The sequence below is a fragment of the Anthonomus grandis genome, chromosome 2 (genome assembly GCF_022605725.1).
Source record: "Anthonomus grandis grandis chromosome 2, icAntGran1.3, whole genome shotgun sequence".
Lineage (NCBI taxonomy): Eukaryota > Metazoa > Arthropoda > Insecta > Coleoptera > Curculionidae > Anthonomus > Anthonomus grandis.
Window position 1 is genome coordinate 28,636,038 of NC_065547.1, and position 144,179 is coordinate 28,780,216.

Below are 144,179 nucleotides of genomic sequence, written 5' to 3' on the forward strand. Positions count from 1 at the left end.
TTGTAACTACTTGTGCAATTTAAAATGAATGAAAATGAATACACCAAAGTTTTATTTGCGCAAATTTGCATGTGCAAATCTAGTTTGCGCAAGTGGCATGAACGTGAAAACGGACCATTAGGGATCCAATTAATCATGTGCTAACTATCGATATATACAACCAAGGGGTTCACCATCCGTATACTAGTTGTTACGTCATTACTTACTACCAGAAAAAATTGAAATTTCATTGTTTACATTAATTTGTCAAAAAAAAAACAAGTACTTTTTATCAACAAAAGAATGAATGGTTTTCGTTGTTGCTTAATTAATATTTACTAAATAGAACTTTGTGTCACGCAACTCTTAACTTTTAAAAAATGTCCTGATTAAAATCGACAGAAATAAAACAAAATTCTTTGTCTAGGGGTCAAAAAAAAATGACTCCCGATGAAGTCCGTATACGGGAAGGGCTCTCTAGTTATCAGAGCCAAACCAATCAGACAACTCTAGATATGTGTAAGTCATTAAATAAATATATAAACTTTGCTAGCGATAGTTTGGGGAAATAATTTTTTTTTGTACCATGGCAGCTCATTCCCACAGCATAAACACCATACCTTCAGTAAGAGATTATATTATATCTGAAGACCTGTTACAAGGGCAGCGCCTGCATGGCAGAATGTCCAATGTTAGAAGGTTCTTTTGCTTGTTTGTTACATTTGACTTTTTGTTTATATCACTCATGTGGCTGATTTGTGTGATGGTAAGTTTATGTTATAGTTATCTTTTAAAATATATTTTAATTTATAATATAGATCATAATTTCCAATTACGCAATATTGTTACTAATCAAGGTACTTTTAATTCTTCTAAATAGAAATAATGCACTCAACACAGCTTGATTAGAAGAAATTAAAAGATTAAAAAACAGTAGCAGTAAAGACTTCTCTTGATATTAATACTAGGATAGCTCAAACATTTAGAGTACTTATTGATGAAACTAATAAGCCAGTGTATTTGTACCTGTATTTTTTCCAAGTGTACTTAAAATAGTCAAAGTAGTTTCTATATTTAAGGGTAACGGATGTCAGGATGAACTAACAAATTATCATCCGATTTCTCTTCATACTTGATACTTTTTATTCATGTTACTTTTTATACATACATAATGCATTAAAGACATCAAAAATAAAATACAATAAAATATAAGCTAAAAGCTGAGCTAAAATAAAATAAAAGATAAAGATACACTTAAAATTAAAGCATATTGAAATAATTCAGATTTAAAGCATTGTTTATTGTGAAAATTTATTGTGAAGATCCATTGTAAATGAAACCTAAAGGTAATTTAAAATATTCTTCAAGAACATTTTTAATTTTTTTCTTAAAAGTTCTTGATAGGGCTTTATGGCTCAGGAGCCTCAACCAGTTTGGTATTATTGCCTCCAAAAATTGCTATAAAAATGTTTACCATATACATAATGTACTTACTGGCTCTTTCATTACGAATTTGTGGATAGTTATCTAATTTATAATATTTATTCGGGAACACATTAATGAATTACGTATAGGGTAATTCCTTGATGATTTTATGCTGCTGATAATTTTTACTTGTTGCCTCTTTTATTACTAATTTGTTAAGAGTTATTTAATTTATAATATTTACTAAGGAAAATTACTGGTAAATTGCGTTTGCGGTAATTTCTTGGTGATTTTATTAAATTTTTATTGACCCTTATACATTAACTATGTTGTAAGTTTATACATTTTGGAATTTGAAAAAATTTTTATATTTTATTTAATGTTTTAACAAGCATGTGCAGCTGTTAATTTTTATTGTATAACTTATAAATATTTTGCTAAAATCTCTTATAATATAGTAACACATTTTGTGAATATTAAAGCTGAGGGTAAATAGGACTAGAATAATTTATTTTATTTATTTATTTATTTATTCATCAACGTATATAACATTTCAAGTACTTATTAATAATTAACAGTAGTCTTAAGTAAAACTATAATACTAATAAACAATACTGTACTAAACATAATCCAAAGAGTGGGAGTAGGGCACTATCCCAAGATAGTTGCCCTAGCTGACGACTTAAATTTATTTAAAGATGTACTGAAAAAATCAAGATCTTTTGCAAATCTATTCACTGTAGAAGCTATTCTATTTATAGGACTGTTTAGTAGATAGGATGTTCTGCAAAAGGGAATGTGGAGAAGCGCCTGACCTCGTGTTGTGTAAGAAGATACATGCAAAGAGAAAAGGCACAGACATTCCGGACTTCTAACAATACCATTCAGAACCTTAAATGCAAAGCAAACATCAAAGAACTGCCTTCTACTTGATAAGGAGTTTATGCTCAGGTAGGACATGGTCTCTGAACAGGTAAGATCCAGGCCTGACTTCATAAGAGTATATCTGGCAAACCTGATAAACTTGTGCTGGATATTTTCAAGCCTCTCAATGTGAATCAGAAAATGAGGTGACCAAACAATATTGGAGAATTCGAGAAGAGATCTCACCAGGCAAATATATAGTGTCTTCAATGCTGACACATTAGTAAAGTCTTTGCAAGATCTTTTGATAAAACCAAGCAGTTTATTAGCTCTATTTACAGTATTTTCGAAGTGGTGGGAGAAAGTAAGACTCGGGTCCAGAAAGACACCCAAATCCTTGACTGAGTCAAGCTCCTTCAAGGGGATACCATCAATAACATATTGACAAGGAGGGGAGACCCTTAAACGAGTAAACCTCATAAACCCACATTTCTTAACATTCAATGACATTTCATTCGACTTACACCAGGAAAACACTCTGTTTATATCTCTCTGAAGCACCAACTGATCCTGAAAGGAGGAAATCCGCCGAAAAATTTTCAAATCATCAGCGAAGAGCAAAAACTCAGACTCCAGTAGGGAGCCGAGGTGATTGATAAAGAGACTGAATAACAATGGTCCCAAATGGGAGCCCTGAGGGACCCCTGAAGTTGTCAAAAATGGGTTGGACAAAAAATCACCAATTTTAACACGCTGCTCTCTATCCATCAGATAAGACTTGATCCAAAGTAAAAGAGATCCGCTGATGCCGAGATCTGAAATATGAGAGATAAGAATATTATGGTTGACCCTATCGAAGGCCTTACTAAAGTCCGTGTATATCGCATGTGTTTCATTACCGTCGGCAAAAGATTTAAAGATATAGTTGCTAAAAACAAACAAGTTTGTATCCACAGAACGACCTCTGGTGAATCCATGCTGCTGATCTCCAATTATTTCCTGAAATGTGCCAGATAGAACCACCTCTACACAGTGCTCGAACAGTTTAGGAATTGCAGAGAGGATACTAATGGGACGATAGTTAGTTATGTCACTCTTATTCCCAGATTTATAAATAGGACATACATGAGATAGCTTCCAGTTCTCTGGAAAAGTTCCAGAAGTTAGGGACAAATTGAAAATATGAAAAAGTGGAAGGAAAAGGGAATGGCTGCATTCTTTCAAAAGCCTGTTTGGAATTCCATCGGGACCCGCTCCCTTTCTGCTGTCCAGTTTAGCTAATGCTGTTTCAATTGTAGTAGCACTAAGGAACACGTGGTTGATATGGTTAAATTTACATGAGGTATCGAGACCGTCAGAGGCATTAGAAGGGTTAGTATTCTTGTTAAATACAGATAAAAAGTGGGTGGCAAAGAGATTTGCAATAGAAATACCAGTATCGGCCCTGAGATCATGAAGGAACATCTCATCTGGAACGGTAGAATCGCTTTGATTGGACTGAAGTCTTACAAATTTCCAAAAGGTCTTGCTATCGTTCTCTATTGCATTTTCGGCTCTTTCAATGTAATGTCTGTAGCATTCACTAGATAATGAACGGCATTCTGAGCGCAGAACACTAAAACTTAAGTAATCAGTATTTGATCCTGACTGTCTGTACCTTCTATGTGCTATTTTTTTCTGAATAACTAGACTTTTTAGTTCTCTAGAAAACCATGGTGGATAATGTTTCTTGGGAGAGTGTTTTTTTATTGGCACAAACAGATTCAAACAATCATAAACAACAGAATAGAAGTTTGCAACAGTGGTATTTAAGTTATCGTTAACAATTATTGACATCCAGTTGTATGTAGAAAAGTAGTTATTTATAGACACAAAATCTGCTTGATTAAAGTTGTAAAAATAAGTTATAGGTAGTTCCAGGTAATTGGACTTACTATTGGGTAGTTGCAGCTCAAGAGCAGGATGGTAAGGATCTGACCCGACTAAACCATTACATTTAGTTGTTAAAGTGGAATGAAAAGTTGTAAAGCAAAGGTCAAGAATTGTTCCATGATCATTAACCACTGCATTGAGCTGCATTAAACCTAGAAAAGTGAATGTGTCACATAAAAGATTTTCTTTATCAGATGTAACATTATTTGGGGTTAAGCCATAATGATCATCACTAGGTAACCATGAAATATTAGAAAGGTTAAAGTCACCAACAATAAGAACATTATTAAAGCTCTCGCAAGCTTTGGTAACAGAGGCACAATGCGCTGCATACACAGATAGATCCATGGATGGAGGAACATAAATGCAGCCAATGCAATAATCCTCGCCATCACCAAGACGCACAGAGATCCAGATTTCTTCAAGTGAGTTGTCAGCAGTTGGCAAACGATGGGATTTTAGGGTGTTGCTCACTGCTAGGAGCACACCCCCGCCTCTACTTTTTGAACTGTTACTAGTGTTGCGGTCCGTTCTATACACACAGTAGTTGGAGCTAAGGAATTCACCGTCGTTGACTGTAGGATCCAGCCAAGTTTCAGTTAGGGCAAGAATGTGGTAGTCTTCTGCTTGGGCCGCACAGAGAAATCCCTTTAGTTTAGTTTTTAAGCCCCTCACGTTCTGATAAAAGAACGATACATCGTCTACTGTGGGCGCTGAGACAGTGTTGGGTCTAACTGAAAATTCGCCCCACGGCCCTGAGTGCGCCTGGGACGAAATTCCTTGACCGCTATACCGGCTGGCCAGAGGTTCGGGTCAAGTAGTCCCTTCAGTAGGGACTCTTTTACCCCTATCCTAAAGGATACAACATCCTCATTCTTATCCAATATGGCACATTTAACATCTGAGATGTTTAGTTGTTTCTCAAGGTAATTTAGAATCTGCTGCTCAGTAGTGTCCGGATTGCATCTGCCCAAATACAACCACTGACGTCTATCAGCTGCAGATAGTGAAGAAGCTTCAGAAGAAGTCCCAATGATGACTGTTTGTCTGCCAGGGTTAGTTCGATGGATTGATTGTGGTGTCGACCTATTCTGTGATTTTGCTTCAGAATTGGCGCCAGCCATTGAAGAGCTACTAGGCCTTGATCTGATTGGATCAACCCTTTTTGCGTAGGTATGGGCTACTGTTTCTGTTTCTAACGGCAAAGACACAGTATTGTCCGGAGACAAAGATGTTAGAGAAGTTATATTAGTTGGGGGGCAGGATGACTTTGATGGAATAAGATCCTTGAGCATGTTTAAATCCACTTCCAGTATTGTCAACCTGGCCTCTAGCGCTTCATTTTTTGCTTGTAGTAGTTTTAACAATTCAGAATCACTGTTTGAGGCGGAAACGCTCTTTCCTCCGATTCCTTTCTCGACCAATCTTATAAGACTCTCCTGGAATGCAATAGTAGCATCATGAAAACCACAAGAAATTTGGTAGGTGATTGTGTTTTGAAAGGATTTCATTTGAGCTTCCAGAAAAATAGCAGCATTTGTTGGGGAGCTGTTGTCCGTGCTGGTTATCCGCAAGCTGGGTTTGCACACAGAACACACAAAACACATGACTCTAGTTTTCATTTGAGTGACCTGAGCCTCTGATGTAGTAAATTTTGAACATGATAAGCAATGCACGACACTACAGAAGTCGCAAACAATCTTATATTTTACCTCTCTATCTGTTAGACTTGCACCACACCTTCCGCAAGCCATGATATAGATCAGAATAGCAATTTAACAGGCTCCCAAAAACTCCAAATCCGAAAACACGTTGACTTGGAAATTATTATTAAAAGTCAACAAATCCAATTCTTCAAACTCGTTGGCTTAAGCAGAGCGGCAAAATAAATACCAAGAATGTTCAGGTATTGATTCTCATAGACGCACAAAAAAAAAAACGTATTGTTATCTGAGAATTTCTTTTGTTTTCACTGAAAATCACAATTACTCACGAACCACCAATCACCAGCAGTACCAGAACAGAATATTGCAAAGACAATGCCAAGAAGCAGAAAATATGTAAGAATCTGAAGTCTACCTCTTTCTAATCGTGTAAAATAAAGCAAATTCGCGGAGCGTAAGAATGCGCGTGTTTACAGATGAATATTATACTTTAGTAGGTGATTGATTGGTTAATGATTGATCTTATAAAAAAAATCGATATTTTAAATTTTGTAATTTTTTTTTTTTAAAGCTGGTGGCTGCGTGATTTCTAAATCTACTAGACTTGTGAATAGAAAGTGATTTTATTAGTCAAACTAGTATAGACGGGCTATTATAAAGACGGACGCAAAACGGATTAAATTCTAAACCATGTCCCAAACATAAACTCTGTTTCACAATCCTTTTTTAACAAAAAAAACAACTAAAATAAAAAGTTAAAATGAAACTCCCAATAAAGTCATTAGTTTTTGTTGGAGGTAAGGGTTTAATAAAGGGAAGAAAGTCGAACAACCTTTAGTTTTAAAAACCGTAGTTGATATTGCAATTCCTGGATCTTCGGCTGATAAACGACGTCAAGCAGAAGTTTTGAGAACTGGTAAAACTTTGGATGATTTCACCCAGCAAATGAAGAAAAAAGGATCAGCCGCAGTAGACTATATTTGCGATTAATTTCCAGAAGAGCTGATTCGAGGGAAAGCAGCACGTCACAACAGTTTCTGTGAAGTTGGCAAAAGCACAAACGGATTGTTGTTTCCAAGTTCGCAGCTGCCAGCATAAATCATCTATGCATCTGGAATAGAGAATTTCACTTTCTAACCACGATTGGATTGCTGCTCCTAGCCACAAGTTAGTTCTGTCTGTATACGCTGGAATCAACGTTAACACAGAAGGTTTTGACAGCAATAAAGTAGTTTTATACGTTTTGGAAAACACTCCTCCTCGACAGCACTTTCACATGCGAAGTTGAAGAAGTTTTGAAAGAAAGAAAGAAAGAAAGAAAATGTGCTATATTACGTAAGACAACAAAATCTTGTGTACAAGCATCCTAACAACTAAAAAATTCCAAATTCACTTTAAATTTCAAATTTCAAACAAACATAACGTCTAAAACACTTACCATACCATAAAATTTACACACATTACCAAAATTAATCATAACAAAACAGATTGAGAAAAAAAAAAGCTTCTTAAATCTTTTTGATAAATTTCATTAAAAAATAAGTAAAGCTGTCAATAAACCAGAATTTAGAAGAAGAAAATTAAATTATTTAACAGGAAACAAAACTAAAACACTAAAATGATGTCAGAGCACAGGTTAAAAGGTATCATTAAAAAAATCGTCAAGGCTATAATATGCCCTGGATAATAAAAGTGATTTTAATTCCTTTTTGAATCTCTTAACTTCTAAAATTTGTCTGATACATAGAGGAACATGGTTGTAAATTTTTTTGCTAAGGTATATAAGTGAGTTCTTGGTGAGGGAGGATGTAGGGATTGGTAAGGGAAAATCGTTAACCTGGCGAGTCATATGACCAGTGTTAGAGGGAGGTTTAGGACATTTATGAATAAGAGTAGCTGTTTCTAAGATAAAAAGAGAAAAAAGAGTTAGGATTTTTTGAGATATAAAGAGAGGTTTACAAGAATCTCTTAACCCAGCGGAACATAGGTATCTAACTGCCTTTTTTTTAATCACAAAAATTATGTTTAATAATCCCTTGTTGCTTAAACCCCAAAAAGGCAAGCCATAACGAAGGTGGGACTCAATAAGAGAAAAGTACACTGAACGTGCAACTACCCCTCCCAGCTGATGCCCCGCCATTCTTACTGCAAAGCATCCAGAGGATAATTTTGATGCAAGATTTAGGATATGATCTTCGAAGCGAAGGCGACCATCAATGGTAATACCAAGGAACTTACAGCTTTCTTTGTTTTGCAAGGGAGAGTTTTCACTAAACATAAGGCCCTGAACATCACACTTAAATCCCATAATAAAGGTTTTGCCCACATTAAATACAAGCCTGTTTGCAGCACACCACTCCGACAAAATCTTAAGATCCTTAAAAACCTGGGCTTTAACATTATCAGAATCTCTATGATTCCATAAAATGGTGGTATCATCAGCAAACTGAACCACTTTGCCCTGCAGTTTTAATGAACCCAAATCATTTACATAGCAAAAATAATAGTGGTCCTAACGCTGAACCCTGAGGTACTCCAGTTTTAAGGGATCTGGAATCGGATAAACATCCAGATACTGTAACTCTTTGGGTACGATTAGACAGATAGGATTCCAGCCATTGCAATGCCACACCTCTAAAGCCATAATTATTGAGCTTAGACAGCAGTATTCCATGATCTACACAATCAAATGCCTTGGATAAATCGCAAAACACTGCCACCGCGGACTCTCCAGAATTTAAGGACACATAGACACTCTCCAAAAAGCCAAAAACAGCGTCATGAGTCCCTTTTCCCGTTTGAAATCCAAACTGATTTGCAGATAAAATGCAATTATGTTGCAAAAAAGATAAAATTCTGATTTTTGCAAGTTTTTCAACTATCTTGGAGAGGGTAGATAATATAGAAATTGGACGGAAATTACAAGTACTCACATCTCCACCCTTATAAAGAGGGATAACCACTGCCTCCCTCAAACATGCTGGAAAGATGCCATTATGAAAGGAATTGTTTATGGCAGAAGCTAAGGCATTCAATGCTGAGTCAGGCAAAAGGAGTAGTAATTTTGATGATATTCCATCAGCTGCAGCTGATTTATGGTTTTTTAAGCTTTTAATTGCATCTCTAACATCAGTAAGGCTAACAGGACAAAAGAAAAAAGAATTTTGAACTGACACTTGTTGAATATAATGCAAAGGATCAATATAATATTCACATCCTTGAGCAATAAATGAGGAATATTACAGTAATAATCATTTAAACTATTTGGTCTTACTTCTGCTTCTGAAACTTTCTTGTGAGAATGCCTGAAGTTATTTATAATTGACCAACATTCTCTCTGCCTATTTGAGGACATATTCAAGCGGTCACTATAATATTTAACCTTAGCTGCTTTTATCGTCTTTCTATATAGACTACGATATTTCTGAGGATAAAGAATAATGTTTGCATTAGTTGTAAACTTGCACAGCTTAGCCAAAAAACGGAGGTTTTCACCTGAAGTTCTGAGACCTGCTGTGACCCATGGTTTTCTATTTTTCATTTTAAGCCTCTTTTTAGGAAAACACTGATTGATCTTGTCACATAGCACATGAAATAACAAAGTAAACGGGTCAGGAGCCATTTCAACTGCATTCCAATTAACCAAAGCTGCAGTAGAAGAAAAAGCATTAAAATTTGCTCTGTTGAAAATTCTTCCTATATAATGAAATGAAGGAAATACAGTGTTGCATGGAATCCTAGCGAGAATGGCTTCATGGTCAGAAATACCAGATGAAAGTACTCTACATGACACATCATTTAAATTTGTACACAAATAATCAATAGTAGTTGCAGATGAGGATGTTATACGTGTGGGTGAAAGAACATGCATCTTCAAGTCATAAGATTCCAATATACTTAAAAGGGATGTATGATATGATGGCAAGCTTACATCAGTGAAGTTAACATTAAAGTCACCAGCCAATATAACTATGGAGTGTAGAGACAATTGGGATAATAGAGAATCAAGTTTGTCCAGGAACATACCAATATCTCCTGTGGGTGGTCTATAAACACAAAGAACATATAAATTAAATCGCTTACAAAAACAAAGGGAGAATTCAAAAACCTTCTCCAACAGAAAGCTATCATACTTATTAATTTTACAGAAAAAAGCTTCAATTGTTTGTTACTAAAATAGCTGTTCCTCCATGTATGGAGTGTTGCCGACAAAAAATTGATATAGGAATATAATCACATATTAAGAAACATTCGTTAGGCTTTAACCAGTGCTCAGTTAGTAATACAATATCAGGAAAATCACATGAATCAAGTAAAAGATGAAGCTCGTCCATTTTATTTCTTAGAGACTGTATATTTAAAATAAAACTACTGAAACTTTTCGCATGCTTATTTTCAATGTTATTTATAGAATGTGAGTGAGCTTCATCTTCTGTGTATTTATCTATAAAAAAGAATCCCTATCACAGTCAGTATCTAGAAGTCCAGATTGATTACTTGGTTTTATTGTGGACACATTTTTTGATGAAATGCTACTTTTGAAATGTTTTAAAATATGGGTATACAGTAATGATGCCAAATCTGATCCAAAGTTGCTGGCATGATTAGACTCTAAAATTCTATTTAGATTAATATTATTTGCGTGAAATATTCTATAGAGAGCCTTATTGCTATTATAAATTACATTATGGTTTGGATACATGTAAGGGCTTGTCATCACTAAACTATTGCTGTGTAAATGTATAAATTTTTTTAAAATATCGAATGATGAGCAAATACCATTTAACATTAAAATCAACATATCATTTTCTGTAAATTCCTTAACCATAGATGATGCAGTATAAATCAGTTCATTGTTTGTACTTCCTGGCTTCAGGAAACACTGGACTTTGTAGTTAGCTTCAAACTTCAGACGCAATTTCTTCAGGAACACTCTACTACAGTTTCCATCCACAAAAAGAAGCCTAGGTCGATTATCAACGGGTGAATTTGGCCTACATGGCAACTGTGTTGGATAATTTATATTAACGAATTTAGATATGTTTTGCTGTTCCTTTAATGCACAAATATCGGAATAGCAAGTATCTTTTTCAACTTCCAACACCTTTATCGACTGGATCATATTCTTATTCATCTTAGTTAAATCATTAACTTCCATTTGTAACATATTTATTTGCGTCTTATAGGTTGCAGATTCATTTTCTAATGTTTTTATTGTTACAATTAAATTTTTATTTAAGGTATTTAACTCATTGATTTCTATATTGAAATTTATTTTTTCCTCTTCACATACTTTTAATAGTGACAGTAACTCACATTCTTTAGTTTTTAAATTTGTTAATTCAATTTTAAGTTCATCATTAAGTTTGTGTAGATTATCTAGGGAGGAAGAAAACTTCATCTTCATCTGAAAACTTCATCTTCAAACACCAAACTGTTTCTTCTCATTCTTTCTATATGCCTATCCTTTTCTTTTAGTTCAATCAATAATTCATGAATCTTCTGCTCATAAGACTTCTCTTCATTCTCATTTTCATTAAAATTTATTTGACATTTTTCTGAGCATAAAATTTTGTAGCGTCCCATTTTTATGGCATCAGAATTTCTATCCAAACAACTTGGGTGGAATATAGACATACAAAAGATGCAGCAATAATTTGAAAACTCCTTTTTTTGACAGCATTTGAAATTACGATTCATTTTAATAAATTAAGGAATATATAAATACGGTTAGACAGGAATTGCTAGCCAAACAGGAACTTGAGCCTGAGCGTCACCAGGAACACGCGTAAAACAAACACACTAGCACGTCCTAAGGTTGAAGTTCTATGGTTTCAAGTTAAGGTCAATGCCAGCAAAACAAGTCTAGTTAGTTAAAACAGGAAATATTTATAAAACAAAAAAAATATTGACCTGTTAATTAGGAACACTTGTACGGAAATATAGCACGTCGACGTGGTTGTAAAAAAAAATCAAAACAAAACAAACAAAACTGAGTACCGGCGTAGCCTCCTACGAACTTAAACACGACCGTCACGTATGACTGCTAACTGATGAATCTGCAGCATTTTGATACAATTACTGACACGGGTGCTTTAAAGCCAGTTTGCATTATAACTGTTAATGGTGGCCTCGACGAAAACCCAAGGTACATCAAAGTAATTGAAGCTGCTGAGCATTATTTTGTAGCAAATAATTTCGACGCCTTTTTTGTAGCCTGCAATGTTCCTTGCAGGAGCGCCTTTAATGGGGTCGAAAAAAGAATAGTCCCATTAAGTAAAGAACTTGCAGGAGTTATATTACCTTTTCAGCATTATGGCAATCACCTCGACAAAAAATTGCATAACGATCGACTCAAAACTTGAAAAAAGAAATTTTGAGTTTGCTGGAAAAACCCTTGTGGAAATATGTTCAAATATGCTGACTGACAAGTTCAAGTTCAAAAAATGCTTTATTATCATTGAACATTACAATTCTGTTAACAAAGCTATATTAAAGATAAAATCAAACAAATCAAAAATATTTTAAGTAATAAGGCATTTAAATATAAGCTAAAATCCAGATGAAAAACAAAAAAAAATTTTAAAAGCTGGTTACAAAACAAAAAATAAATAATCGGACATTAAAAGGACAATTTATAGGCTGAGAGCACACAAGTTTAAAAAAATAATTAAGATCTTCGATCTAGTACTACTTAATATTTTTAGGGAAACAGGGAAGAAAAACCAAAGTGATTTCTTCAACATTTTTGGCAGATGATTATAGATCTTCCTGGTATTGTATAAAATGGAATTTTTGATAAGCGCTGAGTGAGGAATGCGAAAAGTAAACAGCCTCTCTGCCTTGTATTATTTAATTATACTTGTATTATAAAGCCATGCGGGCGGTTGCAAAATCCAGGTGTTTAGAGATGATATTCAATGATAAACACATAACAGCCTGATGATAATTTACCTAATAGATTTGTTATGTGGCTTTTGAAAGTTAAGTTTCTATTCGGATCTGTTAGGATACCAAGAAATGTAGAAACAAGTGATTTCATTATCATCTAAAATGAGATACACAATTAAAATGCATAATGTTTGTTTAAGAAACCTTAAAGGCATAATAAGTTACAATCAGACCAGAAAATTCAGAACTAAACACATCTATAGTAAAAGGGTCCCAAAGTTAGTTGTAACCAAACAAAGTTGTAGCCAATACGTTCTACAAGTAGTGAAAGTGATGATCACAACTGTTGCCTTCTTTTTTGCAGCCCTGCTGCACTCTGAAAGATTTCTACCTCCTCCCTTATCACTGGGATATAATGAAGAAGGGTTTAAGCTCTTGTAGAGTCTTTATTGAGATATGCTATAATAGTATGGAGAAGTTACATTCTTAAAATCATTTTTAAAAAGGATAAAGTGTTTCCAACATACCTACCTTTACAGTAAAAGAATACTGGCAATTCGATCTTTATATATATTTAAAGTGTTTGTTCTTCTATATACAAAACCCCTCAAATAGGTGTACATGTTAGTCATTCTTACTCTATCAGCTTTAATGTTGAAGGAAACTTACAGATTCCCAATAGTACTACCAACCTAAACCTTAGGTCATTTCACTACCTTAGTGTAAAAATATTCAACAGTTTGCCGCTAACAGCAAGGATGACAGGGAACAGAAAAGCTTTTGATAAGAAATGTATCACTTTCATAGCTCGTAATTTCGACAAGTTTTCAACATTATTCTGAATCGTTTTTCTTGATTCAAAGTAATAATACTACTTTTTTTTTAAATTCAATTATCAAGCTAATTAAGTTGTGTTATGAGTTTGAGCAAATGGTGCACAACTATGTCTTATTTTAATATTTATCCAGTTAGTTTTTATTATTAAACTCTTAGTATTATGGTTATTATGGTATAACCATAATACAGAAAATTCATACAGAAATTAGCTTTTCTAGGTACCCAATACAATTGCAGTAGTAAACATAAAAATTTTTGTATAATATAAACATGTATGTAACAATTTAATTTTCATAATATATGGTGGGCCATCTACTGGTCCCATTTTCATTAGATTATTAAATATACAAAAGTTGATTTTTCTTCAACGAATTTCGCTTTATTTGATACAATGTTTTTTCCGATTAACTATGGAAAATGATTTCATTCAAATGTTGGCCACGGCTGGCTCGGCAGTAGGTCATCCTGGAACACCAATTTTCAAGCACTTTGTCCACTGTTTCCTGGTCAATTTAGGCAATTGCGGCACGAATATTCTGTTTCAAGTGATCAATTGTTTGGGGATTGTTGGCATAAACTGCACTCTTCAATGCACCCCACAGAAAAAAGTCTACCGGCGTCAAATCGCAGCTGCGAGCAGGCCAATCAATGGACATCGCCGAAACGGCTAATCACATGGTTGTTGAATCTTGTGCGCAGAAGGTTGATGCTACGCCCGGCGGTATGACAAGTTGCGGCATCTTGTTGAAACCATAATTCTTCGAGATCGATATCTTCCAATTCTTGCCACAAGAAGTTAGTTATCATGTTGCGATAACGTTCACCATCGACTGTCACGGCGCGAGCTTCCGCATTTTCGAAACAGAAACGACCAATCACGCCACCACTCCAAAATCCACACCACACAGTGACTCGGGCTTGTCCGTTCCCCAAATTCTGCAATTTTGTTTGTTAACGTAGCCGCCGAGGTGAAAATGCGCTTCGTCAGAAAAGATGATTTTTCGTGCGAAATTTGGGTCATTGTTCAACTCAAAGCCCACTCTGTGAAGGGTAAACGTTGTGGAAGGTCATTCAGTTTCAATTCCTGAATGAGTTGGATTTTGTACGCAAACATACCGAGGTCTTTGTGCAAAATCCTCGTCAGAGTGGTTCGTGAAATGGCCACTTGTTGACTTCTGCGCCGGGTCGATGTTCTGGGGTTTTGACGAACACTTTCGGTCACTACAGCGATTGCTTCAGCTGTACGCACCGGACGTGTATGCGGCACACGTCTGGCATCGACCAGCATCCCAGTTTCACGAACTTTCCAATAGCACGCGTGGTGAGCGCTTCATTTCTTCCAAATTGTGTACGCAATTTTCGCACTGTTTCACTCATGAGAGACCGATATTCAAAATAAGTTTTCAGTATTTCAAAGCGTTGTTCTAAAGAAAACCGATTCATATTTGTTCAGCGGAAGGTTAGAACTAACCTATAATCAACAACATATGGTGTTAAGGTTGACAGCGCCACTATCGACAGGCTGTCTCTATGCCTGATAATTATTGGCCACATAGTTCTAGTAGGATTATGAGTGGAGTTTTTCAAGTTATCGCTTGCATTATTTTTGCACTTTTAACTAGTGCAAGTTTTTTTAGGTTCTGACAAGAAGTTAAGATGTCCCCTCATTTCTTAGGCATTGTTATTAAACCAATTTATTTTTTATGGTTTGTCAGTTCTCACATAATATTTTTTTCAGGAAATAATTATTTATAAGAACTCTCAGAAAGACTCAAAAATTTATTGAATTTCTCATTGAGATTTAATTTGATTTTATTAATAAATGTTATACAAAAAATTATAAAAATAATTGATACGCCTTTGTATTATTTGTTTGTATGATATTCTGCTTTTTTGTGTTTTTCATGGGATCTGAAAGTTCAAACTCATATACCCCCGACGCGAGACAACCGAGATCTGGATCCAAGAAAATGTCAGCTGTTTTCCGTTGTTGAGTCAAAGATCATCTGGTATAAGTTGTCACTTCGCATTCTCTGCTGTCACCTAAAATGCTGACATTGTAATACCCAATTACAGAAAATTGCGGAAAATTTCAGTCATTTCTCAATATTGAAATCTACTTTAATATTTACGATTACAAAACTGAGATTATATATAGTACCTCCATTTATACACTCTGTTTCGGATGAGCTGCAAGCGTGAATCCCGCCAAAGATACTAATACTATTTAATTTTCTGTTAGCCAATGTTCGGTAATAATAATATCCAAGTTATTGCCTATAATAAATGCTTCAAGCTCATTGATTTCGTGCGATTTTTAAGCGCCCGCGCATTTATGTGTAGAAGCCTTCTATTACTATGTTCGGTATTTGGGACTTTTTGGACGGATTTGCAGGTACCGGAAATAGTTGATAGAGGATCCATTTGACCACAGGTCATAACTCAGACATTTTTTCACACTCGCAATATTGGTTCAAATTACATATTATATAATTCATAGCACACTCAGCAGTGGTTTCGGGTGCTAAGCGAGTTATAAACAAAAATGCCTATTTCTCTTCATTCTCTTTGGCACTTTTTAAAGGCTTTGGTCCAATTTTAATTTTTTCAGTTTTTTTTTCCGTGTTCTCCGAGATTGAACTATTTTCCATAGTTCGTTTTGTTCTGGCTTTTGATTTTTCTTCCAATACTAAAATTTTTGAGTCAATTTTAAAGGACCAATTAATCTATTGTGAAAAAAAAACAATCTATTTAGTGAAACTCAATTTGGTTTTAGAAATAATAAATCCACAACATTGGCAATAAATAGACTCAAGATGGAAGGATGAGTTGAGTATGGATTCATATGCTTCTTTTTAAGACCTCATAAAGCATTTGATTGTGTGTGTCTCTCATGGGAGACTTATCCAGAAATTAATATTATACCATCTGGTTACTTATGTTACTAGTGTGAGCCTAATTGAGACATTTCTTCAAGGTTGCAGTCATTATAGTGGTGTTACGGACAGTGTATCAAACATAAATCATGGTGTGCTGTGCTTGGTCATCTGCAATTCCTCATATACATTTAATAACTCCATAGTGTTATATATTTTTCAAAAGGAAAAAATAAAGCGGAGATTTTCATTTAAAAATATACAGGGTGTTCCATTTAAAAAAAACATAGTTTATTTTTTATCTCGCAATCGTAAATTATTACAATAAAACAGAATATATAATCGTGTTCTACGGAAAAAACCCCCATCAAAACTATTTTTTACCTTTTTAATATCTTAAATAATAACGGAGATACAAGGGTGTCTCACAGATTTGACACAAAATTTGACAGCTGTCATATTTCGTTTTATAAAAAAGTAACAAAGTAATGCGAAAACCGCAATCTCCTATACAAACTGACATAACCTACAAAAGTGTCTATATTTAGACACCCTGTACAATACTTTTCAGATCCTTAAAGGCTATGATATTTTATCTACCTACTAGGGTTCTTATCTGCAAATATGTTCTATACAATTCTGGACATTTTGATATTATTATATATTTATTTTTCAAATTAAAAAAAAAGTGAAAAATACAAATTTGCTCAAAACTAAACCGCGATTTAAAAAATAAAATTTATTTCAGAAAAATGCAGTGGCGTCCCGTTTTTTTATTAAAAAATATTTACGATACACTCCTTACGGGCGCCCCTGCAGGGCCGAGCCTAAGGTATTTGACGCCCGGGTGCAAGAGCTAATTTTGCCGCCCCTTCTGCAGTGATTTTTATAAAAAGTGTTTTAAAAAATGCTCTTACCAAAGTACAACGTTTAAAAAAAAGGGTGTAATAAAAAAATCATATTGAATTAAATTCCAAACACACATATATTATCTATATAAAAAATATACATAAAAGCATATATTATTTACTTATATAAGTATTTCTAGAACCTGGATTATTAGAACCCTGGTTTAAATGCTAACATTTACTTTTCTTGCCTTTTTATATGCAAATTCCCTAATTAGGTCGGTAACATCTAAATTAGAAACAATGTCTTCCTCGATACTTACTATTGATAAATTTGATAGTCTTGATTGGCTCATTGCGGATCTTAAGTAGTTTTTTATTAATTTTAGTTTGGAAAATGAGCGTTCCCCATGAGCTACAGTGTCTGGCATTGTTAAAAATATTCTTAAAGCTACGAATAAATTTGGAAATATGCCTTTCAAATCGTTAGCAACCAGATATATTAATATTTCTTTGGCCGAGAAAATATTTCTATCATTAATGTAAATTGATAATATGTCGATTTCATTATAGAGGTCTATACTCTATTTCAGAAGTGTGTAGAGCAATAAAACCTCATTAGGTATGCAAAAGTGGTACCTGGTGATCCACCAATATTTTATGCCACTACCTTACTTGGGTATTAGTTTCAATGTAAAATTCTTTCTTTTCGTTGATTGCAGGTAGTGCCACCCGGTTTTGGGTCAATTTATGAGTTTTGCCCATTGTTACCCACTGAACATTAACATTGAAAACGGTTCGCCAAAGGCGTGCAACTGGGACTTGTTTTTTACCTTATAATTAATGTACTTAAATGCTATTTTATTTTAGAAAGTTACTTTTGTTTAAATGGAATAATATATTTTTGTCACAAATTTATTGAACATAATATGTAGAGTAAAACAGTTGAAAATGTCAATTTTGAATCTGGCACTTTTTGAACAGTGTATAACAATTTTAAATTATAATAGATTGTAGTCTTCTTCGTCATCTGACGAACTGTCATCACCTCTTGACATTATAATTAAAGGATCGACTGTCTGATCGATGAGGTTGTCAAGATCCCACATTTTGTCCTCTTGCTTAATTACATGCTGGACGGCTTTTCGCCAATTCTCTGGTGTCGCTTCCGTAATGGCTTGATCAAACAGTAGCTTAACATCTTTCATTTTAAAAGTCGTGTTTTGTCTTGCTACAAATCCTTTTACCTGCGCCCATATCAGTTCTATAGGATTTAGTTCGCAATGATATGGCGGTAAGCGCAGTACAGTTATATTATATTTTTCGGCTATATCTTCCACGGCGTATTTCATGAAACGAGTTTTGTGTAAGTTTGCTATTGCCAGCAGTTCTTTTTTTATCAAATTTGCTTCAAACGCAATACCTTTTGCAGTCAGCCAATCGATAATTTCTTGCTTTCTCCAACTTGAAGTTGGCGTCTTCTCTATTCGCCGTGAATGATAGCTTGCGTTATCCATAACCACCAAAATAGTCCTCGAAAACGTCTGAGTTCATGTCTTCATGGTAATCTCCTGTGCGAGTCGACTCAAAGGTTAGCAGACCTTCCTTTAAAAATCCCTCTTCGCTTCCAATATGTGTGATTATGTCTTTTTCCTTTTCCCGAAGGTACTTTCTTTAATACCCGTAGACAGGCCTTCTATGAAAGCTTGGCGAGCACTGGTTATATTTTTGTCTTGCCACATTTTTTGGACTATATAACCTTCGTTAATTCACGTCTCATCAAGATAAAAAACTTTCCTTTGCTCCCTGCGGTACTACTTGATACTTCTCTAGTATTGTCGTCTCCAACAAACAATTTCGTCGCTCTCCAGTAAAAGTGCTTTGCGGTTATGCTTTTCCCAGGCAAAATCCATATTTTTTAAAGTTTTCCATAAAAGTTTTCTACTTATCAACGGAATACTGTCATCTCGGCCAAGCTCCATTAAAATTTTGTCTAGGGTGGGTATTTCCTTTTTAAAATAAAAAGAGTGAACTTTTCTTCGAATTATACATTTAGCATTTTCATCAAGGACTTTTGTAGGTCGTCCTGGCTTTTGCTTGGGAGATTCCACTTGACCTGCTACTTTTCTTTCCCGCAACAATTTGAAAATGGTGGACTTTCCAATTCCACTCATTCGAGAACATTTTTCAACAATTTCTTGCACAGTAAAACTAGGGTAATCGTGTTTTATGCAATCATGTACATTTAAAATAATAACTTTTTCACTCAGCGATAGTGGAGAATTTTTAGTACATCTTTTCGTTGGACTGAATACCTCCATTTTTTAAATATTGGGATAATAATATTGTGATTACACTACAGCGTAGCAGTGACTACTAACGTTTAAAATATGATTTAAAAGTATTTATAGTCTGTATATATTACCTGACCCCATTTTTGCATGTTACAAAGCGTTAAAAGATAGGTACCTATACAAAAGGATTAAAAGTATTTATTTAGTATTTAATCTCTTTCAAAATAAAGGCATTTAATCCGTGAAAATTAAATTCATAAATATTATAAGTACCTGCGCCTATGAACTACCACGAAATGTAGCCAAACAGAACGGAATTCCACAGTTTATTGCTCTATACACTTCTGAAATAGAGTATAATCCATTTATGTCCATATTTTTTGTTTCAGGGTCAGTTAATTTAGCTTCTAAATTCTTACAATAGGTCATTATTTCGGGTTTGGAAAATGCTTTCAAATTGTTTAAAAAACCAAATAATTCAATATGTTTTTGTAAATCGTGAAATCTCTCATCCAATTTTATGGTTGAGATATCGAGAATATTAAAAAAAAAATTACTGTAAAATTTATTTCTGGAGATTGAATTGGCTCATCCTTGTGTTCATAATCAAAAAACGTTTTTTTCCTTGGTCTTATTGAGTGAATGGCTGGAAAGTAAATTTCGGCGTCTACTTCTTCCGCAATTTTCTTAGATTCATTTATCATGTCTAAAAACATCATGTCTATATCCGTTTTCGGATCTCATTTGTGTCAAAAATAATTTGATTTCTTTTAGCATCTGTACAGCTTCTGGTAAAATAACATTAGACTTTTGCTTACTATATTAATTTTTGCCAAAATGTTGTACCAAATAACTAACGAACAAATAAATTTAAATGATTTTATTTTATTTATCAGGGACATTGCAATATTCTTTGTTTCATTATCTCTGCTTTCATCATTAAAAAGCGTAAACAAGGCATCATACACTTTTTCTAACTCAAATCTAAGAGTTTTTATTGCCTCAATACGGCTTTCCCAGCGGGTATCCGATAAGGGCTTTAGTGTTAGCCTAGGCAGCTCTTTTAAGAGAGCATTCCATCTGTAAGTTGTGGCCGAAAAAAAGACACATATTTCCTGAATAATGCTAAAAAAATTAGTTACTTCTAGAGAGCTTTTTGCTGCATCATTAACTACTAAATTTAAACTATGGGCGGCAAAGGGTACAAAAAAGGCTCTAGGATTAATATTTAATTTTTTTTTTTGTAGGCCATTGTGCTTGCCTTTCATGTTTGCTCCGTTGTCATAGCCCTGACCTCTCATATCGGCAGTATCGATATCCAATACTTTTAAATAATTTAATAAACAATCTGTTAACCCCTGACCAGTAGTGTTTGTAACTTTACAAAATCCTAAAAAATGTTCTTGAATTTCTATACTTTTAGAACAATAATCAATAAAAACGAATCTAACAATAATGGTAATTTGTTCTTGGTGACTAACGTCAGGTATACAGTCAAGAATGATTGAGAAATATTTGCATAATTTTAAACATTCAACAATACACTTTTTTACTTTTTCTCCTATTAAAAAAATCAATTCATTTTGTATTTTATCTCCCAAACAATGCGGCATTTTGTTCCCATCTTTTTGGACTCTATCAATATGTTCGGCCATTACAGAATCAAATTTTGAAATCGTCTCAATTAATTTCAGAAAATTATCGTTATCCTTATCAAATAGTTTTTGACTATTACCCCTAAAAGCTAAATTTTGTCCAGCTAAAAACTGGATAACAGATATATTATTCTCTCTAAAATCGAAGTCCAACTTTTTTTTTCCATTTGAAATAAATTTTGATTGATAGAGTCCACAGTTAAACCTTTTTCGATTGATTTTTTTAACTTAAGCCATTTCCTAACACTTTCAAAATGCCCCTTACTGGTTTCGTGTCTTTCTAAAGTCCGAGATAAATGTCGCCAGTCACTATAGCCATTCCCCTCATTAAAACTATTATCAGAAATTTTAAATAATTTACAAGGAAAACAGTACACTGAATCTTTAGATTTTGAGTAAATAAGCCAGGTTCTAGGAACTCTCTCATTGTTAGTTAATTTTTTTTCAAAGTAAGCAGCGCGAAAACATCTATTTAAATTATTAATGGGATAATTAATATTTTTAATTTGAACAGGTCCTATTCCTAAAATCAATAATCTAATATTATCCGTTAATATTTCGGGCCAATATGCTGGATCTTTAAATCGTTCTTCATTTACCTGAATCGCTTCAATGTTCTCAGTTTGCGTATTAGCTGACGTATTCGTCGAGTGATCATCTTGTTTCAGTTCATCTCCTAATGATTGTTGATCTCCATCATTTGGTTGTTCTACATCGGCATCGGCTTCAGTTGACGTCAAATGTTGAACATCCGGCCTTGTTGAAGGTTGAGGTTGTGCCGGTTGTGGGTTCGTTGAAGACGCAAAAAACTTTTTTAACGAACCTGCTAACCGTCTGTCATCTTCCTCCTTTTCTAACTTCCTTTTTCGGTATTGGGAACCAGAAAGCCTCTTTCGACCATCAGCCATCTAAATCAACAAATATTTTTTTTAGAATTGGCACAAAAATCAGACATTACTTTTTTCAATGAAAAATTGCTTAAGGCACGAAATTCCAAATATTTGGAAGATATTAATAAAATATTTTAAATTTGCCGTTAACAACACAAACACAATTTTTATATAAAATATATTAAAAATAAATACTAATCGACAAGTCGCTTTAAAACTCGCAAATTAAAATAAATTAAAAACAAAAGGGTGGGAATTTCTAAACATTATACCCCAGGAATTACTATTGGTGGTACTTTACGCGAGTAATAGCCGGTAACCAACATACTTGCTGATATAGCAATTAAGTACTATTTAAGTAAGTGTAGTATAACAATCGGTAACATTTTAATATTGTGTCAAAGCTCTGCTGTTCATATTAGATGTTCATTAATTTTAAGTTTTTGGGTTTTTTGTAAATAAAGCTTTTTTAAAAGTAACAACGCCAGGCTGTTATCATTATTGGCGCTGCGAACAGGATAGTTGTGATTCTGCCCTTTATCGGTGTTTCCGTTGTGCAGAAGTGATTTTTAAATCTTAGCCGACTATCCGAATCAAGGACCCTGTGGACGTGCATCCAGAGTGTCCTACTGAGAGGAGTAAGAAGAAATAAGTGCAAAAAAGTTTAGTGCGTTTAGTGATCGTGTGATCCAGTGCCTAGTGAGCGTAGTGAAGAGCGATCCTGTAGTGCATCTACCGCCACCACACACGCAGGCAGAGAACGACGCCGACGTCATTGCCGCCCTTCTTCCCCCAGCAGTCTTGACGTTCCATCAGGAGGACCTACTAGTGATTCCAGCAACACCTCTATAGTCTTTATGGATTCATCCTTGCCTATACTGTAAGTTTTTCTTTTTGCTGAATTGCCTTAATGTCAAGTCCTTCTAACCGTTTGCAAAAAATCCTGTTAAAAAATAGAGCGTTTTTAGGATTAAGCTCAACGCCTAATTTAAGACAAAGCTCAAGTTCTTCAGACTCACAAGAACTAGCTGAGCTTCTAGAAAATTTAAGTTTAAGTTCCGAAGAAAATTCACCATCAGTTGTAGAAAACACTTTAAGACCTTTAAATTTAAATATGGAAACCCTAAGATTTCATTCATCACTCTTACCCACTTTTTCAGGCGAACAAAGCCATTTAGAAAGTTTCATTATCTCAATTAATGAATTTTTTTCTCTTCACGATAGTGAAAATGCTGATCAATACAAATTAGTCTTAGCAGCAATAAAATCTAAATTTACAGATAAAGCTAGAGACTTTTTACTATCTAGGCCTGATTTAACTTCCTGGCGCTTAATAAAGGACGCATTACGAATTAAATTCGGCGATCCCATTACATATCAAATTTTATTACAACAGCTTCAGTACATTAAAATTTCTAGACACACAGAGAATATTTTACAATTTGTAGATAGGCTTAAAACATTTGTGCAGAGAATAATTGCAAAAATACAATGCGAGGTCAATGATTACAGCGCAAAAATCGCATTGCTTAATCAAGTTGAAAAAACCTCAGTTTTAATTTTGACTGCCAATTCTCCACAAACACTAAAAACATTACTCATGCTACAGCAACCGAATACACTTGATGACGCTTATAATCACGTTTTAAATTACAACATGATTGAATCGCAAGTGAACTTTACAAATACAAATTCAATTTTGCATCGCAATCAATTTGGTACACTCCCTAACCGCAATAACCATAATTTTCCACAAAACCAATCATTTAGAGCCTCTAGTCAGCCACACCACCTAAATCCACTTTTAGCTCCCATGTCATTCCCGGCAGACCAAAAATTCCCTAGTCAACCTGTACCGATACAACCCCGATCCGTTCAGCACCGACATTACCCCACTAATACCCAAACTTTAGGCAGACAAAAAAACGTATTTGCCCCAACCCATAAACCTATCACAGAACCCCCCGTTCCTATGTCAGTCACATCTGCAGGACCCTCTAGGATGTCTTACCAAAATCAACAACCTCCCCAAAGACAAAATAATTTTCAATTGACGAACGTAGAGACTTACCCAGATTTTGACAACCCCGAACCATATTTTGTAGAACAACCCCCCGATTTTGACGAAGCAACTAATTGTTTAAGCCCTGATTTTATGTACCCACCACAAAATTTTGAAAATCAAAATTACGTTGCCACGCCCAATAGTCAAAATTTTTCTGACAATCCAGAAAATCTTCAGGACTTGGCCTCGAATCAAACATTAACTTAAACAATATTGCACAAAAAATAGAGCTGCCTTACTTTCATTTGCCAAAAAAACAAATTACTATTCTTATTGATTCTGGCGCCTCTGACTCTATAATAAGTCCAAAAATCGCAAATCTCTATCCAAACAACATCTTTTTTGAGCCATTTGAAGTGACTGCTTGTAAAAGAGTCTATAAAGAAAATAAAAATCTAAAAATAAATTTGTTAGAAGAACTAGGAATTCATGAATCATTTGACATGCGCATTTTAAGCTGGCATAATGATTTTGATGCCTTAATAGGTACAAGAGACTTAAAGCACCTTCAAGCACTTATTAATTATGAAAACAAGACATTGACTCTAAAAAATATACAAATACCATTCTCATTAGCTTATAACAAACCCCTAGCACACCCCGTTAAAAATTTTAACGTGAACTCTTTAACTGTTCCCGTAAATCTGGAAAATGGTATTGCTATTTTACCATCTTTAAACATAAACGACCATATTATTCCCGATTGTTTAGTCGAAGTCAAAAATGGATTTTGTCGAATCCCCAACCCCACCCCTAATATTGAAATAAACTTTCATCAAAGAATGAAAGTTGTGCCCGAGGATCAATTTGATCTAATCGACCCCTCCAGCCCAGATATTAAAAACATTAACCCAGAAGAATTGTTAAGATTCAATCATTTAACCCCTCTTGAAAAATCAAAAATCATTCCCCTTTGTCACGCATTTAAGGACATATTGTACCATGAAAATTGTGATCTCTCATTTACCAGTGAGACAAAACATCGTATCCGCACAAAAAGTGATCGACCCATATATGTCAAGTCTTTTAGGCACCCCCCTTCTATGAATTCTGAAATTCAAGCCCAAATTCAGAAATTGTTAGACAATAAAATTATCCGGCCATCAATTTCCCCCTATTCAGCCCCAGTCTGGATAGTCCCGAAAAAACCAGATGCTTCAGGAAAAAAGAGGTTTCGTCTTGTCATCGACTATCGTCGTCTGAATGATGATACATTGGACGAACTTTGGCCTCTCCCAAGAGTTGAGGAAATTATGGATAATTTAGGCAAATGTACGTATTTCACGACAATTGATTTAGCCCAGGGTTTTCATCAGATCGAAATGGACCCGAATTCGATCGAAAAAACGGCTTTCACCGTAAATAATGGTCATTATGAATATTTACGTATGCCGTTCGGGCTTAAGAATGCTCCAGCCACATTCCAACGAATGATGGATGAAGTTTTTCGTAAATATTTGTATAAATTTTGCTTTGTATATATAGACGACGTTGTCATTTTCTCAAAATCTTTGGCAGAACATATCGACCATATAAGAAAAATTTTTCAAATATTAAGGGAAGTAAATTTAAAAATTCAACCCGATAAGTCAGAATTTTTATGTAAAGAGGTAGCATTTCTCGGCCATATAATTACCCCCGAAGGAATAAAACCTAATCCATCAAAAATTGACGCAATCCAACGCTATCCCATTCCAAAAAATCAAAAAGAAATCAAAGCGTTTCTTGGTCTTGTAGGGTACTACCGCCGTTTTATTAAAAATTTTTCAAAAGTCACTTTTCCACTCACTAAGTGTTTACGCAAAGGTTCAACTATAAATCCCAATAATGACGAATACAAGTCCGCATTCCAAAAATGCAAAGAATTGATTTCAAATTCACCAATTTTGCAATTTCCCGATTTCAGTAAGCCTTTCAAGCTTACCACAGATGCATCCAATATCGCTATTGGTAGTGTACTGTCTCAAAATGACCACCCTATAGGTTTTTACTCTCGAACTCTTAATTCGGCTGAAAGAAATTACTCCACAATTGAGAAGGAGTTACTTGCAATTGTCGATTCCACAAAGAATTTCCGCCCCTATTTATATGGTCAACGCTTTCTCATTGAGACTGATCACAACCCCTTGGTATGGCTCTCAAAAATCAAGGAACCAAACTCACGTTTGATCCGATGGAGACTTAAACTTGAGGAATTTAACTTTGATATTAAGTATAAACAAGGGAAGGAAAATCATGTTGCTGACGCCGCAACGAGGTGCAAGATAATCAATCAACCGCCCCAAATGCTGATGCATCAGTCGCAAATCTGTGTGACTTTGACCTTGCCGATTTTGTCTTTAACGAACTATATAACGAACCAACTACGAGTAATATAAATCAACCAAACCCAGACCCTGCCCAACCTATAGGACATGACGTCATAAACGATAATAATTCTGACATTACAGTGCATTCGAACAACGACACGACAGGAAAAAATATTCCAATTTCAGAATTACCCCTGAATTATGCAAGTAATCGATTAGTCATTGATTATGGAAACGAGTACAAACATGCATACACCCAGCCTTTTAAGAAAAATCACCATTTCGTAAGAATTTTAAAAGAAAATACTGACACTTGTATTTTAAAAATTTTAAAGGAAATAATTAAACCAGATGTTTCCTTTACTATTTACATTCCAAATCAGGAATTAAAATCGAATTCCAAAGACTAGTAAATGCAAACCTCAATCCCTCAGCAAAACTCTTATTTTCGAATATTTATTTAAAAGCCGTTTAAATCATTGCATATGGATATTTTTCAATTTTCTAATAGCCTTTTTTTGACAATAATAGATTCTTTTTCAAAATACGCGCAAGCCTACCTTATTCCAGATAAAAATGCAGTAACTATAGTTGGAAAATTGAGACATTATTTTTCACACCATAACACCCCCTTAAAAATAGTTGTTGATCAAGGCACAGAGTTTAAAAATAATCTTTTTAAAGAATTTTGTCAACTATTTTGTATAGAAGTACACTATACAACTCCAGGCAATTCATCATCAAATAGTCCAGTCGAAAGATTACATTCAACCTTATTAGAAAAATTAAGAACCTTAAAAATGCAAAATCCTGAAGAAACACCTCAAACTTTAATGACTAGCGCAGTTTTAATTTACAATCAGAGTATACATTCCACGACTGGTCACTCCCCTTTTTCAATTTTGTACGGCCCCTATTTAAACGAACCCAGCCTTGATAACGATCTTACTATATTTGAACAGTACAATGAAAAACGAAAGCAGGAACTTGCCCCTTTTCACGAAGCTGTGTATAAAAAGGCTTATCAAAGACAGACCGAAAATACACAACGACTGAAGAAAAACGCAGAACCACCCCCACAGTTATCAAAAAATCAGACTGTTTATAAGAAAACCACACTCAGAAATAAAATCAACCCGCAATTCATACCGACTAAAGTAACCGAAATAACTGGAAATAAAATAACGGGTGTTTCAAAGAAAAAACCAACTATAACTCATATCCGTAAGTTAAAAAGAATAAGGAAAAATCCAATTTCTTTCCAGCCTCCTGATCCTGACCCTCCAGACCCAGATGAGCCCTTACCAGGCCCTTCAAACTCAAAAACTCCTTAGTAACGGATATATCATTAGAAGAACTACGCAGCACAATAAAAGACATTAAAAACAAATCTTCATCTGGGGCTGATGGTCTAACGCTCAAAATGTTTTCAAATCTCCCGGATATCACTTTAAACCATCTTACCAACTTGATTAATATGTCTCTTCAAATTGGAATCTTTCCAAGCTGCCTTAAGACGGCAATTATTATTCCTTTACATAAAGGGGGCGAGAAGGATCAATGTTCGAACTATCGCCCAATTGCACTTCTCCCAACATTATCGAAGATTATTGAAAGACTGGTAAAGAAACGACTTTTATCCTTTTTGTTTAAATATAAAATTATAACCCCGCATCAGTTCGGATTCTTAAGTAACAAGTGCACCAATGATGCTATGTTGTCCCTCTTTAATAATATATACTCCAGCCTAAACAGCCATCTTTCTACAGCAACAATTTTCTGTGATTTCTCTAAAGCTTTCGACTGTGTAAACCATAATATCCTAATTAATAAATTGCAGCACTATGGAATTAGAGGAACACCTCTCGAGTGGTTCATGTCATACCTGAACAACAGGAATCAGTCTGTTAGGGTTGATTCGATGACGTCTTCAAGCAAGCCAATAGAATGCGGGGTACCTCAGGGCTCAGTTCTAGGCCCTATTTTGTTTCTTCTATTTATAAATGATATTGCTAATCTGGACATAAATGGTAAAATTTGTCTCTTTGCGGACGATACTAGTTTTTCTTGGAGCAACTTAAATATGGTGGCTCTTCGTAGAACCATATCTCGTGACCTAGTCACCATTAAATCGTGGTGCGATTCAAATCTCTTGTGCCTTAACGTCTCAAAAACTAGAGTATTATCATTTAGCGGTGCGTTGCAACCTTTTGTAATAAATAACAACAGAATGGAGGTCGTTGATTCCGTAAAGTTCTTGGGACTGATGGTAGACAACTCTTTAAAATGGGATATCCACATCGATTACTTATCCAAAAAATTAAGTTCTGCATGTTTTGCTCTGAGATCAGTATCCAGGGAGCTAAGTTTGGCAACGGCTATAACAGTTTATTATGCCCTGTTTGAGTCGCACCTCCGATATGCCCTTCCGTTTTGGGGTACGTGTGGTGCGACTCAATTTGAACGCATATTTAAGCTACAAAAGAGAGCTATACGCTATTCATTAAGACTAAATTACAGAACTCACTGCCAGGAATATTTTAAAAAATTTAAAATACTAACTCTTCCTTCCTTATTTATATTTGAATCCGTCTGCCTAATCCGCAAGCACTTATCAGATATGTCAGAAAGGCCATCTCACAATTATCCTCTTAGAAACGCAGAGTACGATCTTTATTTACCAACCCCACGATCAGAACTAGTTAAACGATCCATTCTTTATAATGCAAAAAAAATGCACAATCATCTCCCATTTGAAATCAAATCAATAACAACTTTTTCCAAATTTCGGAAAGCTCTGAAATCATACTTGCTGGAGAGAGCCTTATACACAGTAAACGACTTTTTTTAATTTTTTAATAATTAATGTTATGTAATTTTAAGCACGCGCTTCCTAAACACTGGTAAATTTGTTTATGTTGTTATGATAATGTACATAAATAATATTCGTATATTATATAAACAAATTAGTAGTTTGCTAATAATGTTTTTGTAAACAACTGCCTTTTGCCGACTTTGTATACAAGTGAATGTATATATATTTTATAGATTTTAAGGAAATGTGACCTAAACAATTTATAAAATTGTTAAGTTTTTTGTATGTTTTGTTGTATTTTTTATTTTTATATATTTGTATTTTTTGTTTTGTCTTTGTGTATATTTTGTTTGTATGATTTATTTAAATAATAGCTTTGTCAACAAAATTTTAAATTTTATGATAATAAAGCATTGATTGATTGATTGATTATGTAGAAGATATTTCCCCCACCCTAGTTGTAAGTTATTATCATACGACATATGTCCCCTTTAACATTACTAATATTCAGTCCACCCTGTATATATTATCAAAAAATATTCGTAGTACATATTCTATGATTACGAAAAATAGCAATATATCAATATCCCAATTTTACTACGTTTCAAAGGCATTACAAGATAGTTATGATACGTTTGCAAAGTTAAATTTGTATAAAAATAACTCATTTTACAATAATCGCAATAAACGCGGTTTAATGAACTTTCTGGGAAGCGGCATCAAGTTCGTAACCGGTAACCTCGATAACAACGACTTGGAAACCATTACGCAAAATTTGCATATTTTAAAAGAAAATCAAATGAACTCTATGCAAAAAATCAATGACCTCAGTTCATTGGCAGGAAATATTATGTCTAATTTTAAGAAAAATGTTGTAATAACCAACGAAAACGCAGAGAAATTTAAAGCCGAAATTCAAAACATTTACAGTGAAATTAACCTGCTATTAATGGTACAAAGCCAATATACACAAATTGTAGGTATTAAAGAGTTTTTAGAAAAACTGCTAAGAATAATTTCTTTTGCTCATCTAGGGACTTTAGACCTTGAAATATTGAGTTTTGAAGAAGTTCAAGAAATTTGGCAATATCTTGAAACACATTATCCTAAAAGTGCTCTATGGCCATTAAAGCATTTATCTGAGCTAACCCTAGTATGTAAGACCGGCCTTTTAGTGTTAAGTGATCTGGCAATTCTAGCAATTAAGATTCCTATTTTTGAACAAAAAATGTGTCAATTGAATTTTGTTTACCCTATACCAAATAACGAATCTAAAATTCTTGTTAGTCCAAGCAAATTTTACTGTAGTAAGATATGGTATAGTGAATGTTTAGAAATAAGTTCAAACTGGATGTGCTCTAACCCTATTGCTAGTAACTGTTTACCACCAGCAAACTGTCGCTATGCTATAGCTCAAAACAACTATCAAGTACACACTGTGACTTATAAAAAATGTTTGCTCTTTTGCTCAAAAACGCCAGAAATAATTTATGAAAATTGTTTTCACTTCCAAAAAACCACCCTTCAGGATTGTGCACTTATTTTTAGTCAATGTGATGTCATAATTAGTCAGCAAAAGTATTCTTTAGACTCCAACAATATTTCTTTTATACCCCCAAAAATCGAAAAACTTCAACCCACAAATTTGTCTATAAACTTACAAATTAGACATTTAAAATACCCCAGAAAAATTCAAGAAGATCTTGTAGAGACTTTGCAACCCCTAGCTATTAATTCGCCTTATAATGTGTCGTATTTTATGTTTATGGTTATCTCTCTTGTATTTATATGTATCTTAGCCTTAGTTATTTATCTTTGGCATAAACAGAAACATTTGAAAGCCATCTCGACTAAAGTTCTGGAAAAATTAATCAACGAGGACGTTGATTGCTCTAAGGGTGGAGGAGTAATAGCCGGTAACCAACATTCTTGCTGATATAGCAATTAAGTACTATTTAAGTAAGTGTAGTATAACAATCGATAACATTTTAATATTGTGTCAAAGCTCTGCTGTTCATATTAGATGTTCATTAATTTTAAGTTTTTGGGTTTTTTGTAAATAAAGCTTTTTTAAAAGTAACAACGCCAGGCTGTTATCATTATTCGCGGCTCTTTTAATTACGCCGCCCTTATAACATCATCATCGCCCTTATAACATCATTTTATTACCTGGTCCTGGTACCTATTTATTTATCTATATAGATTATTATTATTATAGCAACGATTCGGGGAACAATGCTCGGTTTTAGTAAACATTGTATTCTGTTGGCGCCTTAATTATAAGTTTTAAATTTTATAAATTTTTGTTATTCATAATATTTTTTTCATTACTTGGCGCTTTTTAATTTTATTTTTCGGATATTTTGCCGCCCCAAATAAGCGCCGCCCGGGTGCGGCGCACCTCTTGCACCCCCGGCACGGCTCGGCCCTGCGCCTCTGCTAAAAAAGTATTTTTTTCTTGTACGTCAGAAAAGCCCCGTGATCCTTAAAACACATCGGCAAATTAAAAAAAAAACCTACATTGGCAGTAAAGCTACTTAATTTTTTTTTTAAGTTGTAACACCCTATAGATCCGATAGTAAGACATTTAGGAAATACAGTTATAAATATGTTTTTTTTAATTTTTTGTTGGAGATTGACCCTATAAATGTCGGTAGTGTTCCTGGACACCCAGTAGACCTTATGAACTTAAAACAGCCTTACTTAATCTGTTTGTAAAACTGAAAATGCTATCCAAAGACAAAAAAAACATAAACAATAAAATAGAAGATAGATATTTGGATACGAATTGCCATGTGAAAGTTTAAGTTCTTAGAAAGCACTCTTAGGACATAGCACCCATAAATACTCTACTACATACTCTAATTTTTTTTCCTGAAACTCGTTTTTGCTATTAAATTTCACCCCTAAAACTTGTTTGAATATTATGTTTAGGCTCTTTGTTAATAGTGATGGAATTCATAGAACATCTAAACTTGTCGATTTATTTCTGAAATGTTGAAGCACAGTTAATTTGCATTACACTATTCCTTAATTATGAGCAAATCAGTATCTAGACACATCCTTTGTTGGTGAACAATATTGCCATGCCAAATAATAGGGAGGCCATCTCCAAACATAGTAACCTTTCCTTCTATGGGTAGCAGAGAAATGTTATTAACATAAGAAATAAATAATAATTCCCCATGACAGATACCACAAAACTCCTGGAGTAGCTTGTAGTTCTTTAGAGAAATAACCACCAAAATTAAACCTGACTCAATAGATAGGATGATGATGTCTCCAACTTCCACAACAATATTTATTAATGTATTCCAAATTGTTTATTGTTCTAAACTTGAAGAGCCAAAACTATCAAAAAAAGTCGTTACTACGTTCACTAATCTCTCAAGAAAATTTAGCTAGGGCAAAGAGGAAACTATTGACTGAAAATTAAATGGTCTGTTTATGGCTGCTGTTTATAATTCCAAATGTTTATATTTTTAAAAGTTTCTTTTTCATTATTTTTAATATTTCGTAAAAATAATAATAAATAAAATAAATATAAGCTGTAATACAAAGTCATCAAAAAATTGTTAAATTTTTTAGCTAGCATTTCAGCATAGATCTGAAATAGCATTGCTTTCTGAGAAATACTAGAAGGAATAAATATTATCTAAGTCATAGATTAAATATGTGATGGGATAAACTCAGTTTTATGCCTGCCTGTCTGAGCTTATCAAAATCTAATAAAATTAATGAATAATAGTACCTCATAATAGATATTAATCATGGCATTATATAATTACAACCCATAATAAAACATTATTTTTTAGTTGGATGGAAAATACATAATAGACGCTTTAAAAGCCCAAATACTCCACTACAATATCCACACCTCTCTGTTTGATATAGTAGCTGTGGCCTTTAGCAGGTTTTTCGTACTGATATTATTTTATGGCATTTGTTATATAAACCACTGGATTATTATCTCTGTAAGTATAAATTTATTATTTGAAAAATGTTATCATTCTAACAAAATAAAATGTTTTAGTTATCTACTGCGTTAAGCTGTGCTTTTTTAATTGTTAAGGTATTTATGTTTGATGTAAGTATCCTTTTTTGTATATATATTTAGTTCTTTGTTAATATTTTTTTGTTTCAGTGGCCGAAATCAACTCAACCTATCTTCGAAGTGCTTCTTATCCTGGTGTCTTTTATTCTGTCATGGGGCGAGGCCTGGTTCTTGGACTTTCGGGTTATTCCGCAAGAAACTAATGCAGATAGGTACCTCATAAGTATGTAGAAAAAACTCTATACAAATTAATTCTAAAATACCTTAGTAGCAAAAAAATTATTCAAAGTTCTGTCAAGGCTGCATAACAGGTGACAAATCAATACAGAAATGCCGACAAATATTTGAGCAGAAAATGTTTAATAATTTTTCAGAAACATACCAGATATCATTTTTGTAAATATAAGACTTTGCACTACTTACAACCCTTAAATGTATATCTTGTTGGAAGTTTCTGCTTTAGAGAAGTCATCTTTATTGATCATAAGATGCCAAGTATTATGACCTATTTTAAAGAAATTAACTATTCATAAACTAACAATTTGATTTTATATCAGCTATTTTATCCTTGATGATTATATTGGACCTTTAAATGCGGTGAATATGTAGCAGCAATCCTTTCCATTCCTTTTCTTTCGTGATCAGAGAGATCAGATTGTAAAGTTTCTAAAAACATTATTGATGTACCAAATTTGAAACAAATATAAAATATAAGAAAACAACGCGAAATACATGAAAAAGTCACTTTTCTATTTTAAATGGAATAATGTATTTTTTATTTTAAATATCATTTAAATCGAATTCATGTCAGTTATGGAGTCTGTTAGCAAAAAAAAATTTTCATTGTTCTACTAATTACTTCTACTATTTTGTTCTAGTAACTAGAATAAAACAAATTTTTACCACCTAATTTTTAATTATTTATCGTCTATTATGCTTCTAACATGTTGCTCAAAATGTATATTATCGATACAACAACTTATTCAAAATTAGATCCAAAATCTAAAACAACTATTCACATGTATCGTAACAGCATTACTTTAGTTTTACAGTATTACTTTAGAGTCTGGTGTTGACTCTGTAAACGATTGAACGATTCTGAGAAAATTACAACGAAATTTCTGTTCTTACATCATACATGTAACCAGATGATATCTCGAAAATAGGATACAGCTTGTGGGGTTGTCTGGAAAGTTATTAGAATGTTGTTAATATTGGTGTTCTTCAGAGCTCTGTCTTTACCTACACTATTTAACTCTCATAATGATAATCAATTGATATTTTTGGAGTTCTCTTAAGGATTCCATCTTGGTACGGGTGAATCTATGTAAACTTCCGCTTAATGTAAAAACCAAAAATTTTCTGCCAATAGCAAAGGCGCACAGGGTTTTATCTGTTAGGGACACTCGGCTAAAAAAAATTATATGGCATGACTACTATAGAATTTTTTGGAATAAACTTGGACTATAAACTACAATGGGATGAACAATATTGATCTAGTTCTTAGTAGAAGACTATCCAAGAATCTGAAATCAAATGCTTCCCATGAAGTCTTGCGAGCTATTAGGTACATTTTGGTCTGTGGATATTCGACAGAGATGCCAAGCATCTTCTTTTTGTTAATCAAGGCTATAAGATGGCAAGGCTATGTTCTTTTAGCACTAGAAATCATATTTGTATTACATACAGGCTTAAAACTCCTTGGACTTCCAAACCCTTTCTTATTCTTGCTTGAAATGAGTTTCGTATCCTCTGTAACATTGTTGGTGTCACAAATAAACAAGCAGAACCAATTCTGTTTTTTTATAACCTCTAGAGTCGTAGGTGTAGTAGCTATTACAATGGGAGTCAAATCTGGCGAACCAGCAGGCTAGGTGGCAGGAGCACCTCGACCAATTTACCTATTTTCAATATTTCAGATAAATAATTACGGATATTTATAGCATAATGGGGTAAAATCTTATAATTTAAATTCGGGTTTACTAATCGAGTTAACTGATTTCTTAAAAAATCTATTTAAATGGAGGTGGAAAAAATCCGGGTTAATAAATCTATCCTCGAAAATACCACACCATACGTTTCAATAGACAAGAGATGTTGATTTGGTACAGTTCTCATCAAGTGAGGATTATTAGCTGCCCAGTAATGTATGTTGTGCCTGTGTGTCTTTTAGAAAAACAAACGACAAAGACTGAATATGGTCTGATTAAAACAAATTGAGTCTTACCTGCCCACAATTACTAAAAGAAGCTTCATCATAAAAAATGACGTTTCCCAAAAAATGGTAACTGTCACGCATTTTCCTTAAAACCCAAGTGAAAAAATTAATGTGATTCTCAAAGTCTTGTCCGTAAAGCTCTTGATGTATTGTAATAAGGATGAAACTTGTACCTATGCAGAATTGCAATTATAATCGACTAGCTGAATGCCCGCGGCGTTGCTCGCGTGAAAATAAAAGAAAAGTCGAAGAAGGCCTCCAATAATAGTAAATGCAACCCACAATACACAAAAATAAAATCCGAAGCCACGGCTCAATGATTGTACATGCAACCCACAATACACAAAAATAAAATTCGAAGCCTCGCCTCATTGATAGTACATGCAACCCACAATTACCATGCCGTTTTTTTTTGAGGTCAAGGGGCGCGATTAATATAATATAATTATTATAAAACCAAGACACAAATAATCTTAAAAATGATTCGTTAGATGCAGAGCGAGCAGAGTCGAGTCACCTCTCGGGTATCAGTCTCGCATGGACCCGCCTTGTTGTTATGTCTACCAAAATATAAATAATAGAGAGGCGCTTTTTCAATCGTATTTATTAATCAGTTTTATGCCGCTATGCGATATTTATCATATCGCTAACGCCCCTTATCGGTCGAATTTCAAAAAGTTCGTTCGTATCCGGGGCCTACATTATAAAAAAACATTGTGGCAGTTAATTTTTTTTTCTTAAGTTGATGCCTGCGACTCGTTGGTGCGGGCAGTCTCCGTTCAAACTCCGAAGCCACGCCCCCTTAGTTCTCGAGGTCACGGGTAACAATTTTTCCATTTTTTACCCCTTATCGGTGGAATTTCGAGAAATCCGTTCTTATCCGGTGCCTACATTATAAAAGGAACCCGCTGGCAAAATTTCACGTTTCTAGCTATTGTAGTTTGGGCTCTGCGATGATGAGTCAGTCAGTCAGGACAAACTATTTTATATATAAAGATGTTATGTTATGACTAATTCGAGCATCTAAAGCAAGCCCCCAGGTACTTGTTTGAGAATTAATAGCTACCGGTCCTAAAACAGCCACTACCTTATTTTCATTTATTTGAGTTTTGATCCGATGTAGTAGACATGATCTCATATGGTCTCAAATCTTTTAAAGACCATATGAGATTTTAGAATATTGGAAAACCTTCCTGTCCACATTTTTTTCAGAATTCCCCCAAAATTACCAACATATCAACTTCTACATTGAAATTCGCTTCCATGCTTTTTCTTTTTAAACAAAGTTAGTTGTCAATAAGCCTCAAAATTTTCATGTGACCTAAATAAAGTTCATATGGTTAAATTATTCGAATTTAATTAAAATATTCCATAATCAGCACAATAATTTGAAACATTTTTTATATTCAATCTTGAACATAAAAAACACATCTTTCCATGCAAAATAAAAAAGTGGTCTTTGAGGGAGGTAAAAGGGCATATTTTAGAAATATGATAAAATGTCCTTCCCCTATACTTATAACGTCACCAAAATTTAATAAAAAAAACAAAAGCGGCCGTTTTTGACATATCGCATTATACCATTTCAATAATAACATCTGGTGTATGCATTTTTTTCTTATTTTGTCATCATCTTTCACCTCCTGAAACGTCTGCATATCAGTAATTAACATCATGTATTATCCTAAAAACGAAATGCTAAGAGCATTCCGGAATAATATTAGACCAATTTCTGGAACTTGTTTACAAAAAATCGATTACGCCCACCCTCAGAACATCATAAAGAGGTTAATAGTAACGTCATTGAACGTCTTTACACGTTATTTTGCTTCTTCGGTAAACAGTACATTTTTGTTATATTTTTTTACCGAAGGTGCAGAATCTAGCAGAAATTATAATTAACCACTATTACTATTACACACCCACTGCAAATTGTTTTTAATTACAATATAAAATTGTCCCTCTGAAGCTAATATATTATATAACATGTTACCCGATTAAAGAAACTCATTTTAGCAAATGCCGAAGCCGAGAGGGCTCCGCTGATCCGAAGCTATGTCCAAGGATTGCCCTCGATGTACACCGAGAGTGTGGGCAATTTTTATTCGCCGATGGCAACACCCGAGGGATCTCACAGAAGTGTAATGGTTCGAGATCTGGATGAACTTGTCATAGAAGCCGCTGTATTGACACAAGAACAGGTAAGAGAAGTATTTACTTTTTAAGAATTAGGCTAGAAACGAGTTATATTAACGAGCACTATTTTACAATGACTCGGATAATTTTATACGACGAGGCGCAGCAAATATGATTATATTGCCCAAGGTTCAACAGATTTATTAGTATTGTAGCGTTTTTATCGTTCTTTAAGGTGTGGAATCATTATAAACTACATATACAATTACTTCTAAGAGTGGTGCATATTCCTATGTTTTAATTACTACAACTTAACAATTAAAACTATATACCCATATTCCAAATATATTGTAATTTCTAATATATCTGCCTCCAGATTTAATAACCACTACTTCCTATTTTTGTGATCTTATTTTTAAGATCGTATACCAGTGCATTATTTGCTTTAGTGTAAATCAAATTCTTCTACTGTGGTTCTGTATAATGTGTACACCTGAATGGTCCCCACTAATTTACTTTAAGTAAACTTAGTTTAAATTTAATGACTTTTAGAGTTACAGTACGACAACAGATTTAGTATACCAATTGATGATGCGTGTTTTGGATTTTGTAATAAATTATTAGAAAGAGCTATTTTTAGAAATGTGTGATTCTGAGAGAATTTAAAGCGTTACTACTAATTACTCCCCAATAACAAATGCCATATCTAGTAATGGACTGTACCGATATGAAAAACGGAGAAATTTTATTTGGACACGTGACATTTTATGAAATAAATGTGAAATAAATATGAAATTATATACATTTTATATTGTATATAATTTCATATTTATTTCATGTTTTGCGATGTTTGATTGTTCTAATCACTGAAACACAAATTGGTAGTTTGCTAAAGATATCTTAAATAATTAAACGTATTAATAGCAAAAACTGCGGTGTGGCATTTTTCGTATCGAGTGTTGCCCTCACGTACCCGAATGATTCTTGTATTCTTGCATACCCAGTAGCATTCTTCTTGGCATGCCTAAAATCAAGTGATGTCTTCTTGAGAAATAAGGGCCCATTCCTATAAAAGATTGTTTTGTAATTCATTTAAAATGGCGGAATAAAATTATTTGAAAAATAAAATCAACATAAGGAACAACATTTTTCAGAATTTTATTAATGCACCTGTCAACAATTAGAGGGCCTCTAGTGAAATTACAGCTCACACTAGTGAAATTACACTCGTAAATGGACCTTCTTGGAGCCTATCCTAGGAGGTTCTTGTGGTCTTCTCTCTACCCTTGCACTACCATTTGGTAACCATAGGCTAAATCTCGACTCATCAGTAAATAAAAGGCGTTCTTATTTATTTTCACCCTAGTGTTCATAATTCCTGGCAAACTGAAGTCGCGTAATATGATGACGTCTAAGAAGCTGGACCTGTCCATTGTCCATGTCTTTCCAAATAACGTGTATAAATACGATGTACAGTGTTATTTGATACGAGATGATAACGTTGAGCAACATAACGCGCACGTCTTTCAATTTTCCTTTATCATTTTTTTCCTGAATCATTTATGCCACGCAAATGAGAATATAAAGGTGATCTTAATCACATATTGGAGTGAATCCTTGGGTTTGTGACGAAGAAATTTGACCAAGAAAAAATACAAGAGAGAAGAACGGGATTGTCCATTAAACCCTTAATTAACCCTAATATAGTATAAACTTGCGCAAAAAGATGCTTCTTCTCAGACGCAATGAATGTAGATTAAAGCAACCTAATTGCTGGAAATGATCAAAACCCCTTACCGGATATATATCATCAGATCTTTAGGCTAAGTACTTAGCAAACCTGTGCTAAACAGATTCAATCAAATCAATATGGCACTGGTAAATTGTATTCCACACGATACATCCTTATTCCAATTTTGAGCTGACAAAGTAGAGAGTTTCTTATTATAAACCTGTATTTATTCATGGCTGAAATCACAACACTACCAATGTGGTATCAAGGTAATTCGGAATCAAAGGTGATGTCAAGATCTGTAATTTGACTAAGCCTGCTCAAAATGGTTTTGTTAATAAATAAATTGTGAAAAAGAAATGGAGATCTTTGATCTTGAGTTTAATCACGCTACACTTCGCCGCATTAAATTGATGCCTAGTAGTCCCATGGTTGGAACCTTTGGTGTGACACTCAAGTTACGAGACAGTGCTACCACTAATCAAAACTCTTTATTTTACTCTCGACGCGTATTTAGCTAACGATGTTAGGATCTTCAGGAGAAGATTAAAACTCACAAAAAGTTCAGCAGTCATTAATATTGTGTCAAAGAATAGCTTTAAGTCATCGGCAAAACCCAGTCTAGGTAGCTAAGTGAGGTAACCAAGCCGTTTATAAACACAATAAATAAGAACGGATGCAGTTTTGAACCTTGAGGTACACGCGAGGTAGCATTAAAGAATTTAGATCTTAAGGCCTCATATTCCACAAACTTAATATGAGGCCTTAAGATCCAAATTTCATCTACCAAGTAGGTACGAATGAAATAAAGTTATTAGCCTGAATGAAAAGCTATAGCAAGTCCTGTTAAAAGCTTTTTAAAAATAGAGATATATAAACTCAATACTGGGCATCATTTGACACACCAATAGGACTAAAAAGGCAAGACAAATTAGTAATAAAAGATCAGCCTCTGAAAAAAGCATACTGATCAATAGAAATGAGACCTTTGATATGGTCGAACAAAGACGGATCCAATCTAAAATATTAAATTCGTTAAATCCGAATATTTTTAAAAAATTGCAAAGTAAGCTTGGCCTGTAGTTGGCTACCCTGTCAGAATCTCCCTTTTTTAATATGGGTGATTTTCGATTATCTTGCATATATCTGAACTTTCAATAGAATTAATTTAAATATGGGAGTCAACGGATTGGCTAGGATACAAATACAATCGTTAATTTTGTTACAAATACATTGCACGCAAGATTAGGAGTTTACTTTTTAGTATTTTCTTTTTCCCATTGTTGATTTCCACATACCACAATTTTGGTTAATATTACATCCACTATCATGAATTTTAATGTCCCTAATATCAACAGATAATCCAGCTCTTGTTCTACAGTGTCACATAAAATGACATTTTTCAATATTAAGTGAAAGCAAACTATAATCTAGTCATTGTTTAATTTTGCTTGGTTTTCTGATATACTTCATCAAATGTATCACTCTTTACAACAAGAGCCGTATCGTCAGCCTAACAAATCACGAACTTTAAAAAATTTGCAGCAATAACATCACGTATGTTAGTATCACCAATTTTCAGAGAGCGCATTATGTTAAATTATTCATATTTTAACATAGTCTGTAGAAATAAACTATCAAGAAATTTGTTTACATTGTTAAAATCTGTATATTAATTTTTACATTTCTTAATTTTAGCCGCTAACTTCTCTCCTACGATGCTAAAAAATATTTATAAAAATGCTCTGATATTCCCCACCAGCTGTTCTATATTATTACAATTCTATAGAATTAAAAAAAAAAGTTATTTGTTTTTTAGTTGGCTTTTGCTATTGGTCATTGGTTTAATAGTATATAAATTAGGTTTTGCATTTTCGATTATTATTTAGAGTTTAAAATGGATTATACTACTTAAGAGAGAGTACATAGTAGACTTAGGGACCCAATTTCGTAAAATAGGATAAGCTGCAAACAAACCTAGAAATCTTAAAAACTGGTAGATCTTGAAGTTCTAGAAGTGGTAGATCATGTGGCAATCGATCCATCATTCGGTGCGCGGAAAGTGAGCGAACTATCAGGGGTTTCATGTAGAATTATCTAGAGGATTAAAAAAACAAAAGTTTCATCGTTACAAAGTCAAACTACTTTAGCAAATAAATTAAGATGATCGAATCATTGGCGATCTAATGATTGAATGATCCTTTTTTCCTGATGGCTTACAGCCAATTGCAAATATTGGTCGCACCACAATCATTTAGAGAAGTACAAACCCAACATCCCAAAAATTAATGCGTTTTTTTCCGGAATTTAACAGAAGAAATGTATCTAGAATTATTGGAAAGTACTGTTGAGCCTTAACTACTACCATTGAAGAAGATAACTGCAATCGGGTACAAATCTGATTTTCTAGTTTATGCGCTTCCATTTTTAATATCTTGAGGTGACACATTGACGCACTATCTTGCTCTTTCCCATGCATAATCCGAACTAGGCAGTAGCTACCAGGTCGATCTTAATCTAGAGTAACTAGTGTACATACCGGTTAGTTGGGTATGGACGCTTTCGCATGGGTAAGACTTTGTAAACTGTCCGATTATTGTTTAGATTTGTCTTATGTTTTGTAGCAGGAACCACCATCATTTTTGGAATAAGGTTGCCCAAGGTGAGCGCCACGCTTGTATGTACTTATTTTCAACACAAATGACGAGAGAGTAACTTGTTTGAATGATTCATCCTTGTTGGTGGCTTGGCCATAGGTACATATATAAATGATCCTAGTATCTGCCAGCAAAGTTCGGATACATCCCGATTATTAAAAGTAAAATAAAGAAGATAAGTTCTTTGGGCATCTTTTCTTTTGGCCCCTAGAATGTAGTGTAATTACTAAAAACAAGTAGAAACTCACGTATTATGTCCATCTATATTTTTTTTAAATGCTACCTAAAAAATAAATATAGCACAGGTTCTACATTATTTTCAAGAAGGTATTGGTGCTAAGGCCTAGTCTAGCTTGTTACATTAACTTTTCAATTTTGGAATGAAAAGAGAATGTGATTGATGTGATAAAAAGAGAATGTGATGCAAACCGAATTTTATAACTCAATAACTTTATAGCAAAAAGTTATAATAAAACTAATAACTTAAGCTTAAAACTAGAAATAATCATTTCAGTTTTTTTTATTTGTGGGCAGATACTAAGAGAATTTTAACAAAGAGAAAAGAAAGAAACAACGAGAAGATGGGGTCGCAAGAGTCAGAGGCTAATTTCGGAAAGAAAAAGCAAGAGTCTGTAGAGCCAAAATAATAAAATTCATTTATGTTTAAAATTCAGTATGTTTATAATAGCATTTTTTGGGTGTCCTTTTTTGTTTTTTTTTTAGGATTTCAGTGGCAGTTTGTGCAACCTGTTTGGTTTGATATTTATTGTATATTCTTTCTATATCAGGTTTTTAAGCTCCTTAGAATATTTTTTTTTCATATAATTGGTAAATTAATTTGGTTGAATTTGATTTGATTTGGTTGATTGATGATGAATTTGGTTTAAGGATGTAGCATAACTGCTATTCCAAGCTAGGTCTCCATACTGAATTAGTTACTCACCAGTTTTAAAATGTATTATGTTAATATACAGTTTCAATACCAAAAATTCGAACAAACTTTATAATTTTCACAACTAAATCACGAGGATACAAGATATAATTTTGTCACTCGCATATCTAGCCTTATCAATTTAATAATTATAAATCAAAATATGCATTGTATAAAATTAGGAACATTGGCTGTACCTCAGAGTATTACTGACCAGAACTTGATTTTCACAGAACTTAATATTCCCAAAGTTAAATGCTATAAAAGAACTATCAATAATAAAAACAACAGAAATATAAAAAAATAAAATGCTTTTAAATACGTTTATTAGTGATAGTCGGATGCTCCCTTGGGAATAGTTTTTTTGTAAGTGATAATATTAAGGCAAAAATACATATTTTAAATTCTAAACTTGACTCAAGTATAAAACAAACATGCCTTTGTAAAAACTAAAGTTGTTAACGAAAAACTAAAAAACTAAGTAGGTTCCGACATTCTAAGGGTTACGAGAAAGGGTTCACCAGATATTTTTGAAAACAATGTTAGATGCACATCTACAATATTATACAGGGTACTGCAACAGTTCGCCGATCTTCCACAAACCCTAGAAAAAGGGTTAACATTTTCTAACCTCTTAAAAATTTTTTGGGGCGTGATAGCGCATATCTAGAAAATATTTTTAAATATACGGGGTGTTTCAAAAAAGTGTGGCGATATAAGCAGCATTTTTTTTAATGAAGTACCATTATTTTTATTTCGTATTTGGGATCACCTTAGGCTACTTAATATATGCTTTAAATATGGCTACTTTGTCATGCGCGGTTTGACCGCAATTATTTTTTTTGCAAAAAAATTTGAAAAATCACTACATTATTTTATTTCATCTTGACATCAGAAATGTTAATTTAATATCATTATCAGGTTAAATTTGGATTTTAGAAGAATGGAGGATTACTTTGACTTAAATGGTTCTTTCTGTCATATACAGGATGTTCGTAGTTACCATTCAAATTTTAAGAATTTAAAAGATTCATTGCTCGCTTTTTGCAAATGGAACACGTTGTATATTTTTTATGCATTTAATGAAGAATGAATAAATGACATTTTTTTTATTATGTAAACATATTAGCTATCTATAGACTGACGCACTATTGCAGGATCCTGTATAGCGAGTTATGGAATTTTACCAAAGATACCATAATTCAGGAAAAGATAACATACTTTAATACTTTTTCCTAGAGTAAAGAAATACTGCATCAAAACTTTAGGTTAACTTATAATAAAATCAATCACACATTCCGGAAAATATTAGTAATGGCTTTAAAATACACAATTTTTTTCGGAAACAGATAATAAACCAAACATTGTATCACAAGAACCTATTGAGTTTTATAAAACCAATAGACTAAATAATCGCCTTACAGAATTAAACTTCAAATTAATTGATCAAGAAAACTTAAATATATTTAAAATAAATTCAGTGTGCTGTTGGTGAACATGGATTGTCAATAAGGGATGTTAAATTGTACCTGCCTTTCTGCTCAGATGCACTAATAAACATAATTAATTCTTGCATTCTAGATTCATATTTTCCAACTTTTTGGAAAAGAGTAAATATTTTACCATTAGTAAAAGTTTCTAAGCCAAAAGAATTGAAGGATTTAAGGCCGATTAGTATGCGTCCTGTGTTGTCAAAAATGTTTGAAAAGCATATTGCTTTTGCTTGCTCAAAAATCTGCATTTAACTATTACAAAAGGGTGTTCCGTTAAACAAGTATAACGTCAGAGAATCCGAAGAAAAATTAACTGCTGACATAGAAAGAATTCAAATTTTTACCTATTCAAAAAATCATAATTTGGATTTAAACACATCAAAATCGAAAATTCTTATTATGAAAAGGGTAGGCGTATTAGAGAATATATTGAAGATCTACTTCACGTTTCAATTAATAATAATAATAATATTCCGATAGTGCCAAATGCAAAAAAAGTAGGCATTATAGTTAATAGTGATATATCGTTTGAGCCTATTATTAAAAAATTATCTTTAGCTTATTTTAAATAGAGATCAATCTCCTTATCTTAGAAAGCAATTTAGAAATGTATCTAGAATTCATTTAGATTTTCAGCGTTTGGGGAATAATCAGTGCTTTAATAATTTTTAAATTTAACAAATATATTAAAAGCATGTTGCTTAAACACAGGAATGTATTTTACATAATGCCTATATGATAGATAAATAGCCTTAATTGGCAATCTGTATATTTACTTGATGTCGATTGAATGCTTGCATAATTGTTGTCTCTTTTTCCCTTTGGTTTCCGTTTTTAAAAATATATGGGTATAATAAATTGTATACTTACTTAATATAGTGCTCTCTTCTCTTCTGTATTTATCGGCTTTTGCTTTATGGCAGTTTCTTTTATTTAACTTTTGTATCTAAATTCTATATTTTGTTTATAGTCTTTATCTAAAATGTCTCACTTAGATTAAGCTCAAGTTTTTTAGTATAAGTTAGTATTATTTTGTTTTACAGGAGTCTTTTACATTGGACTTGCTTTTAAGTAGATCTACTGCTATCGGTTTCGTAATTACGAAAGGGTCCTATTTTGTCATTAATTAGTAACCATCTTTCTCTAATGCTGAATTTTTCCGTATTGTATTTTTTTTTTGTGACAAAAAAATTATTTAATTTTGATATGTTTTGAATAAGTTTATACCCACGTACTTCAACCCTCAAACTTTGCCAATTTTTACATTGATGTATAGCTACATCCTTAAAAATTGATCTCGTTCTCTCGTCAATAAAAAAGCAGATATAGTCAAAATCGCTCTTATCGTGCGGGTGTATAGGATTATCAACGACAAACTTTTGTAGTTACGTTTCATTTCAATTTGCGTAACGTTTTTTTAACTACAACGCGTCAGATAAACGAAACAGATATATGCAGCGTTAATGTATCAAAAGAAGATAAAATGATAAATGTCAGTGGTTCTAAAACAATTACTTTCATAACAAACATGCCTGTCTCGTTTCGATTGACGGATGACATTATTTGTCACAAGATAATTTAAATTTCAAATTATGGAAAAGAAAAAGCCTTTTTGTGGATTTCTAAATCCTCAAGCCAAAAAAATGGTACTTAATGTTATTAATTACTTCGAGAACGAAAAAGAAAATCAAGAGTTGCCTAAGAATGTACAAGAAGAAGTAGCTAAAGCGCTTGGAATTAGTTTAAGAATGGTGCAAAAAAAAGGGTTGTATATGAAAACAAGAACAATCTTATTCCCAAGAAGGAAAAAAAGTGTAAAAGGAAAAAGCCGAAGACTGAAGATTTAAGTGAATATGTAAAAATGGAAGTAAGGGATAGGATTTATGAACTATATAGGCTAAAAACAAATATAACGCTGCCATTTCTGAGGGATGTTTTAAAGCAAGGCGGCACTTTGGGAATTGGATTTTCTGCTTTATCAAAATTAATTAAAAGCGTAGGTTTTCGCTATATAAAAGACTGCAATAGAAGATATTTGTGTGAACTACCAAATATTGTGAGCCAACGAATAGGATTTTTAAGACAATATACACAAAATGAAAAATCAAAGTTAAGGAAAGTGGTATTCTTAGATGAAACTTGGATATTTTCAAACGGGAGTGGAATAAAATCTTGGCAAGATGAATCTGTGAAAAGCGTGAAAAGAAAAAAAGGATGTGGTCAGGGAAAACGATTTATTATTTTACATGCCGGGTCTTCAACGGGATTCGTTCCAGTGCAAGTTTAATTTTTTCTTTTAAGTCTAAAAGTATGGATTATCATGACAATATGAATTGCGAAATGTTTGAAAAATGGTTAAAGGAACAGTTAATACCGAACTTTCAAGAACCTTCCTTAATAGTATTAGACAATGCGTCGTATCATTCAAGAATTTTGAATAAACAACCAAATGGAAGTTGGAGAAAAAGCGAAATCTATGAATGGTTAGAAAAAGAAAATCAGAATCCCTTGCCATATATGCTAAAATCCGAACTTCTTTCAATTGCAAAATCGCTGAAAAGACCAAAAATATATGCTGTAACCGAAATAGTACGGGAATATGGCCATGAAGTTGTAAGATTGCCACCATACCATTGTCAGTTTAATGCCATTGAGCTTATATGGGCAGGGTCAAAATCTTATTATGAGAAGCATGTGGGGGATGCTGGGCTTAGATCTGACCAGGTTGAAGCTGTTTGGAATGAGGCATTGAATCACATCACAAAGGAGTATTGGCGGAAATCAGTGGATCACACAGAAAACATTATTAGAACCTGGTGGAAGAGAGAAAAAGTACTCGATATCCAAGTTGAACCATTGATCATTGCTCCATTTGAAAAAGATTCGGAAAATGACGAAGAGTTTTCCGACTCTGTTAGTGATAATGATAGTTATAATTAGTTTCTTTTTTTAGTCAAATTTGTTTTATTTTTACACATTCACTTAAATCTTCAGTCTTCGGCTTCTTTCTTTTACACTTTGTTTCCTGCTTGGAAATAAGATTGTTCTTGTTTTCATATACAACCTTTTGCACCATTCTTAAACTAATTCCAGGCGCTTTAGCTACTTCTTCTTGTCATTCTAGGCAATCCCTTATTTTCTTTTTCATTATTAAAATAATTAGTTTTCTTTTTGCATTTCGTTTATTATTTAGGTATGATTAAAAAGTACAAACTTTTTTTTTTAAACAAAGCTAAGTAAATAAATTGATGAATGCGCTGGGAGATAGATATGCCCGGCGCATTCTCCATTTTTTTAATAGTTAGTTTCAATCTTTTTTTACCTTGTAATGTGTAAATAAATAAATATTCATAAGAAAACGACATTTTAAAGAACTGCCGTAGCTCCCCTCGTATTTATCTTTTTAAAAAAAGCTAAGTAAATAAATTGGTGAATGCCCTGGGAGATAGAAATGCCCGCCGGATTCACCAGTTTTTTTTTAGTTATTTTTTATCTTTTTTTGACTTTTAACTGATATAAAAGAAAAGATAACACAACTTTTTTAATTTTCTGTGTATCAACGTATAGATTGCGTCGAACGACAAATAATAAATCATAAAATTAAAATGTCATTTTAAAAGTGAGATTGTAACATGAACTTGCCTTTAAACAAAGAAAGTAGTTTTCTGGTCTCTGACTGCACTGCATCACACACAATACAAATTAATTGTTTGTCATTATACCAAAATGTATAGTTTCCCAATAATTATTACAAAAAAAAACACAATCACACATAAGCAAAGAAGAAGACAAGATCAAATAATCATTAAAAATTAGACGCTGTGCCCTGAAATCGACAAATTAGTATGTTATGCACATACATAGGGTCATGCTAAATCGTATACTAATTTCTCAAATATTTAGGTAACAACCATTTTTAAATGAAATACGTACAATTTTAATGAAAGGCTAGGGAGGCATTTTTGCTCTCATAAAAAAATATAAAATGCTTAGATTTAGATATTATTGCGTAAAGAAAAATTGAGAATTCCGTCTATTTCGGACAATTTTTCAAAAAAGAAAAGTAAATATTATGTCTGTCAACTTAGCAGAGTATCGGGGATTCTAGGCATATACCGATGAGGCGTATACCCAACGGGCTATATACTTATGGGCTTTTTCACGTCATGAAAGGAAATAACCAACGTATGTTTTACATGTCGAATCTCGGATACGTAGTATTTCGCAGACATTTTTACGGCGTTAAAGGCATCACGTCAGTTAATAATTATGATCTAAGGTGTATACGCGGTTTTAATATGTCACATGACGGCGTTCAATGTATTGTCAAACTCTCAAGGAAATAACATTTTGGCAGCCACTGATTTTTCAATTTGATTCATATTACGTGGTGACCTTTGAACCCGCACGATAAGAGTGAAGGCGACTATATTTGTTTTTTTTACATTTAGGGCTAAGAACGTTTAGCTATTTTCTCACCTCTTCCTCTCTTGTCATTGGCAAACGATCCACCACACTCTACAATACGTTACTCATTGATTTCTATCTATTACATTATTTTATCTTCTACATACCACAACGTAGCATCTTGGATCCATTGTTTTATACAATATACACATGGCAAATAACAAAAAAGATTTTTGTAATTATTATATGAAGCTTTTTAAAATTAGACTAGTTTTATTTTTATTTGCTTTGAGTCTAAATGTTCTGCCAGAACCATTTTGTTTTTTGAGCATATTAATATTTTGGATTTAATGCTCCTTTTGTGTTCTGATATTCTGGTTTTTAAATAACGCCCTGTTGGACCTAGACACCTCAAGAATTAAGCAAGACATTTTATAAACAAAAACGAGGTAATTTGACGTAAACGTTTTTTTCAGTAGTACTAGTTAAATTGAAAGGAAATATTAATGTTCGGATTTATACTTCTACAACTAATTTTTATGTAAGTACAGGGTGTCCCATTTTCATGCGTTTTATGGGGTATCTCGCTTATGCGTACAGATAGAAACTTGCGGCACAGATGTAAATAGCTCCGCGGTGCTATTTACATCTGTGCTTGCGGTTTTCGCGACAGTTTGCTACTTTCTTGTGAAACTTAATATGCCGTTGTAAAAACTTTGACAGCTGTCATAGTTTTTAATCTAGAGGGTCTTTTTAAAAATTTTAGATTTTCCAACACTCCTCGTATCTTTGTTACTTTATAACATATTGAAATACTTTATAAAATGGTTTTGATAGGATTTTTTCCGTAAAATTTGATTCCGGCATCCATTTTTTTGTAAGGTTTTTTATTTTTGAGAAGAAAAAATAGTTTTCTTGAATGGAACACTCTGTATATTTATAGACCCTTAAATTGGTCGTATTTTACCCTTTTCAAATATACATAACACTATGCACTTTTTTTCAAAAATAAGCAAATAAATAACGATTTTATAAATTTAAATACAAATTTTGATATAGTAAGCCATGAATTAATAATAAAATTTATAAAAATTAGGTGCTTATAATCGTAATTATACCGATTTGTATTAAATATATCTAATTCTATATAAAAAAGAAGAAAACTTGTAACTTAGAATAAAACATTAAATAAATTAACAATAATTATTAAGGAAATGCCGCTACATACAGTGGTGGCAAAGTATGGAAACTTTAAACTTGTTCAAAAAATGCAGAAAATATTGCAATGCGAAAACTCTCAAAAATATAAATAAACAGCTTATCAGCAAATAAAGAAATTCCATTGGAGGTAAAGCAAAAGAAAGTTGTTTATTAGTTTTGATGAAAGAGGAGTTATTTCTCTGTGGCCAAATGTGTGGAAACCTTTAATAAAATCATAATAATTGCTTACTACAAGCTGTTTAACGGTACGATTTTGTTTGAGTGAAGACATGCATCATGCCTAAGTGTAAATACTTATCTAGTGATTTAAAAAGTAAAATAGTTGAACTATACCAGTAGGGTTATAAACAAATTGAAATAAGTAAAAATTTAAACATTTTAAAAGGCACTGTTTCAAAAATAATTAAAAAATTTGAAGAGAGAGGAAATGTTTTGGTAGCCCATAAGCAAGGAAGACCAAGAAAGTTGTCCAAAAGGGCTATGAAGGTAATGATAAGAATATCGACGAACGACCCAAAGAAAACTTCTATAGATATTTCTGGAGAAATGAGTGAAATGGGGATTTCTGTGTCTGCTCGCACGGTGAGAAGGCTAAATGAAGTGGGGCTTTTTGGAAGAGTTGCTGTAAAGAAACCATTAATATCAAAGAAAAATAAAAAGGATCGCTTGAAATTTGCACGAGATCCTCTTACCTGGTCTCACCAAAATTGGAATACTGTATTGTTTAGTGACGAAAGTAAGTTTCAATTATTTGGGAGTGACGGGAGACGTTATGTCCAGCGACCAAAAGGTACAAGGTACAGCCACAAATACTAAATGCCTACGGTAAAACATGGTGGTGGAAGTGTAATGGTGTGGGGTTGTTTCTCCCGATCAGGTGTTGGCCCCCTGGCTAAAATTGAAGGAATAACGGAGCGTTTTCTATACAAAGACATATTGGAGAACAACATGTTGCCTTATGCTGAGGAGGAAATGCCATTGAGATGGTTGTTTCAGCAAGACAACGACCCTAAACACAAGTCCCAATTTGTGAAAAACTGGTTAAATGAACAGAGCATTGCTTTAATGGATTGGCCTTCACAGTCCCCAGATCTGAATCCCATAGAGAATTTATGGGATCATTTGGGCAGGAAGACACTCAACCCAAGTCTGGCTGACGTTCTCTTGGAAAAATGTTATGCGGATTTTCTTGTGAATTATGTCTATTTAAAATTCCACTACTTGAGAAAAATGCCTCGTCCGAGATAACTTGTCTCTCAAAATTTCTGGTACGGCACCGGTCTACGAACCAATGACAAAATTAAAGGGGTCTTTGGGCATCGCCAGGACGTAAATTGTCAACGACAACTTTGTACTCTCGATTTTTAAATTCCTACATCACGCTCTTTTTTCTACAAGAGTTTTCCGGATTTACAGCAACACTTTCTAGCACGTTAATAGTGTCTTCTTCAATTTGTAGGTCTTGGTTTTTTAAATGAACCATGTATTAAATTGTTTTTATTTTGATTAAATAATCTTGTATTAGGCTGATGCTTTTCTGGATATCTATATTATAAAAAATAATAGAATTAGAATTACTTCACGAAATTCTAAATTAAAAAATAAAATCTTACGTCTGGAAGTAAAGTCTGTTTCTTGCATAATGCCACTTAATTATGGCTATGTTTTCGTCGATTGAATAATTCATACTTGTTTTCAAATATCGACTGTCACTGATTTATTGACACTTTTCCTCACGTCAGTGACAATATTCATTTTACTGGTACCCGTTTAATTTTACCTGAACCGAAAAATTTGCTAATTTTGCAATTACATTTAATAAAATAATTCAAGATTCGCTTATTACAATTTTTTTTACTTAATAACTTTGCACAAGGGTTTGCCAGATTGGTCTCTTCAAAAAGTTATCTTACATTTTTTCTATAAAATGTACAGGGAAGCCAATAATTGACCCCCTTAAAATTTACATGGGTTTTCCTATGTTCCGCTCGGCGACGCACCACCCGGTATATGAAAAATCGTCAATTTTGTTAAATGCCGAAATTTTCTCCCTTTTGTAAACAGAATCGTATATCATATATGTATATTCTACAGTTTAATAAATATACCTTGACAATATACGGTTGATAAATATACCAAAACCAAAAATTTACTAAATATATATTTATCGATAATATTATGATGTGTTGCTTGGGATATACAAATTAATGCAGAAAGCTGATGTTTTCAACACTATCCAGTCGACTTTTATGAGTTATTATGGGTGACAAGACCGCTACAAAAATGAAACTAAATAATGGCCTTCCACAAGGGTTGGTGCTTGCTTTCCTGGTATTTAGTCTTTACATAACAGACATGCCAGGAACTACATCAAAGAAGTTCGGTTACGCGGATGACTGGGCGCTAGCTACAAGCCATTCACATGAAATTTAAGATAATTGAGCAAATTCTAACTAACGACTTGCTCTGTTCTAAGTCAAATTTTGCAGCTTAGCTAATTGCTCTAGCTGCTTTTATGCAGCATTCTTTTTGTGAATGCGGGGAAATATAAGCCAGTGTTTTTTTTCAATATTGATAGCATCTTCATGCTGAAAGTATGGATTTATTGGGGAGGATTTTTTTTGAAATTAGGATAGCTGTAAGATGGGGAGATATAGATAGGGGTGGGGTTTTGATATAGTTTGGACTAGACTCTGTCCCCCAATGAGTGTGCGATGGTGTTCTAATCTAATATGTTGCCATAAGGACCCATTTTTCTTGATTTTGTTAAGAAAATTTTTATTTTATTTTCAATGTCTTTTAAGTTTTCTTTGAATTTTATAAGTTTTTTGTTTATGAATTCTTTAATAGTTTCTATTTTAAGATCTGCGTGTAGGTCTTCTGCTCTAATAAGGCTTTTAATAAAGGATTTTGATTTATTTTTTCATTTATAATTTTTGATATGTTGTCAAGGTTTTTGTTTATTTCATTTTCATCTATTGTTAGGGGTTGAAGTAGGTTAATGTTTTTATTTGGATTTCTTAAAGTTAGGATTTTTTGGGTATTTTGACCAGTTTGCTGGGTGATTCCCTTTGCAGTTTGAACACTCAGCTGGGGTCTCTTTATCTTTTTTACAGTCTTTATACATATTATTGCCAAGGCATTTGTGCCACCTCGGCTGAGCATATCAGTTGGTCATGAAATGGCCAAATTCTTGACAACGGTGGCATTGTCTAATGTTAATTTTCTCTTTGTTTACCTTGTATTTATTATTATCAAGATTTTCAATTTTTACTTTAATGTATGATTTCAGTAATTTCATAAATATGGCTTTGTGTTTTTGGTAACAGAAACCTACTAAGTCGGTTGGTCTTGTAAATCCTGCTTTGAACCAAAACATTTCTTCCGGAAAAAGCCCCTTTCTTCTAAATCTTGTTGTCTTCAAGTTTAAAGTTTTTATCAAAACCTCTGGTTATAAGGTTTAATTGGCGTTTTTTTTTCAGGAAGAAAGAGTGACATTCCATGTTTTTTTGTTTAAAAAGCCTCGTCAGATTTCTGTGATTATTAACTGTTTGGGGAAACAATACTAACCCTAGTTTATCTTTTTTTACCTCGGCGAGGTTTATTTTATTGTGGCAAATCATTTTGTGTTTTGAGACACAGCTTGATGTGTCTCTAAGTACTATTTTTGGGATTATTCTTTTTTTTAAAGGTTTTCATTATTTCCTGTATTGTTTATAAGAGATAAATTGTTTAATGATCTGTCAAGGATTTTTGTTTTTATTTATTAGACTAGGAAAATGTTCATTTTTGTTTATGAGAGTAAAAGGCTCTGCAGTTTGTTTTTCATTTGGGTTTTTATTTATAAGGTTGCTTATTGCGATATTTTCTTGTTCAGGATTCCTCCATGTCCGAAACCTGCATTACATCACTCTCTTTTAAGCCTAAGGAACGCTTGGTTATGTCCACCGAGAGTCTCCTTTTCTTTATACTGATTTCTTCGGTGTTATTTTTTTGTGTTTTTTTTAAGTTGATTATTTTTTACTACTACTCTACTTTATTGTTTATTATTTCAAGATTTTCTTTAATTCTTATACTGCTGTAAACTTTATCATCAAAAGAATACATAATTTTAACTTTTTCATGTATAGTTCTATTTAGCATTTCAATTTTATTATTTAGCTCAACATTTGTTTTTTTAATATCGTATTTTTTTTCGAGTTCTGAATTTATTCGTTTTTGTTTCAAATATTTTTCTTTATAGTCTCCTCATCATCCTCACGCACTGATTGGGGATTTTTGTCTACTGTGTGGTTAATTTTGGGAGTTTGGTTGGGTTCTAGTTTGGGATTTAATGGATATTTGCTTTCCCTTTTTTCTTTTTCCCTTTGATTTTCTCTTCTCTATTTGCTTTTTTCCTCCACAGTACAGTTGGTGATGTACTGTTTTTGTGAATTACGTTAAACATAGTTTTTACTTTTTACTGCTACTACTCAAAATTTAAATTCTACTGCTTGCTTTGCTGCTACTACTACTGTGCTTGCTCCTCCTGCTACTTTACTGCTACTGCTGCTACAAAAAAAACTTTAATTATGGAGAGACTCCTCTGTTTTTGAAGGTGGTAGACAATGGTACAGTGAAAACATCTTGTCGGACTTGCATTGTCTTATTTATTTAATGTAACACGACGTTTCGGTTGGTAAGTATCTCCAACCGTTATCAAGTGTAAACTGACATCAAACTACTATTCTATAGGCTTATATACTAGCCTATAGGCTTATATACTAGAGAGACTCCTATCGAAGAAAACTTAATTAATAATAATAATAAATATTTTTTATTTGCATAGAAAGACAAAAAAAAAATAGAAGTTATCAAAATCTAGTAATAAATTTACGCAAATAAAAGGCCTACAAATTCAGAATTCTGCCATTCCGGTAGATTCTAGTCTTTAACAATGTGGCCCCACACTTCATTAAAAAAAATGGTAATATCAGTTTATTAACAGTAACGCTTAACTAATAACTGATTAAATACAGCTTTTTCTTCAATTATATACCTAATAAACCTACATATAAAAGTTCTAAATTTGACAGTTTAACATCAAGCAAAACAATACACATTGCAAACATCCTAAAAACAGATTAAATTTTTTGTTAAGTAACAAAAAATAGCAAAATTATTACAGACAAATAAATAAATAAAATGAGCCCAATACCAAAAATTGTAATAAATTACACAAGAAAACAACCATTCAAAAAGTTAAAAAAGAAGAACCTAAATTATATACCCTGCTGATTCATTAGATGTACAATCATCCCATTACGAAAAGTATTACAAGAAATTGATAATGGGTCCGGATCCAAATTTAAATAATTAATTTGATAAGCAAAATTTTAAGAAAATGATCGTTTAAATAACTGTGTTTTATGTCTCGGAATGAGAATAGTATTTCTTCTTAAATTTAAATGGTGTACATCGTTTCTAAAAGTTATTTTTTGATAGAGATAGGGCGGACTACGATATATTCAAATTTTATAAAAAAATTTTAAAGAATGGGCAATTCTTCGATTATGCATATTAAGCCATCCAAGTTCGTGAAGTTTATGGGAAATGCAGTTTCTCCTGCGAACGCCAAATATTAGTCGAATGCAAGAGTTTTGGAGCTTTTGCAGTCTACCCCTATCCTCATAATCAAGACACCAGTCATACACTACATCAGTAATTACATGTTGAAAGGACCAAAGATTCACATAAAAGCTTCTTAATATCTTTACTCAAATAGTGTCTATGCAAATAAATTAATTTTAAAGCAAGATATGCCTTTTTAAGAATATTAGACACGTGATGTTTAAAACGAATATTATTATCAAAGTATATAGATCTCAACTTGTTAGACTGTGTTATTATCTACTATAAGGCCCAAACTCTTACATTTGTTAACAACTGGAATTCTTTTGTCCCCCAATTTAATGTTTATACCATTTAAAATATTATTTACATTAGTTCGATTACCTATGAATATTATAGATGACTTCGAAGGATTTAATTTTAATAAATGCTTGAAGAAACATCAGAAATAGCTTGTATAAATCCTGATTAATTTTAAACTCAGCCATTTTAAAATCTCCTGGTAAAAATGAATAATATAACTGCGTGTCGTCTGCGTAAAAATTATGGGCACAATGCTTTAATTGAAGATAAAATCTAGACGTGTAATTAATTAAAATCAAGGGTCCTAAAATACTACCCTGAGGCACACCACTTTCAACTTCCAAAGCATCAGATATTTCTTTATCTATTTTAACACGTTGAATCCGATTATTTAAATAAGAGGCAATTAAATTAATAGCAGCATCAGAAGAACCAATATAATGAAACAAAGACTTTAAAATTGAGTGGCTAACGAAAACAAAAGCTTTAGTATAATCCAACAACACCAGAGCAGAAATCTTAACATCATCCCTAGCCCGAATTACATAATCAATAACGTCCGTCATAGCCGAATTACAATTATAATTTGTTCTAAATCCAGATTGCTTAGGTAGTAAAATATCATTATTATTAAGAAAACTACGAATTTGAGAGTCTAGAATGCGTTCGAGAATTTTTGAAAACGTTGGAAATACTGATAGACCTAAATTGACTAAAATCTGTTGGATTATGCACTTTCGGCAATGGCAACACAAAGGCTTCTTGCCAGCATTTGGGAAAGTAGTTTTTATTAATACACTCGTTAACAATATGTAACATAAAGGGTATAATAAAAGGATAGCATAGTTGAATTAACGTAATATTAAGATTATCCACCCCGAATGCTTTAGACTTAATACGAAATATAATTGCAGAAATAGTATTATAATCAGTGGGATGAAAAGAAAACTTATTTAAGGTTGGTAATGCATTCTGATCATAAAAATTAATTAACTCATCACAATTATCAATATTTGTCATTCTTGTACTATCTGTAAAATATGAATTAAAATTATTGGTATTTACAAAGTATTTAGGAATTTGCTTCTGCTTTGATGGCAATATTTTTCTTAGTTCACGCCACTTGTCCTTGTATGTACAATTCTCAAATCTATCACTATAAAAAGCTCTTTTTTCCGCTCTAATCGTTGTTGTGGTATAGTTTCTAAGCTGTTTGTAATAATTCCATTTAGCTGGCAGTTTAGTTGTTTTAAAATCCTTTAATGCCTTATTTCTTAATTTTTGCAATAGTTTAATATTATCTGTCAGCCACGGAGAATCTTTTTTTTTGAACAACTATAGTTTTAATAGGAGCATGCTTGTCGAACAATTTGAGTAAGTTATTGTTTAAAAAATGTATCGTATCATCTATGGATTCGAATTCATATATTAAATGAAATGGAACAGCCTCCAAATCCTCTTGAAAGTTGTTTAGGTTTATATCTTTTAAGGATCTATAAGATACAATGTGCGGTTGTACAATAAGACTCCGTGACATTAAATTCACAAAAAACGCCAAAATGGTCAGAAAATGTAGAGTTTATTATGCCAGACTTCAAAATGCCAACATGATTTGTAAAAATAAGATCTATAATTGAACTAGTGTTGTTGGTCATACGAGTAGGCTCGGTTATAAGCTGCTTCAAATCGAAAGTTTCACACAAATAAATAAGCTGAGTTGCATGACTGTAATTTAATTTAGGTACATCAATGTTAAAATCACCTAGACACGTTATATTATTAAAATTTGAAAAAATATCAATTAGTGTTTTCTCTAAAGTTAAAAAAAAACCTCTGAATATTTGAACTTGGAGGCTATGCCGAAAATGTATGGCTTCTTACTAATAAAAATTGAGCAGTAGAAAGAAAGAAGACTGGGAGAAGAAGGCCAGTCGCGATACGCCATGCGTTATAAGCAGGCCACACACTTAATGGAATAGGTCAAATTGCAGCAAGTGCGACTTTTCAGGCGTAGAAAAGTACGTTCCCCAAATTGCTACCTTGAAAGACAAACTATTAAACACCTGGTAGAAGACTGTCCAATTAATGCCCACAGTGGCAACCCATCCGATCTGGTTACAACAAGAAAGTCAATAGATTCGTACCCTTAGTGTTTACTTGTGAAATGCTGTTTTTTTTGTTATATGCGGGTACCGATACTACCTGTGATGTAGCCATATGATAAATAAATAAAATCTAAAGCAGGATGACGGATGTCCTCGTGCATCATAGGCATCTTCGATTTGAATACTTAGCAGCACAAACTCAACAAAACTAATCGAGGTATCTAATAGAAGGGATCAATTGATGTTAGGCACCTTATTAAGCTGATTCAAGGGAAAAACATCTTAAAACCACGCACCAGTCAACATTTAGGATCGTTTTAAAAGTCATTCGACGCAACATTCAACCTCTTGAAACTTTTGTAAACTTTTGTTGGGTTGTCTCATGTGTTTACGGGTACAGAATAACGGTTTGGTTCATAATCGAGAGACACTCCTATCTGCCATTGTAAATATTATCAAAATAAAAATTCTTGTATAATTTTATATTTGGCAAATAGAATGAATCTAAATTTGAATTGAATTTTGACATTAAAATCACCTAAAACTATTAAATTATCGTCATGGTTACATTCACAAGTTTCTAAGAAATCTATAGTAATACCTTGTAATAAAGAAAATAATTTAAATTACCGTTTGAAGTTTAAATGCGAAAATCTTAAAAAGTACCAACTTGTAGCTTAAGTTTCATACATGCAAGTACGTTGTAATCGTAATACGTTATATCGACGGATCCAAGCGTCACCCTGTAGCATTCTAGCGGGTCAATATTCACTTCTCCTTCCTAACCCTAATGGATGTGATGCCGCCTAATTAAACGGTGATTTCTTTTTAATGTTCAATTACCTTCGTTTTGATGGACTACGGGTAAATAACATGTTAATTATAACATTCGCATTAATCGATTCAACGTTTAAATATCGAGGAAAGTGTGATGCCTAGATACTTATAATATATATGTTTGTTTAATTTTAAACCAGTTTGGCCAAATTTAGATAGTCTGAAGACTGGAATTTAGTAGTAAATGTATCCTTTTCGACTTGATCGGTTTTAGCTTTTGTAAGTATAATTTTCACTATAAATATCAATAGTTGTCTTATTGTAACGTAAATCAAGAGCGATTTTATTTTTCGTATAGGGTGTCTCACGAAATTTTAATTAAAAAATAAATTTCTTGATAAAAGTGCCTTTGATTTTCGATTTCTTCTTGTTCTCACCTTGACCTCTGCTTCGTAAAACCAACGAGGGGTCTTCCGGAGTTTTGGGTTGTTTGTTTTCTTATCGCAGTTTTATGTGAATGATTCTCTGGAGGTAGGTCAAAAGAGTACTAAGCGACTAAAAATAAATTCGTAGAATATTTTAAAATAAGAAATGTGACACTCTGTATATAGCAAACGTTATAAATTCAATAAGTTTTTAGGGATATTTCTGGTATCATGAAAATATAGGTTAAAATAAATAAAAATCAAGTAACACATTAACACCACTATATCTTTTGCTGCCGTATTAAACATACAATAAAAATAAAGCCCTGGCTAATAAATTAAATATTGGATGAAGGTATCTGTTTAGATTACGAATTGCCCGTTCTAAAAAAGAATATAATAACAAAAATAAATTTCTTTTCAATTCTATAATTATAAATCCTCAGTTTATAAATTTGCTTCATTTTTGCTTTTGTTGGATATAGGTAAAAAAAGTGGTTATAAAACTTAATACCATTTCTTAACGCTTCAAATTTAAAAAAAACCAAAAGGTCACAATAGATCACATTAGGAAAATTCTATCAAAAAAGAAAACCTGCATATACAACTTCCATATATTGTATTTTCCTCGTTAATAATAATAACTGTAATATCATAACTAATACAAGAAATTCGTAGGTCCTTCCGTGCTCTAAAGTTTTTTTTCTTATTTTACTATAACTATCTATGTTGGAAGATGAATTTGGGCAATACATGTGAGACAATCGTTTCAATCAGCTAATCTTCTTATCAATTCTTGATATAAGAGAAAAGCAAAACATTGATAAGGTTTGTTGTCATACATTTTTTTGGATAAATATATAGTTCACTCAAAGATATACCGTTGATATTTTGACTGCCATAAAACCCTAATTATCTGTTCGGTCATAAAAAGACCCAAAATTATCATATTTGTGGTCAGAGCCAGAATAGAAATTTAATATTTATCTCTATTGCAAAATATTAAGTAGGTACGATTAAGGGCAAAAAATGTAAATATGTGTTTACAAGTTGGTCCATTAATCTTAATACGTGATAGAGAATTTAAACGAAAATAGACTTTTATTATAAAATTTTTTTTAGAAATATTTAGTAACAAAGATACAAGGTGTTAAAGTTAAGCACAATGATTTGTTTATTTATCATAACTTTTAAACTATCAGCTCAATTTTAATTAAATTTCGCATGCAGGTTATTGTAGTGAATTGTCAAGTACTGATGAAGCCAATTTTTAACAAAATTGCCAGTAGCGTAACATACGAAGGGACTTGGTCCTTTTTTGCCTCAAATCTGCAAGGCGATAATATATTTTTTTATAAGAAGTCAACTGTTAGATTCTCCATTTAATTTGGAAAAAAAGTTACTTTTGCAAAATTATGATTTAAAGCACTGTTTTTAAGATATCTTAGTTAAATTGTACAGAAACCCCAGTTAAAAAAACTTAAATTAAACCTCCAATAATCTCATCCATTATTCTCTAAGAGACCAACATACAAAATTGACGAAAAACAAAGAAAAACACAAAGTCACGGTCTCACAACATGTAATTAATTAAACGGGCTACACGTGTTTCGCTCTAGCTAGAGCAACATCAGGCCTAAAATAAAAATAATTCTTAAATAAAACTAAAAACTTACATAAAACAATTAAAAACCTTTAGAAGCCATAAACACACTTCACAGTACATAAATAAACAATAATTTTAAGGTTATAATTATACAAAGCAAAAAATAAAAAATTAAAAAGTGGAACGCAACAACATAGACTCAACGAGAATCGAACCCGGTACAACAAGGTTATAAGTATAAAAACATCTTGTCGGACTTGCATTGTCTTATTTATTTAATGTAACACGACGTTTCGGTTGGTAAGTATCTCCAACCGTTATCAAGTGTAAACTGAAGAGACTGTCAGTTTACACTTGATAACGGTTGGAGATACTTACCAACCGAAACGTCGTGTTACATTAAATAAATAAGACAATGCAAGTCCGACAAGATGTTTTCACTGTACCATTGTCTACCACCTTCAAAAACAGGTTATAAGTATAAGTGTAAAACCTATCGGCTATACGGACCTAATGCTAAAATAACTTAACACGTTAGCCAATGTAAATTGATATAACCTTGTTGTACCGGGTTCGATTCTCGTTGAGTCTATGTTGTTGCGTTCCACTTTTTAATTTTTAATTTTTTGCTTTGTACAATTATAACCTTAAAATTATTGTTTATTTATGTACTGTGAAGTGTGTGGATGGCTTCTAAAGGTTTTTTATTGTTTTATGTAAGTTTTTAGTTTTATTTAAGTAGTATTTTTATTTTAGGCCTGATGATGCTCTAACTAGAGCGAAACACGTGTAGCCCGTTTAATTACATGTTGTGAGACCGTGACTTTGTGTTTTTCTTTGTTTTTCGTCAATTTTAAATTAAACCTGTCAAATAAAATAATCACTTAAGGTAACTTTTAATCATCTTTTATATTCAACTTTTTTACAAATCCAAGTCCAATATCCAAACTCCAAACAGTGCCTTAAATCATAATTTTATAAGAGTAACTTTTTTCCAAATTAAATGGAAAATCTAACAGTTGGCTTCTTATAAAAAAATATTTTATCGCCTTGCAGATTTAAGGCTAAAAAGAACCACGTCCCTCTGTATGTTACGCTACTGGCAATTTTGTTAAAAATTGGCTTCATCAGTAATTGACAATTCACTACAATAACCTACATGCGAAATTTAATTATAATTGAGATGGTAGTTTAAAAGTTATGATAAATAAACAAAAAATTATTCTTAACTTTAACACCCTCTATCTTTGTTATTAAACATTTCTGAGAAAAATTTTATAATGAAGGTCTATTTCTTTTTAAATTCTCTATCACGTACTAAAATTAATGACGTTTAAACTGGACGACCCTGTATATTTATACCTAAGTTTAGCCCGAGTCGTCAAGTTACCTTATTCTAATACTAAAGCAGCCATTCAATATTTTATGGTAGATAATAACACATATTTTGAAGAGACGTACAAAAAAAGAGAACTTTTGGAAGTAGTAACAGCGTTTAAGATAAATAAAGAATATGTGTGGCATCAACTCGCAATGAAAAATGGGCATACAATGTTGCGTCTATAACCCTATTATTCCTTCATATTATTGTGTTTTTAATCCCATTGAACTTATATGGCATCAAGTAAAATCGAATATTCGAAGAAATAATACATCTCCAACATTAAATGCATCTGAAGTGGAATTAATAAAAAGTGTAGTAAATAATATTACAACCGATAGTTGGAAAAACTCCATACATGTTTTAAATATTTTATTATTCATTTTATTTACTTTTATAAATAAATCTTATTTAACTATCTCTTTTTACTAGTTTTGCCTTACCTTAAAGAAAAAAATAAATAATATTTTTAAAATAATAATAATATATAAATTTATGTATTTTTTTTACTTATTGACCTTTTCTAATAAAATACATACTATTCTTTATTGAATTAGTAAGTTTCATTTTGAAGCCGACTCTGTTCCTTTTATCACCTTTTAAAAATGTTGGACCTTGCACAATAGGGCTTAATGATCTAATTAATTTATGATAGTAAGAGTGAACGGTGTATCTTTGAGTGCACTATACCTGGGGACTCATATAGTATTAGATATTAAGCTACGTACAAGGTGCTTTTAGTTTATTTTTCTTTCTTTAATTTTCTTTTTTTCACATTTATGTTGCTAATTAAAATAAAATAAGCATTACTTAGATTGTCAACGACCTGTTTTTTATTAATGCTACTTGGGGATTTTTAATTTCAATCATTTCACTTAAGAGTCTATTTTTATAATTTTGCTGTCTCGATAGAATTTCTGTCTTTTTTTAAAATCAAATGGATGTTTAAACTTTTTAAGGTGTTGAGCAAGAGCGGTTTTTGAACTACTGTTAATAAGTACCACAACACCTTCATCTTTTAAAAAACATATTGCAACTCTGCTGGTATATGGAGGTACATTATCTTGCACAATAAAAAAAAATTGCCAAAACCAGCTCCCTAGAATCTGATTAAAGGTTGCAAAACTAAACCAACATACGTCTTAAGGTTTGTCCAATGGAAATGAAAGGAGCCCTTTCACCAATCATACTTCCACCCCAAAACATAACAGTACCTCATTTGTATTTCGGAATAGGTTTGGCTTCACGGAATATGTCTTGTCTCCCTCTACCTCCTAAAATACGAGTTCGCCGGTCATCGGATCGTAGGCTGTTTCTGGTTTCATCCAAAAATAAGACATTTAAACTATTTCCAAGCCTCAAACACCAACTTAAATGTTCAGTTTTATTTTGCTTTGAAAGTTCTGGAACTTTTAACTGTCTTCTGCAAAATAATTTCTGAGCGCGAAGTCTTCTTCTAATGAGTTTCGACGAAAACACTAAAACCTATACTTAACTTGCATTTAAAGATCTGGATGAGAATTTTTCTTATTATTTATTTTTTTTCAAATATATTACTCTTTTTCGCCCTCCTTACTGGCTCATAGTTGTCTGTCTGTAACTGAAGATCTAAACACATTATACAAACTTTCTAAAGACCATGCTCTCCACTTGCACCCAACTAAATCCTTTGTGATGTTTTTTGGAAGGCCTATTGATGTAAAACATCTGACTAAAAGAGTTATCTTAAAGATTGGCGATGACATTCTTCCTATAAAAACAGAATGCAAAAATTTGGGGCTTATTTTAGATAACGATTTAAGGTTTAAAAAACATATTTCTATGTGCATTCAAAAATGTATAGGGAATCTACCTGCCTTATATAACTCCAGACATTTCCTTAATCAAAGAAATAAAAAAGTTTTATGTGATTTAATGGTTCTCTCTGTTTTTAATCATTGAGTATTGTGAGAAAATTGAACTAGTTCAAAAATATTGTTTAAGATTTATTTATGGTATTCGCCGTAGACAACCAGCAACTCATAAACTGGAGGCGACCGGGTGGGTAAATATGAAACAGAGACGTTTTATTCATAGATTAGTATTGTATTATAAAATAATAAAGTTAAACTCTCCTCAATACTTGTTTCAAAAAATCACATTCAGGACAGATGTTAATACCCTTAATTTGCGCTTCAACGGCATCATCATACCTAGACATCAATCGGCAAAATTCGAGAGATCTATTAAATATGACCTGGCTAAAATATCTAATCGGCTACCCTCTGTCCTACAAGTCTGCTCTATCTCAGCTTTCTCTAACCCTATTAAAAATATGTCTCGTCCTTGCCCCAATCTTCTTGATTTAAAAGCTAATTCCGTCAATAATCAAATCTTGTACCCATCTAGTTTTTTTTTATAATCTACCCATGATAGATTATAAAAAAAAAAATTTTCTTTAATTTGTTAGCTTTAGGATCTTTTTTTATTTTACTGAAGGAATGTATGTCTACTTCTCCTTAAGGATACAATCTACTTACTTATACTTGAATAAAGATTATTATTATTATTATTATTATTTGAGGTACAAAGTGATCCTGCCCATCTTTAGTGACTTTTTCATGACTTCTCGTCGGTCTATTCTTTATTGTTCTCAATTCCAGAAACCTTTAATAGATTTTTAAAACGACCCCTTATGACCACCTCTCTTGCGATATGATAATTCTTTCATGTACTTTTTACTTAAACGCGTGAAAATAAAGAAATCATAAACTCAATGTGATTTGCAAGAGAAACAGTAAAATCGACGTTGCCAGGACAAATATATTATCAATTATTTTGTCAATACTTTTTCGTTGCTTGTAACAAAAAAAAATTAAACGAATATTTTATGTTAATACTAGGTGATTCCATATAAGTTTGTTTGTGTGTATATTTAAAAAAATAAATAAATAAGATAATGAAAGCCCGATAACCTTCTAACACATAGACAATCTTTTGTTTTGAAAATAAATTAAAATAAACGAGAATCTAAGTACTAACAATCAATAGTCCAAACTTTTGTGTAAAATTGTGGAAAACCATAAACATTCATTGATTATTTCTTTTATAAACTACGAATTTCTTATATTTCGTACCTTTTAACAAAATAGCAATAATTTTTATATTAATTTGTGAAATACCATAGACGACATCATGACAAATTTCATGAAAAATGTTGGGAAATCCTGATCGCTCTACCTAATATACATTTTTTTCTATAAATTTATTAAATTACATGTTTTCAATATTGAAGAAGTTGATAGTAGGAAATTTTTAGAAGATGCAACGGAAAACTAATATTTTTCTAACAAATAGTAACAGCTTATTTTTTGAAAATGTATTAAATTTTGAAAAAAATAATGTAATAAATTTATTAAATTAAATCTAAGAATCAGTACCTTGATAGTCAAGCGCAACTTCTTTGAAAATAATAGAGAACCATTATCATTCTAACAAGTAGACAACTTTTTAAATGAAAAGGTATAAATATGAAACCATTAACATTATGAGCTATCTATAATGACCCTCATTATAATAAAATATGCAAATTTCAGGGATACTAAGTTTATAGTGGAGGGTACTTTGTAAAAGTATGGGCAATATAACGTGATATCTTTTTTAAAGTACTGGAAAGCTAAGACCTTGTACCAAACACTAAAGAGGACTTAAAAAATGTAAGGTTTAGTAACTTAATAGTAGGAATATTGCTATCGACGAAATAGGAAACCATTGGATAGGAGTAGATGTCGCTGATAGGCAGATAAACGCGTTAGCGATTGCGTCCTCAAAATATTCAAAAATTTAGAAAGCTCCAGTGAAGTTTTATAGTTATAGTGCCTTAAAATCAGGTTCATTCAGTGACAGTTAAGTTTCCACTTTAATAAGTAAATATGGATAAATCAAAATACGAAAGTATGCAGATGACTCTCAAATTATTACTCTTTTTCGATCTCCCTACTGGCTCATAGTTGTCTCTCTGCAATTAAAGATCTAAACACACTATAGTAAATCCTTTGTGACGTTTTTTAGCAGGACTATTGATGTTAAACATCTGACAGAAAGAGTTGTTTTAAAGATTGGCGATGAGATTCGTCCTTAGAAAATAGAATGCAAAAATTTTGGGCTTATTTTAGATAACGAATTAAGGTTTGAAAATACACATTTCTATGTGCATTCAAAAATGCATAGGGAATCTATGTACGTACCTTATACAGGGTGATTCATTAAGAATGGGCAATCTCTGAATTGGAGATACCACACACCAAAATATGGCGATTGCGCTTAACATGTCTTATACAAATGTTGCAGGTTTACAAGATACAGGGTATTTAAAGTAGGAATTTTAATTTGAAATTTCTTAATAATTTTGTGATTTTATGCAGTATCGTCCTGAAAATAGGCGAATTTATGCGTTTTGACATGAACATTACGAATTTTGTGGTGAATTTAGCATTATTTATACAGGGAGTTAGTTACACCCTGTTACTTAGGTAAATTACCACATATCTTTTTTTGCCTAATCAGTTATGGCTAAAACAACTAGAAAATCTAAAAGGCAGTTCAATTTTGAATAAAAAAGTAATGTAACTCTATCAGTTTTTAAGTTATTTGTATTTTAAACATTCAGCGTAAAGAATCCTAAGCCACCGTTATTACATTGACTTTTTTTCAAGTAGGCTTGTGTCAGCACTTATCAGTTTTTCGTGTAAAGAAATTATTTGACTTATTAACTTTACTCTCACTAAGTAAGAGCGTATGATTTGTAGTAAAAATTCTAAAATAAGAAAATGCCACGTCATAATGAATACTCCAACAGTGAAATGCGTGATATGATTTGCGTTTTTGCTGAGTCAAATTATATTGGACTTGATGCAGCCAGAAGGTATTTAGAATAATACCCAAATCGAAGACAACCCAATCACAAATTGTTCAGGCGTATTTATACCCGCATAGGCGAAACAAGGTGTTTTCGTCCTAAAACCTTAAATGGTGCTCCAAAAAGTATCAACGATAAACCAACGTCATCGATGATGAAGAAGAGGTTTTAGCTCGTATTTCGGAAAATCCAGATATAAGTACTCTCGTCGGTTAAGTACGGTAACAGGAATAAGCCAATCACTTATCTGGAGAATTTTAAAGAAAGAGAATCTCCGTCTATATCACTATATTCCTGTCCAAAATTTGATACCTTAAGATTTACCAGCTAGATAAGCAATCCGGAAAGCAGGAATTTCTTAATGATCTTCTTCACCGATGAGGCGACGTTTACTAGACGAGGTATTTTTAATTGGAAAAACAATCATTTGTGGGACTCCGAAAATCCGCATGCTCTAAAAGTCTAAAGGAACATTTTCAGCATAAATTCAAGGTAAAACCATTTGGTGTGGTGTGATATCTGGTTTTTTTATTTGTCCTTTGAAGATGTACCACTAGCCATAAGGTGGAACATGTGGCTTATGCAAGACGGGGCGCCGCCACATTTTTCTCTGCCAGTACGGCGATACCTGAATGAACATTTTTCTCACCGGTGGATGGGGCGTGGCAGTGAATTTATTTGACCACCTAGACGTCCATACTTAAACCCTCTAGACTTCTCAATATGGCCACACATGAAGGACATGATTTACAAAGATACAATTAATTCCATCGAAGAATTACGACAGAAAATTCAAAAAGCTGCTAATATTATCAAAAATAATCGACAAATGTTATTTAATATTCAAAGATCTTTAAGATATTTAGACTTACAAAGTGTATTGAAGTGGAAGGCGGGCATTTTGAGCATTTACTTTGAAATTTTCTTTTAATATTGTTACTTGTTGTCTTTACTGTTGTTACCCAGCATAGTAGTAATTTAAAAGAATAAATTCCTATTAAGCCAATGTAATAACGGTGGCTTAGGATTTTTTACGCTGAATGTTTAAAATGCAAATAATTTAAAACATGAAAGTGAGTTACATGAAATAAACAAGAGTACCTTTTTTATTTAAAATTGAACTGCCTTTTAGATTTTCTAGACGTTTTAGCCATAATTGATTAGGCAAAAAAGATAGGTGGTAATTTACCTAAGTAACAGGGTGTAACTAACGCCCTGTATAAATAATGCTGAATTCACCACAAAATTCGTAATTTTTATGTCAAAACACATAAGGTCGCCAATTTTCAAAGACATTACTGCTTAAAATCACAAAATTATTAAGAAATTTCAAATTAAAATTCCAACCTTAAATACCCTGTATCTCGTAAACCTGCAACATTTGTATTAAGACATGTTAAGCTCAATCGCCATATTTTGGAGTGTAGTATTTCCAGTTTAGAGATTGCCCATTCTTAATGAATCACCCTGTATAACTCTAGACATCTTAATCAAAAAAACTAAAAAAGTTTTATGCGATTTAATGGTTCTCTCTGTTTTTAATTATTGTGATGTTGCTTATGTACCTTGTATAATTGCAGAGTATTGTGAGAAAATAGAACGAGTTCAAAATTATTGTTAGATTTGTTCATGGGATTTACCGTAGACAACCAGCAAGTCATAAACTAGAGACCACCGGGTGGGTAAATATAAAACAGAGACGTTTTATTCATAGATGTGTTTTGTATAATAAAATAATAAAGTTGAAGCCTCATCAATATTTGTTTCAAAAGTCACATTCAGGACAGATGTTAATACCCTTAATTTGCGATCAAATTCAATGCGATTCAAGGATCATCATACCTAGACATCGATCCGCAAAATTCGAGAGATCTTTTACATATGACCTGGCTAAAGTCTTTAATAGTTGCCTTTTGCATCTCAGCTTTTTCTAACCATATTAAAAAGTATGTCTTATACTTGAATAAAAATTATTATTATTATTATTATTATTATTGTTGATGAGAGCTTTATAGAAAATGTTTATTAAAAAAAAATCAGAAATTAAATCTAAAACTATTGACGTGCTAGCAAATAAGCAATAATTTTTGATAAAGATTAATTAAACTGAATGTAAAAGTGAGTATGTTGATAGTAAAAAGAAAGTTACACGTAAAACTATTGTACAACATTAAATATAAAAACCTAAAAAACGACTATGTTGAAAAAAAATTAAACAATAACATTTTATATATACGAAGATACGACCACTGACGCCGCTGGAAATAGGTTTTTCTTGAATAAATTTTGAAGTACTTGGTATATTTTAATACCAATTTTACGTGATCAACACTACTAAGGACCTCTTAAAATAGAGTCCTTAAAATACATTTACCTTGTTTATTTTACCAGAGATGGGCTAGGTTGTACATTATAGTGCTTAAGTTTTTAACACCCTGTATGGTACAAACTCTGAAATAATAAATATGGATAGCTTGAACCTTAAACTAAAGAAAATGCACTCTTGTTCATTATCGATAAAATGCACCGTTTTGGAGAAAAAAAAATTAAGAAATCACTGTTTTATATTAATCAAAAAGAACCATGATATGTTCTTTTTTTTAACGATGCGACAGTTATTCAAACAACTGAGAAGTTCCATTTTAAGTTGTTTAATCTGAAGAAGTACATGTTTTTTAAAAACATGCGATGTTTATTCAAACAACTGAGAAGTTCCATTTTAAGTTGTTTAATCTGAAGAAGTACATGTTTTTAAAAAACATGTACTTCTTCAGTGTGGTTCTTACAAAGACACCTTGAAATTGTGTAAAAAAATGTAAACCTATGTTTGTTTTGAAACGAAAAAATAACCTGAAAAAAGAATGCAATAAATAAGGAAGCTAATAATTCGAAACAATTCATTAAAAACTTCATAAATAGGTTCAATTTGGGCTCGACGTTTGGCAACGACGAATGGTGGGCGCTGTACTCGCCACAACCCAATCCTCGATTGTTCCTTATCACATCACAATGAATACTGTTTCTCTGTAAAAGTTCCTCCCGAGTATCGACAGGAGTTGAATACATTAAGGTTTTGAGGTGACTCCATAGGTAAAAATACAATAGCGTTAGGTCGAGAGACCGAGGAGGCTAGGCGATGTATTCTACTCTATACCTATCCAACGGTTTGGAAAAACGTCAGGTTCAGGTGGTTCCTTACAGCAACGCTGAAATGAGGTGGGGCGTTTCATCAGGCATTAAAATACATGCTTCGGCGGATCGCAAGTGGCCAATGCTCTATTAAACCCAGAAGATTGTTCTGAAGGAACTCCTATAATATTGCCATAAAATTGCCAATGATTCCTGCCCAGATAATAATTGATTGGAACTGATGTTGATGATGAGGATCAATGTATTAACAGCATAAAAGATGGCAAGTTTTGAAAGATAGGTATTTGTTTATTGTGTACCAAAGAAACGTTTGCAAGAATGATGCGTTTAGAAAAACAAAAAAATTCGATAAAAAGATGCAAAAACATTTTCGTTTACATTAGGTTTCAGAACCACACTGCATTTTTTAAAAAATGTACTTTTTCAGTTTAAAGAACTTAAAATGAAACAGCTTTGTTGTTTGAATAACTGCCCCATCGCTAAAAAAAATAACATATCATGGTTCTTTTAAATTAAAATAAAACAGTGATTTCTTAATTTTTTTCTAATATTTATTATTTCAGAGTCGTACAGGGTTTTAAAAATTTTGCGTTATAATTTACAGCCTAGTCCGCCTCTGGTAAAATAAACAAGGTAAATGTGTTTTAAGGACTTTAAGAGGTCCTTAATACTGTTGATCACGTAAAATTTGTATTAAATCATACCAAGTACTTCAAAAGTTATTCAAGAAAAAACGATTTTCAGAGGCGTCTTTAAGAGGCCGTATCTTCGTAGGAAGGGCCTATAGGAATTTTTTTTATAGGAAAGTTAAAAAAAAGCCGACCTCGGTAGCACCGTGAGCAAAGCGTTCACGATGCGATCGTGTGGTCTCAGGTTCGAATCCTGGCATGGGCATGGTTGTTTGTGTTTGCCTCATAAAAACAAAGGCGCTTGTGGTTCGGAACCCACATTAAACTGTAGGTCCATAATAAAAATAACAAAATTGGGCCGCCGTCGAAATACGACGCGAGTCCATTGTAATTGAGGAAGAATAAGAAGGAAAGTTCAATATTATTTTTTTATTTTTTACCTGAATCCGAGAGATTTTCCAAATGTTGCGGGAGACCCTGTATATTCAAAATTTGATTGCGTTGGTTTCTATTAAGTGAAAAAAAAATTAAGCATATAGTTGTTTGTTCTAACAAATAGACAACCTCGTTTTTGTCTATTAATGTATCTATTTATTAGAACAAATAAGGTTTTTCATTATTTTTACAGGTAAGTTTCCTTCTATTATCGACGTACTGATTCTTACGTTTTTTAAATAATTTGACAAACTTATAACAGAACATATAACTTTTCAGGTTTTGCATTAATTACTCATAATTTTAGAAAAAATATTGTTTTTCGTAAAACGTAAATAATTGTCTGTTTAATCTTTCTATAAAGTTCTGCTAGAGACGACTTAAATTGTAGATATTTTTCTTGTAATTAATGGCATTTTTTATGTGGTTTCATTGGCATTGTAATAATTAGAAACAGCCTTTTTTTAGAAAATGCAAATGAAAATAATAAATTAAGATTGACAATCATTAACATTCTAATAAATCAACAAGAACTTTTATTAAGATTTATTATATCTCAGGGTTAAAAATTCATTATAAGAATATTCCAATAGGCGAAATGGGAAGCTATTGATGAAAGAGAAACAGAAAATGTATATTTGAAAAAAAAATTGAAAATAATCTAAGCGTGATTGTATAGAAAAATATTCTTAAATTATTTACGTGCCATTGACGTGCTAGTAAATAAACAATAATTTTTGTTAAAATTGATTAAACTAAATCTAAGAGTCAGTATATTGATTAAAAAAAAAGCTATAAAGTATGTAAAACTAATGTATAACATTAAATAAAAATATTCCAACGACTAGAAAACAACAATTTTGAAAAAAAAGTTATAAACCAGAAGAACATATTTTTTAACACATAGAGAAGATCTTATAGAAAAAAATACTTGTCCTTATTTTCTTTTTGTTGTTTTCAAATGAACAGCGTTTTTTTTAATATATCAGTTGTCAATTTATATTATACCGGGTGACCTAGACAAAAGCGAACACGTAATAACTTTTTTACTTTTCAAGATAAACAATTCAATTTTGGTATAGCGATAGAATAGTTATAAGAGCATCTTTTGACTTATTCTATTATTTTCCATCAAGTACAAAACAAAAAGTGGAAAACACAGTATTACTGTATTTAGAATATTATTTGTTTTCAAAATGCGTAAAAATATACCAAGTGTTCCATTTAAAATAAGAAAGTTAGTGTCACTTTCTGTTAAACCGGAAGTGATGGAAAACAATAGAATATGTCAAAAAATGCTCTTATATTATAGTATTCTATCTTGAAAAGTAAAAAAGTTATTATTAAAAATTTTTGATTGTATTGGTTTAAATTATTTTAATAACTTTATTTAAAAAAATTCGTTATCTATTTGCTAGAACGTCAATGATTTTTTTTTCAACCTTCCTATAATGCTCTATTATCGACTTTAGGCATCGATTTTCGGCATTTAATTAATAATCATTTTCTATTTTATAAAAAATCATACGTATTATTTTTTTCATTCAATAGAAAGAATCTAAACAAAAGTCGTTTTCTACCATTAATCTACCAATATTCTACTTTGACTTTGAAACTTTGACTATGTATCTGAGTGAGATGATACCACATATTTATATGTAAAGTTAAAGTTCTTGTAGTGGAACTTTGTGTTGATTTAATGAACCTTTTTTTGTTTCTTTTTTTAAGTTTTTTCCCTGGAATTTGAGACACCCTGTTTATAAAACGATAAATTTAATTAGATTTCTCTAATTATTCGTTAGAATCACTTATGATTATTATTATCATAAATTATACTAATGATTTTAAAAGTTGCATCTAATAATTTCCTTATCGTATATTATGTAACTTCAAAATTAAAACAAAAGTTTTTTTCATTTTAACATCGATAACTGTTACTAAACAATTTGAAATTTATATTTCAGCGTGCAGACTCAAGGTTTCGGAGAAATGATCAGGCGGATCGCCATCAGTTTATATCGAAATAACGTAGACACTAGCGTACGCGAGGAATACAAAACATACAACGTACGTTAGACATAAGCCACCCGGTATATTAGACTAGAATTTGCTTATTCAAACGGGGGTTATTTGACTCCCATATTCCGCTGATCGAATCAAAAATTAAAATCAAACTTTATGTGTGGCTGCTGCCTTATTTAGTATTCAAGGCAGATGCGCATGTAAAAGAATCTCGTAATATTTAAGTCGAATTTAGGGTTCTTATCGTTAGTGATGGTGAAGGTTGATATGGGAGTTGTGGTATGTGGTTTTATAGGGTTTTATTTTCAGCCCTCTTTTTAAGATATTTTAAAATAAATAAGTCCTTTTCTATTTCGACCCATGTTACTGTAATTTTTTCTACGATTCGTTTAAATCTAATTAAAATCAATAGAACGAGAATTTCTTATGTCAAGAAATTACATATGTGTAAATGTTTTTTTAGGAAGATCAGTACAGACTATTGGGAGCGCAAACCCTGCAGTCTGCCTGGGATTTGTACCAAAAAAACGACTGGAAATTGGAGAAAAAACGAGATGTCGACTGCGTTTATTCCAGAAAAGATCCGAAAGCTGGCACCGTATTTAAATTAGAAGTAAGTAGCAAAACAATATTGGTTAAAAGCTTTATTTTCTTTAAAATTAAAAAGAAATTTATTATAAGCTCTCTCTCCTCTGGTGGAGATTTTAGCTTGAAATATAAAAGATATAACTTGTAGTGCTGAGACATTTTGTCTCTGGGCTGATATATTTATTTGTTTTTAGGACACTTGTGCCTGTAATTGTTTTTGAGACTGCTTTTTTACTACTTCCACGCATAATTTCTCTGATACTATTAAGTGAAATTGTCTTGACTTTCTTATGTTCAAAGTTTAACGGTATTATGTAGACATGTTCTCAGTTTCCAGAAGTCATTGTCTCATTTCATCACTAAAAACTGCACACGTAATGCTCTTCTACTAAATCATCCTTTAGAGCTAAAACACACGGAGCTGTTTAGGAGCGTTTTGTGCCGAGTCGGCCGCCGATCGGCAGCCGACTCGGAGCATCGTTCATCGGCTTTGTGTGTTTCAAAACACACGAGAAACTTTCAGAGTCGGCCGCAGCGCGTACCCTCGCATCAACCATGTGCCGAACGCGTTTTTATTACTTCAGTCGGCGGATCATTTATGGGCATTCAGTGCTGCGAAACACACGCAGAGCATTTTTCGAGCTGTTTGAAAAGGCAATGTTGTCAGTGTGTAAGTTAATTATTAGTGAAAATGGAATTATCCATGCTCAATACCGAGAAACTCATTAATGAGATACAGTTAAGACCCGCGATTTGGAATATGTGTCCTTTCCCTTATTATAGGGTGTATCCAAAACCGCCGCTTTCTTTACTTTTTAATTGTTTGTGATAATACATTTGCAGTTAATAAAAAAAGAAACTCTTCATCACTACTACTACTGTCGGATGAACTCATTTCGAATGTTTTCGCTATACATCTGACAACAGCAAACTGATTTTTTTTTCCACAACACGCGCGAGACCAGCGCTAGCGGCCGACTCGGCCCACACCGCTCACAAACAGCTCCATGTGTTTCGAAGCCGTCGGCGGCCGACTCGGCACAAAACGCTCCCAAACAGCTCCGTGTGTTTTAGCTCTTAACGTTCAAAATGCACAGCCCAATGCCATATTTTTTAACGCTGTGACGTACTCCTTAAGAGTTTCGCCAACTTGTTGCAGTCTTGTGGACAATTTGTCTTTCATACTTAATATTTTTCTTGGGAATAAAATGTTCTTAGAATTTTTTGAACAAAATTTCAATTTTGTTTTGTTCACCTTCCTCCAAAGAAAATGTATTTTAATTATGGAGAGCTTCTTTACTCAAGAAATGTAATAACTGAGCATATTGAATTTCTTCCTTTTTTGTACTATTTCCATTAGTTTTGTGGTAAATAAGATATCCCTGTTTAGAAATTTGGATAATGTTGATAAAACTATGATTAATAGCAATACAGACTGTGATTTATATATGCATTATAACAATGACTTTTTATTATTTTTATATACCTATGGATATATGGATACTTATGGATATATGGCAGTCATTATCAGATTTAGCGTAATCATTGATAGAGAAATAATTAGTGGTTATAAGCTCTCACCCTCTTCTTGAGATCTTATCTTCAAATATGGAAGGTGTCACTGTTACTGTCAAAGTCGAATATGTCATTTAGTCTTCTAGTGGCAAGGCATTATTAACATTTATTTTGTAGCAATAAATGATTTTAATATTAAATAATTTTAAACAGGAGTACGTGATTGTAGCGTAAAATCCAGACTATAACTAAAATTTAACCTTCAGTTCACTTCAAGTGTCAATGTCATACTTATGTCAGAAAACCCAATTCATGTGCATACCTGGTTATCATAAATAACTGACATCTCCTTTTTTTTATACAGTGCATCCCAAAAGTTATGTCTAAATGCATTTAAAATTCAGGGGTGTGTTCGAAAAAAAAACGCTCGAAACCGTCGATTTTTATTTCAAGTTGCGCATTTTTGTACGTGAAGTTTATATATATCTACAGGGTTGCTCAAAAATAAATTACGACCATCAACTTATTTTTTTCAAATGAAAGCACCTTTTTTTATTTCATTTTTGAATTTCGCGTGGAATTCTATGTATGTTTCATGCATCAGTACCATACCTAAAGTCAACAGTTATCGAAAAAAAGACGACCAAACATTATTATTGAAGTTCACCTGACCACGTGACCCGTAACGTTATCTCTGAGAATTTTTATACAGAGCAAAATTCGATTCATTCGTGTTTTTTTATTGTTGGCTGGTGACCGTGTATTTTCATAGAAACTGTATGAAACAGACAGTTGTACGCCAAACAAATATTGTCAAATGTGAAGTGTACGAGCAAAGTTGCGGTTTTCACATTGGTCAAGTTAACGGAACGAGAAAAAATAAATATTCTGTGCATGGTTGGGTTTGGTGATAGAACACGTACTCAAAGAGAAGCTGCTCAATTATTCAATGAAATCCATCCTCATCGTCCTCCGATATGTCAAAAGGTTGTGAGTAGAATAGAGGCTAAATTTAGAGAATTCGGTCACGTTAGAGATCGGCCGAAATATGGTCGTCCTGCTCGAGATGAAAATGAACAACATGACGTTTTGCTTTCTTTGGAAGAAAATCCATGCACTCATCTGTCGCAGATTGGGGCAAATTTACACATGGCGAAATCTATAGTTCACCGAATAGTTAAAAAGCACAAATATTACCCCTACAAAGTTATTCTTGTGCAAGAGTTATTTGATGACGATTTCGATAGGCGAAATCAGTTTTGTGAACGCTTACAAAACATGTGCAATCTAAATAGTAATTTAGTAACAAATATAATTTTTTCCGATGAAGCCACGTTCTGTTTGAATGTTAGTGTGAACAGACAAAGTTGGCGATATTGGGCAACAGAAAATCCGCATTGGATGATGGAGGTAAACACCCAGTACCCTCAAAAACTAAATATGTGGTGTGGAATAGTGCGCGAAAGAGTAATAGGTCCCTTTTTCTTTGAACAGACTTTAACGGGACAAGTGTATCTCGATTTTCTCTAATTTGAATTAGTTCCAGCATTACTAGCTTTATTTCCAAATCCAATGGACTCAGACTATCCTAACGAAGAACTAATTTTCCAGCAAGATGGCGCTCCTCCCCATTATGCTGCCACTGTGCGTACATTTTTGGATGAAACCTTTCCCAATCGGTGGATAGGAAGGAGAGAACCCATCGAATGACCTGTTAGGTCGCCTGGCCTAAAACCAATGGACTTTTTTTTGTGGGGATACCTCAAGTCGAAGGTATTTGTTAATAGGCCAAATAATCTAGACGACTTGAAAGAGAGAATTTGCAGAGAAGTGCGCGCCATAACTCCGGAAATGATTGAAAATGTGCAGCGAGACTTTATTGATCGCCTTGGATATTGTCAAGCCGTGAATGGCAACCATTTTGATCATTTAACTAAATTTTTGTTCTTTTTTTGGTTGTTACATGAATCGTCTTTTTTCGATAACTGTTGACTTTACGTATAGGACATGATGCATGAAACATACGTAGAATTCCACGCGAAATTCAAAGATGAAGTAAAAAAAGGGTGCTTTCATTTGAAAAAAAGAAGTTAATGGTCGTAATTTATTTTTGAGCAACCCTGTATATACAAACTTCACGTACAAAAATGCGCAACTTGAAATAAAAATCGACGGGTCCGAGCGTTTTTTTTTAACACACCCCTGAATTTTAAATGAATTTAGACATAACTTTTGGGATGCACTGTATATAATTCAAGACAGTTTTAAATTAAATTTTTGTTCTAAACTACATAACAAAACATTTACATACATACTAATTTACCCACTTAATATTGTAGGTCATTTTAACAACTCTACCCTTGCAAGTTACCGTTGAGTTTTGATATTGTTCCTTGTCACTCTCTGCACTGTACATTTCTCTTTTTTTTATCAGAGTCTGTCTCACTATTACTTAAATCTAAAAAACACTTTTTGTTTATCTATATGTTCCTATTTCTTCTCTTAGATACATTTCTCTCCAAAAATGTATCTACTTTTTTATTAATACCTATTACAAAATAGAGGAACTCAAGCAAGTGTCTAGTTTTGTGGTAAAGGCCATGAAAATTTATAGTTTAGTAACCATTTATAGTTGAGATGACATTTCTTAAATATATTTCAAACGAACCATATACAGATCGTGTTATCGTGAGCTACGTATTACCCAAAATAATGGCAACACCGCTTGGTTGCGGCTTACAGGCGGCGGAATTTTTCATTTTATTTTTTGTTTTTTCATTTTAAATGTTTCAAGTATTCAAAAACTCAGGAAATATTTTCTGAAGACCAGTGGCGAAGAATGGAATTTTGTGAAACCATGATGGAAAAGGCAAATGAAAACGAATATTTTTAAAAAAATATTTTGTTTTCTGATGAATCTTCTTTTCCATTACATGGCAAACACAATCCTTCCATTGTTCGTTATTGGTCTCAGGAAAACGAGCACAGAAGTTTTCAGTTTCGTACCCAGTATCCTCAGAAATTGAATGTTTGGGCAGGTATTTTGGGCGACAATGTTATAGGGCCATTTTTTATTGATGGCACTTTAAACGCCCAAAAGTACCTTGAGTTGCTGCAAAACCAAGTTCTTCCTGCCATTCAAACCGTACCTGATGTAGACCAGGGATCGGTTTATTTTCAGCAAGATGGCTGTCCTGCTCATAGCGCGGCTAGGGTAAAAGAATTTTTAACAAATACTTTTCCTAACCGCCTTATTAGTGGGACTGGTGATATTAAATGGCCTCCTAGATCTCCAGATTTGTCTCCAAATGACTTTTATCTGTGGGGTTACCTTAAGCAGATCATTTACAAGCATGAATTTAGTAGGCCAACAAATTTAGAGGAGTTGCGAAATAAAATTGTCGAAGGTGCCAATTCCATTTTACCTGAAACTCTTTTGGAGGTGCGAAATAGCTTTTACGATAGGTTAAGTTTTTGTTTAGCGAAAGAAGGCGGTTTATTTAAGCCTTTTATTTAAAAAATGATATGTTGTTAAGTTTGTTTATTAGAGTTTTATTTTCGGTGCTCTGTCTCAGACACTCGTACACGCGCGACGTTGCAAAATTTCGCCTCTATGCGGTTTCTTATAAGCACAACCTTCTTTATCTGTAGTAATATTAATTTAATTATCTTAATCTGAGTAAAGATGGCTGTGCTATAAGTAACGAACAAAAACACGATCTGTATATGCCAGAAATGTTGGAGTAAAATATATACAGGGTGTCTCACGACGAATAGACGCGATCGATATCTCGGAAACTAATTTTTCAAAAATTTTGAAAATTTGGTAACATGGCACAGTCGATGGGGGCTACACAACTAAAATATTTTGACAGTTGTGACGTTTCCGGTCATACCGGAAGTAGGTGTCAACTTCGTTATTTTAAATGGAACACCCTGTATATTTTTAAATTTTTGGCTTTTACGTGAAATTCTAAGTATATTTTGTGTATAATGTTCTATACCTAAGTGTAACCGTTTTTGACATATTCTTAATTTCATGTGAAAAACTATGTTTATAAGCCCTAACATAATTACCGATTACTCCCTTTTAGTAGCCTTTATTTAATGGTTAGTCTTGGTTTTATTTTAGAGAAAGGACCACTTTAAAAGACTATTTTAATATTTAGCTAAAAAAAAGATACAGGGGGGTCAAAAACTAGCATTAAAAATTAAAATGAAAAAATCATTAAAAGTCAATTTTTTTAAATGGAAACCCCCTATTTTTATAATTTTTTCATAAAGATAATTAAAAATAAGGTTAACTTTGTATAAGGTTATTAAGAATATGTCAAAAACGGTTACACTTAGGTATAGAACATTATACACAAAATATACTTAGAATTTCACGTAAAAGCCAAAAATGTAAAAATATACAGGGTGTTCCATTTAAAATAACGAAGTTGACACCTACTTCCGGTATAACCGGAAACGCCACAACTGTCAAAATATTTTAGTTGTGTAGCCCCCATCGACTGTGCCATGTTACCAAATTTTCAAAATTTTTGAAAAATTAGTTTCCGAGATATCGAACGCGTCTATTCGTCGTGAGACACCCTGTATATATATATATATATATATATATATAACAAGCAAGTGTCTTTTTCAGTTTTTACCTTATATATTTTGTTTCTAAGCTTTTGAAGGCTTTTCTTGCCACAAAAATACGTTTAGGGTTTAATTTTATGACTACATTAGGTATTATTAAGTATAATATCTGGTAATTCTTTTATCTCTGGAGTATTATCACTTTTATATTGTGCTTGCTTGTGTTCCTCCATTTTGTAATAGGTATTAATAATAAAGTAAATACATTTTTGGAAAGAGAAGAAATAGGAAATAGATAGATAAATAAAAAGTAAAGATAAAAGTATATATATTTTACTCCAACATTTCTGGCATATCTATGGTTTGAAATATATTTAAGAAATGTCATCTCAACTATAAATGGTTACTAAACTATAAATTTTCTTGGCCTTTACCACAAAACTATCCAATGCATCGGAAAATATCGGCCACCACTATTTCTTTCCCAAAATTTGGCACTTGATGTCCACATTTTTTCTCAAAATCTAAATAATATATTTTTTAGGTTATAATCTCCGCCTCACCTAGATACCTGTTTGACGAGCTTTACTTCAGGGTGGACAACTTAGCGAAATGGAATACTTCGGTGAAAGATTCCTACAAAGTGCAAACAGTAGATGAATACACCGACATAACGTATCAAATCTCCGAGGATGCCGCCGGCGGGTTGGTCAGTAGCAGAGATTTCGTTAATTTAAGACATTGGGCGCTCATCGAGGATACTTATGTCATGTGTTGTGTGAAATGTGACCATCCAAAGCTGCCTCCGGGAAATAAATATGTCAGGTAAGATTTGGTAGTTTAATTAGATACAAGGTGTCCTAAAATATTTGTACAAAATCGTCACTGCACATCTTTTTTATGTCAAACTAAGCCGACATAAAGCAACTTTATTTAGCTCCAAATTTTTTGTTAAACTGACATTAAGCCACGAAAATTAAATGGATCGTTTAACCCGAATTTATGTCATATACAAGGTGTCCAAAAAGGGCATCAGCAATGTGAAGTATGCATAAACCAAATACACCATATTTCTATGATCATTTATCTATGGCAAATTAAGGTACAGTCAATGGAAATTTATGAACCAAAAACAATGTTGTCTAAATGGTGTCCGTTGCGCTGTATACACTCTTCAAATCGAGAACGAAGATTATTGATAACTCGTCCACACATTTCCCTTGATATTTATCTTATTTACTCCCGGATATTTTGCTTTAATTGATTTGTATCAGCTGGATTATTCTCGTAGACCTTACTTTTGAGGTAACCCCATAAGAAATAATCAAGTGGCGACAGGTCCGGGCTCCTAGGAGGCCAGTTAATATTGCCTCTTCTTGAAATTACTTTATTGGGGAATAATTGTTGAACAGCTTCAATTGCCCGATTTGACGTATGGCATGTCGCACCATCCTGCTGAAACCAGGTTTCTAAGTTAAAAAAAGGTTTCAAAAAAATCTTGTAACATTGCACAATACGGCTCGGTATTGTGCAATGTTACAAGTAAGTGTAAAGTAAGTGCCCGTCCATTTTGATCTTCAAAAAAATACGGCCCAATTATGCCATCAGCAGATATAGAAGCCCATACGACCACTTTGGGGCTATGCAGTGGATGTTCGTGTTTTCTGCGAGGATTAACGTCAGACCAGTACCTGCAATTTTGCTTATTTACGTGGCCATTTACATAAAAATGAGCCTCATCACTAAATAAAATGTTATTGAAATCGACGAATCGTTCCATCATTTCATTGACAAATTCTAACCGTGTATTGTAATCCCTCCATTTTAATTCCTGCACTAACTATATTTTATATGCATGCAGATGCAAGTCTTTGGTCAAAATGTTATGTAAAGATGATCTTTTGAGAGTAGTCGTGTGACTTCGCTTCCGTACAGATAAGGTTGGATTCTCTCTGACTGATTGACGTACTCGTTCGATGTTTTCTGCATTTCTTACTATTCGTGGGCGGCCTGGATTATGAATTTTCACTGTGGATCCAGTAGCTTCAAACATTCTGATCCATTTTCTAATAACATCAGGGCTAGGTGATAATGGAATATCATGTAATTGGTAATAAGCGCGATATAGATAGACGGCATGCTGTCACGATTGAATTATTGTTTTGGTAAAATGCACGTACACAAAAAGCGCGTTGCTCTCCGGTAAACGGCTCCATTGCAACTGAAATTCCTTGAACCCGTTTACATTTTGACTCCCACTGTAAGTGGCGGCGTTGCTACGTCTGAGATTAAATGCACAAATAAAGTGCAGATACCCTATTTGGACACCTTGTACATAGCCTGAAACTAAAGAAGCTGACATGATCATTAAAACATCTGTATTTTGCAACTACAAGTAGCAATCAGGACATTTCGTTGCCTGTAAATGTTTTAAATAGACAAAACTCGTTTTTTTTTTGGTAGTAAGGATTTTAAAACAATATCGTCTATCCAAATATCCCATTTTCAACTTTAAAACAAACAGTTTAGTGGAGGCCCGTCTATCTTCTTTTTCTTCCGCTGCTATTTATTAATGGATGTTTGCGATCAATTCATCATCTTCTGGTGTTGTGAATTAATTCTCTTTGTGGTTTATATTCTTATCCAACGTTTTATATTTTGGAGCCACGTCATCCTGTTTCTGCCTAAACCCCTTCTTTCTTCTATTTTTCTTTCTATTAATAGTTAGAGAGAGCAAATGATACCTTTCGTTGCTTTAAACATCCAGGTACAATGTTTTCTTGCGTTTTATCGTGCCCATTCGCATTCTCCTCCTATAGTCCTTAAAATGTCCTCATTTAATAAAATATGCTTGCTCAATAAAATCCTCGCCTTTCCTATTCAGCATTTGATTTCAACTTCTGAAAATCAGATATTACATAATTCAGTTTTCAGGTAGTTCAACTTTTTTACTCCTTTTGTTACTACTATCGAATAAGTCTTTCGCCTTCTAGAACTTATCTAATTTGCTGGAGATCCCTAGGAATTTTGTCTTTTTTGTGCATTCCAACTATGGCAGGAGTCTTTGGAAGGTATTCATATTATCTGTTATCAGGACTGTGTAAGCTGCGTAATATTAATGATACTGTAATAATATAATACCATTTAATTTGACGCCTAATTGTTCTCCTTGAAGAGCTTCTTGGAAGATGTTTTCATAGTAAATGTTAAACAGAAGTCTTCTTCTTCTTCCTCAAATTCAATGGATTCGCGTCATTTCGACGGCCGCCCAATCTTGTTGTTTATTATCGACCTACAGTTTAACGTGGGTTCCGAACTACGAGAGTTTTTTGTATGACAAACACAAACAGCCATGCCCATGCCAGGATTCGAACCTGAGACGACACCGAACGACACGTGAACGCTTTGCCCACGTTGCTACCGGGGTCGGCAGTTAACAGAAGTGGCCTCTTCCCACTTTCACACATCTCTGTCATACACCTCTAAGGATTTTCTGTGTCCTTGTAACTTCGTTGTCAAATCTAACTGAAGCTGATTGGTTTTAGTACAACTTTTCAATACAGCATATGTCTTTTTAATCTATATCGCCTCAGCATTTAAACGAGTTTATGATGTTGCCCTCTAGGCAGAAGATGTATATCTAATCTACAAAAATTATGTTATATCATCTTTTCCTTTACTTTTTTTAACCTTTTGGGCTGCCACTGAAAATTTAATTTGAAATTAAACTACTTAAAAAATGCAATTCTTGTGTTGCCAACAAAAACTCAAAGTTTGTCAAAATAGACTTAAACACTTGGAGTATATTAAAATCTCGATTTTTATTTAAATTTAACATTCTGCATCTCAAAAATGAATCAAGCTAAGTCTCAAGCTTATTTGAACTTTTTTTTTTAAAAATCATACATCAATTCTTTTACCTGAAGAGTGGTAATATAATAGGTGATACATATAATATATAGGTATAATATAATAATATATAATAGGTCCTACAAGTGTTAAATATATATATATAAGTGGGTTGTGATTTAATAACGAATAATTTTGACAGCAAATGTAAATATAAGGGGTGTCGCAAACAAATCTGAGAAACTTTTTTAAATGGGACAACCTGTATATTTTTGCATTTTTGGATTGTCCATAGAATTGTGGACATATTTTATATATAATGTCCTATACCTATCTTTAACTATTAATGAAATAATCCAGTTTGAATAATAATTATAAGACTTTATTACAACCTAAGTTGATAAATGACATTCCAAATTTTTAAAATTTATTTTATCAAGTGATCGCCACTGCAATACTCCGATAAATAATTGCTGTATTCTCAACTGTGTCTGGAAAAATATTCCTAATTACATTACAAATACGATCTTTGAGGATATCAATCGTGTGTAGCTTATCTTTGACCATATTTGTCATAAACCCAAAGAAAGTAGTCTAGTAGATTAAGCTCGGGTGACCTAAGTAGCCACTTTATTCATCCAGGTCTGCCTATCCCAGGGGTTAGGGAAAACATTATCTAGAATTAATTTCATCAGTATACCTTGTCGCCAGTACTAGAATCATTTACTAAAAAGTCAAAATAACGTTGTCTCGTCAAAGTTTCTTCAAAGACGCATGGTTCTATTAATAATCGTAGTAGTAATACGTATGGTCCTATTCTTATTATTATTCCCTGTGCATACATTGTCCTTTTCATAATTCTAAGAATGACTTTCCCTTAAGCTATGTGGATTTCCAGATGCCCAAAAAAAGTCAAAATATGCTTTATTTATACAAATATATATTTATACAATAATTACAAAAGTAAATTAAATAGGTACATACAGTGCGGCTCTTAATTGTCTCCCCCTTTTGAATGCGTTTATATAGAAATTTGGCACATTTAGCAACCTAAACACTACTTTTTGGGCCCTAGCCTGAATTCTGAAACTCATTGTATTTTTAGGGCTGAGAACGGCATAGGAGGTTACGTAATAGAATCCATACCGGACGGCCCTGATAAATGCCGTTTCATATGGATGGTCAACCCTAACTTGAACATAAAAGTACCGAAATTTATCCTCGACAGGGAATTGGTGAACATGATGTTCGTATTCGCGAAGGATCTAAGAGACCACCTTAAAAAAGAGGAAACCAGGTGAAAGGACTGATTTAGTATTATAACGATAATAATCGATAACCTATTTAGGTAATTTAGTTTTAAGAATTAAATTTTTATTTTATAATGTTAGCGTATCGTTTTTATGAGGGTGAATCTGTAGTAAGGCAACGAGACATTAGGAAAAGCTACTGAATTAGTTATAAGTTAAAAACAACGCTAATGATGGTCACAATTCAAACAAAACACTCAGTTTTTTGGTCAAATATAAATTGAAATGAAAATATGCTGTATTATCAAAGACTCTTTGTTATTATTATATTAGTTAAGTTTTTAATGAATTAGTATTGCACGAAAGCACTTCAAATTATGAGAAGAAAGCAATATGCTGCTTATTTAGCAAATAGGAGCACTATTGAATTCTCGTTATTTATTACCTAAAAATGCGAAACTGTTTTTTAGGTTAAAAGTGTAGGTCTCCTTTAAGGTACTTCACTTACCGTAGATAACTTGCCTTGCAAAAAAAATATTTAAAATTGAAAGATAATTTTAGTATTGTCCAACACTTTAATTTTTACACTTTAATTGTGTTGTATTTGAATCTATTATGATGATTTAGTTATAAATTATATAAATGTCATTTTTTTATCAGATATAGGGCTGAAAGGCAGGACCATGAAACCCTTGAGGTAAAACTTTTACAGAAGAGAACAAAGAAAACTTTTCATTTAATATATGTTTAACTTTAATATGAAAAAACAACATTTAGTAAGTTTCCATTATTTTTACTTACTTCCAGACAACTGTTACGTTACCATCCTGTGAATAATTTGAAGATCCAAATTTTTTCATGCTAATTTTCAATCGTAAAACGTAGCACATTTGAACAAAATTTTATTCCTATTTTCTTATCCGATTTATTCCAGAAAGTTTCTATTGGATTTAAATCCAAGGACTGCCATAGCGACTTCAAATACTCTACTTTTTCTTGCTTAACCAAGCTTTGAAGTATTTGGAGGAATGTTTGAGTTTATTATCTAGTTGGAAATAATGGTTTAAAGGCATTATTTCTTCAGAATATGGTACCATGTGTTCCTCTAAAATGTCTCAGTAAACAAAGGCAACTAATCGAGATAATGGACCTATACTAAATCCAAAAAAACAGCACCAAACCTTAACGAAGCAATCCACATGCTTTACTATTTGAAGAGTATACTTCGGATTAAGCCTTTAATTTTTCGGTTTTTAAGAAACAAAATTCCATTGCAAATAAATAGATTCAATTTTGATTCATCACTCCAAATGGCTCATTTCGATAATCTCTTTCGCACTGGGTAGTTTTTTTTTGGTCTACCTGTTTTTATTCTTAAAAAGCGCATCACCTTGCTTGTGAACTTGCTGCATAATTTTTGATATAAAATTGATTTCTAAATGCCAAATCACCTTGCTACTTCCACTTTTACTTACACCTTCACGTAACAGATCGACGACGCGACTTTTAAATTCTTTTTTTAATACTTTTCCTGTATTGCGAACGAACTCTCTACTGAGCTCTAAAATAATTATTCGATTTTATCCTGGTCGCCACCAAATTTGAGTATAATCTAAAAGTTAATTTACATTTTGTCAGGTCAAAAAATTAATTTTTATATCTATATAAATACTTACAGTTTTTCTCAGCATTGTATGCATTCCTGCGAAAGTACAGCGGTCATCTATATTTCATTATCATCAATCAAGCCTTTGCAGCTACTGCTGGATAAAGCACACCAAGACACACTGATTATCGATCTTTCCATCTTTAAAATTTTGTTTTTGATATATTAATTTTTAGCACAAACTTCCTAAAAATCTACCATTTATAACTAAGCATCCCGAAGGCGTATTTCAGAGCGGTTATAAACAGTTTTGGTTACATAGTATTACCCTGTCAGACACGACATATTTATAAAGAGTCTAAGAGCACACTAAACCCAACGGTGTCAAAAGCCTTGTGAAAATAACAGCCAATAACAAGCAGTTAAATAATTTTTTGAGCGATTAATTTTTCGATCAGAGTTTTGATACCTTTAAGATTGTTATTGGTTCCAAATCATCTGCGGAGCCTGGCCTGTTCTTTTGCTTGGTAACAATCTAATTTGTTTTCCAGTTTTGTAGTAATGATTCTCGGAGTTTACAAAGGTGATTAAGTAAGCTTATTGGGCGATAGCTTTCCAATACGGCTGCATTAAAAGCAAGTATATAAGCTAATCTCCTGACCTGAGTCAAGATCATGATGGCTGTTATAAAGACGGAGATTAAAAAGTTTTGCTATCATAACTGCATCGGCAGCTTTTCGCAGCCCTATCCAGAGGCCTTATTGTTTTTTGCTTTCCTCAGTACCAGCTTTACTTTGTCCATATTAATAACAGGCAGTAATTCTGACCCTCTATTAATGATGCCTTTTTTTAGTTGTCAATATTTTTAGTTTTGTTTCTACGTCTATATTTACTTCATTTATCATTTTCTTTCTTTCGCCCTATATGTTTATTGTAGTCTTTATTAGATACATTTCCATTTTTAGACACAAAACAAAAATCGCATTGATGCTTTCGAGGAGAAAATGGTGATCTGGACAACAAAAAGCTTTACCATTTTTAGTCTCTAGATAGATTCATATCTTTCCTACAGTAATCAGATGGGTCTTAATTTACCTTTCTTGAAAATATCTGAACGCTTATTACATACACGCCGTATTACGTGCGTTTGCTATATAGCCTAATATCTTGCAGACCATTCTTTTAAGCTAAAAGAATATTAAGATATATTAATTGACAAACTGAAAGGTGAGAAATTTGCTTAAAATCATATTTTAAATGTTTTCCTTTCAAATACCTTCACTGTGGTCGCTATAAAATATTTACATTCTTCCTATGACATGAAATGTTAAAATATATATTTTTTTAAGAGATTAAAAAGATCATTCATTTTTGACAAAAATATACAGGAGTTCTATTCAAAAGAATTTATTAACGCTGAGCATACCAACCTTGCTAGAATAGGCAATACAAAAAATTATATATAAAAAAATATCACACTTTATTAATGTATCATGCTGACTTTCAATTCCATATGTAAGCAAATAAGTCATACACAATGTTTTTTTTAAGTTAATAATTTATTTTTGACCTAATCCGATCGAGTAAAATCGAGTGTTTTGCTTGAAATAGTCCGCATTTATGTAATTTTAGCAGCACATATTATTATTATAATTATTAATATTAAAAACTATATTGGAATATTTTTATATCCAGTGACTGTGATGAAATAAAAATGTTTTATATTAAAAACTGCTACAAATATGTATCTATTATTTTATTAATTGATCTTTTTAAATCGTATCTTTCCAAACCATCTGGGAAATATTATTAAGACAAATAAAATAAAAAATTAGTTATTACCAATAATAGAAAAGTTGAGTGAGATAGATTGCGGCAATCGGTGTTACCCCACAATTGCAAAAACCGATAGCATAGATGCATAAACCTCTACGTGGAATAACTCTTACAAACAAAGCTAAAGAATCATAGCAGGAAAAGAAAGCTTTGAAGAAGGCAACAGCAAAAAATACTATTGAACATACTATTAAATACTATCGAGTCATAAACACACGATATACAGTCAATTATTAACGATAAGTGATAGGACTCTTTAAAGAAAAAAACCACCTCCTTTCGTCTTTCTTGACTTAGGGAAGGCGTCTGATAGAATCTGTCATACAAAACTTAAAAAATTAAACCATATTGCTAATGGCGTATGCAGTTTATTTCAAAGCTATTTGAAGGATAGGGTATAGTACATCAAAATTTGAGGGAATGAAAAGTGGTGTCAGAGTGGTGTAGAGTACCTCAAGGTACTGTTTTGGGACCAGACTTATTTACTATATACATGATTGATCTACTTACGTCTGATTGGAGGGCCAGTGTTGTCTATAGGAGTCCCAGCGACTATATGTATACCGGATGACAGAAAAAAGGGAACACTTAATAACTTTTTTACTTTTCAAGATAAACAAATGAAATTTGGTATATTAATAGAATAGTTATAAGAGCATCTTTTGACATATTCTTTTGTTTTTCCATCACTGCCGGTTTAATAGGAAGAGACACTTAACTTTCTTATTTTAAATGGGACACTTGGTATATTAATACGTCTTTCGATAGAAAATGATATTCGCAAACAATGATACTCTATTTGCTACTTTTTATTTTATACTCATCCACTTTTCAAATGAGGTTTCTTTTTCCCAATAATTTGATATGATTATTTTTTAAATCGGTTGATAACTAAGCCCATAAGAAGAAAAAAACTAATTAACAAAAATGAACAAACAGGAAGCATTGTAATGACACGCCTGCTTATTTTTTTCAACTGACATAACACATCATATTTTGTCAAATGTCATATTACTATTTAAGAATAAAAGAACAAATTTTTCAATGCAATATTTTTTTCAGTATCTTAATACAGTATAACCTCGATTATCCGAATCATTAATTGCAAGTGCCCGTTCGTATAAGCAAAATGTTGGGATAATTAAGTTTTACATAAAAACATGTTTTTGTTGCAAATTTCTTTATTAAAATATGTATACAACCTTTAAGTAAAACATTTCATGTCAGTTTACATTTTTTTATTAACATATAAATATGTAAAAACCTTGACACAAAAAAAACACTTATTTAAAAAAATAGGTAATTTTTTTTTGCTTTATTGCATTCATTGCCATTTGGTTAGCCCTATTTCTCATTTCCTCCAATGGAAGGATATGGTGTTGAGCCTCTCCATTATTATTTGCCTACTCTATACATTTATCAAAAGAGGATACCGCTTCATTATGCATTATAGACTTGGTAGCTATGAGCCCATGTTCTTCTTCTGAATCCTGATCTTCCTCATCCAAATTTATTATAATATCTTCTTCGGTCATTTTTTCGACAGTTTCTTCTTTTCCTACAGCCCACTGTTGTATTTCCTCATCAGCTAAACTTATTTCAATTTTTTTTGATAGATCTTTGATTTCACCCAGCTCTTGATGAAAAATACCTATTTTTAAGCGATTCGCTAAACTAGCAAGAGATAATAGATCTTCTTCATCCCACTCCTGTGCAATCAAATTTGGTGGTAAGAGTGATTTCCAAGATCTTCTTAACAAGCTTTGATTGACATTTTGCCAAGCTTCAGCCAGTTCGGTTACGACATCCTTTAAGATAATTTTTTTCAATTCCGCCGATATATCTCCTGGTGTTTCAACAATTTTTTTTAAAAGCTTTTTCCGATAGTACTGCTTGAATTACGTGTTGATCCATTGGTTGAATCAAAGGAGTGCAGTTAGGAGGTAAAAACATTACACAAATTTGTTTATCCTCGCTGGATAAATTTTCTGGTTAAATGTCCAGGTGCATTATCAAGGAGTAGCAGTGCTTTTTCAGGTAAACCCAAGTCATGCATTTTTTGACGTACGGCGGGGACAAAGCACGTGTGAAACCATTCTGTGAAAATTTCTCTTGTTACCCATGCTTTTTTTTTGACCCATGTAAACTACAGGAATGTAATGGCTTTAAAATGAACGTGGCCTCTTTGATTTACCAAGAATCAGTAATTTTAACTTGTGGCTACCTGAAGCATTTGAACAAGGCATAAATGTTATCCGTTCTTTATTTTGTTTTCTGCCTGGAGCTGAATTTTCCTGATTATAAACCATAGTTTTTTGAGGCAACATTTTCCAAAATAGCCCACTTTCATCAGCATTATAAAGTTGACGGGCATTTAAGCCTAACTCCTTAATTTTATCATGAAGTTTTAGTTTGAAAGGATCTACTGCAGAGAGGTCACTGGAAAGTTTTTCCCCGGAAATAGAAAGCTGTCGAATTCCAAACCAAAAGTTTTATGCGGTTCTTCTTTATATCACAGATCGTAGATTTACCAACACCATACTTAGTAGCTAAATTTGACACATTGTCACCAGCGTCAATACTTTTTAAAATTGTGACCTTATCACTCAACTTTAAACAAATGCGTTTTCTCTTTGACATATTTGCAGTGCATATACCTAATTGTGTTACACTCAGAAACATAGTCTTTTTATTAAACACTGTATGTACTAAAACCGTCTAGAACATGTACGTAACACGCCGCTTAACGTGTCGTATACCCATCCGCTGATCTAATCCAACTAATGAACAAAACACCAAACACTCGAAAAAGCAAACACTAGAGAAACTGACGAGTCGAGACCTGCAAATTGACGCCACTGTTCGGTTAATCAAGAGGGTTCGATAATGACCAGAAATTTGTTGGTTCGGATATTCGGATAAACACGTGTTCGGATAGTCGAGGTTATACTGTACTACATATTTTATTTAACATTTACCTAACATAACATAGGTACACACAAGCGGTAAACAAACAGAAAAAATATGAGGTTTATAAATTATTTTAATATAAACTTTTTACATGTGTTGTTCGAAACAACCACCTTCTTGTCTTGTAATGAAAGTACGTATGCGCAGGAACATAGCGTACGGGCAATACATATCGTATTAGTTGCGCTTAACAAGAAAGATATCAAGTATTATGTCAATTAAAAAAATAATTGAAGAACGCGTCAAAACGCAGCCTATTCAAGAAATCAAAGCCTTCTATGCTATTTTTATCAATTAATGCGTTTTTATGTGATTTAGTTTTTTTCTTCTTATGGACTTATTTATTGACTGATTTAAAAAATAATAATATTAAATTATTGGGAAACAGAAACCGCATATCAAAAGTGGTTGTTCCCAATAATGTGCTATTTAAAAAATAAAGTAAATGCCAAAATTAATGGTTTGGAGTGTTTGGACATTTTAAATAGGCGTGTAAACGATTTAAGTCATATGCAATGCAATTAATGCAATGAAAACTATTTTTCCGTGATTACTTGATTAAAAATTCAAACTTTCAACGCATTCATAGCACCCTATTTCAAAACTTACAAAAAATGATTTTTTTTCTATGAGTATAAAACAAAAATTAGCAAAGTATCATTGTTTTCAGAATATTATTTTCTATCGAAATATGCAATAATATACCAAGTGTCCCATTTAAAATAAGAAAGTTAGTGTCTCTTCCTGCTAAACCGGAAGTGATGGTAAATAATAGAACATCTCAAAAGATGCTCTTATAATTATTCTATCGATATACCAAATTTCATTTGTTTATGTTGAAAAATTAAAAAGTTATTAAGTGTTCCCTTTTTTCTGTGTCAGCTGATATATGCGCAACATAGAGCTGGGAACATCGTATTTTTAGGCAAATTAAAATTCATACCTTTGGCTGTATGGATGTCGAAACGATGAGATTTGGCATGTGGCCTTTCACTATATTGAACATGATGGATCTATAGACAATTTATTTTTACATCGCCGCCGAATTTGGCGGTACCGCGTTAAAGTAAAAAATTCGCGAAAAAATTTAAAAATAATTTTGACGTACTCAAATAAATTGAAATTTTTAGGCCTAAATGCCTATAGGGAAAAGTAGGGCTGTATACTGTTTGGGGTAGATCGGTGTACAGGGTGAGTAATTATTAGCGATCAAAGATGAGTAAAAAAAATTCAAACTGGTCCAGAATCCAGTTTGAATTTCTTGACAGAAAACAGATATTTTTTAGAAAAACATTCAATCCTCTACGTAGAGTAGTTTTTGCTCTACATATTTTTTTGACTTTGACGCTTAACACTGGCATACCTATACCACATACGAAAACCTTGTTTGCCCTCAGACACCCGAAATTTATCTGGCTATAATCCACTAAAAGCTTTTTTTTCAAATATTACTTTTTTCCAGCAAAATGCCATATTTTATGAAAAACTCTAAAACTCGCTCAGTTGAATATTGTTATGTCCCAGTGCCGGGCTATCATGGTGCAATAAGTAAGTGGTCCAGCACCTAATGTAAAAGCATAGGGAGTATAATTATCCGAGTCAACAACTCTATGGCTCGATGACGTTTCCCGCGTGGTTTTCGATAAATGACGGGAATTCCTGTATTGATTTTTTTATTTTGAAAATTAGATACCTTACATTGGCGGAAATGATTTGGAAATGCTATTGAATAAATTCTGAAGCTCTGAATTTTCCGAATATGTTCATATCAATTGGGAAAATTATGTATTGCGGCCAGGAAAATTCAGTAAAGTTTCAACGTCTTAGAAAAATTCCTTTTTTCTTGCCAAAACAATAGAAGGCCAAACCGAGGGGCTCAAAAACAAATTGGCACATTTTACTCTATTAAAAATAATCAGATTTATACACCGTAGATCGTATTCAGCTATTTGAATTAAAATATGGATTTTGGTATTAAGTGAGTTTTAGCATATTGCAATTATGGATTCAGGATTTAATTCATAAATTTTATGTTTAATTTTAACAGATATAATTGACATTTAAGTTTTACATCCCGTGATTACCATAACTTTTTTGCTTTTAGTCAGATTAGGTTGTCATTTGGTATTTGGAGTTTATTTACGCTGCATTAATTAATTTTTGACAGATATTTGACATTTTAGTTTTAGGTCACAGGACTACCATAACTTCTCTGCTATTATGTATTGCTTTATCTATGCTACTTGTCCGATTGGGTTGAAATTTGGTATTTATTTGGGATACAATTTACAAATGTTGACAGATATTTGACATTAGAGTTTCAGGTCACGTGACCGCAAGTTCTTTTAGTTTTATCTTCTATCAAATCAAATGGCCCTAGGTTCGGATGGCGTAAATAGTGAAATTTTGCAAAAATGTTGAAAAAGCTTTGCTGTCCACACATTTTAAAGTTCTTAGTTAATATGTATAACTGTAGCATACAGTTCTGGAAAATTACTAAGGTTTTCCCACTACCAAAAACTAAACATTAACCCATGGATTATAATGAATTACGGCCTATATCAATCTAATTACCATGATCAAAAATATTTGAAAAAATTTTAGCTGCCAGACTAATAGAACACTTAAATGCATATGATATTCTCCCATTACGTCAATCAGGATTCAGGCTACAGCTGTTGTACGGCATTATTAGATGTCTAGATGCTGGAAATTCTTGCGTTCTTATACTATTAGATTAAGCGAAAGCTTTTTATAATATAAATCATGAACTACTTTTTGCAATATTACACTATATAGGACTTTCTGAAGATGCTGTTAATCTACAAAAGTTATTTATCTGAAAGAGTTGAATATGTGCAAACAGATAAAGGCTGCTCGGACAAAGGTTCTCTCTACTGTGGCGCCCCTCAAGGTTCTGGGCTTTCACCGTTGCTCTTTTGTATTTACACTTGTTACATTACACATGCAGTTCAACACGGTACAGATTTTAGCTTTGCTCATGATAAACAGTTACTCTACACCAACATACGAAATAATGTAGCACAAGCATAGTTACACATTAACGAAGACTTAAAACGCTTAGTCAAAATCTCAGAACAACATCATTTAAGACTTCCCACAAAAACTAAGCTACTAATTTTTGGGAAGCATAAAACCGAGATAGAAAATCAACTTAATTTAAAATTAAATAATTAACAATTATACTGTGTTCAAAAAGCAAGGAACCTGGGAGTTATATTAGATACTGAATTAAGATTCACCGACCATGTTTCTTCATGTGTACAGAAGGCATATGCGAATCTAAAATAGTATCCGTATAGGCATGCATTAGATCAGAAACTAAAATTAACTTTAACAGACGCACTTGTACTGAGCCACTTTAATTATTGTTATGCGGTTTATAGTCACTGTTTGACCAAGCAGGATAAAGACAGAGTGCAGCGAGTTCAGAGGGCCTGTTTGAGGTTTGTATATGGTATAAGAAAATTCGACTCAATTATTCTCAAATTAAAACCTTCAAATTGGCTTGACATAGAAAACCGTCGTAAAGTTCACTCAGTGGTTTTGTTTGATGCTTTAATTTTCAACAAAAGCCCTCCATATCTTTACCAAAAATTTAAATTTAGATCCGACGTTCATATCTTAAATCTAAGATTTAAGGGTTTGCTATCTCCACCCTTGCATAAATCAAGTCTATTTACCATATCATTCTCGTATAATATTTACATGCTATACAATAATATACCCTCTGATTTAAAAAGTTTAAAACCAGCATCATTCAAATACGTTATGAAAAAAAAACTTGCTAATAAATTCATAAACCAAATCTAAACTAAAAGTGCCAAGTACAATTTACAACAGGGTTTATCATTTTATAAGGTTGCTTTCATCCCTTCTCAGTTGTGTTTCATAGCGGAATGTTTTTTTTCTTCTAAACCAAAAATTGTATAAGTATAATTATATCATATTTATTATCAGTTCAAAACTGTCATACACTCCTTTTTGTGGTAATAACTACACTTAAGTATTCCTTTTGTAGCTAATTAAAAATAATTAAGGTTTAGGGATGAGTCTGTAAACATTGTTTCTTCTTTTCTGAGTGATCGATCCCAAAAAGTTTCGTACAATACACGTTGCTCTGAAACTATAAAAATTCGATCTGGTGTGCCCCAAGGATCAATTCTGTCTCCGCTACTTTTTATATTATATACTGCTGATATTCTTCAATCTGCTAGTTACTGCACAGTCACTGCTTTCGCTATCTTATCATAGTCTGCAACTTACTTCAAGCAAGTCAAAACTTTTATGTATTGCCAATAATAAAAACAGCAACATTATTAAGAAAAATTTTGATATTGTGTTAGATGGCTCAAAACACCGCTATGTTACTTCAGCTAAAAATCTTGGATTAATCCTCGATCAAAATTTAAGTTACAGCGAGCACGTTAAGCATTTAAATAAAAAATCTTTCCTTTCTCTTAAATTAATATACAGCCAAAGACATTCGCTTAATTTTAGATTTAAAAAAATACTGTGTGATAGTCTCGTCCTGAGCCATTATTCGTACTGTGATTTTATATACATGCGATGTCTTCGATTAGTAGAAAAAGAAAGAATCTTTGGATTGAATGCAAAATTCTTGTTGCAGATTAATATATGGTATTAAAAGGAATGAACATATATCACATAAAATAAAAGAAACTAAATGGCTTAACATGTCAAATAGGTGCAAGCTTCGTTTAGCAAATTTTGTACACAAGATTGTTACAATACCAGTATCAACTTCAAAGGATTCTTCACTATGCCTACATTTAAATCTACTTTTTACAAAAAATCTTTTCTGTTTAATGCTATTGATTTATACAATAATATACCTAATGAGTTTAAACTTTTAAATGTAAATAAATTTAAATATAAATTTAGGGAATATCTATTTCAAAAACAACCATGCCATAATGTACATTGTACATACAGTCCTTTAGCCTTACATTTTATATGAACAAACAAGATTCTTATTATTTTATAAAATTTATTGTTTAATCATATTTGATTTTAAATTGGGTTTTACTGCGATTCGAATTCACATCACGGCCTTTGGGGATGCGGAGATGAGAACCCAAGGGGCCGCTCCCTGCTTGACTTCCTGTGCTCAAATGGCCTAGAACTACTCAACCGAGGCAGTGTCCCAACTTTCTACTGCAATAGGGGTCAATCAATTATTGACCTTACTATCTGTTTACCTAGTACTGTGAACCTTCTCAGCTCATGGAGAGTGTCCCTTGAGGTCACAATGTCGGACCACAGGCACATTCTTTTTGAATTAAAGAAGCAGGCTCGGTGCGATACCCCAGCCTACAGAAACCCAAGGTGCACTGACTGGGACCACTTTAGAGAGGAACTAGTCGGTGGTCTTGCGGACATGCCGGCAAGGTACACACTTCCGGCCGACACAGAGATCGGGACTGTCAACCTGACTCGTGCGATAGTCGCGGGATTCGAGGGCAGCTGTCCCCTCAGACGGAGACCCGCCAATGCCAAGAATGCATGGTGGAACAGGAACATGGAAAAGCACCGTGACAATACGCGTCGGCTCCTTCGCAGGGCTGAGCGCACTAAGCTTGCCAGTGACTGGGATGCGTTCCACGCAACTCAAAGGCAATACAAAAAGACACTCAGGGACTCCAAAAGACAGTGCTGGAGGCGGTTCTGCGATGATGTTAAAAACACACCATCCGCAGCACGACTGTGCAAAGTACTGTCCAAGGAACCTGGAACTAAATTGAGGTCGCTGTCACTTCCAGATGGCGGCTTTACTACCAATGAGCGGGAGTCACTGGAGGTCATGCTGCGCACTCACTTCCCAGACTCCAACTCAACTCGCGATCCTCCTAGCTGTTCTCGGGCTCCGATTCGCTTAGAGTTCGAGACTGCTAAAAGAATAATTACCTACAAGAGGGTGAAATGGGCAATCAAGACATTCCCCCCCTTCAAATCTCCGGGCACGGATGGATTATATCCATGCCTTTTGCAAAACGGCTTAGAAGTACTAACCCCACACATAGTCAGACTATTCAGGTCGTCCCTTGCTCAGGGCTACGTCCCAAAGTTATGGCGTCAAGTGAAAGTCGTCTTCATTCCAAAACCCGGAAAAAGCGATTTTACAGATTCCAAATCGTACCGACCTATCAGCCTTACCAGCTTTATGCTGAAGGCGATGGAGAGGCTGATTGCTCGATACCTTTAGGAAAGCATCCTGGTCAACGAACCACTGCATGTGCACCAATACGCCTATCAGGCGGGCAAATCCACGGACTTGGCCTTACACCACCTCGTTAGGAAGGTGGAGGGTGCTCTGGGTAGTGGCAAGGGGCGTTCGACAACACCCCTTTTGCATTAATCTGCCAAGCACTCGAGAGCCGCGGCTCAGAACCCTGTTTGGTTAGCTGGATAGAGGCCATGCTCTCGAAACGTCATGTATCTGCCCAGCTCAACAACGAGATTGTCGAAACGTTGGCGGCTAGGGGCTGCCCGCAGGGAGGAGTATTGTCCCCTACCTTGTGGTGCCTTGTGGTCGACAGCCTGATAAATCTTTTAAACAATGCTGGCCTATACACACAGGCCTACGCTGATGATCTGATAATCCTTTGCCCAGGGAAAGACGCCGTCTCAATGCGGGGCCCTATGATGAGAGTCCTGCGTATGGTGGACACATGGTGCCTCTCGGGAGGTCTCAGGATTAACCCCAAAAAAGCAGAGCTCCTACTATTCACGAGGAGACGTAACTTTGGCCCCCTGCCATAATTATATCTCTAGGTGGCGTGCAGCTGCATTACTCCAGGACAGTTCGATTTCTGGGAATCAAGTTGGATCCCAAACTCTCCTGGCACGATCATGCAGACACCAGAATGAAGAAGGCCACCTGTGCGCTATGGGCCTGCAGGCGGGCTTTCGGTAATACCTGGGGTCTGTCTCCTATGATCCTCCACTGGATCTACTCGCGCATTGTGAGACCTCTTCTCACATACGGGGCTATCGTTTGGTGGCCATGTACTGAGAAAGCGAAAATTTGTGCAATGAGGACTGCGTACAGGCTATACGTCCTCGGCGAACTACGTGCTGGCGAGACCGGTCACGCAAAAATTTGGTCACGGGCCATACAGGAATGTCCTCTCCTTCTGATGGGTATTGACTGCATGGCTCCAGTGACTGTGGACTGCGAGGGATTCGTGACGCATATTGCAGGCAGAGAGGAGTGGCAGCATTCCAACAGACCTGCATTGCTAAATAGGGGAACCATCTGGTACACAGCTGCCATTAAGGCCGCTAAGGTAAGATCCAAGCTTACTTGTACTAGAGTGCATAAAAGTCCTGAAAAAACTGGTACAGGTTGGATGCAGTTGAATGCGTTGCGGTCGCATCAATGAAGGGTCTGCTGGATAAGTGGTCCCACCGAAGATGGACTGGGTCCCCTGGTATGAGACAGGCCAAAGCGCACATAGGTGGGCCCTCTGCCTGTCTCACCAAAAATCTACTACGCCTAAAAAGACGCGAAATTCGACTAGTGACAGGTCTTTTAACCGGTGGCACTTAAGAAGCCATCTCCATACTATCGGTATTGCGGACAACCCGGAATGCCGATGGTGCTGTGAGGAGGATGAAACCGTTGACCATGTAGTCGGGAAGTGCCCAGCACTCACGCGCGCCAGGTTCAAATACTTGGGTAACAATTTCAGTGTACCGAGCGACTTTAAGTCCTTCAGACCAGAGAGCCTTATAGGTTTCTCTAAGGCCGTTGGGCTCTGGTAACCCCCGGTGGGGCATGACGGGTCCATCAGGAGACCTATATGTGCAACTGCCTTGGCAGCCCACTGTTTCGTCAATTCCAAATACCTTATTAAAGACATCAAGACAAAAAACAAATACCATAACGAAGATGGGATTCAACTAAAGAAAAATATGAAGCTCTAGCTACTGAGCTGTTTAAATTATTCACAATGGCACGAAGAGCATAACAGCCATTTTATTACATAATGGAGGAAATTTGATTACATAATGTGCTTATATGATTTTCAAATTTTAACCCAGAATCAATATACAACCCAAGAAATTTGCTCACATTAGCAGACAATACTATATTATTTGTTTTAGAAATATTACAACTTATACACAGCTTATTAGCATCACACCATCTTTTTACCTTACATAAATCCGTCCGAATATTTGCCCTGAATCCATAAGCCTCCAATTTACTAAACAGTATACCGTGGCTGACGCAGTCAAAGGATTTAGAGAAGTCACAGAAAACTGCGGCAGCACAATAACCATTATTTAGTCCAAGATAACTTTTCCAAAAAATTGAAAATAGCATCAGTCGTGCTTAGGGATGCCTGCAAGCCAAACTGCTGTACACTTATAAGGTTGTGCATATTGAAAAATGAAAGGACCCTATTTTTAATTATAAAGTTTTTCCACCATTTTTGACAGCACTCTCAATGAGATATCATCATACCCAGAATTTTTATTTTTTATTTGTCCAAATAATTTCTGAATTTCTAATGATGAAACCGGAGCAAAAACGAAAACATCCGAAACAGACAAATGATTAGTGCAAGCATCATAAACTCATGTTATGTCCAATATTGCAGTAGAACTCATTTATCAGGTCATAGCATCAAGGATTGAAGTCTGAGATGATGTTGAGAGTTGGTTTTGCCTCTTAATTTGTTGACTATTCTCCAGGACTCCTTTAATCTATTTTATGAATTTAAAATACTCTGTTGATAGTAATTATATTTGGCGGATTTTATGACTTCCTTATAAATTTTCCGATATTTATTATAAAATGATATAAACTGTACATTTTGAGACAAATACTTTCTTATATAATGTAATGCCTTCATATTTTTACTGGATGTTTTTATACCTCCAGTAATCCAAGGTTTCTTTTCTTTATTTTTCATAACTGTAAATAATACACGTAGAGTATTGTGGAATTCCTGACGTGGATTATCAAACCTTAGGGCATTTTCCCAATGGGTCTCTATACAAATTAAACTGAATCTTTCAACATTTTTTTAGAAAATATACGACCCACCCTTTTTTGAAGTTTACCATGACCATCATATTCAAGTAGCAATGATGCAACAACAGCCTCGTGATCTGATCATCCAGCATTTACCGTATTGCATTTCACACTTTCAGTATCAAAAGACCTACATAAATAATCTAGACCCGAACAAAAAAAGGCAGAGAATCTAGTAGGCTCATCAACATGCATAAACAAGTTAAGAGAATTTAACAAATTAGTTAATGATTGCACATCTAGACTCTCTAAAAATCATTCAATCATCAAAACATTTGTGGATGGTGACCTATAAATACAAATTACATAAACCTTAATTATTTCAAAAAACACAACAGAAAATTCAAACACTTTGTCCTGTAAGAAAAAATTAGAGCTGTCAATTTTTTCACTTTTAAGTCTATTATGTAAAGATTGTTTCACCATAATTAAAGTACCACCATGAATTGTACTTAGTCTATCAAATCTAGTTACTACTACATAATTTGTCATATACAAAGGTTCAAGGGGTCGTAACCAAGCTCAACTTTAGTCACAATACCAGGAAAATTAAGTGATTCGAGAAATATAAATAGTTCATCAATTTTGGGTTGCACAGACTGAACGTTTAAAAAAGCTATGGTGGTATTTCTGTTAACTTCTGTATATAAAAATTTTCTTTATTCAAATCTTTTGAAGTTTTTTCAGACGAGTCTACTACTATGGCGCTATCAGACATAATTGGATTAATTTTACAATAAATTCTATAATTCTAAGTCTATAAATTTAACAATAAATTTATAGACCTTAGTTTGATTTTGTGTATTTTAATGAAAGACATTGTCACATAAAAAGATAAAAGATGACATGCTAAGACTACAGTGTGACGAAATCCATGTTCTCTAAACTCATTCACAATCATTCTAACAGACAATCTTGAGTTTAGTACAAATGAACTCATGAAAGTAATTATTTTAGAATACTTATTCTTATTGTTAAATCTACTACCACATTTAATATAGTAAACTTTTTAGCCCGGTATAAGTAGGAAATGTAACATTTAAATCTAAGCATAAAATTAATTTATCTACAGGTGACAAGTTAACAACTGAAGGGAATACCTGCTGACATAAATATTGAAAACAAGCCTTTTTTACTATTTTAACTAGGTTGTTACGAAATTGGTTGTATAAGAGGCGATTTTCATTTGAGCGGTTTTGTTCAAATTGTTGTAAAGCTAAGTTTCGTTTATTTTGTGCCGTTACGACCTCGTTATTAAGCCACGGAGCCGGTTTTTTTGAGACTTTAACCTCCCTTAATGGCACATGGACTTCAGAAGAGGCTAAAATTGTTTCATTAAGTATTTTAATTTTTTCGTCGATATTATGAGACTGCAAAATTTTAAACCAATTTGCTCCATGTAAGTCATGTTCAAATGCGCGTATATCGAAATTTTTGTAACACCTATATTTAATGAATTTTGGTAGCGGCTTACATGTTTTCAAATTAATTTCTAAGAATACCAACTCATGGTCTGACAAATTATTGGTAGACAATGTACCGCAGGATATATATATAGTTAAATTAATCTTTATTTTACCACTGCTTAGAGTGACAATGTCAAACTTTTTGTCAGAAAAAAATGCATTTAATTCATGTGTTTTATTATGAACAGATCAAATATTGAAATGGAAAACACTTAATATATTGTTATCTTGTTCATTTGCACTATCATTTGGCCGAGTATTTGACTTTTCGAAAGTAGGATTTTGGTTAGTCGTTGTTATGCGTCAGGAAAGGTCTATTAAGTACGTGGCCTCATCAACCGCTGTTACGTGGTTTGTGGTTGATTTGGACTCTGATAGTTCATATATTGGTTAATGTTAATAATAATAACACTTGTGGGCCGAAGGTGGCTTCCATGATATTGACTTTGTCTTCTGCCGCAACACCAAAGGAGCTCCGGTATTTCTGTTTAATTATGCTTGGTTTATAAAACTGATAGGTATCTTTTATTGGGGTGAACCTGTTTGAGATACTTACTGTGGTCACAATAGATTTCTTAACACATGTATGTTCCTTTTGTTTAAAAATTGCCTTAGCTGACTTTTAACTTAAATTGTCTCTTTAGAAAATCGGTTCATAATAAACAATGTCAAGATTAAGCAAAAAAAAATGAAACCCTAAAATCGTGCCATAACCCGAAAAACCATCTGGGAAATGCATTATGGAGGCGAGAGCGCGCGTTATTAGATTACCGACACCACATTTTCCGGCGAATTGATCCTAAATTGCTTTTTTAAACCAATAAAGGGGTTGAGGAGTATAAAAGCGCGATGTTCCACTGTACTTTTATACAGTTCCAATTTGCTTGTTTTACGGTACAGATTATTACACCATCATGTCTAAGTTCATGTCCGCGCTTTTGCTCGCCTGTCTCGTTTTGCTCGTTTTAACGCCAGCAGAAGCGACTTACAGGAAACCCCCATTTAACGGGTCGATTTTTGGGAAAAGGGCTGGCTTAGCTGCAGTTGGTAAGTTTTTACACAATATATAAGGTGTCCACAATAAACTACGTCGATAAGTCGTTTTGAGAAAATTAAAACATTGGTATTGAAAGTTTTTCCAAAGTTGGCAATGGCGATTAAGGGAAAAAATATTTATTATAAGTATTTTTTGTAAGGCGAGAAACTGCATGTATATTATATATATTTCTTCTATTCCACATAAAATTAAAACATAAAATTGTACATATTTTATGTATAATGTCCTAAATTTAATCCTTTTTGCGTTATTTTAGATTTTATGTAAAAATTGACGTTTGCCGAAAAGGCCGAGTTTCTGAAAGGGAAACATCTTCAGTGGAGTGTATTCCTATTTTGATAATTAATAAATACTAGTGGCCACACTTCTTGACCATCTCTCTGCGTCCAAATTGATTGAGACTATACTGAGTAGAGAACAAGTAGGAGAAACATTCCGCTCTCTTTTTAATTTGTAACTTAATTTATTACTGCATTTTAATCCATTGATTTCCGCATCCAAAACCTTTGTTAGTTCGACCGGTATATTTATGTGCAACTAAGGAGTTCTCAATATGGTCAGCAGTTTACGATACCTCAAATTACGATCCCGTAATTTAACATAACACTAAAGCTAGAGTATAAAAGAGTATACCATTTACGAAGACCAACCAATTATTTACTCTTGTCTGCTTTTTTCACATTGATAATCACGATTTCTACTACAGTTTTCTGTAATGTACTCAAGTTTGGGGTATTTTTTGGTTTTAGATGAAAATCTATGAATTTTATTTTCTCTTACTTACGGTAAGCTAATGATTAAAATAAGGGATGGAAGTCCTGTCAGTTCCTCATTATTATCAATGCCTTTAGTTTCAGTAATGGTTTGTTCCCAGTTATTGCGGTATCATCCGTGAAACAAAATATACACTTCATCAAGAATAGAAATGATTTAATGTACATAAATGTTAAAAAGGAAAAGCCCGAACTGTGAGGGTCGTTTTGTGCGGCTAAGTAAAACCTCTGGCTTCCAAGGAGTTACTTATTTTTCCTAATATTCTGGTTTATTTTCTTGAATTAAAGAAGTAATTGAATAAAGAGAAGAATTGAAATAAAGAGAGTATCGAGTTTGCTACTCAAAGCAATGTTAAAATAGAATTTGTGTGCCACAGTATCAAAAGCTTTTCTCAGGTCTAAGAAAACACAAAAAAAATGTTTTTCCTTATCAAGTCCTCTTTGATCTTCTCTGTCACCATGTAAAATGCATCCTCTATGTTTGTTTGCAAAAGCAAGTTCTTTTTGGACAATTTATTATACTTTTGTGTTGCATTTTATATGCTATAGTACACATAGGAATCTCAGTATTAATTAGAATATAAATTTTTTTGTATTACTGAAAATATTTCAAAAAGACTTATTTTATTTTAATTTTAAGTTTTATAACAATTAATATATTGCAGAATATGATACAGCAGGTAAAACTCTGTCGGCCATGTGTGAAATAGCCAGCGAAGCCTGCCAGTCTTGGTTTCCCTCGCAAGAAAAGTAGTTGATTGGCATCCATTGGCACCCATAAAACTGACAATATACTCCTTATTTTATACCTTCTGATGTAGTAGTAGTAGTAGTTTTCAATAAATTGAAAATTGGATTTTGAATAGTGTATATTATTTGACCAGTCCTCTGTACGAAATAAATAATATTAGAATTTATATTATCTGTAAAATTACTGTGTTATGATAGATAATGTCTCCAAAATGTTTTCACACCTTTTCAAAGTCATATATCCCTCAGACCAAACAAAAATATTTTACTTTAGTTTAAACTTTAATAATTTCGGTTCTATACAGATTCTTCAAATTTAGACACCATAATATATAGAGTACTAACAATGAATCATCCTACTCAGTGCCGGATGTAATAAAAATGCCCCGGCCACAATATAGCGGGTTGAAAGGAGCGGGAAGATTTTTCTCCACAAATGAAAATGCCAATCTTTTGTCAAGAGTTATGAATTTCGATGAGTTCACTCATCATCAGACTCTAACACTAGTGTGATGTGAGTATGATGTGAGTCTGATGATGATGAGTGAATTTATCGAAATGCATAACTCTTGACAAAAGATTGGCATTTTCATTTGTGGAGAAAAGTCTTCCCAACCCGCTATAATATTATTTTGTTGCGAACATAAATTAATGAAGACAATAAAAAATCATAATTCGAATTATTGATTTTTTTACCTTTTTTTTTTAATTTTGAGAAACAAGACAATAACTGCTACATCAAGATTTTAAAAAAATCTTTACTTCAACTGCAAACACGTCTGACGTTTCGGGGTGCAAAGTGGTGAATCAAGTCGTCCCAGTGTTTAATCCGAGTCAATCCGACTCAATGCAAAGAGTCAAACTATTCATACGAAGCAAATAAAATGTAATATTCGATATGCTATTTCCACATTTGGGAACTCATTATACAATTACGTATAACTCGTTCGTACGCAAGAGTTTAAAGAGGTACAATGACGTACGAGTTATACTTTCCAACTTTTGTTTTGTACACTATGAAAGTGAATAATTTCGAATAAGAACTCAAGGTCTGAAGTGTATGTTTTTCTCAAATGTTTCAATATTCCAACGAATTTCACATGCATTCAGATTCAGTAATCACTGAAAACTTTTCATAGGTCCTTTCATATGCTAGGCACCTTTTTCTTAATTCAAAATCCACGTTGTCAAAGATGATGTTAAAAGTATTCACCCGACAATTATCACTAACAACTGAACTTCCCCATCTCTCAACTATGAGCCGTAAGCATGTAACTTTTTATTTCTTCTTCTGGTAACAGTCTTGATTCTCTGCGTTCCACGCTTTCTCTTCATACACTTCGAACTTCATTCGTGTATCAGCTACTACTTTAATCATCGATATATTCCCGTTTATAGTGGTTTATACTCAGCTATGCTGATGTAAACTATTTCAGCAATCTTTTATTAACAGCAGGGAATCTTAATCGTAAGAAACACCCAAGGATCCTCATGAATGCTTTTCAAATCCTCCAGTTGAATTCAAAGTCCTCTAGCTCCTTCTCGCGTAATCGCATCGTCAGTCCCATCTTCCTCAAATAAGATAAAAGTTTCAATGATGTTGCCATAGTGTTTATAAAGAATTTTTACCGTTTTTTAACTTTCAACAGATTTCGAATTCTCTCTTGGGACAATCATTCAAATGTGATTGTGATTTTTTATATTTAAAACACATAGAGAAAATACTCGTATATAAACAAAAATATTAAAATTTTAAATAAATATTCTAAAATTAAATTTATAAAAACACTGAAGATGTAACCGGCTTTGGTAAATAGATTTTTTTTAAATTGGAATGGAGATTCAATGCCCCTAATATCAACCGATAAACCCCGATAGCCGTATAATGAGGACTCCTCTTATACAAGGCCGAGTTATGCAATGGAATGTGCAGATCGTTTCTATGTCGCGTAGAAAATCACATCCTCAGCGTATATTGCTCTATTTTGAACAAAAAATCTCTGGTCGTGTTTTTTACTAATAAAACCAAAGAAGCAGAATACGGGAAGCAGGGCCTCAGTAACCGGACGTGCAACGCACGCGGGCGCCACCCGAAAGGGGCTAAAAAAAAAATTATATAATGCGCTGGGTGAAGTTAAACTACTACTTTAAATAAAATCTGGTGCACTAAAAACGTGAAAATAATTATTAGGACACATTACGAGACTTTCTAAAGATCGGACCTCTTTAAAAATTAACAATTAATTTAATTTTGCGCCCTCACGTTTTTATTTTTAATTGTTAAATTTTCAGGTCAGGATATCACTTGATCTCCTAATTTAAAAATTTGAAGGTAGCTCTCACCCTCGCTCAGGGGTTGAGACTGTGGGGTTAAACCAAGGATTAAGCATAAAATATGATAATATAATATTTTCACGGAAACCTACTAAAATATGTGCGGAAAGTTTTGTAAGAATCGGTTAAGTAGAAGTAGTCCAAAAAAACTATTGCAAAATTGAAAACAACAATAAATAACTACACAGATCGAGCGATATTAAATAAAATCGTTTATTAACAATTAAATGCTTATTTTAAATTTTTGTTAATATCTAAAACAAAAATTTTAATTAAAGATTTGCATTTTTTTTAACCAAATTTGAATAATATGCAGTATTCGTAAATCGCCAAGCTTGTCTATTATAAACGTGAAAACTTGTCGAGCATAATGTAATAATAGGTCCAGACTTGCATATTTTATGTGTGTGTATTTTTTTTGTTATTACGTAATAATTTAATAATTTATATTTCCAATAAAAATAAAATTTAAAAAATATCTGTTGCTTTATTATAAAATAAAAAAAGATGTGTTTTTTTATAACTGGAAAATAAGGAAAAATATCAAAATAAGTGTAAAAAAGGGGGTGGCATCCCAATTCGTTTTAACCATTTAACCTTGTCTGAGTACTAAACGTATAAATTTGACAGAACCCCTTAATCGTTATCCCTGACGATGGAGATGTTCTATGTCTGAAACATGTTGAATTGATGGTTTTTAAATAAATTTAGTATATTATATTCAGTTACCCATCGAACTATTAACTCCACTGCAAGAATGTACTCCTTCAAATATTTTTTGTCCAGTAAACATATGTCCGCAAATGAGCCGTTTGGGCTTTAGAGCAAAAAAACTGTTTTGGGTATCGTTGATTTGCGCATTAACTGAATCGCGATTTATAGGGCAGAAATCATTTCTTTATCATCTATATTCCGAAGATAATTGTTTACTTGTTCCCTGTCCGTTTGAATGCAGATATTTATCTCCATTTTCTACAAAATACTTTACCTCGATTATTGCGAAACATCCCTATAAACTTTACAAATAACATGTGGTTTCAACGTGAAGGGGCACCACCACATTTTGGTGTATTTACCGTATATTTATATATTATTATATAGTATTTACCGGTGTACCGGTGCACAAACGTGCGCCGGTATTTGGCGATTAAGCGATTTCTGCAACAATGGATTGGAAGAAAAGGTCCCATTGCCTGGCCCGTGCGTTCTCCTGATCTCTACCCCCTACATTTTTTCTTTGTGGTTATCTAAAAAGTTTGGTCTACGAAACACCCGTTCCTTATGACGGAGATCTGTTAGCAAGGCTAATGGCCGGCTGAACCCATGTAGAAGCTATTCCCGGAATGTTCCAAATAGTTCGCAACTAAATTGCCCAACAGTGCACTCTTTTTTTTCAAACAAAATAATGATTAAGCTGCATTGCAAACAGCGATTCAACTAATGAGCAAAATAATAGTACCAAAAACGGGTTTTTTGCCCTAGAGCGCAAACGGCTCATTTGCGGACATATGTTTACTGGATAAGAAATATTTGAACCACCCCTTGAAGTTTGTCGGTATAATTTGTCTACAACCTTTATTATCACTGGCGATTTTAATGTGAGGTTCAACCCAACCCAACCCAACCCAACCCAACCCAGGTCAAGGACAATCTGAGAGATTTGTTGACCTCATTACCAGTTTTGTTTTGCATCCGTCAATAAGAGAGCTCACTAGGGGAAAAAATTCCCAAGATGGATTCCAAAAGAGAGATTCCAAAGAATGGTTTTACAATATTCCTGGATCTTGATACACAGTCACTGTTGGCGACGTTTTTCTGTCAGATATATGGGTATTTTCTGTAAATTTATGCAGTACTCACATAATTCGGGTGGAACTGCACATATCAGCTATCAGAAAGATATAGAGCCTTTTAACAATATCGTTCAAGAGATAATACCAAACGAAATAAATGCTTGTAACTTTAATGAGACATTTGTGAATGCTCCAACCACATTAAAACAATCACTGCCTCCGCCTTCTAATGATTCTTTGACATATTTCACTGGAAATCGTGATCCTGGCTTTGCTCTAAATGAAGTTACCTTTAATCAAGATGCTATGAAGAATAGTTAAAGTAGATATCCATCTGACTTCAATATGCGGGTCATTAAAAAATTTGATTATTGTTCCCTTGGCGAGGTTTTCTAACTTAGGTATTACACAGGGTATTTTTCGCAAAAGTCATAGCAATATAAGAAAGCTTTGAAGTCGGATCCTGAGAACTCAACCAATTTCTCTGATTTCAATTTTTTTAAATCTCAATTTTTTTTTAAATTCCAGAAACCCTGTTGAAACACCAAATTGCGTACTAATTTAAGTAAGTTCCTGTTCTATATGCAGCAAAATGGTTATAGTAGACGTGGTAGACATCAACACTCCACCAATTCAGCAGTCAGGGACCTGTGTGATAAATTTTGAGAGGGTTTTGAAAGAACTGTCTATTCTCACGCCCTTTTTACGACGGCTTTCGATTGTTTGGAGTATGGTATACTTCTTAAGAAGCTCGCTTACTATAAATTTGACAATCTGATTATTAACCTGCTCCAATCTTACTTGATTAATAGGAATTAATATGTCTATTTTGGAGGTGGTAGATGTCACAATGTTTATTATCGATCCATAGTACCACAGGGATCGGTTCTTGGGCCTATTTTATTTCTGATGTATATCAACGATCTGGCCAACTGTCATCTTGAATCGGTATTTTATCTATATGCTGATGACAACATCTTTGACTGCCGACAGTAGTAGTCTATCCAGTCTTGGCACCATGACCGAGCAGTCATGCACTGGACTGAAAAATTGGATCGTTTTAAATCAGATGATGCATGAATGAAACCAAGACCCAGAATATATTTTTTCCCTTCGATACTGTGGTCCTTGCCTTCAAGGTCTAGACGAAATAGTAACTTTCCTTGGTATCACATTAGATACAGGTTTAACTTGGAAGTCACATATTGAGGAACTCTTAGCCACCTGACTTTCAACTTGTACACTGAGAAGCGCTTATTTTGGATATTTCTACTCCCTAATGCCTTACTCTTTGATTAACTGGGGCCATTCTGCTTATACTTTCAAAATATTTGCGTTACAATGAAGATGCGTGAGGCTAATTTCTAAAATTTCATTCTAAAGAAAATGATGTAGGTTGGAATTCAAGAGACTGGGGTATTCTTACATTTCTATGTGTCTATATCTTGCAGTGCTTACTGTACTTGTCATGGGCCACGTTCGTCGGCTTATTACTTCATTATTCATTCTCACCAAACTAGAAACCAGAGATAATTGGTGCAGCCATATTGAAGACTGCAAATCCTGTAACAGTATATCTTATTATGGGATACAGTTTTTTAATGTGTTGCCTCTCCATTGTTGTCCCTTGCTGCAATCAAGGTCAAAACTAGAGACTACCTAATTAAACATGCCTTTTACTCTCTTGAGGGATACCTCCGGTCCAATTTTACTGATATTGATTAGGTCTAGGATAATTGATTGGTCTTTGGCTTGTGTTCTGTGTTATTATTGGTTGTATTCTTTTAATATTGCATCATTTTGTATGTGAATATTTGTTTTTATGGTCTTAATAATAAGTTTTATCATATTTTCATTTTTAGGTAAATGCATTTTATGTATTTTCTTTTTTACAGATGAAATGAAGTGTATACAAAATTTACAAAAATAATTATGAAACAACTAGAGAACAAATTAGAATTCAGCCTAGAAAACAGGCACGTTTCAGAAAAGGGTATCACAAACATTATCATTGGTTAGCAATAAAAATCTAATTGAAATATGAGTTGAATATAACAAACACTTTATTTCTACTTAAGAATAAGGAAAAGTGTGTATAATGACTAAGAACCATAAGAAACATTCCAACAAGAAATTCTGGTTTAAGATTTCCCTTATGCAGGATTTCAGCTACAGTAAAGGCCATATCTAAATATTCACTTACCATATTTTTTATTCAGAAATTCCCAACAAACTTGGAGTAGAGAATTGATTACTTGACTATTCTGAACACTTTGACTTAGAGACACTTGAACTTTACATAGCAATTACATTACAATTACATTTAGCAATAAATGCTTGTTTTTTCAAATGTAAATTAATTTTTATTGCTTTAAAAAAGAAACCATGAGCAAACGTTATTTGACTTTGATATTCAATTGTATTACATTTCATATAGCTTTATAACAATAGTTCTAAATTAAAATTTTATGCGTATAGGGGCCTACAATCAAACCATAATTAGGAGCAATAAATAAATGCATCCAAATTTAAACTAGTTCTTTTATATTAACGCTCTTACTAACAAAATGAAATACTACATGAATCCCTTTTGCATATCTACCACAAGAACAAATATCGAGATCCATATTTGGCTGGTGGTCTCTCCTCAGTTGTTTCTGGCAAACCAGGAGTGGCATCTGGATACACGGCAGGTCTGGGCTCTTCTGGCTTCGGACGAGCAGTTTTATGCACATGTACCCGATTAAAGTAGTCAAATGGAGGCCTATCAATACCTAAATTGTCTTTGACACATTTGTCAAAGACCGCTTGTGTTTTCCTACAACTGTCACAAAGCTATAATTCATTCAACTCCAACAAGATTTATTAATAAATATCTTACGGTGTGAATTGTTGATCAGGACTAGACTTGTCCAGGCAGTTAGCATACTGAGCAAACTCATCAGCACAAGTCTTCTTAATTTGCCTAAAAAAATTCAAGGAACAACTGGTTACTATCTTGCCCTCGTTGATACATGCCCGTGGGTCTTTCGTTTCATTACGGCACAAAATGAACTCCTAAAAATAAAGGGATTTTTGCAAAATAAACGGGAGGCGATTAGGTAACATCGTAACCTCACATTGTTCTCGGCTTCGCAGACTTTTCCCAAGTGGAACGCGCCTGCTTTTAAGGCTGGGCCGGTTAGGTTTACTTCTTGGACCGTTAATTCTTCGTCTGAGGGTATGAAATGGTCATCTGTAATAGTCATTTTCAACCTTTCAAAAAATTCGGTTTTACTAGGGACTAGGGAAGAAAAATAGTAAAAATGTCAACACCACCCCCACCTCAACAGCATTCTGGTTGTCAGCTGTCAAAGTGACAGTTGATTTGTCAAGTGATTCTGAGGCATATTTTAGCGAGTAAGCGCCTTACTCGGTTGCCTTACGATATCTTAAGCGTTACGTCATCATATGGTTGCGCTCGAATGACGTCATGTCTAACAGTTGTCAGAATCTAAATATTAGCTTTAACTTTCATCGGTATTAAATTCGTTTTGAAAACTGACCTAAACCATGAAAATACCCATTTGTCTAAGTTTTTAAAAACGTTTTGAGTCTAAATCCAATCTCATACATTTTTAGAATCAGATTTACAAATACAATAATCAAAAAAAGTTTCTGGCTTAAACATAACCTCACTCGTTTTTTCCACAGAAATAAACACAAACTAATAATCAAAAATACATTTTAAAAAATATCCGTCCAACCTCACCTCCAGGGTCTTCACTGTATTTTTTGCAAATCTATTCGCTCTTTTGATAATTTATTCTTTTCTGCATTTTTATTTGGTTTTGATTTTTTAACTGTCTCATATACATTAATATTTAATAAATTAAAACTAATACTAAGAAATATAATGCTTCTCGACTCTAAAAAATATTAAAAAATTGATATCCATATTTATTGTTTATTATTGTTTGTATAGCTTCCCTTTGACTTTGACATATCGAGTTTATTAACAAACGCCTAAAGCGATTTATACGGTGACGTCATGACTTGATCGCTCGAATGAGATGTCTTATAGTCGCTTATAGGCCATGGGCGGAGTTAGGGGGGGCTCGGGGGGGCTTAGCCCTCTTTAAAATGAAATTAGCCCCCCCAAAAAAATTGTTCAAAACGTAAAAAAACAAAAAGTATAAGACTTAAAGAATATGTGGTTGAAGCTTCCATTTCCGCAGTACACGAAGAAACGTTCTTAAATTCACCTGTGATAAAAAATGAGGCACAAAAGTTTTGGCTAATTTCAATTTATTATAGGTCTCTCGACAATATAATAAATCATCTAAAAATAAGATTTTCTTCCGAAAGTCAGAAATTACCTAAATCTGTCTTCAATTGTTTGCAGATGGATTTTGATGGTAGTTTGGAAATCGAATCGATAAGGAGCTATTAAAAGCTGAAATGACCGTTATTGGGAATTGCATAAATAAAAGCCAGAGCCACAACATTACCATTTCTGATATTAAAGTTGTATTAAGAAAAGAGACTTTTCCAAATGCATATACCCTTATGCAAATAGCATTAGTTTTGCCAATTTCTTCAGCGTCCTGCGAACGCTCTTTCTCAACAATGAGAAGAATTAAAAATTGGTTTAGGTCAACGATGGGGCAGGATCGATTTAGTTCTTTAGCACTAACCACTCTTAGTATTGAAAGTGGTCTAACAAAGTCATTGTCGCCAGATGAAATTTTAAAAGAGTTTAAAAAAAAAGGAAATCGAAAACTTTTGTTAGAGTAGTTATAAGATAATTTTATTGGATTTCATTTTATTTAAGGACATTTTAAATAAATTTTGCTTTTACTATTTTTGAAGAATTATTGCGTTTTATTAAAATGATATTGGTTTTGAAGGTGGCAGACAATGGAGAAGTAATATCTAATTGTCGGATTTGCATTGTCTTAATTAATTTAACCAAAGTTAAACACGACGTTTTGGTTGGTAAGTATCTCCAACCGTTACCAAGTGTAAACTGCTAGTTTACACTTAATATAACATTTTAATATAATAATGGTTGGAGATACTTACCAACCGAAACGTCGTGTTTAACTTTGTCTAAATTAATTAAGTCCGACAATTAGATATTAAAATGATATTATTTTGAACTTTGAAATTTTTCTTGAAAGTTTAAAATTTTTTCAAAAACTAGCGACTTTTGACTTTTGGTGTGTATGCAATATACTCCAATACGCTTACAGAATGGTTCATACATTATGGATATTGCAATAAAATTCAGAAACGTGTTCCTTGGATGAAACCTAACATGAAAATAAAAGTAAAACAAATTCATGATATTATGTAGGTATATAGTACAGCAAATTAGAATAGAAGCTGTTTAAGACTATTCTTTTTTTTTTAATAATTTTAACGGCTCATAAGTGAAAATGAAGGTGCCCACCAAAAAATTTGTTACCTCCGGCGGCGCCTGGCGGACTTTTCTTTAATGGCCACCCCCTCACCTCTCCGTGTAACTCTGCCCCTGGATGGGGGCTTTAGCCCCCCCATTTTTAAGGCTCTAACTTCGCCCATGTTATAGGCGCTTACTCGCTAAAATATGGCTTTGGTTGCCCTACGATATCTTAACCTTACGTCATAATATTCTTGCGCTGGAATGACGTCATGTTTAATAGCTGTCAGAGTCTAAACATTTGTACGTTTTCGTGGCATGAACTTAATAAATATACCTGCATTGGGATTCTAAAATTACGATTAGACACGAATATTCGATGACTGATTCCAAATAAAATGTACAATCGTGAGTGTCTTGCGAATTGCCTAGTTTTTATCGATTTGTCGACGACACGCTCTCGTATATCCACGAACTTAATAAATATACCTGGACTGCCAATTCAATGAAAAGTAAATGACCACTACTAGGGGGCTGCCATTTTGCGTGATTGTGTCTTTTCGATGTTGGTCACTCTGACAAATGTCAGTTGTGCCAATTGTAGGGAAATAAAACAATTAAAGTTTTTGAGAGGTTATGTTTACAAATACAAAATAGAAAGTAACATTTAGTTAAGAATTTAGGATAGTTGCCTTAGATCTGTGATTTTTCTAGTACTTCTGTAAGAATTTCGTAAAAGTTTATAGAAGAAAGTAATCCTCATTTAAAATGAAACAAAATTTCAATTAACTTGAGATAGATGCATGCACTTTAAAATATTTTTTTATTATATTACTTAACAAATTTAGTTAAAAACAATTTTATTTTCTTTCTATTTTTACTATTACGACTTTTACTTTCCCTTCTATGTAAGGTATTTCTACATTAATAGGTGCAACCATCTATAAAAATCAAAATATAGATGATTTTATGAGGGTTTGTTATTAGCAAGGGTTTATATAGTAAAAATAAACAACTCTATATATTATTCTATCATAAATAACACAGACACACAATTTACAATAATTCGGTTTTGAGAAAAGGTGAACCAAATACGTTTAAATAAGGATGGTGTTACATTATGCACGTATTAAATAAGGATGAAGCTACATCGCCTGTTGCAGACGATATACCCAAGCGTCGTTTAAAAATCGTCAAAAACTAGGCAATCCGCTATACTCACACGTCAAACGTCAGCGTCGTCAACTCACGAACTTAAAAATATACCTGGACTGCTAATGCATATGGCCACGATACCCAAAAATGACCACTGCATGGTGGCCGCCATTTTTATAGTGGTTGTGTGCTTTTGATGTTGGTCACTCCGAAAATTTTTAGTGTTGCCAACAAAAAATATATTAAATAGCGGTAATGAAGTTGACATTTGACGTGTGAGTATAGCGGATTGCCTAGTTTTTGACGATTTGTAAACGACGCTTGGGTATATCGTCTGCAACAGGCGATGTATCTTTCTCCTTATTTAATACGTGAATAATGTATCACCATCTTTATTTAAAGGTATTTGGTTCAGTTTCTCAAAACCGAATTATTGTGAATTGTCCGTCTGTGTTGTTTATAATAGAATAACATATCGAGTTGTTGACAGAATAATATATTTTTTTCTTTATAAACTCTTTATAATTACAAACCCTCATAAAATCATCTATATTTTGATTCTTATATATGGTTGTACCTATTAATGTGGATGTGGAAACACTGTACATGGAAGGAAAGTAAAACTTAAAAAAGTAATAGTAAAAATAGAAAGAAAATAAGTGTTTTTAACTGAATTTGTTAAGTAAATACAAGCAAAAAGTTAAATGAATATCAGGATTTTCATGGTATTAGCGTTGATTGAATATTTGGGAAGATACGCAATCCTGTGTTAAAAAGTGTACCCGGTCGACTATCGGATTGCCGTTCAGTTTCGTGCACCGTGTGGTGCTGCCGCGAAGCGTCATATCTAGGAACGATTTATTTTAGCTGTGTGGACTTGGCTTTTGGCTTCTTTGAGTCAGGTTTTCAACGACGCTGGAATCTCCGGTTACGCGGCCGTGTTGGATATTTTTTTAAGATATGGGATGATGCTGCCAATTATGTTTTTATTATTTTTTTTGAACATACAACACGGTGTCATTTATGTGGTGGTCAAGTGATAAGTGATATACTTAAGGGTGGAGGCATATTGAAATTTCTTAAAAGTTAAATTTTATAAACAAATAATTACTTACCAAAATATGTTTTTGAGACAAAAATTAATACAAAAATATATATAAAAAGCTATTTTTACAAAATTACCAACAAAGTTTAATAAAAGTTATAATTCCAACAAACATTGTTTCCTTCATTTTGTGTTCAAGAGGGTCAAGTTTTTAAATAAAAAGCTTGTTGCACTTAATTAACTAAAAACTAATATACAAAAAATATGTGGAACAAATTTTAAGATATAAGTAGGTTTCACGTAAATATTATAAAGAATAATTGAAATAATTCATATAAGACTTAATACCGATCATAATACACCTTCTTGATCAATAATTTTTTGTAAAAAGTAACCCATTTTGTCATGTGATTCAATATCTGAAAAATTGTGCAGCGTAGTGACATCTGTAAAGTAAGGGGTTGTGAGTGAGGATGTTAATAGAAATTGAAAATAGGCCACATTTTAAGTTTTAAGCGACACAGGAAAATTCTATATTACCAGTTGTTACAACTATACTTAAAACTATAAAAAGATACCTAGTAACAAAAAAAAAACATTTTGTTTAAAGACCCCGCATCACGGTTATACAGGACGTCAATAGAGGTGGTATAATTAGAGGAAAGTTGAGCAATATAGTGTCCTTTTATAATAAAATCTAAATACTTCCTAAATTTTGCAAAAAACTGAAATTTGGCAAAATCATTTTACTTTTTTCTGGCGTTATTTCAAAATATATGACAAAAGTATTTATTAAATGAATAAATTATTGTGACCACTTTTTCTCGCCTATACGATGACACCTTTAAAATTTAAAATACGACATTCTGTCTTTAAAGAGCCATCATCCACTTTGTTTTTCTTTGTCGGCGCTATATTGACCATTTGCAGTTTAACGACGCGGGAATCTTTGGGCGCCCGGCCGTTTTGTTATTTTTTTAAGACAAGGGCGATGATGATAACAGCGCTTTTATTTATTTTGTTATTACCGATATTTAAATGCGCTGTGATCTCGCATAAATAACTAGATAAATGTGGTGGTTAAGTAATGTATGAATGTTTGAATAAGGGTTGAAATGTTTTGAATAAGGGTGTAACAACACTATAAAATATCGAAAATAGGCCACACTTTAATTTGCAATACAGGGAAACACTTAATTACTAGTTCTTAAAACTAGAAAAAGTTAACATCTTTAACTTTTAAATACGACGTTTAATAACTCTTAAATCCTTCTTTAGAGAGTCATAATCAACTTTTTTTCTTCTTGTCGACTCCATGTTGGCCACTTGCAGTTTTGAATAACCCTTTTACAACAAGAATTACTTTTTCAACGAGGTAATTTCTAGTGAGTAGTTGGAATCATCCCTATTAGATATTATATACCTCTCTCTCTTTTAAATATAATTTCGAATTTCAAAAAAATCAAAACATACTTTATTCATAAATATTGGTACCTACTTGTTGACATGGTACTTCTATGATATAAAGTAGGCACATTAATCGACATATTACTAACACATAATTTAAAAACAATACACAATAGTGGGTTCAACATACTAGTATAAACACAAAATGTATTTTCAATTTCAAAGCAAGACGACTTAAAAATTTTTTAGAGTAACATCACAAATTCTAACCTTTACATCTTTACTAAAAACTAATTATATACTATTGGCCTGTTCCTAACTATCTTAAAAAAAATCTAATGCTATAAAAATACTTGCTTTTAAGAAGTTTCGTTAAGAACTTTTTAAAGCGAGGAGAACTTCTAAAGACTTTTATGACACTTGGAAAATGATTAAAAATTTTTATGCTCAAGTAAATAAGAGAATTGTTAGTTCACTTTTCGGGATGGGCATTGGAATATTGTATTTTTTTCAGATATTATAATGTTTTAAGGAGCCATTATTTTGAAGATACAATTTATATTTTTTGTATATTAGGCAAGCAGACTCAACAATAAACAAGCAACACAAGGAAAGTATCTTTAAATAGGGGTCTGCATGTCCTGTGGAGATTTATGACACATATATTTAATGGCTCGTTTCTTAAAAACAAACATCGAGTCAAAAAGCCGTTTACTAATGCAACTCCAAAATGTTATTCTATACTGTAGGTATTTTTGTATGAAAGTAAGTTCCAACTTTCGACAAAAAAAATAGACCGTTTTTGCAGATATCAATCTCAGTTTGTTTAAAACCACTCTAACAGCATAACATAGCCAGCCGTCTAGCCAGTTTTTGCCTCCTGACATTTTTCCATAAAACTTACGTTTATGATCGATAACAATTCGAAAAAATCTGTTAAAATTATTCACTTCCAATTCTTTCTTGTGAATCATGAACTGCTCTGAACATAAAAACTTAACAATTTAGTCTTATCTATGTTTAAAGACAACAAATTAGCATCAAATCACTGTTTAATCATTAATAAATCTTTAGAAATTGTTTTTGTTAATGTGCTTTTATTATTGTCTGCCCATAAGATAATGGTGTCATCTGCAAAAATAGTGAAGAATCCTCTTATCTGGAGAAACGCCAGGTCATTTATATACAATAGAAATAAAATAGGACCGAGAAACGAACCCTGCTTACTACACAAAGTTCAGACAAACTGCCATTTGGCCAAACAAACTTTTTTCTGTCTAACAAAACAAAATTTTAATCATTCTAGAGCAACTCCCCTAAACCCATATCTAGAAAGCTTACCGAGCAATATTCCATGGTTGACACAGTCAAAGTCTTTAGAGAAGTCGCAGAATACCGCTGCAGCAAAGTGACCTTCTTCAAGCTCAAATATAATCTCTCCAGGAATGAAAACATTACTCGACATTCATTTAATATGTTACTTTTTTTAATTAGGAAAGCTACCATTCGTACTATAACCAATTTCTCAATAACTTTAAAGGCTTTTTAGGCTTTATTTTTATCTTTTTCATGAATTAATTTCATCATGAAAACAATTATTGAAAATACTTAAAACACTAAAGACCATAAACATAATATATTGATTTAAAATTTTCTTAAAGTAAAAAAAAGAAAAAGAGAAAATGGCTCTCATAGACATGAAGAGACAGTATTTTTAAGAGTTCGGATTGATTTTTGTAGATAAAATAGATAATTTTCTGTGAGGTTTATAATTAGATTTTTTTAAAGATTTTCTAATAAGATTTTGAGATTCCCATATTAGGTTGTTATAAATCAAAGTCTTAATTAATATACGCACACTGATTAATTTTGCCTAAAGGAGCCATCGTCTCACAAACTAAACACATTTACATATATCTATCTATTTGTGATTATGATATCCAAGAAAATTTTTTAACAACTACCAAATTGCAATACGGCAAACACGAACCTGTGCAAAAACTCTCCCACACGACTCGGATGATCGGCCGATTACTAATGAGAAGCGACGGACGAAATTATTTTCGCGCATACTGGAGAGAATCGCCATCTATTTTTCACGCATATTTGCGGTCACGCTTTAGCCCATAAGGTTGCGTATCTTCCCAAATATTCAATCAACGCCCGTAGCTTGTCACTGTCAAACTCACGTGGCCTTCTAACCTCACTTTTTAATGTTTTTCATGTTTCACAAACAATTTTATTTTTGTCTTAAAATCTTTATTCTTTACTAATAAATACACAGTAAACCTCTCAAAAAAGGCGTCATGGACGAAGACCAAGAAGAAAAACCCCTAAATTTCCACGAAATGGAGTTAGATGACCGCATATTAAAAGCCATAGCGAAACTCGGCTGGGCAGTTCCGACTCTAATACAAGAAAAAGTGATTCCGCTAGTGCTGGAAGGTAAAGATGTCTTAATTCGGGCCCGGACTGGATCAGGAAAAACTGCCGCTTTCGCCGTCCCCGTGATTCAGAAAATTCTAAATTTCAAACAGACCACAACACATCAAGAAACGAAGGCACTAATCCTGGCACCCAGCAAAGAACTGTGCAACCAAATATGTAAAGTCTTAAAAGATTTAACCATAAAGTGCTCTCGAGAAGTAAAATGCCTTGATATTGCTCCACAAGAAGATTTAACTATTCAGAAACCATTGCTCACTGAGAAACCTGACATTATTGTAGCTACCCCGGCAAGGTGTCTTCAACATATACTAGCTGGTAATATTAACCTAAAAAAGTGCTTAGAGATTCTTGTTATTGATGAGGCGGATTTAGTATTCTCTTTTGGCTATGAAGCTGAAATTAAACAGCTTCTAGACCACTTGCCTAGTGTCTATCAAGCTATACTAGCCTCAGCCACTCTCAGTGAAGATGTAAAAAGCTTAAAACAGATTGTTCTACACAACCCAGTAACTTTGAAACTAGAAGAGCCAGAGCTTGCCCCTTCAAGCCAATTGACGCACTACCATCTTAAGGCAGAGGAAATTGACAAAGCCACCATATTATGCACTTTACTCAAGTTACATCTAATTAGAGGGAAAACTATTATATTTGTCAATACTGTAGATAAATGTTATAAAATCAGATTGTATCTGGAACAGTTTGGTGTAAGAACTTGTGTAATGAACTCAGAGTTGCCCTCAGCAATCCGATGCCACTCAGTAAATCAGTTTAATCAAGGAGTCTATGATATTATAGTAGCTTCAGATGAAAAATCCTTAGAATCCCCTGGAACAGAATCAGCCCCTGAACCAACAAAGAGGTTCAAAAGAAATAAGGACAAAAACAGTGGGGTGTCAAGGGGCATAGATTTCCAGTGTGTATCAAATGTAATCAACTTTGACTTTCCCTTGGATGTGCAATCTTATATCCATAGGGCAGGTCGCACTGCTAGAGGTAATAACCAGGGCAGTGTGTTATCTTTTGTCAGTATGAAGGAGCTTCCCTTGCTAGAAAAAATTGAAAATAAACTAAAACAAGGACAAGATGATTCAGTCTCCTTATTTAAGTCCTATCAGTTTAAATTAGAAGAGGTAGAGTCATTTAAATATAGGGCAAAAGATGCTTGGCGAGCTGTAACTAAAATTGCTGTAAGAGAAGCCAGACTGAAGGAAATCAAACAGGAAATATTCAATTGTCAAAAGCTGAAAAGTTACTTTGAAGACAACCCAGCAGATTTGCAAGTTTTAAGGCATGACAAGGCATTACATACTGTTAAGGTGCAAAGGCATTTGTCAAATGTACCTGAATATATTGTGCCTCCCACATTAAAAAATCTGTCAGGCATAGGTAAGAAGAATAAGAGGAAAAGAGATTATCAGTCTTCAAATATTGCATCAAAAATCAAGGCTAAAAAAAATAATCCCCTTGCTGCTATGCAGTTTGAGGGATTTAAGAAGAAAAGGAAGAAGATTGCTTAATTTTTTTAAATTGTAAATATAGAAATAAAAATTTTTTTTTTATTAAGATATATTTATTTTTTTCCAAATTCATCTCAGGAATATTATACAAAAGTCCTTTTAAGAACTTAATTGAAACACTTTGTAAATGTGAATTTCAAAATGAAGTTGTCAATGCTAAGATTCTATATATTACAGCACAAGGAGTCTTGGATCATATTGTTGATTTATTGTATGCACTCAAAGTTGATAGACTAGATGCTCATGTTTCCTTTAAAGGATATATCATATAAGCAAACTGGCCCATCCAATAGATGATATTAAGTTTTTAGGAGTTTACTTAGGCACAAGACTAGTACACAATCCTAGCAAAAGTATTTTAGTTCTCTGGCATCTCAAACACTTTAACGTCAAGATCTTTACTGGGAATAGGAATAAAAAGCCATTGTTTTAGTAAAATTTATTTATTCTTCTTTCCCTCTGCCAATTTTGCTTTCACCATAGAAATATTATCTAAAATTTCACTAGTGCTTAACTGAAATTCACTATCTGCCCAAATATTCTTTAGCTCATGCATCATCAGACCCATAATTCTCCCTGTATCCACTCCATTTTCCTTTAACATGGTTCCATTTATGGGGAAACTTGGAATTTCCCACTTTTCAAACTCTTCCAAATATGGTGAATTGTTATATTTAAGCACCTCTATTACATACTGCCTTATAACATTGGGTTTTGACTTGGACTTAACAACCAGCTGTTGATAAGGCAGTAAGGGTTTAGGATGCAATTTTGGTTCTCTATGCTCAATAATAAATGTTGTCAAATCTCTTTCAAATGCAGATAATTTTAGTCTTGCATGTAAATTGAGTGAATCCTCAACAGTATTTAAAAGGGAAGAGACTAGGGTTATGGCATTCATATTTAGGTGACCACTTTGGGTCCAGACTCTCTCAAGCTCTTTTATGTTTGGGTTTCTTGGTAAACCTAAAAAAATTGGTGAAATTAAAATAACTGGGTAATTTTATGGAATCACACAGAAATTTAGAGAAAAAACTTACATGTCAAAAGAAATGAGTGACACATCTCTAAATCAAAACAGTTCTATTGATTATTATATTTTGCCAATGAGCAAAACACAATTTATAATTAGTAGATAATTAATATGGTGTATATTAAATAAATCCTTGCTGAAATGTTCATATCACAGTACATGGCCCAACAATATTTTATGACATGAAAAAAATTGATGTAGAAGGGAACACAAAAGTTAATTTTATAAAGCAAGTCAGAATTTCCTGTTCTTCTATGAAATATATCATTAAAGAAATAATTATACAATAATAATGTCAAACCATTACATAAACATTAAAACATATACATATGTATTAGTGGGTTCAAAATTAAAAGTATAGTAAGGACAGCATCATTTATTGTAGAAGCCCTGGGTAGATTTTGAACTGAGACCGATGGTCAATAATCAATTAATAATTGGTATGAATAAAACAACTGCTCTATATACAAAATAGTTTTCAAACTTTCAATACCATGGTAGGAAGGAATAAGAAATCTGGTTGTCTGCGGACTGAACTGCGATTATAAAAACAACCTATAACACATACACGGGCTAGCGCGCATGTGCTGCTCAGACCGTTAAAACATACTAACCTAATTACAACTAAAACAAGAATAAAAACTTTCCCAATTATAATTAATTAGAAAATATGTTATTAAACCCTAAAAACATATAATAGCTAGAAACAAAGAAAATATAGGGTAATAATTCACTATATCAATTACATTAATAAAGGTACAATTTGTGCAATAGGCAGAGAAAGATGAGGAAGGGCAGCAAAAAACATGAGCCAAGGCTGGAAAACCAGGGCAACAAGCATTCCAAAATGAACTTTACTATTAAAAAATATACCTACTTGAAAATGATTATGAACATTCTTAACTATTTATGTCGAAATTAATATATGGTGTATCCTAAAATTGAAATACATATTATAATGGTATCGATTATTTTTTAAAAATGGATTTTATTACTTATTTCTAAAGAAACTTATACAAAATTTCAATGTTTTGTGACCCCTAATTTCCAAGATATGTCATTTATTATTTTTAATATGCCACACAGAAGTCAACTGAGGTAAAATAAGAGATTCAACCAATAAATATTTAATGGGTTAATGAAGTAAATATTTAAATGGGTATATTCATTCTAATTCCATAGAACTTCTTCAAGAAGTGATTGGAAATTAATAAACATTGAAATATATATAAAATAATTTGTCCATTTATATGATTGTAGGAAGAATTAAAGAGATTAAATTTGGCTTTGATGGACTCAGATTCAATCATCAAGTAAACATGCAGTTGCTTAATGCAAGGGAGGGTGTACACCATGCCTAGATGTTTAAACCATGCCTAGATGACTAAACCCTAATAGCTGCCAGTACTCTATTTACAGCACCCAGTCCTAGATTTGCATCCTCAGGCCTAAATGCAAACAGAAGGTGAGGAGAGGCAGATTCAAAGAAAGGAAATGGGTGAAAAGCCTTCTCTCAAAAGCTATGCAACTCACTCATACTCATATTATAAAGTCAAGTACATTGAATTGTTACAATTACATTAACCTATTGTGAAAAAAAAATTCCCTCCCAAAAGTGAGCTCTGGATCAGCCACTGAGCTGAGTGTCATCAGCATAAAGATGAATGTAGATTGAGCTTCTTTAGTATTTTTCTCAAGGATTGATATAATGAATAATAAAGAATGCTTATAGGTCTAAGCTCATTCAATGAAGTAACCCTTACTGCTTTGAGAAAAGGTCTTACCAATGCAATTTTCCATATGGCTGGAAATATTCCATGAAAATAACCTATTTCCTAGCAAAGATTAAAAATCTTAGCCAACACAGGTGCAATATAGTTAATGCTAAATAGCACCATGTCATACCCTATTATTACCTTTGATTTTGTGCAAGAGAATGATATCATATTTAGGCACTTTAAAGTGAAAAGTTTTCCTAGGGGGCTAATAAAGTGTTAGTAATAATTTATGTCAATAGGAATAGCCATATTAGAATACCCATGTTGGTAATGTGATAACTTGTGCAACAAATGTAGGTAATGTGATAGCAGTGAAGAGGCTGAAATGATTGAGTTTGTCAGATGATTGCTTGCAATAATTTAATTTTGGCCAATTTTTTTTAGAATTATTAGAATTATTAATGTTACTTATGTTTTGAAAGTCAGCGATTAAGAGATATTTCTTAAACGCCAATCTTCAAAGTTACTTAAGTCTATTGAAGCTTATCATAATGAGACCTGGACCAGATGAACTTGGATAGCAATTTCAATTTTGTTAGAAAAAATATGTCTAATAAATGTAACTACTTTCACAAGACTTTTCCAAGCCAAGCAGAATTCCAATTCTTTTTGTTTTGTTGAATGCTGACTGTGTTCATTGATTTTAAAACAAAACCTCTACAAAAAAATAAATTCTGATACAATTACCAGCTTTATTACCCAAGAGTTAATTCATCAGAAACCACTACTAATTAATAAATTAATTATTAACCAAATGTAGGTTAACAAGAATATATTTGAAATGTATATATCTTTAAAACTCATGTCCAGGGAATTCACATATTCAAAAACTCTTACCAATATATTTAGACAAGCCACACTGCACAATGACTTGCATCAGATCACCTGCAAAATTCCCTTCAAGTATCTTTTTTAGTTCAGTCCATATTCTCTCACCGGCAATCCTTTCTAATCCTGAACCATTATCCTTAATTGCTGTTAAAGTTTCTTCCTCATGTTTGTTTCTTTCTAATGATATTCTTCCATAAAACCTAAAATACCTTAATATCCTGAGATAGTCTTCCTGGATTCTTGCTACTGGATCACCCACAAAAGCAACTCTCCTCTTTTGCAAATCATCATATCCAAAAAAATAATCATAAACAGTTCCATCAAAACCTAAAAACATTGAATTTATGGTTAAATCTCTCCTCAATGCATCAAGTTGCCAATCTTTAGTAAACTGCACTTCAGCATGTCTTCCATCAGTTACTACATCAATCCTTAAAGTAGTTATTTCATAGTTCGCCTTATCATTTATCCTTGGGGTTATTGTGCCATGTTTTTCTCCATTCATGTTAATCATCCGAACCTCTTCTGTCTCAAACATCTTTTTCATTTCAGTGGGTGTCGCTGTGGTGGCAAAATCCAAATCTTTGGGGCTCTTGCCCATAAGTAGGTCGCGCACTGCGCCTCCTGCTACCCGGATTTCATAATCATACTTCTCAAATAATTTTATTAGGGTTTTCAGTTCATCTGTGAATAGTGAGTGAAATTCTGGACTGTCAAGCTTGAATATTACAGGATCTGGTCTGTGGTTTGGGAGGTTCATTTTTAGTTTTTTTATGTAATTTTCAGTAAGGGGAGCCTGCAATTATTAAAACACTTAGATTATGTGACGTTTCAGTCGGGAGAGACTAACATTTGAATAGGTACGTTTTAGGCAGTTTAGACATGAGAAAACTAACTTACGGCTGATTAACATATCTCATATGGGTATACCAGCGTATAAATTATAAGTTTCAATTTTGGCTTTATATTTTCTATAATATAAAGTCTCACAACTTTATATTATGATTAATTTTTTAATTTAAAAATTTAGGTTAATTCAGTTAATTGTTGAGGTTATGTTATGATATGGTATGGGCACTTTTCAGAATTCACCGGTTGAATTAACCCGTTAATCAAAAAAAAAATTCGGTAGATCTCAGGTTGCCGTTCGGTTACTTAAACATTCGGAAACGATTCGGTTGATTTTCCTAGAATTTTTCTGATAGTTTGCAGCTTTAATAATATCGATTTCTGTTTGTTTATATTTTAAAATTTTTCAAAGCAAACCAAACAAACTATGGTAGCATTTTCCATGAAAACATTGAAAGGTTGCCACTGTTGTGATGTTTAAGAAACTAAAAACCAAACAAAAACGACCCATTTCCATTGTAAGGGTCTCAGTTTCTGTTGCTATCAGCTTGTGGCTTTTATAGTCGGCACCTTAGAACATTGAATGCCATGTGTAATGTATTCAATGTTCTAAGGTCGGCACCAATAAACAAACAAAATTGAAAAAAAAAGTGTACTAAATTTGTACGTAATTCTTTTACTATTACTTTCTCATTTGACCATCAAAATAAAGTTAAAATATCCACAAAAAATCAAAATGAAAATTAATCAACAACAAATTTAACAAAACTAAGCCGAAAAATGCAAAACTAGGTTAGGAATCCTGGGAAGAATCTATTTGACCGAGATTCCACTTAAAAATCCCGGTTAATCCGATACCTCTTCGGTCGCAACCAGCTGATTTCACCGGTTAATTTTGAAACGTGGAATTTTTTGTACCGGGTTAATTCTGAAACGCCTCGGTTATTGCCGGTGCAACCCGGTGTATCTACCGGTGAATTCTGAAAAGCGCCCAAAGTGTGTGAAGCTAGCGTCCGATCGATATCTAGCAACCAAAATCGAGAACGCAGCATAGGTCGGTTGTCAGCAACTAATTTATAGTCCGCGCTCCCTGTTATTTAATCAATATAATGCCTGTATCTCCTGAAATTCCCAAGGGATTTTAATAATTTTTTGTCCAGATATTAACAATGAATACCTAAATCGGCTTACGATGGTCTCAAACCTCTACAAATCAATGTTTTGTTGAGAAAATTAATTAAAAAGTCAAATGTTAAAGAAATGAAAAAGACTCTAACTCAAATTTTCAAAAATTCCCATAGGATTTGGATAAACCTTTTTTCTATAAAAGATAATAAATATCTAAACCGATTTCAGATGGTTGCAAACCTCTACAAACGAATATTTCTTAATAAAAAATTATTGAATTGTTAGATGTTGAAAAATATAAACGACTATAACTTCCAAAACTCCCAAAGGATTCGAATAAAACTTTTTTATGTTGTTAATAATAAATATGTAAACCGATTTCAGATCGTTGCAAACCTCTACAAATGACAGTTTTTTGATAAAAAATTATTGAATTGTTAGATGTAGAAAAATATAAACGACTATAACTTCCAAAACTCCCAAGAGATTCGAATGAAACTTTTTTATGTTATTAATAATAAATATCTAAACCCATTTCAGATGTTTGGAAATCTCTACAAACGAAAGTTTTTTGGCAAAAAAATATTAAATTCTTTAGTGGGTAGTGGCTTCACCGAGCCCCACACTGTCCTGGAGTGCCTTGTGCGTGTGAGTTTGTGCGTAAATGCATTCCCCGTCATGTAATAAAACAAAATAAAAAAAATACACCAAAGAGCGTAAAGAATTGTATTGTTAGGCATCTCAGTGGGTAAAAACTTAACTGCTTCTAACAACATACACAAATTCCTGGCTTAAATTTCCAAAAGAATTTTAACTTACACCACACACTGTTACGAACGAGGTCTATGTAAATTCTCCTTAAATAAAATTAATGAAACCTAGGATATTCTTTTTAGGCATCCTGGTAATAATCCAACCAGTCGTAATAACGTAAATTTTGATTGGACCTTTCTGGAAAATATTGACTATTGTCTCCTGGAAGAGTGACCATACCGTGGGCGTACAAGCAAAATCGTATAAGTCCATAAAAGTGAATTGTGAGAAAAATGGAAAAAAAGATTTTAATTTGCCTGTAAAAATTGTTTTTGAATATGTGATATTTTAAAGCTGTAGATATGATTTGTTAGCTTTTTTTTTAATGATTATTTATCAGTAAAACACCTATATTATCTAAGTTTTTTTTTATTTTACGTTTTTTACATACAGGTTGGACTTACATTTTTTTTCTGATAAATTTATTTATTTTGTTGGACATAAGTGATTAATGGTAAATCATCGTCATCATCACTACTGTCTGATTCGACCAAGTGTTCTGGTGTTTGTTCAACATTTGTGGATGTTGGCAAAGAATTGTACCATCCATGGAATTCGGCCGGAATTATATTGTTATGGCACAGTTTTAGAAGATCCTCTTTCTTCTTTTCAGTGATTGGCAGTTGCTTGCTGTATAATGGTTTTAAGACCTTCGGAAAAGTTGGGATTTTCCCCCTTCCAAAAACATTAATATACTTATAAGGGTCAGAATGCATGTATTTAAATTCAATTATGCCTGGCTTGTCTTTTGAGTAACGTAATGATTTGATTAGTAACCAATTGACTGTGTTTCCTTCTGTATCTTTACTCTTATTTCGAAGTATTTTTACAGACAAAGCCTTTAGATCATAGAAGTCATTAAATTTTAATTCTTGGACATTGTATGGTTGACTTTTTTTGTTTTTATTTCTGTTTGATCTGGGGAGTCTAAAAATATTAAGCCAATCTTGAATTGTGTAAACTGGTACATATTTCTTTGCATGTTCAATTGAGCTATGCATGGAGTCCACCTCCATGTAGAAATGCCCACTTTCCATAAAATTATTTTGAATAACTTGAAGGTGCGTAACCTGCACTAAATAAAGCAGTAAAGCTGCAACATGTTGGTTGCGGTTCTGTCCTCCACATGTATCGGACCAGAGTGACACCCGATTTACATGCAGAGGCAGTTGTGTTAAGTATTCAAACAAACAAGTGCCTATTTCTGAACTTCCTCGTTTTCCGTTAATCTCAGTCCAGCAATAACAGTTGGCATCATTTAAAGGCCGAGTTATAAATAGTAAAGTTGAAAACACATAGTTTTCTTGAGTAGTACATGGGGCTTACGTCGGAGCAGGGTATTTGAAGGACTGACTGCAAATCAAAAGTTGCTGAAATAAATGTCGGGTCGTTAAGAGCGCATATTTTGTCCTTTTCTTTGGCAGAGTAGCAATCCCTTTTACGACTTTCATGTCTTTCAAATTTTTCAATATCGGTCTGACTCTCATCACCTTTCTCATGTTTTTCACAAGTTTGACAAAGGTCTTTTTTAGGGTGAAAAAAGGATAAATTAAATTTGGAACCAAAATACCTTTTATACGTTATGAACGATACAGCTTCTTTTTTTTCTGTTTTACATTTTTCCTCATAAAGGTTGTACATCTTAGCTATTGATAATTTGCTGTCCAAGTATTCCTTTTTAGTTGACTTTCGGGAATAATCGGATGGTACGGTCGGAAAACTTTGAATGTGCCTTTCTACATCGGCAAGAAGTTCTGGCCTGGTTTTGTTCTTGCGTACCGATTTGCCACGTCTGTCTTCACCGACATAGACGCCAGAAGAGCCTTTATAACAAAATGCATTTTTTACAACATCAGCACTTATACTAAGAGTTTTCAAAAATAATAACAAAGATAAAAAAAATAAAATCAAAGATAAAAACAAACTCTTAGTTTGTTTTTATCTTTTGTAAAATAGTACTGTTTAGAATTACTTCTAGGAGCCTTATTTCCATTTCTCTGTCTTCTTCTCTCTGGAGAAGAGCTTGTGACATTTGCAAGAATAAAATCTTTTTGCCGTGTAAAATTATTCATTCTCCAATACGTTAAACACAAAGTTTGCCTTTCCTCTTCTAAAAATTTTGTCTGACATTTAAAACGACACTTTTCACAGTTAATGGCTTGAGGTTTCTTGGCTGGCGGCTGTTTGTTGTTAGTCACATAATCAAGTCCCTCGCGTCTTCTTTTTTTCGCCACAGCTCTTTTCCACTTTTTAGGTTGACTTTCTTTACATCTTTTAAGCTGTGTGTCATTTCCAAGCTCTACAAAAAAATAGAAGTAAGGCAATTAAGGCATTTTCTAATTTTTCTGTGACAACTAAAAATCTTACCGTCATTTGAATCATCTGTTTCATTAAAGTCTGGATCTAGGATCGAGTCATCACTATCTTCAATTAAGGCTAAATCGTCTTCATTGAAGGAATGCTGAGACACGTGATCAACAGACGGTTCTGATACATTTAAATTTCCCACCTCAGACCCTCTTTCAATTTCTATATTTTTATCTAAAACTTAGAAAAAAACTTAAGTCCGTTAAGCTACTAGTACCACAAACAGGAAGAAAAACTTAAGTCCATTTACCTACGAATACCACAAACAGAAAAAAAACTGAAGTCCCTACACAGTTTAAAACTAGCGAATAAAAATCTAATAAAAATGAAACAGATAATAATTTGCTGTAACTGTAAAATGCATTTTAACTCTAAATATCCAAAATTTAAGAAGTTCTATCTACTTACCTTTCGGTGTAGCATCGCGCTGTTCCCCAACCTTTTCATAAAACCTGGACACGTTAGAGCCTATTATTCTATTATAACTAATAGAGTTTTCATCACTACTACTTCTCTGGTTTAGTGTATTATTACACGCCATAAACACAAGTTTTTTTCCTCTGGAAGACATACTGACCAACCGCCACAAACAACAAAATAATGTAAACTGCCGGCAAATAAAATAACACAAGTACGCGTAAATATTTACCTAAATGGACTTACAGGTTTTTTCCTGCTTAAACTTGTCTCATGCTCCTAATAAAAATCGCTTAAGTGCACATAACTGATTTTTTTTGTTCAAAATTAAAATATTTTGGACTTAGGCAAATACATGTGGCCTAGATCTTTTAAAGTATGGGGAAAATGGACTTAAATGATTGTTGACTTGATGAGAAATCATCGCGCGGACTTAGTGGTACGAAAAACTCAAGTTCGTCAAAAAGTGGACTTAAAGGGATTTGCTTGTACGACCACGATACCATATATACCCAGAAATTACTTTGTATTTGATCTCTAACAATTCAATAATTTTTTACCAAAAAATTTTTTAATCTTTGTTTTGTACATCTATCAATTCAATTTTTTGCTAAAAAACTTTCGTTCGTAGAGGTTTGCAACCATCTGAAATCGGTTTAGATATTTATTATCTTTTATAGAAAAAAGGTTTATCCAAATCCTATGGGAATTTTTGAAAATTTGAGTTAGAGTCTTTTTCATTTCTTTAACATTTGACTTTTTAATTAATTTTCTCAACAAAACATTGATTTGTAGAGGTTTGAGACCATCGTAAGCCGATTTAGGTATTCATTGTTAATATCTGGACAAAAAATTATTAAAATCCCTTGGGAATTTCAGGAGATACGGGCATTATATTGATTAAATAACAGGGAGCGCGGACTATAAATTGGTGGCCGCCATTTTTAGTGGTTGTGTCCTTTTGATGTTGGTCACTCTGAAAATTTTTAGTGTTAGTGTCAAAAAATATATAAAAAACGGTAATGAAGTTGACGATGCTGACGTTTGACGTGTGAGTCTAGCGGATTGCCTAGTTTTTGGCGATTTGTAAACGACGCTTGGGCACAGCTTAAATAATTACAGTCTTCCTTAGTCTTCCTTATGCTGTGGCTTGGGTATATCGTCTGGAACAGGCGATGAATCTTTCTCCTTATTTAATACGTGAATAATGTATCACCATCTTTATTTAAAGGTATTTGGTTCAGTTTCTCAAAACCGAATTATTGTGAATTGTCCGCCTGTGTTGTTTATAATACAATAATATATCGAGTTGTTGGCAGAATAATATATTTTTACTATATAAACCCTTTATAATTAAAAACCCGCATAAAATCATCTATATTTTGATTTTTATAGATGGTTGTACCTATTAATCTGGAAACACTGTACATGGAAGGAAAGGAAAGAAAATAAGTGCTTTTAACTGAATTTGTTAAGTAAATAGGTACAAGCAAAAATTTAAATGAATATCATGATTTTCATGGTATTAGGATTTATAAGATTCAAGATTATCAGAATAATAAAACAAATATTTTAAAGTGCATGCATCTATTCCAAGTTGATTGAAACTTTGTTTCATTTTAGGTGAGGATTACTTTCTTTCATAAATTTTAACAAAATTCTTAAAGAAGTACTAGAAAAATCACAGATCTAACGCAACTATCTTAAATTCTTACCTATATGTAACTTTCTATTTTGCATTTTTGTAACCATAACCTCTCAAAAACTTTAATTGTTTTGTTTCCCTACAGTTGGCACAATTAAAATTTGTCAGAGTGACCAACATCGAAAGGACACAATCACGCAAAATGGCGGCCCCCTAGTAGTGGTCATTTACTTTTCATTGAATTGGCAGTCCAGTGCTGGGATTCTAAAATCACGATTCGACAAGATTGCTCGATATGACTGATTCTAAATAAAATTTTCAGTCGTGAGTGTCTTGCGGATTGCCTAGTTTTTAACGATTTGTCGACGACACGCTTGGGTATATCGTATACACCATACGATATAGCTTCTTCCTTTTTTAAACGTATTTGTTTCATTTATTGTTTACCAATAGTCATACCAAGGTCTCAAAGGCGAAGAAGAAGAAACGGGACTTTTTTAAAACTGACATTTTATTGCTTGGGTAACTTGGCGGTTAAAGTCAAAGTTAACTTTTAAAATGTAGAATGGCCTTTTATTCGGTTAGATAAATACACAAATTACAACTCATAACTTATAAATCCATAATTTAAAATACATAAATTAATACGTCTCGCCATAATCGAGTCACGTCATAATCTCTACTTTTCAATCACTTATGCCAACCTAACAAAACGTAATAATTGTCAACACATATGGCGTTATATCTAAAGGCGCGAAATTCAAATTTTAAAATTAAATACTACAAAAAAATATTTATAATACCGGCCCAAAGACAAATACGACCTATCTCTAGTTTATATAAAGTTGACAGCTCGGCCAGGGAACGGAGCTTGGTGAAATCTCAGTCGGCTTAAAATAAATGTAAAAAAATATATCGATGGGTTCCCATTCTTAAATTGTGACAAGCGAAATTCGTGACAGGTGACAACTGACATAACCTAAAAAAAACATTACAAGCGGTTTTGGATTTTTCTGTAAGTTTTTCTAAAATTTGAAAATCCTCTTAGCCTCCCCATTCAATTAAATATAATTAATCGGCATTTGAAATATTTATAGCCTTAAAAATGGTATTGAACGATTGGATGAATGCTGCCCACAGCACTGGGGTGAGTACCAATAATTATCAGCCCTAAACCAATTTGTCTTTGTTAAAAAAAAATGTTTTATTTATACATTTCTTTATTTTACTTTAGACCTCAATTATGGCAGCGGAATTTGATGGAGGAGTAGTGATTGGGGCTGATTCCCGAACCACTACAGGGTAAACCAAGTTACTGTTTATAATGACCTGTTTTACTCTTTCTATAATATATTTTAGTGCCTATATTGCGAATCGTGTCTCAGACAAACTTACTAAAGTCACTGACCACATTTACTGTTGTCGTTCTGGCTCTTCTGCTGACACCCAAGCAATTGCTGATATAGTCTCTTACCATTTGGGTTTCCATGGGTAAGACTTATTAATAATATTAATCTCTTGAAATTATATTTTATAACACCATACATTTAAATATAAAATTATAGTAATCCATAATACAGCAAATATACTGTAGAAACTTGGTGTAATGGTTTTTATTTGTTTTTTATTTTATTTATCAACAGCCAGTGTCAATTATAATAACCAAGTATCTTTAAAAATATGTATATCATACCAGTGTATTAGTAATTATTTAAATTTTAAGATATTAGTCAAACCAAATGTAACAAAACAGTAACAATATCAATGTATGCTGTCATGTACCTGGCTCAGGAATGTATTTTTCATTTGTTAACATAACACTTTTTTACTTTGTTTTGCATTTCTTTTAACACAGAGTTAGAGGAAATGCAAAAAAAAATACTAGCTACTAAGCTAAACTTATTAATAATCCATCAATCAAATCATAAAACAAATCAATATCATATTTTTCATCACAAAATTTGCCAAATTACACATTCTAGAAATTGAAGCTTTAAATACATAGTTAGTTCTGTAAAAATTAACATTCAAATTTATTTCTGGAATTAATGGATAATATATGAAAACCAATATTTGCAAGCAGATCATTGGCTTTAAACATATTATTAGTGATTTTATAAAAAGCAAATCTGTGTATGATATTCCCTTCAAAGATGATAAGTTTAAAAGTGATTCGATTTCAGAACAATTTATATTGTCATAAGGTATATTCAGCTTGATACCAATTCTTTTTTAAAATTTTTGAATGGACTTTTGCTATCCTGTTATTCCTGTTCTTATTACCTGTTAAAATTATTGCCAAATGCAGTTTGTGTATTCTAAAACTAATCTGACCAGGGCATAGTAAATATCCTTCGTAATAAAGTAAATTCAGAATCAAACTAAATCCCCAAATTCTCAACAAGACACTAAGATTCCAACTTTAAACCATCTAATTGGTAATTGAAAGTAAATGGATTCTTTTTATGACTGAAGTGGCAGAAAAGACAGACTCAGTATCATTCATGAAACAATCAAAAAGGAATGCAGAGAATGCAATATGAATTCCATAGTATGGGAATTAGATAAAAAATCCATGCTTTAGATGAGTATGCCCAAGGGCATAGTAAAGGAAATTATACTCATAAATGCCTGAGTGCTTTTTCTAATAAATGTTCTGCATGTAAATCTTCAGGCATCTGAAAGATCTTAGTAACAACATTATCCAAATAAACAAACCGGAGGTTTTTATTCAGTGCAATACCAATGTCCCTGCTACCAGAGACTCTTTCAAGGCTGTTTTGGTTTAGTTTTCACAGTCCTGAAATGATTTAACATCAAAGCTTAAAAAGCAGGTAATTGCGGCAACTAAAACATTCATTAATATCTATGAAGACATTGAAAAAGAGTGGCCCAAGGGGGCAAGCCTCACCAGACAGACAGGAATTACTTTACACAGAAACAGGTAATTCAAGCAATAAACCTTCTATTGGATAAGTAGCACCTGAACAGAGAAATAAATCTTTTTGAAGGAACAATTACCAGCCCTAGCCAGTAACAAATAATTTGTATTCTGAAATTCAAAGGCTTGAAAGGCAAAGCAGATTTCAAATTTTATTGGATCATGAAAGGACAAGTTGAAGCCACATTTCTAATTAAGGTTACATAAAGTGTAATTATATACTTAGTTAGATTGACCTATTTTTTACAGTCCAATAAACAATTATACCCATCTTAGACCACAATTATAGACCACCACTTAAAATCTGGTCAACACAAAAAATATGATACTTATTGGCGACACATTCAAATAAATGACCTCCATATGCAAAATGCATACACAAATTTTGAGCTAATTGGATTTTTGTTTTATCAATTAATGATCAAATGTACACTTTTTGCAGTATTAAGCAACAACCCTTGCTCAGAAGACCAAAGACATTCAAAAACGTTTCCAGATCACTATTAGCACCAGCAAAACCCTTGCAAGAATGTTCAGGATTAAATCAATATAGGAGCTGATTGTCAGAGCACTGATCAAATTAAATATAATTTTTCATTAAAAACTAAAGTTAAAAAAGTAAAACATTGAACAGTAAAATTGAGTAGAGTCATACATGTATATAGGGGAACAAAAGTAAAACTTATAATATTGTAAAATCTAAGAAATGTGACAGGTACACTGATACATACATAAATATAACCAATATAACCATCAAAATTGACATAAAAAAAGTATATAAATGAAAACAAAACAACTTAAAAATAATCAACCATACAGTTAAAATTGCTTATTGAAAAACTTCTGAACGTCATAATACATTCTTCTTAATCTAACTGACAAATGATTGAAAAGCCTTCGCTCTTTAAAGATAGTGGAACTATGCACCTGCAAAGACCTAGGAGTAGGCAATAACAGTTCATACATTTGTCTTGTGTTATGTGAGCTTGTATTTCTAGCCAGAATATGGCTATACTTTTTGTGAATCAGTGAAACTGTTTCTACTGTAATATATTTTCATAGCAAGAAAGAGAGGTTTACATGGAATTTTGCCTTACTCATATATCTTAATGCTTCCTTTTTTGATTGTTAATATAATAATCTCTCTAATTGACTAAGTATTTCTAGTAACATTTTTTTTATAAAATTCAGTTTTTTGTATCAAATTCAAAAAGTGGTTTATTAGACCAATAAAAAAAAACTCAAAAAAGTCCAAATTTAATTAATGTACAATTGGTTTTTATCCCAAAATAATGTATATTTAAATAAGTACAAAGCTTTCTCTTCTTACCTTTTAATACTACTTATTAATTGACTCTTTATTAATGTATGTATATTTGTTTAATTTTAGAATGGAACTTGGTGAGGAACCACTGGTAGAAGTAGGAGCAAACGTTTTTAAGGAATTGTGCTATAATTACCGAGATTCTCTTATGGCTGGTATCTTGGTTGCTGGATGGGATAGCAAAAAGGGTAAATAAAATATTTAAAAGAAATTAAATAGTATGTATGTAATAGCATGAATGGTGGAATAGCATATATCTATCTGAGTCTCTAAAGATCATAAGACAAGACTACTTTAACATAAAAAATAGTTGGTAATATCTGGTTCTTTCTGATCTGTTGGTCAGTTGACTTGAAATTGTTATGTTTTTTTTTAGTACAAACAAATCACACATTTTCTCATTTTAATTAGCAATAGAATGGTGAGTAAATGGATGAATTTTTATGTACTGGAATTTATTTGATATAAATATGAAGTACCATAATTTTTTATGATTCTAAGGCTTTCAACTATGTCCCACAGGATAATTATCGACATACTAGGACTATAAAGACTACAACCTATAAAAAGAACAAAAAGCTTTATGCATGGTATTTGGCCGTCACACTAATGGTGAATGGAGTCACTCAAGCAGTGGCGGCTCGTGGCTTATGCTAAAGGGGGTTCACAAACAGGTGTAAATCATACAGTGCTTTCATTTCAAAACGATCCACCCTTAATAATTTAAAAAAAAAAAGCACGTCAAATTAGATATACAGGGGGACGTTTAATTATGCATTTACTGAAGTTCTGTCAATCACCTCCTCACCTCCAGCTAACCTCACTTTAATATGTCAAATGGGAACCCCCATCGTGTGATACATCATAGTAAGCAGCGTAAAATTCTCTATTCAACGGTACCAAAAAAATTAAATCGGTAAATGTGTAAGCAAATAGTTAGCGAAAATGTCTAGAAATAATGAATATTTTATTTACGCCAAACTTTGGTATGTCAAATGGCTACCCCATGGTGTGATACATTATTTTAAAGGGCATTCATTATGCTATCAATGGTTATAAAAAAAAAAAATTGATTGACCAAGAAGCAATTAAAGTGTAAATCGGTAGGGTAGAAAAACAAATATTAGTTTAACAAATTTATTTTATTAAATGTTCAAAATGCGCGCCGTTATTAGCAAGACAATAAAAAAGCCTATTTTCAAACTCCTTAAGAACATTGGCAAGGGTCTGCCCACTAATTTCTCTGCATTCTTGAAATATTCTATTTTTTAAATTCTCAATACTCTCAGGTGGGGTTTTATAAAACTAACTACAGAAAAAGATACATTTATAAAAAAAAAAACACATTAATGAGTACAGTGCTTAAACGTAAAGCCCATTCTTCTAGTTTTATTTTCAGAAAATTTATTATTAAAGTTTGAAATATTCTCTATAAACTTTTTTCAATATATAGCATTGCTAGGGCTGACAGTTTCTCTTCATTCATAGAACTTCGCAAAAAAGTTTTTATTCTCTTCAGTGTTGAAAAGCATCGTTCACCTTTGGCCGTAGTCATTGGTATGGTAATAATTATTGGTAAAAGTGTAAAGATAGCAGAAAATATGCTTTGAAGATTATTTTCTATAAAAAACTGCAGCAAACTAATAGCACTTCTTATATTTCTGAAATCAGTTCTTGAATAAATTAATTCTAATTCAGTCTGTAGGCGAACTTTATCTAAAAACGAATATGCTTCTACTACATTTTCCAAACCTTGCAAAGGAAAATGTCTCTCAAATTGTGGAAATTTGTCACAGGAAAAAAGAATAGCTGCATTTAAATGATTTGTAAAAGAAAATCTATTTTTTACGTGTATAATTATCGTATCAGACACTTCCTTGGCTGCTATGGTTCTGCTAATATGAGGGTCTTCCTTTGTACGCCGCCTTTTAGTTTGAGTCATAGTAGTAGTTGTATCATCAGAAATCTAATTCTTAACTATTTCTAAACTGTTTCTCTCTTTTTGAATGCAGGTTTCAAAACACTTTATGGCTGTGTGAATTTGCACTGGGTCAGTCGCCGTTTTTTGTAAAAACATTCAACCGGTCTTCCATCTGGTAAAATATACCTAAATAGTATAGCTATTTGGTAACAGCTAGCTGCATCGATCGTTTCGTCGGCCATGACAGCAACAAATTCAGCTTGCAAAATTTCTTTTTTTATATTTTCTTGGGTCACTTGTAACTTTTTGTGCTAAATGTCCCTAGTCGGCTATTCCATTTTTTATCCAAGCAGGCTCTGCAACCCCACGACCAAACAACAAACAGGAAAAACAAAATAAACGGTTAGTCGTGCTGCATCCACAAATCCAGTTATTTTTTTGATATATTTTCATCTTAAACTTTCTAATAAAATATATTTACCCTTTGTAGCCTGCGTTAAATTAGTTTCTGGTGTAGGTCTTCCCGCTTTTTTATTTCAATTTTTTATTCTAAACTTAAAGAGCTAAAGTAATTTTTTAAATATTCTACAGTAGAACTACTAATTAGTAATTTTTATTTACTTAGAGAAAACAACTTGCTACACACATAAAATTCGAAAACAACGTCAAATACTTTATACAAAGAGCCCGTTTCAACGAGAAATTATAGCTGGCGCACACCAAAACTGTGGGACTTTTCTACGTTATATTGCAATACCCCCGATACACCCCGCAAGCAAAATAGTGAAGGCAAAAGGGTCATAATCACGCCTACATGATCGCGTATGCGATTGTTTCTCGTCACTCGTTAAACGTCGCCAAGCTTCGTGCCAGATGCCGATATTTTTTAATTTTTTATTTATTTATTACTTATTTTGGGGGTGCACGTGCTCATGTGCTCCTATGGTAGAGCCGCCACTGCACTCAAGGCTCGATTATGATCACTAATTCTCTTTACAATTTAAGCAAATGATGTTTTAAAACCTGCAAAAAATTGAGGCAATTCTTTTTCAATTCACATAGACCGACAACACTATTAAAATGACATCAAGAAAAAATACATGTTTGATTGACTTCTAACAAGCTATCTTTTAATAAACAAAATACTTAAAACAACCATTTTTTACCCCAACATACAAACAACAGAAACGAAGTCAAATTTTTAGGAGTCTGTTTAGATCCAAACCTATTGTTTCAAAAACTATATGGAACTTCTTGTTAACAAATTTTCTTCGACAGCATTTTTAATAAAAAACATGGAAGAGCAAGTTCCCTTTGTATCTCTCATACAATACTACCCTCATATAGTTCAGTTCAGAGATCTATTAGAATCTTTGATGTGCCGCGAATAGTCCGTGTGCCGCTGTTGCTTGTATTGTCACATGACATGCATGTTTAAATCGCAAAATTTTATGTGGAAAGAGTCATAAAGTAATATTCTAAGCGATATTTAATCATTTCATTAAATAAATTTTTAGCATAAAAAAAAAATAAATTTAGCAAAAAGTTTTAAGCATTTTTTTAAGAATTTATACATTTTATTCGTAAAATTTGACTACATGCGCCCACGTACTATTTTGTTAGACGCCTGACCTCAGTCACAGCCACTCAAGCGTGAAAAGTTGCACAGGTCCGGCCTTAAAATTTATTTTTATTTAAAACTCTATTATTCGGGATTTTTGGGTTTAGTTTTATTAAGTTAGAAATTCAGGTTAGTTGATAGCAAGATAATATTTAATTTAGATATAAGATTTAAGTACGTAAAATGAGTTAAACCAAAAATTGTAATTTAATAAGTTTAGTTTTTAGCGCCATGGGGTGTTTATAACAAGTGATGAGAGAATAGGTGGTACGAATTACTTAGGCCCATTTATTCTGTGGATTAAGGCATTAAATATTTACTTTTTGACACAAAAGTGTTTGTTTTGGTTTGTCTTCAAATTTTATATATTTCCTTTTTTGGGGTATTGAGATTTATTTTTACTTGGTGGTGATTATTAATGGGGATTTTGGCTGCCATATTCAATGTCCTTTATTTTTTTTTTTTTAATTAATACATATTATGATATATTATCATAATAATATACTTATGAAAACCTCCCATCTCTATATTTAGTACTTCTTTTGATAAAAAGTAATTATGTAGTCCGAAAAGTGAAAGTATATTTTTTTAAATAAACTTTTACATTAAAAATCATCTAGCTGTCTATATTTTATGCATTTAAAAGACACAAGTTTTACATTTTACACATTACAAAACATTACATTTTAAGTATACTGGATCCTAAAACTACAGTGATGATACTAAATACTTTTTTAAATTTAACCACTCTTTTGAATCTGGTCCAAAAAGTTAATACAATTTTCTAAATTCTATTTTTTTGCCGTTGTTCTTTAGCAGTTTCTTCCATTAAGGAAGGAAACAGTTTCATATTTACATACCATAATATACATATCATAAATGTATCATACCATGTTTTGGCTAAATAATTTATGGATCTTTCTTCCTCCCAAAATTTTTTAATTTTCCTCAAATATTCTATACACCACCTGACATTCCATTACAGCAGCTCTTTTGTTTACCATCTTAAGCTTAAATCCAAGTTTTATCAGGTATCTCCGCAAGGTTGAGACTGAGAAATGTTTGTCCCTTGCCAATAAGGTGTCTCTATGGTCAGAACCTCATTGTTTTTGTATTTAGAATACACACCTTTCCTTAGCAATTTGGCAATATGTGGGTCAAGTCCCTTTGATTGTCCTGCATCTTTCCTTTTTATTCTGCCCTTAATCCTTTTTTTTACAGGCATATTGTACCGGGTGTCCAAATAAGAAAGGACGCCGGCTGTATCTCGGAAACTATTCATCGCACAGCGCTGAAAAAAAAAATGGCTGGAAAATATTTACAAGTTCCTAAGACTACCACAAGATGGCGTAACTACACAGTAATTTCAAAAAATTCAAATTTCGTCTAAAATAGCCAGTATTAGGTACCATTTTGAAAACATCAGAATAATCTTAATTATTTTCATTCATATCTATATCTCATTAATTTTGCCTTAATTTGGCTAAAGAATTTTCTTCATATCTCCAATGAGAAGGGTGGGGGAAGATCATAAATAATGCAACTTTTTAATCGCCCTGTACTCAGATTCTTTATTAAAAGTAATTCAAGTGGGTACTCGTTTAAAAGCAAATTCAAAGGGCTTTCAAAATATGCACCTGTCAATGTCACTTTGTTTTCAGTGAAGTCGTCAGAGGGCGTTGTTTAACAGAGACTGGGTTTTTAGAGATTTTCTCTAAAAAGTTAAATGCAATGATATGATTTTTTCACTGCGGTTTCGAAGACTTAAAACATACTAACAAACCAGTGAAAACCGCGTTTCGATATCTTCATTTGTTTTCGAGTAATTTTAAAATAACCTATTTTTCAAATTTTAAATATTATTAGCAATATTAGGGCGGTCTTTGTGACAGAATATTATCAAAAATTACTGAAAATTATTTGAAAGCTCATAATCATATTTCCACTTGAAAATATAATTGGCAATCGAGAATCTCCGAATATGATTTATTAGAGCATTATTTATTAATTCTATTTGAATATTACTATTATATCAAGAGGCCTATGAAAATATAAACAGAAACAAAGGATTAGAAAATGTCATTTAAAGTTACTTAAATTGACAGTTGTCAGTCAGTTATTTTTGATGTGTAAGTGTTTTTTACTACAAATTAATAAGTTTAAAAATGAAAATTCCAAATGAAGTAGCCTATAATATGCTAGCAGTTTATTTCGAATGCAATCATAACTCAACGGTTGCCTCTCGAATATATGCTATGCGGTATCCAGAACAGAGACATTATACGAAAAGGACATTTGCAAGATTAGCTACTCGGTTGCGAGAAAATGGCAGTATCAATTTACCTCTTAACAGAAGACGTCGCTCTGGACGATCTGAAGAAAATATTGTTAATGTGCTTGCTTATATTGGATTATACCCTCACATAGGAATAAGGCAAATTTTATTGGATTTGGGCATTACGAAATCAACTGTGCATAACATTTTAAGAGACCACAGGTTTGTTAAAAAGTTGATAATTAAATTTGACTATTACTAGAATCGAATATTAAAAAATATATATTATATATGGTGCTGCATCAGGAATTAACAGGAACCGATTTTGATAGACGACTTGATTATTGCAACTGGTTTAGCAATATGCTGGAAGAAGATCCCCAGTTTGTCTCAAACATTCTATGGACAGACGAGGCAACTTTCACCATTGTTGGTAGTGTAAATTTATACAATATGCACTATTGTGCTCCCACAAATCCCCACTGGATGAGAGAAGTGCAGTATCAGGGTCCGTGGTCTGTTAATGTCTGGTGTGGGATAATAGGGGGAATAATTATTGGTCCATACATTTTTGAAGAGGTCCTCAATGGACACACCTATTTAGATTTTTTACAAGATCACTTGCCTGTACTGCTTGAAGACATCCCAATTCAAACCCGTGCAAGGATGTTTTTACAGCACGATGGATGTCCCGCGCATGTTGCGATAAATGTGAGAAATTTTTTAAATTTAAGGTTTCCTCATAGGTGGATTGGTCGAGGAAGTATATTTCTTTGGCCCCCGCGATCTCCTGATCTGACTTGCCTAGATTTTTATTTGTGGGGCAGACTAAAGGATATCGTTTACCAAACCAGACCGAGATGATATGATAGCCAGGATCAGAAATGCGGTAACAAGCATATCAGTTGCCGAAGTGGAGGCTGCAGTTCACGTTACTTATCGAAAAGTACGCGACTATATTAGTAACGATGGTGGACACTTCGAACATCTTGAAAGAAATTGATTTAGTTATATGTTTTATTTTTATTTATTTTATATTTAGTATTAATTTGCGCTATTTGTTATAATTGTTTACTCAGAAGGATTTTGAAGATTGAATAAGAGGTAAACGGATACTGCCATTTTCTGCTAACCGAATAGCTAATCTTGCAAATGTCCTTTTCGTATAATGTCTCTGTTCTGGATACCGCATAGCATATATATTATTCTAGAGGCATCCGTTGAGTTCTGATTGCATTTGAAATAAACTGTTATCAAGTCGTGGGAGTTTAATTTTTGTAACGTTTTTT

The 144,179-nt window shown here is 33.0% G+C and overlaps 6 protein-coding genes across 7 annotated transcripts in view; 4 read left to right on the forward strand and 2 right to left on the reverse strand.

Annotated features, from left to right (window-relative positions):
* Nucleotides 1-212: 212 nt before the first annotated feature.
* On the forward strand, nt 213-85,462 carry LOC126750371 (steroidogenic acute regulatory protein-like). The gene is made up of 9 exons (XM_050459978.1): nt 213-498; nt 573-745; nt 33,160-33,318; nt 33,378-33,431; nt 33,489-33,621; nt 37,633-37,817; nt 73,997-74,146; nt 80,768-81,048; nt 85,178-85,462. The coding sequence occupies exons 1-9, from the start codon at nt 420-422 to the stop codon at nt 85,371-85,373; spliced, it is 1,410 nt and encodes a 469-aa protein (XP_050315935.1). The 5' UTR covers nt 213-419; the 3' UTR covers nt 85,374-85,462.
* A 13,857-nt stretch (nt 85,463-99,319) lies between these two features.
* LOC126750213 (neuropeptide SIFamide) lies at nt 99,320-104,978 on the forward strand. The gene is made up of 2 exons (XM_050459757.1): nt 99,320-103,332; nt 104,781-104,978. Exons 1-2 carry the CDS (start codon nt 103,200-103,202, stop codon nt 104,867-104,869), a joined length of 222 nt encoding a protein of 73 aa, XP_050315714.1. The 5' UTR covers nt 99,320-103,199; the 3' UTR covers nt 104,870-104,978.
* A 6,537-nt stretch (nt 104,979-111,515) lies between these two features.
* LOC126750183 (NADH dehydrogenase [ubiquinone] 1 alpha subcomplex subunit 8) lies at nt 111,516-112,333 on the reverse strand. Its single transcript, XM_050459715.1, has 3 exons — nt 112,112-112,333; nt 111,874-112,049; nt 111,516-111,816 (listed from the first exon to the last, which is right to left on the reverse strand). The coding sequence occupies exons 1-3, from the start codon at nt 112,238-112,240 to the stop codon at nt 111,591-111,593; spliced, it is 531 nt and encodes a 176-aa protein (XP_050315672.1). The 5' UTR covers nt 112,241-112,333; the 3' UTR covers nt 111,516-111,590.
* A 7,826-nt stretch (nt 112,334-120,159) lies between these two features.
* On the forward strand, nt 120,160-121,993 carry LOC126750393 (probable ATP-dependent RNA helicase DDX56). The gene has a single exon (XM_050460010.1). The coding sequence runs from the start codon at nt 120,289-120,291 to the stop codon at nt 121,945-121,947; it is 1,659 nt and encodes a 552-aa protein (XP_050315967.1). The 5' UTR covers nt 120,160-120,288; the 3' UTR covers nt 121,948-121,993.
* A 378-nt stretch (nt 121,994-122,371) lies between these two features.
* LOC126750394 (CCA tRNA nucleotidyltransferase 1, mitochondrial) lies at nt 122,372-126,704 on the reverse strand. 2 transcript variants are annotated; one of them, XM_050460011.1, is made up of 3 exons: nt 126,440-126,704; nt 125,596-126,385; nt 122,372-122,913 (listed from the first exon to the last, which is right to left on the reverse strand). In XM_050460011.1, exons 1-3 carry the CDS (start codon nt 126,500-126,502, stop codon nt 122,387-122,389), a joined length of 1,380 nt encoding a protein of 459 aa, XP_050315968.1. In that variant the 5' UTR covers nt 126,503-126,704; the 3' UTR covers nt 122,372-122,386. The 2 variants fall into 2 exon arrangements, with proteins under 2 accessions (XP_050315968.1, XP_050315970.1); XM_050460013.1 differs by having other exon boundaries at nt 126,490-126,701.
* A 7,033-nt stretch (nt 126,705-133,737) lies between these two features.
* The window catches only part of LOC126750550 (proteasome subunit beta type-6), a 17,531-nt gene continuing 7,089 nt past the window's right edge, over nt 133,738-144,179 (forward strand). The window contains exons 1-5 of the mRNA XM_050460191.1: nt 133,738-133,823; nt 133,906-133,955; nt 134,043-134,110; nt 134,168-134,299; nt 137,140-137,261. Coding sequence (XP_050316148.1) covers nt 133,914-133,955; nt 134,043-134,110; nt 134,168-134,299; nt 137,140-137,261 — 364 coding nt within the window. The 5' untranslated portion in view covers nt 133,738-133,823; nt 133,906-133,913. The remainder of the gene's footprint in view (nt 133,824-133,905; nt 133,956-134,042; nt 134,111-134,167; nt 134,300-137,139; nt 137,262-144,179) is intronic.

Excerpts from the sequence above, each read along its gene's own strand:
- LOC126750213 (XM_050459757.1), top strand. The coding sequence starts at position 103,200 with ATGTCTAAGTTCATGTCCGCGCTTTTGCTCGCCTGTCTCGTTTTGCTC. Across the intron at positions 103,333-104,780 it reads GGCTGGCTTAGCTGCAGTTG|AATATGATACAGCAGGTAAA; the intron begins GTAAGTTTTTAC and ends AATATATTGCAG.
- LOC126750183 (XM_050459715.1), bottom strand. The coding sequence starts at position 112,240 with ATGACTATTACAGATGACCATTTCATACCCTCAGACGAAGAATTAACG. Across the intron at positions 112,050-112,111 it reads TCTGCGAAGCCGAGAACAAT|GAGTTCATTTTGTGCCGTAA; the intron begins GTGAGGTTACGA and ends CTTTATTTTTAG. Across the intron at positions 111,817-111,873 it reads CCTGATCAACAATTCACACC|TTGTAGGAAAACACAAGCGG; the intron begins GTAAGATATTTA and ends GCTTTGTGACAG.
- LOC126750371 (XM_050459978.1), top strand. The coding sequence starts at position 420 with ATGACTCCCGATGAAGTCCGTATACGGGAAGGGCTCTCTAGTTATCAG. Across the intron at positions 499-572 it reads TCAGACAACTCTAGATATGT|CTCATTCCCACAGCATAAAC; the intron begins GTAAGTCATTAA and ends GTACCATGGCAG. Across the intron at positions 33,319-33,377 it reads ACCACTGGATTATTATCTCT|TTATCTACTGCGTTAAGCTG; the intron begins GTAAGTATAAAT and ends AAAATGTTTTAG.
- LOC126750394 (XM_050460011.1), bottom strand. The coding sequence starts at position 126,502 with ATGTTAATCAGCCGTAAGTTAGTTTTCTCATGTCTAAACTGCCTAAAA. Across the intron at positions 126,386-126,439 it reads TAAAACGTACCTATTCAAAT|GCTCCCCTTACTGAAAATTA; the intron begins GTTAGTCTCTCC and ends TAATAATTGCAG. Across the intron at positions 122,914-125,595 it reads TGGCTTGTCTAAATATATTG|GTTTACCAAGAAACCCAAAC; the intron begins GTAAGAGTTTTT and ends CAATTTTTTTAG.
- LOC126750393 (XM_050460010.1), top strand. The coding sequence starts at position 120,289 with ATGGACGAAGACCAAGAAGAAAAACCCCTAAATTTCCACGAAATGGAG.